This window comes from Drosophila nasuta, chromosome 3, assembly GCF_023558535.2.
Source record: "Drosophila nasuta strain 15112-1781.00 chromosome 3, ASM2355853v1, whole genome shotgun sequence".
NCBI classification, from domain to species: domain Eukaryota; kingdom Metazoa; phylum Arthropoda; class Insecta; order Diptera; family Drosophilidae; genus Drosophila; species Drosophila nasuta.
In genome coordinates this window covers 34,930,560-35,036,536 of record NC_083457.1, presented here as the reverse complement: position 1 = coordinate 35,036,536, position 105,977 = coordinate 34,930,560, and the positions used below count along the sequence as shown (strand labels likewise).

Sequence of the window (105,977 nt, the reverse complement as noted above, 5' to 3'; positions counted from 1 at the left end):
AATATTAATTATTATTAGTACAACCCACATGGAATATATTAATGCACATATTCATTAACCCGCTAATCTAGTTATTAAATTTCAATTATTATAGATTCAATTCAATAAAAAGAGTGCGAATTGCTATGCAAATTGTAAAAATAATCGCTGCTCGAAGTTATATTTCTACATATAATTTGTTCAATCTCAACAATTTCTCTGCTATCGTTGTTATACCCCAGAGACTTGTTCGCATTTCTTTCCCACATTATTCTTAAGCATTATTGCTGCTGTTGTTGTTGCTGTTGCTGTTGTCTTTCTTCAAGAACAGCAACTGGCAATATTCGTCACTGACCTTTGGCGCATATTTCTCGACTGATGTTGCTGGCGCATATATAAATATATATATCTACTTATAATATGTATATATAGAGAGAGATATCTTTGCTTGATTTATTTTTAGCACTTAATTTACAAAAAAAAAACTCATTCAAACGTTTAATTTCAGCTGTGCTTGCTGCTGTTACTGTTGCTGTGGCTGTTGCCCTCCAGACGTGATGATACCACAGTGACTCAAATAAATAAATAGATGCAAGTCTTTTGATGGTATTTCTGGCATTTGGTTTTCCCTTTTTTGTGTTGCCTTTGCTTCGTTTTGACATCTCTGGGCGGTTATATTATGCAGCCTAATTGGAATAAATATGTATTGCCAGAGGTAAAGCAACATGGCTGTAATATATGTGAGTTGAATTCGTTTTTATGTTCCTTCATTTTCGAGTCGGTTTTGACTTATTTCATAATTTACGAGCGAAAATGTTTCATTTCATGTTTTATGGCAAATAAATTATGCCCCCCAAAAAAATGGCAACGACTTCGACTGCGACTCCAATAGCGACATCGACAGGACAGCTAAGTCCTCCGATAAGAACTTTCCGAAAGATGGCAAAATAATGTCGTACAATGCGAGACAACCAACAAAAAAAAAAAAGGACAACTGCAAACGGATAGCGTTGAATTTATGTGTGTTCATTGATTGCTGCTTGGGCGCGATTCCCGAATGAATTTATGTAAATTTTCGTGGTGCTCAATGCGACTTTTATGGAGATAGAATGCAGCTGAGTCCTGCGACCGGAAGCGTGTCCCCAACGCCAAGTCAACAGAGCGCAACAAGACAAAGGCATGGCCCAGGCAAGAAATATGTAAGTTTCTTCCACTGTTTGTGTGTATGTAAAGTGGATTTAGGACCACAATCTTAACAGCGTCTTGCGTGCAGTCAATGAGCCCAGAAGTTGTAGGAAGTGGCTCTTAAAGTGGTCCAAGTGCTGGCCAAGGACTTCCAAATTGAAATTCGTGCAACCACAACAAACACACACATGTCTCCTTTTCTTTATGCCTGTATGGGAGTATGTGTGCGCGTGAGTGTGTGCATGTGTGTGCGTATATGTGGGCCAAGGTAGTGACACCCACTTACCATATGCGGGTCATTTATATGCAAAGCATGGTCCATGCTTACGATATGTTCACTCTAATAAGCTGGGCACGTGGAGTCCTCGGTTGCCAGGTTGTACTTTTCGCTGTATTAACGGTAATTTGGCTTCACTGCCTCCGTCTGTTGCACAGCAGGAACTACACGTATATGAGATGGAAGATGGAATTGCCAAAGCAGACTTGCAAATCGATACCCTCTAAAAATATGAGAACATCGTTAAGCATTTTGCGAAGGAGAAAAAAGAAAATAAATGTATCTGTATTATATTTATTTAAAACAAAAGTATGTTAAAGACTAAATTGAAAAAGAAATGTAAAGCCAACATAATAGAATCAAAAAAATTTAGGAATTTAAGAAAAAAGAGTTAACTGCAAATCAACCTCTTAAACTAAAGAAAAACAATGTAGGAAACATAATACATTAATTTCAAATTAAATTAATTTTCTTTACAAAAACATCAATCAACACACCCCATTCAAAACTAGTTGACTTTTCAGGGTATTGAATAATTCAAATGATATGCCAAAGAAACGCATTTGCAATACATGAACATAAAAGATTTGCCGACTATTGTTGCCATATATGAATCAGAATTTGTGCGAATATATATTTATATGTATACATGTATTTATGTGTGTGCTATTTGTTTGGGGGGGGGCTGTGACACTTGTGTTTGTATTTATTAAATTCCAACAATTTTATGAACTTTGATATGCACTTAAATTGAACTGCTAGAAGTTTTTGTGACAGCTCACGTAACTGTCTCAAGAAAAGCTACTTTGGCTGATTTTATTCTCAACCCTCGTCTATCCCGATGGCAAGTTGTATGTAAGTTATTGAATGGTGCTTTCCACCTGACGGCCCTTAATCTTTAACACACATCAAGCTGATCAAATACGTATAGAATATCCCAGGCACTTGTTCGATAAATAATGACCGTATTTGTTAAAGCTTCCATTTTATGGCAGCCACGCAGAAAGCACATTAATAATTTTCCTTTTTTAAAATTGCCAAGCAGATTAAATACTTTAGATGGGGTGCGGACTGCTGTTGATCTAGAAAAATTCATTTGGAAAACGCATTTGTATTTTTGCTTTAAGCTCGGATAATCTTCAGAAACCACAAATCACATTGGGAGTGTTCTATTAAAAGATCTAAATGGTAAAATGTTCTGTAAAAATGTCTAGCTAGTAAACCGATTATAAAACAACTTAAGATGGGTTTGCTTGTAATTATTATTACTAATTTGTAAGTTCTATTAATATGCATTACGCCATAAATATTATTTTGCGATAAATATTAATTTATTCTCGTCAAAAATTTCAGTTTGTTATGAACCTTTCACTAATCTAAAATAAAATAACAAGATATTTTCAATGATATTTTTCTGGTTTTGCAAAAGATTTTTACAAATATCTTATAAAATAAATTACATATTATATTTCATATATATTGTTTTCTTTTCAACACGTATATTAAATTGCTTATATTCCATCTTTTTCTTGCATGTATTGTAAATTAATATATATTCTATAAATATGCTCCAGCTCCATTATACTCCAAAGAATATTACCTTTAAGACAATATTTTCAATCTGCTTGGTGTAGCAGTTACCATTGCAAGTATTTTTGTATAATATCTTAGATTAATAAGAATTACACACTTCACAACTATTATTTTACTCCCTGCTTCTTCGTGTTATTCTCAGCTTACTCCTAAACAAAAACATTAAATCTAAAAATAACATAGCAAGATCTGTTCAATGTCGTTCTGGTTTGCTTATTGCAACAGCTTTTCGTGCCAGCAACATTTTTATTATCCTTTAGCAACAATAACTTTTGGTCTTCTTAGCAAAACCATTTAAGCCCTTGTGGTCAGCTACAGTTCAGCTAAATGTTCTTCCAGACAGTCTGCAGTTGCTGCGGTTTTTATTTGTTGGTATTCTCTGTTGTTTTCTGGCAACAAGGAAAACATTTGCACTTAGTGTCTACTTTTGTCTATAGTATAAATATTTTTTGAGAGCAGCTCGTAAAATACGCAGCGCATAAACAATAAAAGCAGCGACTGCTTATCGCACTGAACCAATGAGGCAGCCAGCTATCATAAATGATTTTATGGCATGCTTTTAAGACATGCTTCAAATGCCAGGTAGTTATGACGCCAACTGGGCTAATGACCATTTCTCTGCTACTTAATATTACGTATACGCCGCAGTCGCCTCAAGCATACGGTTTCCTATCTCCATCTCTGTCCCTGCCTCTGTCTCAGTGTGTGTGTCTAAGGAAGTGTCATGTTTGACCAGTTACCACAATGGCCTGGAGTGCACTTTAAAGCCAGTGTAATTCGAAGCTAGCCATTTGGGCCAGCTCCAGCAACGTTTTTCAGCTCCGGCTCCTGCTCCGGCACCATCGATGACAATGACAGCATATCGGCAGTGTCGTTGGTCGTTGGTCGCCTAAAGTCTGAGTCGCCATTGTCCTAGTTGCTACTCATATTTCTCATTGGCTCTGATTCCCTTTCCTTTCCTTTTCTGTTCTTTCCTTGCGCTTCCTGCACGCTGCCTCAATATGGTTTTGTGCGCCGGCCGTTTGCTACTGCGGCATTATTTACACGCTTATTTGTTCATTTTGCAAGCACTCGGGGCGCTACTCGTTGCTCATTGCTCGTTGCTCGACAAAACTCCTCGCTTAATTAAAAGTTCCAGACCGCAAGCTCGCCTTTTCTCTCGCCCAATGCTACACACAATTGTATACCCTTCAACGGATGTTAGTCACATTTATATTTATTATGCCAAACATGCAAACACACACACAAAAGTTTGCTGTCACAATTCGCTGTGTTGTTTTGCTGTTTGTCTGCCGTTTGCATATCTTTAATATTTATGCTAGTTTTTTATATGCTCTATACTGCCATAGTTTGCTGAATAATTCACAAAGTTGCAGGCCAAGTGCGGAGTGTGCACATTAATTGTAATTCCGCAGACAAAATAACGAGACAGTGGAGAACGAGGACATACATATGTAGCATAGGCCCAGATAAGCTCGTTAGCATATGAGCACTTTTTGGCAAGCACAAACACAACAATAACTCATTTAATCTCTAGTGTTCTTAGGAATTAAAATGACTATAAGGAATGTGCTCGATTGTTGAACTCAAAAATACGAATACATATTAGGTAGGCCAAAGAATATTCTTATTAAAAAAGAAGATGATAGTCTTCTAAGAATAACTATTCCAGGCATATTTATTTATGAATATTTTCGATATTTTTATATCGAATACAACTTACTGAGTCCTTGCTGAAATGAAAGGGCTGCGAGCTGAGACTGAATATATAGAGACTTAAATAATGATTTAAAAATATAGATAAAAGTATGAAAAATATATTATAATGAGAAAAAAAAACGAAAATCAAATATAGATAAATAAATAAATACTTATAATTGAAATAAAAATATATCACTCAAATTTAAATGAATAATACGATTCAAAAATATAATAAAAATTACACATTTTATTCCTAGAAATATTCTTATTAAAAAATAAATTCCAACTCCGACTTCCAAGCACTCAAAACCAATAGAAATTCTGTAGAACTTTGTTGATAGTACTCAGTTACTTCTATTATTTAATCAACTCTGCATGCACGCAATGACCAACTGCGTGATGTGGAATAAGGAACACACATCATCTTATGGCAGGCAACAGGATTGGCAGCGGCAGCTTCATAAGCACATCGATAAACATCAGTTTGAAGTGGGGGACAACGACGACGACGACGTAGAAGTGGAGGACACTGTTGGTAAACTGAGGAGGTAAGCCGAGCTACATGTGGCTCCGGCGTAAGCAACAGGATAATTATCTGGCCATATGTTGGAATGTCCGGCCAGAACCAAAACAGCAGCCAGAAGCCAGCTAGCCGACCAGCCCAATGACAGTTGAGTGCTTGCCAGCAGGGCTATGTAATTGTAATTTAGACACTCACATACTCCAAACACACACACATACAATGAGTGCAAATGTGTTGTGTGTATGGTGCCCCCATCCATGTGTTGTGTGGTGTAATTTTTTTCGCTGTCATGCGGTTAAATGTGCAAATTACGTGCCGTTTTTATTTCTGCTGCCAGCCGTCACTTGTTTTATTTCATTTGCTCACCTCATTTTCACAGCGTTTTATCTGCAGCCTGGCCACAATCACACATACACTCACAAGCGGACACAAATACAACCAAACAAATATATGTAAGTGCCCAGCGAACCAAACACTCGTATCCGATATAGCAAGCGATAATTTCTTACATCTTCTGTAAGTACTCTCATCTGAAATAGAAAACTTTATTGTTAGATATGAATTGCAACATTCAAATGAGTTGCACTACACTTTAGATAAAAACTTTAAAACAAATCATCATTCAAAGATTTTTGACTTCAAAGCTTTGAAAATATATTTAATAAAAGTCGGAATAATATTTGCAGCTATATCTTTCAAATATTTACAAGGCAGACATCATATTCTATGCGATAGTTTTACCATTTCTTGTTGGTTTGTTGGTTTATCCCTATTTCTAACATGTGTGTGTTTAACCTAATTACAGTAGACGTTGTTCTTCTCTGTTACGCGGTTTCCCCTTCTATTGAATTAATGTGTGTAGTACACACTGTGTACACAGGCTGAGTGGTAACAGAAGTAACTAACATCTAAGGTAAGCTAAACTATCTATGAGGAAAACAAATTGCAAAATTAAAAAAATTTAACTGCTATACAACTATCTATACACATTAATTTCTATATATACATTTACATAATAACATTTTAAATTTAAATAAATACAATAAAATAATTACAAAAATATTTAAATTTACAACTCATTGCATTAAATCAAATATAAAATGCTGACAAAATACTTGACAACAATGACTGTGGCTAATATAAGTAAGATGTACAATAAAAATAAGAACTTTACATTGAATTGGCTATAAATTTAGTGGTTTTTTAAAATATCATATCAAAAATAATACAAAATTCATTTAACGAACATATTGAATAAACAGATTAAGAGAGCATCTACCAATTCGACTATGTTGCACAATTATTTTAGTGTTATATTTATTATAATGTCAGCAATTGCCAGCCAGAGCATCATTTATAAAACCCCACACGCGACTGTTGTTGTTTCTGTTGACTCATTATATTCATTTAGAAATTCAATTAGCGCCATAATTGCAGCAAGTGCCTAATAATGATAATGCGTTTACCTCAAGAGCAGCCCTCAAACAGTTTCCACTCACCGCAATGAATCTCAACACGAACATGAGAAGAAATTGCACTGCAGACATACTTGTACAAGTTACAAGAACATTATCAAGATTTAACATCATTAGCATATTAAATATATTGAGTTTTCGTGGAAACTTTGTGAAAATAAATAAAAAGTATACACTTTGATAAATTCTGCACACATTTAATAGAGTTCATGGCGCTAGCCCTTGGCCATCTTCTACGTTTTCTCTCATGCAAATTTATGCATTTTATATAATTTATATGCTCGTTTTGACTAACAAGCTAAAAGTTTTTGCCATGGCACAACTTTCGCCATGGCAACACGAACAAATTGTGTAAAATGGCAAAAAACAAAATGTGAGAAAAAAAGAACAAGAAAACTGTTTTTAACATCATTTATGCAAATTTCTTGAACGATGCTCGCTTGCTTGACATGTTAGATGGCTGGTATACCTATTAGATTTCCATCACAATGTTTCAGTTAATTAATACCGTAATATTCAGCATTTGCACATCAAAGCATTACGCATACGCCCCATGCACCATATGCTGTACTAAGGCGACACGACAAATAGAAATCAAATTAATTACAAATTATGTTAAGTACAAGGTTTAATTTTAAATTGGAAAACACGTGTTCACACTATACTAAAACAGCCGCCATGGCATTTAGCACATTTTGACGGCTTTGTTTTTTTACTTTTACCAGTATTTAGCACCTCATTAAAAGTTTTTATGATGCTAAGGACAATGAGGACAAAGAATGGGCTGAACATAAAGATCTGACACGTACTCAAGCGTTTTATTAGCCGCCAAAAAAACAGAAAGGAAGGAAGGATAAGGTGAGGAAGGTATTATGCCTGAGGTAAGCTCCTTAATTGCCAATTTTTGGTATTAGATTTTCTGCTTTATTGAGCAAACCTGACGTCCGTTGTTATACTTTCCTGAAAGTGTGCATACATATAATAAAATGTCGCCAACAATGTGTTTAATCAAAAGGCATTTTAGTATCATAGAATGCACAGGCTGCTTTCAAGTACGAGTCGCTTAAGGATTTAGATTTCAACAAATTAATCTTGCTTTTTAGTCTCAACGAATACGCAATTAATCAGGAAACAATTAAATTCGCTTGCAAATGTTATTTCTTGAGATATTTACTCTTATCATAAATAAAAAAAAACTATCTTTTTTTAAACTTAGCATAAATAAACTTTCTTTCAATATCCAATCAATTCATTTCTATTTTAGAATATCCGCATCTCATTTAAACTAAATAATAGAAAAATTCTTGATTGCAGTTTTTACAATTTTTTATTTGCATTTATATATTTTATATACAATTTTACAATATGTTTTGCTAGTTGTGTCGTTTTCACTTGTCTCGTTTTATTAGCTCGTTTTGTCCATCCATAATCTGTCATTTATCATCTGTATCCCATATGTATTGTATAATAATTGTTTCATACTCGTGTTATCTTAATTTATATTTCACAAAACAAAAAAAAACTGGAGCCAAAACGTTTTGCTTGAAAAATCTTGAACTAAAATAAAAAATATCAACATAGGTGTATTGTATATTTGTCTGGAACGCAATTGAATACTTTGTTTATATAATGATTAAATAATTGTATCATTTTGTTTTTTATACAATTCGATTCGTTAGTATACTTATTATTCAAAATAGTCACATATACGTTCGAGTATATATGTATGTAAGTAATATATATATATATATATATTGTATATACACTTGTATTATGTATGTAATTAACGCTTTACAAATTTTATTAGCATTTATCAAATTTGATTTACTACAGTGGATATCGCTAATATAATAAATATATAATTGCATTGCTGAAGCATAGTACACAGACGTGATCTGGATTTCACTTTAGCAGCAGTTTCACGCGTGACATTGTTGCGAAATTGTAATTCAGACTGCGGCTGATAATAACTTATAGGAAATTATTTACACATGGATATGAAATCCTTTTAATTTACAGACTTATATCAATTGGAGTTGTTGTTGAAAATATATTAAAATGAAATGAAAACAAGTTTTGAAAGTGTTTTGGCAAATCAGCATTTGAGGCATAACAAATAATATATCAACCATTCTTTACTATGAACATATTTATGTATTGCTTTTGAACATTTCGGTTGCACATAACCGATACCAACTGTAGTAAGTACTTAGAACTAAGAAGCCTTTTTTGTTTGTTAAACTGCCACAACGATGACGTTCATAAATATATATATTGTTGTTGTTGTATATCTGTATATATATTATTAAATATGTTTACTAAAGACGATATGTTTACTAAAATTATAATAATAATGTTTAGTATAATCGTATAAGTATATGTCTACATCATTCATTATATACACACATACATATGTGGCGTGTTCAGTTTAATTAGTTTATAGTATTATATGGTTGGTGCCAATCTATCGATTGGCAGTTGACTTAACGAACTAAATTTTGTTCTAGCGGCCAGTGAAGGGCATCAATGCAATTACTTAGCAAATTGCTAAATTGTTTACACGTCTTTTAAAGCTTAAGTTGGGTTTCTCGGTTTTTTGGTTTCTCATTCCTTACATTTTTGTTTTTGGGATTTTGGTTTTTCTCAGATTCTAGGTATACAAGTTCTATGCGTTATTGTTTTTGTTAAATAGTTTACTTTAGCTAACTCATTTCGATTATACAATATAAAAAGCCAATTACTGAACAACAGCAGCTACTTAGTTAAGAGTTTTTTCTTACTACACAATAAGTATTTACAAAACGTTATCATTCTTTACTTAAATTCAATTATTTGTCAATTGATATTTGGTTAGATCAACCAGATGCTCATACAGCATATCCTCCTGAGGCGTCAGACCAATCATAATCCAGCCCGATATAGCAGCAATGCTCCTCGTCACCGATAAACTGCTCCACACGCTCTGCACACTGTTGCTTAGCTAAACATATCGAAAGAGAGATTATCGAAATGAAGAAGAAAGTAGCACTTTAATACTCACCAACTCCTGTTGGGTTAACGTTATGTTTGCATTGTTATTGAACAGATATAGTTTCTCATCTATGGAATCGGAGCATATAGTTAAGATTATTGTTGCTATATATATCATGGTGATGATCAGCCAACGGAACGATATTAATTCACTCGCATTCGAGAAGCTCCAACGACAGATATCCATGCTGAAAGTCAAGTAGAGTTATTAGTTAGAGATTACAAAGTGAATAATAATAATGCTTAATGGCTAATAGATAAGATTAAAAGAGAGAGCGCACAATTTGGAATGTTAGAGAGAGCATTAGTGCACTCTTTTAATAAAAAGGAGGGAATAAAAGAAGTACTTAATTAATTATTTATAATTAAAACACAATTCCAATAAAGTTTCATAAAATAAATCTGATCTCGAAGGAAAATAGTCAAACGATATTAGCAGTACATAACACTGCTAATGAAATATATTTGCTAATTGTTTTAGGTTTACTTTATACTACTTAAGTAAAATATAGGAAAAATAATGGATTGTATTCACAGTCTCTAATTTACATCAAATACAAGTTTGAAAGACTAATACTATTCATTGTATTGCTTCTTATTTTGCTAAAGCCAAAGAGAAAACAAAGAATAGACTATATCAGCAATGCTTATTCCCTATTACTCTAAAGAACAACCTTCAACTTCAAATAATAAATCTAAACAATATGAGCAGTTGCTATCTAATAGTACTTAATTATTTTAAATTCACTTTAAATTGCCATATTATTACATTTAATAAAGTAATGATTTTAATAATGCAGCCTAAGAATTTATAATCTCCAAAAGTAAATGCTTTTCATCAACACTCTTTAAATTCCTTTTAAAATTAATTATAACGATGTAAGGGACGGACTAACTTGTATTTGTGCCCACTCATCTTTTCCATCCAAGTGCCCAAGTGTGGGTGCTGGGTATAATTAAGTTCTGAAGTAGATGTACAATAAACATTATTTGCTTATCTTATATACACATTACTCGCAGATGCGAAAGGTCAAAAGATTCAAGTGAAGCTCCCAGAGCTGTGTACATAGATCTGACATTTAGAAAAGCAGCAGCATCATCACATAAATCACAGAACACAGGATAACGTAGCGAAATGTCACACTCAGTTTTACACTTTCGCCGCCGCAGCTGTCGTCGTTGCCTGGGAGGAACGGAGAGAATTGAGGAAACGTAATGTGATGAGGAAGGCACAACACAACAGAGACAAACCGACAAAATGCCAAGCCAAAAACAGCAAAACCAAAAAACCAAACAGCCATAAGCTGAAGCAGACAATTTCAACGTTGTTTGGTCTACCAAACGACCCAAAAAAATAAAAAAACAGCCACCCACACACATAAAAACACAACACAGTCAGTGTGTTGCTTTAAAGGTCAAGAGTGCTGCAATATAAGTGAATGTGTGTGTCTGTGTGTGTGCGAGTGTGCATTGCACAAAAAGAGCAAAGTTTAAGGGCATTAAAATATATATTTGCCAGATGATGAAATTGGCCACGCAACGAGAGCGCACTTACAAATTATTTCAATAATGACAACAGCCACGAAGCCAAACAAAAAGCGAACCTCTTGAAATTTGCAATTCAAAATTAAGTATAGCATACTTTTCAGCGTCCTCTAACGCTCTTCTTCCCTCTGCCCTCTTCAAGTGCCAATATTGACGCACACAATACGCCCACGCACACACATACACACACCCACACATACAAAGTCTAGACCACACATTTTTAGAGGGTCTCCCTACATATTTATGTGGTCTTGGCTTGGAGGAGCTATCGTAAGTCTTTCTCGCAGTGTGTTTGTGTGTTTGGACTTTTTTATTTTTCAATGAAATGTGCGGTTCGCTTCAAGGGTTTCCACCTTGGGGCCAGGCGGTGCGCTTTGAGGTCAATGTGTTGAGCACATCCACACACACTTTGCTAGCACGCACACTGCACTAAATACTTCAACTAAATTAGTTGACTTTCGCCTGCTATATTTAGCAATGTCCTACGAAGGCCGTCCGTCACCTAAATTGACTTGTAAACAACAACTAAGGACACCGAGCGGATAAGACAGACACTCGACGGTCATAAGATCAATACGATAAGGTTTATTGCCACGTGAATATATTTTCTAAGAATGTCCTAATTCAGGTGAACTTATAAGGCATTTAAGTTTGAGCAAGAGACTAGAGTTCACTCTTATGATAAATAAGCAATATTTTGCGTTGGACTATTCACATTTACAAGTTACATTCAAACTATTTCCTTGAAGTCTGTCTTAAGTCTCTTCTAAGCTCTTTTGAACTATCATTGCTCTCTCTTTAATTCTTGAAAGTAATTTTAACTGTAACTTACCGATCGAAAACCGAAACTAAACAAACGATAGCCAAGCAATAGAAAGTGTTTAGATATATATCCGCAAATCCGGCATAATCGCTAATCAACGCCAATGTTTCACTACTTGTGGTCGTCGTTGTTGTGGATGTTGTTGTCGTCGTTGATCCAGTTCCCGTTTCCGCTGACATTCCGGCATTCGCATTGCTCAGTTCTATCACCAGATTTGGCATCTCTGTTGTTGTCGCTGCTGTAATGGTCGTGGTTGTTGCCCGTGTTGTCGATGCGGATGCAGCTCCCAAAGTCTCGCCCGCAAGACTCATGCTATTGATGACCTTTGCCCAATCCGTGGGATGACTGCTCAGCACAAAGAGTAGATGGGCCAAGGCTAGACCAGCTAGCAGCCCATGGCATATGTTCGATATGAGCAACCAAATTCGTTGAATAACACAGGCTAGTTGGATGTTGCTCGAGATGCCATTACTAATATATATATAGAACAAGTATTAAATTAGTTATTGAGAAGAAATTTATAATTAAAAATATATAGACAGAATATAATAATTATTATAGTTCCTTGATCTCAACTTAAATACCTATTCACAATTTATTAAAAAGTTTACAAAAAAATTGGATTTAATATTACATATTTTCGAAATTTCTATTGCACAAGTAAGAGAAATATTATTCTTACTAAATTATTTTTAGGAATTTATTCAAATGATTTAGTATTAAAAACAATCTATATAAGTAGCTAAATGTTTGATGAAATTAAAATCTCAACAAAAAGTTTTTTCCAACCGCAATTCCCCACAGTAAAAAACCATTAGCCCCTACAATATAGTCCCGATAATAGTAATTATGTTCCTTTATTAGTATTTTTAGTGACCAATTGAAATATTGTAGGGCATGCAAACAGTAGTTTTCTGACTTATAAAGAAAACATAAATTACATTCCCGTTTAAGTTAGGGCTCTACCATATAATTAGGTAGATATATTCTTGCTTTATAGATATAACTGCATAAATATTTCTGACTTAATAGAGCCCCAAACTTACGTTTAGCATACAACGGATCTGTAACCTAACATTAGGAATAACAAATAACATACTATCTATGCAGGTCAATAAGAAAGCTATTAAGTCGCCGCTAATTGGGTTGTTTTCCAATTAATAATAAAGCCCTATTGACCTGAACCTCAATGAGGCATGAATCCAAGGAGCCTTACGCAATTTGAGTAGACAAATTATCTTATCAGGCGAATTTGGCTGAAATCCCTTGCTGTGCTACACAACACGCAAAAACCAATTCAAATCAAATATGCTTTGTCAGGGAAGGACAACACACACACACACACACCGATACACAGACAGTCAACAAGCAAACGGTAAAAGGACGACAGAAAATTTATTGAGTGAGCCTGTAGTCTGTAGCCTGTGGGGACCTAAAAATAGACCCAAATACCTAAATACCCCAAGCCGGCAAAAGCGCACGGGATTATTATGTGTTCGTCATTCAATAAGAGCAGACACCCCACCGGCAAGGACTTTGGACTTTGTTCCCATCCTGTCTTCCATATATACATATATATATTGTATATCGTCTTCCTCCTCACTTACCGATTTAGTTCGGCATCGAGCAGACAGCGCGTATCTCCATAGCTGCCACGTCCACTGACGCTATTGCCACCGCCACCGCCAACGCCCCCGCCATGGGAGCGAAAGAGGCGTCCGGCTCCACCCAACTCGGCAGCAGAGATGCCATCGATGGCACCAATGCAGCCGGAGCCAGAGCCGGAGCTGGTGCCAGCTGCTGCCCCACGCGCGGCACCAACAAAGGAACGCTTGTAGTAGCTCTGTTCGACGGGTCGATATCCCGATGACGTCTGCAGAAACATTTTATCGATGTGCGCGGGCGTATCGTCCGTGGGTGAGACGACGGGTGTGAATGGATTGTAGATCTCATCGCCGTCGGCGGGCGCAATGTCATCAGCCAGCTCTTTCAGGATGGATGATAGCCCGCCAGCTGAGTAAAGTTTGCCTGCAGATTGAACGAGAGCTAAACAGTGTGCGTAAGACAGAGAGGGATATATGAATAAAGAGAGAGCGACGGAGGGAGGAAGGTAGTAAATTAGGGAAAGTAAAACAGGGAAATGGCGAGAGGGAGAAGGAGCTACTGCGCAGATGCGAGATGGGCAAAGCTTTTTCCTCAATGGAACAGCACTTGCAACCAGGACTCGCAATGGGAATGAGAAATAGGGTTTTCGTGGACCGCTTACCGATGAGCTGACCCCGCTTATCCCGCTGCGATTTCGTCTTGCGATGCACCCGTCGCTCCTCGAGACTCTGATCAATCTCCAGCTCCCCCGACAGCGATGCGTCGTGCATATCCGAGCACTGTTTGAGGTAACGCATCAATGTCTCATTAGCCTGACGCACCTCCATCTCGCCGGCAGCAATCAGCTTCCGTTCACGCCGCCGTCGCGACTCCGACTTGCTGCGCTTGCGACGAGGACTCTTATCGAAGCTGTTCCGCGAACGCAGCGAACGCTGTGCCGGACTCGCCTGGGGATCGGACAGCGATTGCTGCTTCCTCGAGGCGCCGCCACCAACACTGTTGCCACCTCCAGCACTGCTGCCCGCGCCCATGCTGAGCGCCGAGGGTGTCGGAGAGCTCTGCTTGAGCTCGCGATCAATGTAGCCCAAGATGCCGCGATGAAAGGACGAATCCACCTCCAGCGAACGCAGCGCCGGCGACTGTGGTGAATGTGTGCGTCGCGAACGATGTCCGTGCGTTGCAGGCAACTGACGCAGCGTCTCCCTCAAGCTCATGGCATCGCCCGAGGAATTGCGACTGCCATCGCTCTGCTTTGTCGGCTGTGTGGGCGACTCCAGATGTGTGCTAATCTCCGTAGGCTGTTCGACAGCCTCCACAGCTGGCTCGTCAGCACCTAGCGATGCGCTCTCCTCGAGCGTATCCTGCGAGGGCGGTGCATGTCCATTCACCAGCACCACGGTCTGCTGTGATGTCTGACTCGGTGAGCCGACCATCTCAATGCTGTCCGCCGAACTCTGGGCACTGATGCGACCCACCGTTGTGCTCGTTGTTGTGGATGCCGTATCATTGAGGGCAGCAGCACAGCTCTCCAGCGTCTCGACAACAGCCATGCTGAGATCCTGGCCATCGTGATCGGGAGGCGTTGAGGCGGCGGCGGCTGCTTCACGCTCCAGGCGACGTTGTCGCGCCTCCGTTCGTCGCTGACGCTGATGTTGACGATGCACCTTGGGCTGAGTGGCCTCCATAGCGTCTATCTCGCTCTTTCGCGCTCTCACTCTAACTAACTCTATGTCCAAATAGCCTAGACTCTTGTGCTTGTTCCTCTTACGATTTTGCTAGTTGTTGTTGTGGTTGTTGTTGTTGTTGCTCTGCGTGTCTTCATAACAGGTGGATTAGTCCAGCAGGATGGATGTTTGAACTTTCGAGCAGTGTCCTGGCAAAGCTGCAGCTTTTCGCTTTGACCCAAATAATTATGCACCGCAGCTGCAGCTACACCCACACCCACACACACATACACACACTCGCACACAGTCGCACAGTTTCACAACAACAACACTTGAGAACAGCAAAGACCTTTGTGCATTTCAAGGCTATTGATCAATTTGATTTAGCCACAATTTTTGATGTGCTATTTGATTTTTTCTTGACTTGAATTATTTGCAGCCAAATAGCTGTGAGCAAACAAAATTGGTAAAAACACTTTTGAAGCACTAGTAATACAATTCTTTCTACTTATTTTTGTGTGTGCTAATGAAGGTCGCCCGGTTTTGAGAATTGGAAACGTGTGTTTTGCTCGCGTTCGCGGCTGCTAAGCGACTGACTTGGCCTGGCCGAGACAGCAATGCAAAATGGCCTAAACAGGCACTGAAATCAACTGACACTGTCCTCTTGGCCTGACTTGGCTCACATTCGGTGGTTGGTTGCTTCGTTGGTTGTTGCTTGTTATTGCCGTCGACATTGTTGTTGTTGCTGTTTGTGTCCTGCTTCCTGAAACGTAGTAACGAGCGCAGCGCAAAAGCTTTTTCACAATGACGTCAGTGGCCGTGCGTGGTGAGCATTACCGCCCACACGCAAGTATTGGTGTGTGTGTCTGTGCATGTGTGTACTGGCATTATTGACAAATGCTATTTTTAGGTAAGCGCCAGCGTAAGCAAAGGTGGGGAATTTTTGTTTTTAGCAGCACCTTGCCCCAAAACTTTGTCAGCTGCTTGGCCGTCTACACTGAGAGAAATAAAACAAATACAATTATACTATGCTAATAAGCACTTAAGCTTATCATATCATATTGCTTAGTTCATATAAATTATTTTAATTCATTTACTTTTGTTATTTTGTGAAGTCAGCATCTTGGCATAGAACAACCCCAACCTCAATTCGCTACTTGCTAAGCAGCTGTCGTGTTTTTTGCGACATTTCACGCACACACACACTCACACACATGCTTACCTCTCACCCACCTGCTCGCCATTTTGAATGTTCTCTCTCTTGCGTTACTCTCTTGGCAAGAGAGAGCGTTGGCTTGCAATCGATAAATGCGTGGTTATGTCTCAGCTTGGTTCAAGCTACTGCGCAGCTTTCAGCCTGTACATCATGTTGATGACGTCAATCGAAAAAGCTTTGGCTGTCCAAAACAACAACAAATGCACACGACAAAAGCCGGCTATGAGCTTTCTTCTTACTGCCCAGCATGCCATTTCGAAGGCGTCAGTCAGGCAAATTTTATTATCGTAAAGCGTGCGCGCCTGCAGAGGCGTCGTCTGGTGCTGCAGCAGACAAAGTAAAAACAACAACAACTCACTGGCGCAGCTGCTGTTTGCTGTTGCTGTCACTGTCGCTGCTGTTGCCCTTTCGCTTCAGCTAATGGCCCTTGAAATGCCAAAAGGCGTTGGGCACTTGAACTGTAGCACAGCTCTCGCTCTTCTGTCTCTCTCACTCTCTCTTTCTGTCTATTTGGCCTGCTCTTTCTCTCTGGCTCGAGCCACTTGCAAGCTAACGACATTGACCATACGTCATTACCGTGACGTCACAGGTTGACGTCAGTGTGCGCATATTTTCGCTAAAAAAGAAATGTGGAGAGGGCAAAGGACAAGCTGCGGAATGTTAAGGCTTTGTCAAATATCAAACAGCATACTAAAGCTGTTTGCTCTGGAGGATTACAGACAAAGTGAAGCTCAAGATAATATATTTCGCAATTTCCTTCTGTTTATTTGTCAGCCACTGGAGAAGTAAAGCGTGAGAATATTTATAATAGTGCTATGTTGGCATTTTTCATGAAGTGCTTAAATGACTAGCTTTAATTAACCAAGAAGTTCTCAAGAAAGTACAAAGACTAAGGAAGATGATGGCCTGTAAATGATAAGGGCATTTAATTTTTAATAATAACCAGAAGTACCAACCAACAACAATAAAATTTTCATAGTAACACTCGCATGCAAATGAAGCGCTAACACTGCAAGCGCTTCACAACACTGTTAAGCGAGCTTGGCAACCCTGTAAGAAAAGCGTTACCGCGGGCAACAGCGCCATATTGTTTTGTCAATAGACTTTGTTCATGGCACAGCCGGTCACAGTTTAAACGGAGAGCTTCAAGCAAGGTGAAAATAAAATGCCTATATTAGAGGCGCCTGCCGAGTACAACGAATCCTCACCGGAGCATTCACTGCAACCGGAGATTCCAATATTATTGGGACCGTTACCAGGACCTGCTGCACTCGCGCAGTTGCGTCCGCATCTGCCAGAGGTGCGACTGCAACAACAACAACAACAGCAGCAGCAGCAGCAAGTGGAGCGACAGAATCGTCGCATATTGGCACGCAGAAATTCCTACGATCGTGATGTGCCCATTGCGGAGGAGAATGAGCATTATCCGCCCTTCGTGCACCTGCTGCCAGTTGTGTTGCCGCCACAATTGCCCGAGCCCACGCTGGATGAATTGTTGGTAAGTGAAGCAGCAACAACAACATCAACAGTTGACTAACAGTGGACCCACTGTTAAGTCGATAGTCGATAACAGTGCTTGATCGAACTCTCGTTACTGTTGACAGTCACTGTTAAGCCGATAGTAAATAACAGCGATTTATTAAACGTCTGTTACACGCTTAATGTTAAGTTAACGTTTATTACTGAAATGCTTTTTGGGTTATTTTCTTTGCTGCAGCGCCGAGTTACACAACGCACGGACTTGGAGCATGTGGAGTCAGTGCGTCTGCGTGTCATTTCCTATTCGATCAGCCTATCGCGACTCTCGCTATTTCTGCCCAGCCTGCAGCAATTGGATCTTAGCGGCAGCGTGCTCAGCTCTCTGCGGGATCTGGGCTATGGCCTGATGCAGCTCACCCATCTGAACATCAGCAATTGTGGCCTTAACAGCTTTGACGGCACCAGTGGCCTACCTGCCATCAGAGTACTCATTGCAGATGGAAATATGATACAGCGAGTGGGACCACTTTCGGAGTTAAGTCAACTACAAGTGCTGCAGGCGCGCAACAATCGCATCAGCGAACTGGGCTTACTCTCCTTCCTGGGCTTGTGTCCGCAGCTAATGCAGGTGGAACTGGGCGGAAATCCCGTCTGTCGTTTGCCACTTTATCGTGATACCCTGAGACGCAGTGTGCCCACGCTACAGCAGCTGGATGGGCAACCAATTGATGTGATGGACAATGCAGACCAAGAGGATTCACACAGTTCGGTATCCAGCGAATCTGAGTCCGCAGTACGACCAGCGACGGCGCCACAACCTCAACACAGTGAAGCAGTAGCAGCACGTAATACGCGTCCAGCCAGCGCCTTGGTTTCGTTGGATGCAGTGCGTCCTCAACGCCCATCCATCAGCTCCACGCCTGTGGCTGGCTCTGTGTTGGGTCTAGTGCGACAACGGCGACGACGCAGTGGCCATGCCTGGGTGAGCTCTTCCAGCGGATCCTCGGGCAGCTCCTCGGCGGCCTCAACTCGTGCGCCCTCTATCAGCTCATGCTCCTCCGCCTCCTCGTCACACAGCAGCCTGGACATGCAATCTAGCAACTACACTTTCAGTGCACGTGGCACAATCGATTAAAGTGATCAACAGCTACAAGTTTATTGTGATTAATTTAATATGTATAAAACATCAAATTGTTTGTGCAACAGTTGAATAAAGTTCACGAAATCTTTTCTTGACTCTATCAACTATTGCACTATTTATATATATACTTTACTTTATAGATATGTTTATACTCTTTGAAAGCATCGTCTACCGCACTGGATCTTTGTCTACGTCGTGTGCCTTGTGTTCGTGTGTGTTATAAAAGTGATAAAACCAGTAATTAATTCTAATTCTACTCTGTGTAAGTATATTGAAATAGCGCAGCCGATGGAGATCGCACTGGTATCAACTGACTCTGACCATTTGAATTGCGAAACACGATATAATCTCTGCCATTGATCAGACGTCGCACTCCTGGAGCATTCTGCTCGCCGCCGAGGATGAGACCATGGCCATTGGCATCCAAGGCACGACGCCAACGCTGCTCGGCGCCGCCTCCACCGCCATGACTAAAGATGCTCTGATATGGCGGCGGTGGAGTCACATTCTGGCCATGGGTGGAAGTGCCCAACAGCTGCCCCTCGCCGCTGTTTAAGCGTCGCAAGCCGCGCAACCAGCGCGATGGCATTATCGACTGGCCATTGGTGGTACGTCCAACTCCGTGTCTCGCCCACTGATTTGCCTCGCGTCTGCCATTTATATAGCGGAACAGCAACTCCGTGGTGAACACCGCAAGTGCAGTGGCGAATCCTGTTAGCATTATGTAGTACGTCATCATCAAATCGCCGTTCCTCAGCTGTCGCTCTGTGCTGCCCAGATCTTGTGGACAGATCTCGGCGCTGGGCAATTCTCTGGCCGATAAGTGCTTGATAATGCCAGACTCCACAAGATTGAGTAATCTATAGATAGATAATGATTGAAGTAAAGATTGGAATAAATAGAGAATATAAACTCACTCGGGATCGAAGAGTTCGCTTAGGTTGGAGGCTATGGGATACGCAAAAGTGCGTTTCTTCTTTAGGAATGGTTCCTTGGCCATGGCAAAGGGACAATGAATCTTCTCATCGTTGAAGCTGACCGACTTCCGGTACAAGTAATCCCTATAGAGCATGATATTTATTGCTGGACGATCTCGCACAAACACATATCCATTGCGTTCTACGTAGTTTTGTAGATTATACGTGTCGTTGGAGGCATCCGTAAAGACAGCATAATTGTTGTAGATCATGCGGTTCAGCATGTTCAAAGATTCGTTGGTCTAGGAAAGAAAAAGAAAGTAAATAAGTAAGTAAAAATTAATTATGAAATGAATATTTGAATATTCAATTTTTATTTACAAAAAATAAAAAAGAAAAAACGTAATATACACGTGTAGATGAAAAATTTTTTCTTAATGAGAAAGAGTATGAATTTTCGAACCCTATATTTCAAAAGTAGTTTTGGATTTATAATGAAATATAAAGAGTACAGGAAAATTTAACTATTTTATTTAAACATGCTTAAAAAACTAGAGGAAAAAACTGATTAATACTTTTTTAGGGAAGAATGTATTTAAAAAACACGAACAACAATTTATAAATTGTCTAAATAATTTTTAAGTTAAATACTTTTTACGATAAAAAACTATAAATATTTTCATCCATCCTAATGATAGTCGTAGTAATGTAGTAATATCTAATGATAGTAGTATTTATCTGAGGAAAACTCGTATAGCAAATGAATTTTTCGATATACATAACTTATATATTTTTATAGACATCCGACAATTGACTTACCGTACGTATGGCATACTCGACACCTCCGCCTCGCAGTGAGACAAAGTGTTTGTTCTTCGAGAGGATATCGTTGACGGTGTTGTAGGGCAACGTGAACTTGGAGAGGGTGAGGAAAGCGGTCAAATTGGCCGTATAGAACGATGTGAGAATTGTGATAAATATCCACCAAGTGGCGAAAAGCAGGCGTGTCGAATCTGGAATGCAATTGCCATATAGTATAAACGTATTTCATAATTGAAAAAACAAACTGAACGATTGCATGTCCCGTGACAAGGCAAGCGAATCGAGCAACCGCCATGGCATGCAAATTGCCGATGGTTATCGCTGCATTAGGGTTAATTGCTCCTTGCAGCCAAATGTCAATGCAAGTGCTCACCTGCAATCGGAGAGAGAGTGCTGCCCTGTTTCATGAGAGCGCCGTAAACGAACCATGCACAGTGACCCAGGGAATATGGTTGCTGCACTGCATCCCCAGTGAGGCGATTGCGTATGATGATCAGCATATAAATAATGGGACCCACGGCCAGCAGTGAGACAAAGATGAGTATCCAGACCCAAAACTCAAAGGGCGCCAACAAGCCAGAGCCACTGGCCGATTCCCTGGGTCGCTGCATCACCATAATCCATTCGCCCTCATCCAATGTGGTCGTCGAGTAGAAGACAAAGGTGCGTTGCTCCGACAGCGAGGGTATAAAAGCAGCAGCGAGGTCCACATTCTGTGAGATTATAGTTTAGATAGGGATTCTCTGGTCAATTTTCTCCCTCATTACATACACTATTGTTGACCATTTCAATCAGACTGCGATCCAAGTCCGTTGTGGAGCCAATGATGTTATCCTGCGGCACGACAACGTCGTATGTAAAGTTGAATTTCTTTTGAAGAAATTCAATAATCTGAAACGAAACTCCTTGTCCAATTCTTGTGCCATTCTCCAGCACTTCGGTGTAGCTCAAGGGATAATCCTCAAGCGTTGCAATCCTCAGATGTTTGCCATTAATCCATTGCTTCATATTTCGCAGTTTTTCCTTTTTGTTGCGCAGCACTTCAAGCGTTTCCACTGGCGCCCGCTCTGCCAGACCCACATCCTCTGCCTCCACCTCCAAAGGCGTCTCAGTGACCAAGCTGCCGTCTGGATTCAACTCGATTAGACCCTCTGGCATGGTGTCGTTCAATGGTGGACAGGCCAAGCACAATGCTGCCGCCACCAGCAACTCAATGCCACTGGCCATTGCAAACTAGACAAAGTCTATGTTGGAAGAAATGGTATGAAAGTATGGAAAATGCCACTGCAAGTTAGTTCTTTATAAGTATCAATGTTAAACTGCACTTCACTTTTACTAAGATAGAAATCGATGCCAAGTAGTAGAGTTAAAAATACAATTTATAGACGTATTCGATTTTTATAACAAATATTTAAGCAACGATATCGATTGTTTGCAAAATTAATTTTCCTTAATAACATTCATTTTTCAATATTTCATATTATTTACAATGTTCTTGCTCTTTATAGCGAAGTTTATTTACCTTTAGCTTGTCAGTACAATATAATTTAATAGAAAATAACTTCAAATAATATGTATTACATATAAATATATCAGTGATATAACTCGAACACTTCAACATTTTTTTGACTAAAATTTATATCTTTAAAATTTCTTCGTCAAATAATGTGAATTTAAAAAAAAATATATATGAGTTGCGCAGTATTTAATTCTATACCCTCTACTATAAAAGAGCATTTATTTATTTATTTTTTTATGATATAAATTGTTGAAAACTTTTAATTTAATTTAATAAATTTGTGTATGCTTTCTTCATATTATTTTTATAATTTTTGGTAATATATAATATATCTATTGAAAGCAGTCATATAATATTAAGTTATATAACTCCTAGCCGTATTTTAGTTATCAGACTTGCTAAATATTTCAGTTATAAAACTTATATGGTTTCCTCTAAAAATTATTAAAAATTTTTCACTTCTGATTACAGACAACTTTCCATTTTTACCTAATTCCGTTCGTAGCTCAAATAATGGCTGAACTTTTTACGCTTTCGCATAATGTCCAAGGAACAGCCTTTATGTTTATATATCCTTTTTATATTTTCTCGATTTCACAACGAACCGTTAACCACTGAGCGCCGAGCGTTACTGAAACTTAAAAAAGTGTCCATTGTGGCTGGCACATGTGAATGTGTCACTATGGCATATGTATGCTTGACCCACTACAAACACAATTAACAATAATGACAAGTGTAAACATGAACTGAACAGACAACGAAGCCCTTCTCGCCGCACAAACCAAAGCCAGGGGTTGAGTTTAGTCACAGGCCCCGGGGAGATCGTAAGCTTTGATTAGCATTCGTTTCTATTCCTATAACTTGATTGTAGTCATTCTGGAAATATGGCCAAGCTAATGAAACGAGGCGTCTATCGACAGCTTAAGAAAACACAAATATTACTCAAGTCGCTTGTAACTGGCTTGTTCAAGGACACCACGTATCCTGTGGGTCAAGTTTACAATGCGCCACCATCTATCTAATGGCCAAAGTTATGACTTAATGTGCCGCAATTACGCTTTCATTACGAAGCCAAATTAAATGTTTATAGAAAAAAAAAAAGACAAACAAATTTAAAAGTCGAGCAATTTCAGCAGAACTTTTTTAGAAGTTTATTACCATTACATAAAGAAATGATATAGGAATGTAGAAAATTCAATAAATTTTTATTGAGGCAATTATTTAAATATTGTGCATACAACTATTGCATACTTCTAGGAATTCATATTAAAACGTGGAAGAAATAATTATTTTCTTAAGCCCTGTACAAAATAAGTCAAGGTAACTTCTAAGTTGTATTTTACTTTTATTTATATATTTAGCTAAAATACTAAATAATAAATAATAAACGATTAAAAATCGTTTAATGTAATAACATAATAAACAGCCAGAAAACTCTTTCCTCACTTTTGTCAAAAGTGTTGCATACTTTTAGGCTTGTACAAACAAATAATGCTAACAAACTATATCTTTTCAAAAAATGGCTGCCTACTTTTAGGTTTCTACAAACAAAAAGTTAATAACTGGCAATGTTTTTCAATTTCCATACAATTTATTTATAAACACTAACTTAAAGTATATACAAGACCTATTTACATTATCCTCTGATTGTTATTAACCAAAGCGATTGCTGTTGTCCAATACCTCGCTGCTAGTTCCTATAGACAGATTATTTTGACTACACTTGCAGTCCTCGCCATCGACACGCCCCTTTCCAGATAATATGCGAACGCCCTCGGCAAATTTGGGGAAACCGGACATAGTTTCCTTTAGCGTGGTCATCATGACAGGCAGATACATGAAGAAGTCTTTGAAGTGACCCACAACTGTGTGATAATCCACAGGTCGACCATTGCCTGTCGCACTTCCCCCCGTGCCCTGATAGTGGCCATCAATATCAATGTCATTGTCAGTCGGCGCAAATGGCATAGCCCAGCAATGTTGCATAACTACAAAAAATAATAATTATTAAATATCAGTTTAATGTCAAAGACAGAGAGGGGATCAGATTACTTGAGACTTACCCAACAAAATCGCAATTGCGACCACTTGAAATTGTTTGCTGTGAGCCATGGTACCAAGAAGTCTTGAGTTTGACGTATTTTCTGCAAATGCTCAGCTTTTGTCATTGCCGTCGACAATTTATAACATTTAACTGTGCCAGCGTAAGCAGAATTTCCATTTAATGTTTTAATCTCAACCATTGCTGTTGTGGTTTTTTCTCTTTTCTTTGCGCTGAGCACAGCAGAAAACTCGAAACTCTTGTTGAAAATTTGATTTGACATTTCAATGTTCTTGCTCAAGACCTTTTTGGCCAAGAGCAAACTAAGAAGAGCATATGAGATGCAGAATAGTAATAGTTGAATATTAAAAATGAAACTACAAACGGTCTAATAGTTAGTAGTTATTTTCTTAATAGTTGAGTAGCTGTACAAAATATTTAATACGAAACGCATTTAACACATTTCAAGCTCAATTTCAACTGTTGGTCTTGCAGCGCCATCTAGAGTACAGCAGCAGCACTTATCTTTTGCGGCGCCATATTACTTTTTTAAATTAATTTAGTATGTACACACTGCTAGTAAAATGATGTGTACACATTGCTTGTACAGCATATACTTACTCTAACTAACAACAGATGGCGCTGCGTATTTTAATATGTTTTTAATCACTTGCAATTTACGATTATTACATACTTGTGAGTTTATTAAATAATAAATGAATATTTATGTCGTCAGCGGAAAGCCGATTTTATAATAAGGAAAAGAAGTTAAGTTGCCTTTAATGAGTATATAGGAAAGCTTTTCATTCATAAAATATTAATTTATTATAGTTTTTAATATATTCAAGACATTGGCGTATTGTGAGCAATTGATAATTAGTATTAATTTATGTGTTCACGTAGTTTGTTTGCCAATTAGCTAACACTGAAACGTGTCTATCAGTTACAGTAATTATTACACCTTCAACACCTTTTAGCAATTCAATTTGTCAGTCAGTCAATTTGCCATTTAATTATCCATTTAATGCTTCACATCAGTTAAACAACTAATCATTTCCATTGTAAGCAGAGCAAGTTAAAAATTGTTTGTTTTACAAACGTGTAACGAACAGCTACAAAATACTCTGTAAATGATATACCCTGTAAAAATGATATGAAGTGACCGTTTAGGAATTTTTATCAAAATCATGCGTCAAGAACATGCGCTTAGAGAGCAAGTTAAACAGCTTTTTTTATGGATCCAGTTAGCAAATTCTTTGAAATGAATCCAAAATCAAATAAAGAATAAATTTTTATATTTTAATCCGACGCATAAATCAACTAAAATTCATAATATTGAGTGAACAAATTTGTTTACACAAACGCCACTAATTAAAAATAACCATTTCGATTAATTTCGAGTATTTTTATTAATTAAGTTTTACGATCGATGCCAATATCTCTTAACGAATATAATAAATTGCAACAGGCGTGGCATTGATGTGACTTATAAGTCAAGAATGCGAGAGACTCGCTCACTACGATCCGCTTGATTCTCCAGCATAGAAAAAGCAGATGCAAAGTATATGCAAAGTACTTTACCTATACTTTATTTATACTCGTATATACAAAGTGTCAATCTAGCGAACTGAGTGCGTTACGTTTTGCGATTAAAATCGTCTCAGTTGCTGTCAAGTTCAAAGTCAAGCGAAAGTCGCAAAGTTATAGCGAAGCCGCAACGCTGGCATTAACCTTAACTTTGACCGAGTTACATGAGTCGTAGAGGGGAGCGGTAGAGGGGGTAGAGACGGGTAGACTATCATTTTATTAAGTGCAATCAACGCTATAAACGAAACTCAACGATACGAAACGTAATTGATGTTTTTGTTTCATTTACCTTTTGGCACTTGCACGCGAAACCGTTGATCATCGGAAAGCCTCAAGACTCGGGGAATCTCCGGGGGGAGCTGCGGGGTAATGCGGCCCATTAGGCATAATAACACGTTTCCACAACGAATTCGCAACGTTTCGATATTAAAATTAGCATTTATTATGTGCCGTCCAACATTTGTAACATGTTTTATTGCCACCCAAGTCTGTGAATGAGCAAAGGGGAGAGGAACACACACACAGTACTTGTTATCTAGCTATCGAGAGGGTTATTCAGGAAATGGGCTTGCAAAAAAAATATTTACGTTGTTTTGCTAAAAATGTGTTAATACAATTAGCACAATCAAGCTTTTATTACCTTTCCATGCAATGGGAAAATTTTCACAAAAGAAATTTCAGTTTCCTGAAGGGGAATACATTTTATAAAAAGCTAGCACAAAATTATATTATTTCTGACAACAGCTGTTTTTGTTAAAAAGCTCGTAAATTTTAGTAAGTCGATCTAATTAAAGCCCTAAATGAACTTGCATTTTTTATTGCCACCAAAAATAAACTGAGAGAAAATATTGCTGTTTTTTAAAGGCTTTCTTTGCAAGGCTAGAGAAGTGATTAAATTAGGGGAAGCACCGAAAAAAAATCTATGCTTACATAATAAACTTCAAACATAATAACATTAAGTAATAATCTGGCTAAAATACAGTCACTTTCTAACTTTCCCATTCGATAATTGAATGATAAACAAAAAAAGTCGTAACATAGTTTAAAAATTTGGCAAGTAAGTTTTGCAAAGCTTAATTTATTGATATTGAACATCAACTTATATTTTTTACCTTTTTTAAAGAGAAATTTAAAGTTTTTTTTCAGAGAACTGTAGAAAATTTTATTTTGCACTAAAAATGTATTTGCTCTAAATTATATTCAAAACTTTACCTTTAGAAAAAGTTTATATAGCTGATGGAAAATGTTGTGAATTAAGAGAACTCACTCACACGAATGGATCGATTTATTAGAGTCATTTTACTGACAGCCTCAAAAGCTGTTTTGTCTGTAAGTAATCCCTTGCTCACTTGACTTTGGTTTCAATTGCAATTTGCTCAACTCTCAGATTAATAATGCACTTCGAATGTTTGTTCAGTAAGTAACCCCAGTGGCTAATTGATATGGGATAAATGTAACTTGGAGGGGGCGACGAGACTTCACTGTAAGACACGCGCATTCCACTTTTTTTCGAGACGTTCTGACATGTAAATTAAACAGCCACGCCCCCAACTGTTCAGAAGGCGTCTAATAAATTATGCACACTTTGTTTGAGCTACTCATTAGTCACGTCGTGAAGTGAAGTTTTTCGATACTTATCTATGTGTTTATATTTATCAAAGCGTGAATGAAAATGACAAACATGCGAATGAGATAGAGACTTGGACTTAGCAAAGATATCACAGAGAGTGTTAGATAATAAGGCATTCGATTTTTGGCGCAACTTAAACAACGAAATCGGCGCGACTATTGATCCGAGTGATCAGATATGGATGCTGCTCGCTCGGACAGAGAAACTTCTCGAAGATCTGCGGATTGAAGGAACTCTTCTTCCCGGGTAACTCCAGCATATTGTTCCACATGGCATTCGCGGCAGCGGCGTGTCCACGCTGACTAAGGTGGAAGCAATCCTCGGAGAAAAAACGCGTATCCGTCTCGCCCGTCTGAGTGCGAGGAAAGTCCTTGAATTGCGAGAAGGGCTGGGCATTGATGGTAAAGGTCTGAAAGGAGTCCAACGAAGAAAAAGAAATTAACCAATCTATAGTGATTATAGATATTACACTATATAACACAACTAATTTTAATTTCTACCTTTTTGGTGAATCATAAAGCTAATGATTCTTGTAATATATAATACATGTAATATATATATATATAATTTGTGGTGAAAATGTCGGATGCAACACTATTAAAAGTGAAAAGACACATACTAAAACTTTTTTTTAATTTGAATAAATTAAGCTAAGCATGATTTTGGAATTATTTTTCTGTTTCAATATAATTGCAAAAATGAACGAATTCGAACGAAAAACAAAAAATGAACGAATTTATATATTTTATCATTAAACAGAAAAGGTTTCTAAAATCAATCTAAGCTATCTAATCCAAAGCCATAAAAATAACCTTTACTTATTTTTCAAATAGTTTCAGTTTTAGTTTAATTTACTGTAAATAAATACGTAATTTTTCACCAGAGAATTACCGATATATCATTTCTTTAAGTGTAATCTTTTTTAGCGGAAGATTTTTTGAAAGTGTTGCTATTTTCGCACCTGTACAGTTTTAAGAACTATGATGAAAATAGACAACTTCTAAGAATATATCGTAAGGCCATAAAATGCTTAGAAAGTATGACTTGCAATTTGCTGCCTAAATTTGTGAATCATTCAAAAATTGAAGAACCGAAAATACAAAAGCCTGAAGGCACAAGTTGCTTTGGCATCTAATTCTGTAGCGCTTGCTAAATATTGTTAAATTATACTAATACTAATTTGAATAAATGTAGCTATAAAAAAACACTGAGATGAAATTTGTTAAATTTCTAGATTTCTCTCACCTCGGTATTAAATTCTGGCAGATTGATGATCTCATAGTCCTTGGCAATCCAGCGTTTCATGATGTCCTCATAGTAATCCAAATGCGCCTTCGACTTGCCCAACAAACAAGGACACTCGAAGCGCAAAGTGCTATAACAAATAGGCGGCAAACCCGAAAGATTCGTTAGAAAACGCAAATTAGGAACTGGCGCAACATTGATCATCAAACGCGGCACATGATCACGCAGATAGCGATAGGTCTGGAGCATGTTCTTCTCGTGATTTGCGATGGTAACCTCGGGCTTGGGATAGAAACAGATGTCGGTGCAAAAGTCATTGTTGCCAATGAACAAAGTGATCAGCTTCCAGTCGTGCGTCATATTCACATGCGGATCCCGCTGCAGACGCTTCACCAGCACCTTGGCCATATAAGGCATATCCCTGGACATGGCCGCGAGTTCGGCGACATTGAAACGCGAGGATCGCTCCGTAGAGAGGCCATCTTTCAGCGAATAGCCATAGAGATCGGGATTGAACTCCTTGAGTATGTTGGGCAACGTCAAATACTTGCGCCAATTGTACTGTCCGCCAATGGACCAAGATGCACCACGATTCTCGACAGTGACATGCGCCAAGTTGGAGGCAAAGATGCCATTTCCAGCTGTCAGTGAATCACCCATGGCGCCAATGATGTCAATGTCACCGGGACGCAAACGATGCACGCTCGTTGGACGCTGATCGCTGCGTCGTCCAGGTCCGTGTTCCGCATCACAGAACTGCACCAAGGAACGCGTGCGAGCGCCCAAGTTTTGTGTTTTCTAAAAAGATAAAGAGAAGAAGATTCTTACTAAGAAAGTAACTCAAAAAACATTGCTAAACTTACGCCCGCATCTTTTAAGCGTTGTACATTTTCAACCTGATCCCCAGAGCGCCCAGAGATGGCCAATCCAAGAAGCCTCAATGGACGATAAGCATTCCGCAGAGCCACATCCAAAGAGGTGCGTTGTGACGTCACAACTGCGATGGCAACAACAAGGGGCAGCAGGAACAATGACGCCTTCCTCATCTCGCTTTCAAGCTAAACACGCAAAAGAACAAGAAAACGGTTGAGATCAAGATTAACTCATCGAGAGTGTCATGCTAGACTTTTGCTTTCGTTGGAATTCGCTGGTGACGTCCTCGATACACGAACCAGTTCTCAGAAGATGTTACAGCCGATGCTATTGTTTGTTTTTATATTTATTTTTGGTTTATTCACCTTTCGATCATCGTTTTGTTTTGATTATTCGTATAAATTGATTTAGTCTTAGTCTGTTGACCGATTCAATTTGTTGTTGTTTAGCTATTTAGCATTTCAAAAATTTCATCACAATTTATGCAAATCTATGCAAAGTTCTACGTTCCGTTAATTTGCTCAATCATTCTGACAAATCTCAACAACAACAATTTATCAAATTGGAATAATTGACATTGACTTCTAGACTTTATTTTTGAAGTCATCTCTGGAGAGTTCATTACATTTGAAGTCAAAGGGAAGCGAGAGCATTGTCAATGGTTTGGACACGCTTCTACTTAAAAAGTTATTTAACTGAATGAATCGCATGCGAATTCGGAAACACAAATCTATATTCATTTATAATAGGTTGGCAGGCGGAAGTGGCTGAAGAGTGGACCGTAAAAGCGACACGAATTTGCGGTAAATATAGCATTATATAATCAATCGGCTAGACAGCGTGCCAAATCCAGTTCTATATATGCCACGCATTGTGCATAGATAGCATCTGTTTCCTTTTCGCATAATGCACAGCATGCAAACAAAAGACTTAGGAAACGAACGCGCCACACTGAACAACAAAACGAAGATGCAATCGCCTGAGTTTTGATTTAATTATGCAAATTACCTTTTTTTGTTTGTTTTCTATTATCAAAATTATTCGCAACACTTTTGCTTGGCAAGAATTTTACGACTTTCGACGTGACCTCTCTCAACTTTTTTTAAATATTTTTTTTAACGGTAAATCTTGCAACTTTCCCGACGACGAATTGCACAATTACTTAAAAGTATCGTATCGTATTTTATATATGCTACGTATATATAGTTAATTTATTGCCGCAGAAGGCAGCTGCGCGTCCGGCACCGTCAATCGCATAGAATCAACTGCTCGCTAGAATTTCTGATTATGTTGATTTTATATATGGAATAGCCCCAGAGTCAGCAGCGTACTACGCATAGAATAAAAAGGTTCGTACAAGTATACGAAACACGTAAAACAAAAAATAAAGAACAAAATACAATACGAATCAAGTGCGAATTTTGATGCTTGCGGCTGCTCAACTAAAACATATCCTGTAAACAAAAATTACTTATAGAAAATACTTCAATAAGTTTTATGTAAAATCAAAATTTATATAAGAATTTACTTAAAGAAAATACTTCTAATATTTTTTATAAAGCTATAAGAATTAAAGACTATTAAAATACATTTTAATTATAAATAAAGTTTTGATAAATATATGGATTTAAAAATATTTTACTACATTTGATTATGAAATAAAGTTCCAATAAAAACAAGAAATTAAGTTTTATTAAATGTAAAAATTAGAAAATAGTTAAGATATTTTTTTTTTTGTAATATTACTTTAATTAAATATAAGAATTAGAACATTCTTAAGTAAAATTTATTTATAAATTTAATTTAAATAAATTTAAATCTTAGTATTTCTAATGAAAATACATTAATTAATTTATCAAATAATTAATAATTATATTTTCGAAAAACAGAAAACAAAGCAATATTTTATACTTCAACTTTAAGTTCTAAAGAGTAGATGTTTCGCAAGAGTGGCCTCGATTTAGAAAATTAAGATATTATTTAATATTCATTAAATCTATAAATGCAAACTTCAAGTCTACATTTTGCACTTATGTCATCGATTAAAAAATCAAATTATAGCTAAAATACAATTAAAAATGCGAAACAAACTAAATGAATATTAATCTTAGTTCAATGCTCTTAAAATAATAATTATGAAGCCACAGATATTTACCCCTATGTCAACATACCCCTTGCATAATTGTTTATTTACATGGTATAAATATATCAAAATTTTGCTGTCGCCGATTCTCATGCACACACACACGTAAACCAGCCAAAGCGCCGAGCCGGTCAAAGTCATCGCTGTCGTCTTCGTCGTCGCCGTTGTCGTTGGCTTCGTCGTTGAAGTCAGTTGTAGTCGCTCGTCTGAGAGTTAGCGTAAATTCAGAAATTCACTTTCGTTCACCCGTTTAAAAATAGTCTCGAGGCGGCGTTGCGATGTTGTCCACTTGTCGGAGTTCACGCTTATCGCGATTGGCCCCTTTGGAGAATCAGTGGGCAGTGGGCACAAGCAAGTTTTACGGCTCAGACCAGACCAGAAATGGACACAAAGGGGGCGCGTTTGCGTCGTAAGTCTGTTGACAACGGTGAGAGGGGAAGGTGAGGGAGAAGCTGTAAATCAGCTAAAAGGAAACGAGACATGCAACTCACCGACTTTAGTGGCATCCTCAGCATTTTAAGTTGGCTAAGTCTTTTAACTGGACACACGAAGCGTATGTACGTGATACGCTATGATAAGTAGAATCAGTTAAGTTTATATTTATTTTTATTCTAGTCAAAATACTCATACAATTTACTGTCGCTAATTGGCGTTTGTTGATTTTATCGGGGGAAATGCAATAAAAAGATACTTTGCGGGATGAACCTTTGGAACATGTCGAGTGTTAATTGTTGAGAGGCAAACACTTAAAACAATCAAAACATTCCTTAGAAATGATGCCATAAATGATATGTACTAAAATTCTAGTTAATATCCATAATCAAATTCAGGAATTGCTCTTAATCGATTATATAATTTGGCAAGGCACCCACAAGTAGAGAAACACTTCCACTTCCTCTACACACACAATCCATTGGATAACCTTGTGTATAATACTACAATATAATACAATAATAATAACGGCATGAAGCAATTAAAGAGAAACAACGAACGAAATGAAGAAGCAACAACTTGTTTTAAGTTAACAACAACAGCAACAAGAAGAAGGAACCGCCTTTTAACGACGCCACATCTAAAAACAATACTACTACACAGCTTGTAAAGCGATACGAAAATAAATGCTGATGACGTATTTAAGTACACTGAAAACGATTAAAAATCATTTAGTCAAGACAATATATCAATTATATCAGCTATGAACATTAAGTGGCCAACAGCAAAATATACCAGTTTCAAGATGATATATCATCACTCACTCACTCGCTTGCCTAAGCTTCAATTGCCATTGTTACTGTTTTCCAGCATTCTTATTGTTATGATTATTATTAAAACAATAATAATTATTGTTATCTTTGAGCACATGCCTGTCATTTTCTGTATTTAACCGTCATTTTATTATGAGCAAGCGGTAATTCTTTATGTTGCAATTTAAATAAGACCTAATTAAAAGTAGTATCAGCTCATTCACAAATGAATTCAAAGTTTATGTAGCCATTAACAATTAATAGCTTACCAGCACGTTTATGAATTTATAACTTGTCACAACAATTAAAGCGTGAAGGGATTGTTTATTTCAAAAGAGTGCGCCAAATGTCGTTGCCGGTGGTTTGCCAGCAGTGAAAATTTTACCGCCACAAATTTGCATCTAACTACATAGAGGAATATTTTCTAATTTAAAAAATTTATGAATTCTATGAATGTTAGTTATTGTAGATTGTATTGGAAAGATGACGACTATCAAAAGAGGGAAAGTTCTTTATTGTCCACTTGTAAGGATTGCCTTACTTTATTTGACAAACACAATATTATATAAAATTTTAGGATTAAAAAGTACCGCAAAAAATTTATTGATGTTTTTTAGGTTTCTCCTTCGTTTTTCAATGTCACATTTTTGTAGAAAGTGACAGTGACGAAAACAGACATCTAGATAAAATAGCTTTCATTTTAAATTAGGCGCCATTTTACTCGCATTTATCGAAAAAAAAAGTGTAAAAGTATAAAAGTGTAACCATATAGCAATTATCAGTGTTCTCCCTACTTTGGTATATCCTGTTGGCAATAAAACGTATATTTTGTAAATATTGTTTACGGTCACACACCGGCAAGTAAAACAGCTTTAAGCTCTTTTTTAAGAAACTCCTGAAAAACCTGAATTAAATTCAATAAATAATACATGAGTTTATAATATTATCATCGGCTGTGAAAAACATCAATGTTTCCCATCAAAAATGAGCGTTTGAAAAAATTGTAAAAAACATCGATGCATCGATTTTGCCATCGATGTTTCTCCATCTCTAGAGTGTCGTTATCACATTTCATAAACAAACACACATACATTGGGTGTGTTTGTCAGTCGGTACAACAAAAATAGCTAAGTAAAAGATATATGAAAGACAAGTGATAAGTGAGCAACAAGGGCATTGGTTGCCGCACAGCAGCCACATCACCAAAAATCACAGCAGCAGCATCTTCAACAGACGACGCCGGCAAAAACAAGAAAGCTGCGGCAGAAAGAGACGAAGAAAAAAGGAGGAGACAATATGAGAGCTTTGAAGTATATGGGCTGGATAACCGGCTGCTCGGTGTTCACCGCCTTCATATCGATCATCTGGCAGGCATTTCTATCGCTGCAGGCGCTTAACAAGACCACCGTGCTGCTCACCGGACTGCTAGCCATCGAAAGCGAAGTGAAGAGAAGTGGTTTGGAGCCGGCGCCCAAAGTAGCCGTTGGCTATGGCGCCTGTACCGATTTGCAGATTAATGCCACAGAATTTCTGGACACCTATTACAGGCAACGCATGCCTAGCGTAAGTCCGGATTTTGCGGCCAACGAGGTGAGCAACGAACACGAATTGCTGCAATCGTTTGTTTACTACTTCAAGAATGGCGCAGCAGCCGAGTAAGTACATCCACTCTTAAGACTTATCATTGTAGATTAGATAATATGCATGTTCATCTCTTTCAGACGCGTTGTGGGTAACAGTACGCTGTTCAAGCAGTTGATTAGCTACGCCAAGCAGTTGGACAAGGAGCGCATTCATTGGTACATGGGAGGCAATGCTCCTTTAATGGCTGTGCGTTTTGTCATGGAGGGAGCCGATGTATTGCTGGGTGCACACATGTCCAAGAAGTGAGTTCCTTTCGTTGTCTGCCATGCAATGTAAAGTAATCTTGCATTATTTCTTGCAGATTACGTCCCTTGCTCCCCAAAGAGATTAGCTTGGCTGGTGATGAGATTGATGAGGATGATATACATCTGATATTAGAGTACAAGGCTGGCGATCGTTGGGGACCATACGAGGCGCCACGTGCCAATCGTTATATACTACACAACGATAAGAATAATCCGCATCTGCGTTCAGTGGAGCAACTAACCGATGCCCTTAAGCAATACCATCCACAGCTGCTCGTTGTGAGCGGTCTGCAAATGATGGACATGTTCAAGTTCAGTCCGGGCGTGCGTGAGGCTCGCCTCAATCAAGTGAAACAGCAACTTATTAACCAACCCAGGGATACGCTTCAACATTTCGAGTTTGCAAGCTATGTGGAATTGGAGCTGCTACAGAAGCTGCGTCAGTTGGTGCTTCCATATGTAGATTCGCTTGGAATGAACGAGCAGGAGCTGTCGAATCTGCGTGAAGTGCAACAGCATGGCAGCACCACACAAGCCACCGATTGGAATCCCAGACTTGCTCATACGTTGGACCAGATGCGTGAGGTGTTCATCAGTCTGGCGGAGGATTATCACAGTCAGCGTCAGGCGGATTCACAACGTCGCCTAATTTCACGCATCCATGTGCACACCTTGGCGTATCAGGCTATATTGACCATTGCCAACTCCAAGTGGAAGAATACACGTGCTGCGGCTGCCAAAGCGGCTCTGACTGCCCATCGTTATGTCTGTAAATCACAGTTTGTGAGTGTAAACACAGCGTATATCTATGAAATTGCTAATCTGTACTCTTATTTTAGGTAAATCCTGAGTCGGTGTTGCTGGTGCTGGATGACAGTTTTGCCACCTCGGCCCAGGAGCAGGCACCACGTATGCGCATGAGCGCTGCCAATCCCGTGCCCTGCTGGCAAGAGTATATTCAATTTGGACCGAGCAGGCAGCGCATCGAGGTGGAGATTTGTGTAGCGCCTGTGCTAGTGTGTCGCGTAGCCAAGAAGACGGCGGGTGCTGGCGATAATATATCCGCGTCGGGATTGGTTGCTCAACTTTAAAGTGGATGTGGTGCTAATGCAATAGCCATGACAACGAGCATTATTTTGATATACGGCAAAGACTGCTTAGTATTTTATATAGAACGTTTGAAAGACAAACAAGACAAGACTTGAATAGCAAACAACCCGCAATTGATCCCAGGACACGATACAACCCAAAATCCACTATCTATAAACATTCCCTGTTGAAATACTGTTGAGACGACATTTATACTCAGCTGTTTAGCACCTTAGTGACCTTAGAAACGCGTTACCTTCAGTACTACATGAATAACGGACGCTGGCAAACTGCTCACGTACTTAATTCATACGGAACGGAACAACGACAAGAGTTAGAGATAGGCTCCATGCCTTAGTACATATCTAGAGATGAGTCCTTATCGCAGTGACAAAATTTATTGAAAATCGGGGAATAACCCAGTTACGAAAAAATCTTTAAAAGTAAGCAGTAGAGCAAGTTACTGACTGTTTCGGTTTCGACTTTGTAGTTTATATTCGCAAATCTGATCTATTGAATCTCTAACAATTTACACACTGACTCACAATTATTTAATGTGTTCAAAATTATTCCTGACAAGCATAATTATGCTACATAGTCTAAGTTTATAAGTATTTAGTTTTTTTATCCTACGTATTGTAACGATGTCAACATTCCTACTTACAATTTGTTTTGCGCACTTGGTTTTAAGCTACACAAAAAGACAATGCATACATATATGTGTAATAAAAATTCCTGTTAATAATTAATATGTGTATTTACTAAACTAAATAGTTGACTATAGTAATTTTTTGGAGAATCGAAATTCAAATATCCGCGCAATCGACTAGCGATTTACCATTTATCGCTAAGTGTGGCCATTGCATTTTTCTTGGTCTAAGTATACTGAAAAGTAGAATTTTGGTATATTTTAAAATTTAATTTACAATCACACCGTTCGAGAAGTTTCGCTACCATTCTCAGCCGACGTCGACGTCGCCGCTTGAATTTTCATTACGCTGAAAAAACGTGTCGGTCGCGGTAGATAAATTGAAGCGTTTATGTATTGTTAATATAAATAAGCATAAAGCTTTTTACATATATAAATAAATTGCAAAAAATGTGCGTAAATATAATTCAATAAACAAGCAAACAATGAAATGTATCGAGTGCAATTGATTGCAAGAGTTTTTCTTTCATGAGCCAAGCAGCAAATTCATAATTAATGTGAAGAAAAAAACTCAAATCGAAGAGCACTTACAATCATATGTCAATTTAAATATCGTTCGATGCCGTGTTTGATGTGTGCTCTAGCTTTAATTTAACAAACTAATATTTTTTCAATTTTCTATTACAGTTGCTGAAACAAAAGAAGCCGCCCCTAAAAAAACTAGGCAACAAAGTCTAACCAAATAAATAGTTCAACTAAATCAATCAAAAACTAGAGGGAAAAATGTCTGTGATTGGCATCGATTTCGGTAACGAGGGCTGCTATGTAGCGGCAGCAAGGTCTGGCGGCATCGAAACCTTGGCTAATGACTACAGTCTGCGTGCAACGCCGTAAGTACATCACCATTAATGGAGTGTGATGATTAGTTATTGTTGTATGATGTAGTATGTACTGTTTAGCAGAAGCCACTAAATTCATTGTGCATAATCGTTTGCTCCCTTTCTTTGAGGTTATGTACAAATGTAAGTCATGCCCAACTGTTTGTACGTGTATGTGAGTATAGGGGTGTATGTGTGTGTGTATGCGTATGGGTTTTGTTTGCATGAGTATACGCGCCTAGAAATTTCCAGTACTATTGTTGTCACTGGTAACGCGCTTTATATACAATTGTAAATGAAGCAAAATGTCCACAAATTTGTTGTAGAGTGCATATATGTACATGTATGTGTACTGGTGTACATATGGTGGGTAAAATGCATTCATGCGCTGATTGCTTAGGCCTAAATTTGGCTCTGGCTGTCGCTCCATAAAAAGCATTGCAAAATCAACTTTGGGATGTTGCACTGCGTTCCATATTCTATTCCAATTATTTTTGACTAAGATTCTTGATTTATAAAAATGTTGTAGACTGCGTGGGCGAAATTTCCACTTTTGCAAATATGTTTTTTTTGGCTGTTTTTTCCTTTAATTTTGGCCAGTGTGCACACATATTCACACGCGTATCATCGCATGCGTCATGCGGTCACTCTGAGCACGAGAGTCACAGCATCAGCAAGAGAAGTGAGCGAGCGAGAGCGCAAAGGCAGCAGCTGTTGCGAGAGAGAGCAAAAGCAAGTTCGCACCAAAAGTTGTCAAAAATAAAATCGAAGCCGGCAAAACATACGATCGCATATACACAGACGCGCGCTCACATGCACATGCCCACAATGTGCTCAATACATACATAAGTCAAGGTGGTATCTGTGAGAGAGACTGACTCAGTTTGTTGTTGCTCAAGTCTTGACCATATTTGACGCGTTTTGTTTTATAATGCCTGGGAGGGTTGTTAGGCATATATTATTTTAAAATCATTAATTTTAATATCACCTCGTTTGCAGCTCCTTTGTGGCCTTCGATGGCAAGAAGCGCATCATTGGCGTGGCGGCCAAGAACCAGCAGGTGACAAACATGAAAAACACAGTTGGCGGTTTTAAGCGTCTGCTTGGCCGCAAATTCAACGATCCACATGTACAACACGAACTCAAGAGCATTCCAGCACGCGTTGAGGAGCGTAACGATGGCAGCATTGGCATCAAAGTCAACTATCTGAACGAGGATCAGCACTTCTCCCCCGAACAACTGACTGCCATGCTGTTCACCAAACTGAAGGAGACCTCGGCATCGGCCATGCAAACGCAGGTCAATGACTGTGTCATTGCCTGTCCCGTATTCTTTACCAATGCCGAGCGTCGTGCCCTCCTCGATGCCGCCCAAATCGCTGGCCTCAATGTCCTTCGCCTGATGAACGAGACGACGGCGACAGCGTTGGCCTATGGCTTCTATAAGAACGATTTGTTCGAGGATAAGCCACGCAATGTGATCTTTGTTGATTTTGGCCATTCGGCGCTGCAGGTCAGCGCTTGTGTCTTCACCAAGGGTAAACTGAAGATGATCGCCAGCAGCTGGGATCAGATTGGTGGGCGAGACTTTGATCTGGCGTTGGCCGAATACTTTAGCAAGGAGTTCCTCGAACGTTACAAGATCAATGCTAAGACCAATGCACGCGCTAATCTGCGTCTCTTGACTGAAATTGAGAAGCTCAAGAAGCAGATGTCGGCAAACAGCACCAAACTGCCATTAAACATTGAATGCTTTTTGGATGACATCGATGTCAGCTCATCCATGCAACGTTCACAAATGGAGGAGCTTGTCGCTCCCGTCTTGGAACGTGTGGAGCAAACATTCAGGAAGCTGTTGGCCGAATCGAAGTGGTCCGTCGATGACATTGACTCGGTGGAAATTGTGGGCGGCAGCACTCGCATACCATCGATCAAGCAGCTCATTGAGAAGGTTAGTCAGTAACTTATCTTCCCAAATATAACAAGATTTATGTGCTTTCTCTCCATTTTAGGTATTCAACAAGCCGGCGAGCACCACACTTAATCAGGATGAGGCTGTGTCCCGTGGCGCTGCCCTGCAATGCGCGATCATGTCGCCGGCGGTGCGTGTCCGTGAATTCGGTGTGACTGATATACAGAACTATGCGGTCAAAGTACTTTGGGATGCCGAAGGTTCAGCGTCGAATGCCGAAGTTGAAATCTTTCCCCAATTCCATGCATCACCGTTCAGCCGTTTGGTGACAATTGCGCGCAAGAGTCCGTTCAGCGCATCCATTGTTTATGGCCAGCCTGTGCCGTATCCGGATCAAACCATTGGTGTTTGGAAGATCAAGGATATCAAACCAACGGAACGTGGTGAGAGTCAGGAAGTGAAACTGAAAGTGCGCATCAATCAAAATGGTATTGTGCTGATTTCATCGGCCACACTGGTCGACCGCAAGGAACTGGAAGAGGCTGCTGCCGCCACTGGAGAGCAGGCTGCTGGCGAGGAGAAGGCCACTGGTGAGCAGCCGGCTGCCAACTCTGGGGAGCAAGCGGATGCTCAGCAGGAGGTAAGTTCAGCCAGTAAGCTGTTTGCTTTACTATTTTTTATCGATCGTCATCACCATCATCATTAGTACCATCACTTTTTTTCATCTACTGCTGTTGTTATGGTGCTGCTCTGCTGGCTTCTTGCAGTTTTCTAACCCTTCCAAGTGTTTCTCTTCTTCTAACCACTTCAATTTCGATTCATCAACTGAATATCAGCATTCATTTGCCCTATTTTATTTCTCATACACTCTCTTAGTGCTGTTCGACTATTATTTATTTGCCTAGACATGAATGAAACCATAGTAAAATTCATTAAATTAATTCATTAAATAAATAACAGTTTAAGCTCTTTTCTGTAACGCATTGAGCATTTACTTCAAAATTATAATTTTTTTATTTTACAATTCATTAAATTAATGTTACTATTATTTGTAGTAACAAACGAGACGCAATATATATTTTTTTATAGGGCAGTCTAATCCAGCTTATATTGTTTGATATCTAAAGGGGCTTTTTATTTTAATTTGCCATAAGAATTCCCCCTTACTAAACAAATAGATAATGAAGAGACTGTAAATATAGAGCGAAGATAACGGTTCCCAAGCGGATTAATAGGGCAAATATTGATATTTCATTGCATTAGGGGTTACTCATAAATGATTTTATATATATCATGCTCATTTATAGCTACTTGCAAAGTATTTTATCGCAATTAAATTTTTTACGTTCTATTTACTTTTGGAAATTGCGTTTGCTCGGGCTTTTCATAGATATTTCTTTTGGCGTTTTGCTTTTGGTTTCATTCTCGATCTAGTGTTTGTTGTAGTTGCTGTTGTTGTTGTTGCTCTTGTTATTATACTATATAATTCTGAATATTTGAATATCGTAAATATTTGATATACATACTTATGTGTGGCACAATCATACATATATAAATATCTATATACAACTATTACAACTACTATCCCAAATATTGGATATTGTGCGCTCGCGTTTGCTCTCTCTTAGGCATATTGTGAGAATGAGGATGATAATAATACATCAACAGCCTCATCACCTGGCGGACAAGGGTGGGCACAGCGGGTCAAGGGCTGGTTTGGTTCGGTACGTTTGCAAATACAAAACAAAAAAAAATACAAACAATTATTAAAGTCATTAATGCAATTTATAATTTAAATTTAAATACTGACAAATGTCTCGAAATTGGAAATGTCGTTTAAAATTGAAAATTAAATCAAGCACAAATAAATTGCGCTTTCTTTTCCCACCCTACAACCGATAATAAAACGAATGATGAAGACCGCTCATAAGCCGCCTACCCTGTGTGCTCCTACAAGAACAAAAAAGAAAATATTTATATATATAAAGTACAAACAATACTAAACAGAAACTGTAAAATTACTTACACAATTTGCCTAAAAATCGCTTAAATACATTTTCTTTAATTTGATATTATTTCCTCAAACAAAACAAAAAAAGAAAAGAAAACAAGTACAAGTAATAAACGTTTTTACAATGCGCCTGTAATCCACTGAATGCTCTCTAATAGAAATATGTATTCACAAACTTAACGACACGATCACGAATCTCTTGCTCATATATTGTAGGCTGTTGCTTGAGCTGTGTTTTTCCTCTTCGCTTTGTTGTTTGTTGTTCCGCTTCGAGCTATATTTCCTCTTTCTATTGGCTACACACAAATTGGATATATTTTTTTGTATTTTTGAGAAGCAGCAGCTTAGCTTTAGTTCTGATTGTATTTTCATGTCTACCCTCTCTCTTTTTGTTATTCGCAGGGCAATGATAAGGCTAAGAAGAAGACCATTAAGGCCGTTGAGCTGCCTATGGAAATAGTTACCCATGGTTTCTATCCAAATGAGTTGGCCAACTATTCGCAGCAGGAAGCTAAGATGATTGGCAATGATCAGAAGGAAACCGAGCGTATTGATGCCAAGAACGCATTGGAGGAGTTTGTTTACGATATGCGTAACAAGTTGCAGGTAAAGGATAGCGGAAAGAATTAACCTAAAGACCATGTCTAACATTCTCTTTTGATCTACAGGGTGGTCCTCTGGAGCGTTATGTTGTTGAGGCCGAACGTGAAGCGATTGTGGCGCAGCTGAATGATCTCGAGAACTGGCTGTATGAGGATGGCGAGGATTGCGAGCGTGAGATTTACACCAGTCGACTGTCGACACTGCAACAACAAACGGATCCCATCAAGCACCGTTCTCAGGACTTTGAGCAGTCTCCCGCTGCATTCGATGAACTGAAGAACAGCATTGCATTTGCACGCCAAGCTGTGGCAGAATTCCGCAAGGGTGTGGCCAAGTACGACCATCTGACGGAAACCGAATTCATTAACATTGCCGAAACTGCGGACAAGGCGCAAAAATGGCTGGATACCAATTTAGTCAAGTTCACGCAAGCACCACGCACTAGCGACAGTCCTGTGCAGACATCAGCGGTGCGCCAGGAGGTGCAGACCCTGAATGCCTGTGTTAATTCGGTGATTACACGCGCGAAACCGAAGCCAGCTGCCAAGACAACAACGACACCGCCCAAGGATGCGCCCAATGCAGAGCAAAATGGTGGCGAGCCAAGTGCAGCCGGTGACAAAATGGATGTGGATGGTAATGCGCAGGCGGCCACCAATGATCCATCTATGGATGTGGAGTGAGTTGTGCGCGTGCCGCGATATATTTAAATATAAATATATATATGTATGGTATTGGCTAACGATAAACAAGAAGAACCGATAGATAAACTATAAACAACAAAAAGAAACAAACAACAAAATTAACTTAACGTATACAATGAATATGAAAGAACAACAACAAATTGTATATGCACTTTTGCTTTTTTCAACGCATCAGAATCAAAGCAAACTGGCAAACTGTAAACAACAACCGATGAAACTACATGTGTAAGCGTATAATACAAAATGATTTGATTAAGCAGGCACGATTGACAGCGATTGGCAGTGGCAGAGACACGGTAAAAGAAAAACACAGGCAGACAACAAGCTGCGTAAATGCAACAATTTCTGAATAATACAACAAACAAAACAAAACCAACCATTTCTAATCGACCATTTTTTGCATATAGTTGAATAACAAAGCGACACTAAAAAGAATGGAATTAAAATAATCAAATAAAACAATGATGATTCCAAAAAAGCAACAGCAAGTCTTTTCACTTATTTTTCTGTTTAATATGCCTCTACGTGAGGTTGTTGGCGCACAGAGTGTTCAAACAATAACAAGAGTTTTCCACGAATTGGCCATAATATTAAATGATATATACATATATTCCTCGATTCTATACAGATTTGTATACAGCGTTGTATGAATGGCAGCAGCATTTTCTGGGTTTTCAATTGAGCACAATATTTAATTGATGAAGATGTTTATAATCATTTTGCAAAAGATTAGCATCCCATAGAGGATTCCAGCCCAGTTGTAAACATTTAGAAAATTATCATATAAAATATATTATCAATTTGGTATTAGGTTATGGTATGTAGTTATCTATTGGGCTAAGGAAACAATGTAGTAGAGTGCTGGTAAAGCAAATCAATATTAGATCACTAGAAAGCAATACAAAACCCTAAATCAAAGAATCAAGTTGGACGACAACCCGATTAGAAAATGAATTAATAACTAACGAATTTTCTATAAAAATAAATCAGAATTTATGTGGGAATTCTAAATAAAAATTAATTGTAAGGTATGATTTTACAATTCAAAATGCATCAAAAAAGATACAAGAGTGGACATAACATATGAATATATTATATGTTATGTCCTTTAAAATGTAATTACATAACTTAACACAGAAAGAATTAAAATATAAATCCAAGGGTCTATTACGATCGGAATACCGACTTGGATATTAGAAAGAGGTATAATTGGAACTCGTCGCTTCACACTTTTCTGAATATATTTGCAAATTTATTTGCGCTTACACTAGCAAATATTTGATGATTTTCCATATATACACTTTTCTATACTATACTATGTGTACAGAAAATTGTATACACAAAGCGACGTATAAAAGCCGGCAGAATTTCGTTGCTTTTTCAGTTGAGTTTTCTCTGCGAAACGTAGCGAAATATTTGATATTCGAGATTTTGGAAACAGAAAGTCTATCAAGATGAAGATGTTTGTAATTCTCTTACTGGGCTTGCAGGTGCTCTGGGCTACAGCATCACCCACAACAGTTAACACAGTAAGTTATAAGATAATTATAATTTAAATATATTAATTACATGGTCTAACAGTTGGAGATATCTGCTGATAAGAGCAGAGAATGTAGTGCTTATTGTGGATCAGTTGCAAGGCATCTGCAAGCAAACACAATCACAATCGAAAGCAAGGACACTCAGATAAGGGAACTCGAAGCCAAGGTTGCTGATCTAGAAGCTAAACTGGCGAGAAAGGGAACTTCAGAGGCAGCTCCGGTGGAATCAACTGATGACCTTGTGTCTAGTCTTCATCAGAAAATCGATGCTATAAGGAACAAGATCAAAGATATTGGAAACATCTACTCGGGATCAGTGAACGTTAAGAAACCAGTTAGTGAAGAAAATGTTGAAAAATAATCCATATAAGTTTTGGAACGAATTTCATTATAAATTATAATAAACGATTTTGAACATTAAAAACTGAGATATTCATTTTTCTAAAAATGGTTAATTAAGTGGTCCGAGTTTCGAATATAATAGAATTCAGATTCCCTAAAATTATTGCATAATAAATCAAACTCGTCATTTCACACTATGTGTTTAACTTTGTGATTATATTTGGAGATTTATTTGCGCTTACAATACAAAACATGTCATGGCTTATAAATGGGCTAGGAAGGGACAAAGGGAATGCCTATGTGAATACAAATACGAATGCGTGGTAAGCGTAGCGTAGTGTTTGAGTTATCATAATTGCGAGATAAATATAAGAAATTCGGCTGCAAAGCTGGTGACTAGTTTTAATGTGTCGTGTACTTATTGGGCTTAAGATTCGCTCGATGGCTCTTCGATGCGATCTAGTTTAATAATTAACGCATTTATGATGCAGGCGCCTGCCTCTTTGGTAAACCAACACAGATCGTTGAGCAGATGCAGCGAGGATTCGTTAATGGCACCAGCGCTGCTGTTGTTGCAACCACCACCAGAGGCGACTCCAACCGAGCCCGCATCATTGGCAGCTTCGTGTTCCGTTGTGTGCAGACTGCGACGCTTGGCCTCGGTCGCTGTTTTGCCCGTAGTGACGCCCGAGATGGACTGACGACGCACATAGACCTCGAACGAGGTGGAAATACGATGCACTCCCTGCTCGGACACATAATGATGCTGAGGCAGCACCGGTTCAATTACCGTGGCATTGGGTGAATAGTAGAGCTCGAGACGTGTGCCGGGCTCGTCTTTGTGCGTGGCAGCGACGGTGTCCTCGTCCATTTCCAGTGGCAGCGGCTGCCCACGATCGAGTATTGCGCGTATTTTATCCACTCGTGTCATGTAATAGAACGGCAACCAATCGCCATTAAAATCCAGATGAACTTGAGTCGATGCTGACCCAGCGGCGGATGATGTCGATGCGCTCAGCGCATTCACCGTCTGCTGGTTGAGCTTAAAGTACACCCAGCCCTCCAGTTTGTCGCCATTGCCAGTGCTGTTGCCGTTGCACTTGGCGCAGAAGCAAATCGGCTCGAGTCTCACATCGAAAAAGGCCTGCGGCAGCACGAGGGAAGCACAGAAGCGTTTTACCTGCTTCAGATACTCGCAATCATTCTGCTCCAACACGCCGGCAGCAGCAGCCGCCGAACGCAACGATTCCCTGGGATTGCTGCTCGAATTTGTATCGGATTCCACCGAGTTAAGCGACGAGAGATCCAGATTAAGTAGCGACATTTGATCGGGCATCAAATGATGCTGCATGCGCGTGTATTCGTTCTGCTGTAGCTGCTGCAATAGCAGCAAATGATTCATATAATCGATCTCATCATCTTCCAGCACATTGTCGCCCGATTCGCTGGACAATTCCCGCTCACGATCCCGTTCACGTTCTCGCTCGCTGCTGACCTCGACGACAGCATCCACATTGTTCTCGCTATGCTCTGACTCATGTGAGGCCACCATAGATGTGGACACAACATTGGAGCACAATGCCTGTTCATCGTACTCCTTGTTTGTGTCGTAAACGCCACTAGATCCATGTGCCTGGCCACCAGCTGCATTGGAACCGCTGGCTCCGCCGCCTGTCGATGTATTCAGCGAGTTTTGAAACCTTTGCGTGCTCTGGCTGCGTTGTATATTCAAATTGGTGTTGTGCTGCAACTGCAGCGACTCTCGAAGGCAGCTGTAAGGAAAGAATCAATAACTAGCTGTTGATGTTGTTAAATGGGATTTATCACTTACCAAGTGGATGAAGAGCCGCCCAGCTCGTTGCGCTGCTGCTCCAGCGTGCGATTCTTAATGGAAATATTAAGCAGCAGATTCTCAGAGACGCTCTCCATAACAGAACGTGTCCTGTGTATTGACAAAGGGTTAAGGAACAGCTCGCAGAAATATTAGTGTGAAAACTTACATGAGATTGCCGGCTGCAGAAGTGGAAGCGCCTGTTGGCAGTTCCCTGGCGCTGTCGCTTAGCTGCTCCGTGTCCTTCTCCTTCTCATGCATCTCCAGATGCGCCTTCTCGCATTGCTGCGGCATATTGTCCAACTCAAGAGCCTCGGGTGCCTCGAGTATGGGTGTGCCATTTGCATTGCCATTGCGCGCGGCATCGCTGCCCGTGAGCAAAGAGATCTTCTCGCATTTGCCGTAGATATCAAAGATGGGGTAGACGTGTCCCGGCAAACCGCTAGCCAAATCTTCCAGATTTGTGGAGCCCACCATGATGACTGTAATACAATTAATATTAGAATTTCATAAGTATTTCCTTCACAATTAATAGTAATTAAAATACAATTTCTATTATGGTTAAACTCACCCAACATTCCGGCGTGTGTAAGCGTCATGGTAATCACAGTGCCCAGCTGGATCTGATCAAGTACTTCGCCATATTTTGAGGCCATAACTTGGCCATTGATGTTGATGTAGTCATGGGTGGCCAGCCAACAGCTGCGCTTGCAGTTCAACAGCGAAATGGGAATGGACATGGCTTGCGGACATGTGGAAAGCACTCCCAAGCTGAGTGTGCCTTTCCATTTGTTGTTGATGGCATCCACCTTGATGCTGATGCTCTCACCCTTGCACAGTGGCTTATTCAGGCAAACGATCGCTTGATTGAAGGACTTGCTGCGACAGGCACTGCGTCGATCATCACCAAGACGCACATGCTTATTGGACACATCGACAAACTCATAATTCTGCGCCTCGGAATCAATAGATTCCAGCATTGAGCTATCCTGTTTGTTCAGTGGATCCATGCCAAAGTCCATCGAATCCTGCAGTCGCAGACTACAAGGACGCAACGGCGATGCGGGGCCTTGAGTGGAGATCACCTGCACAGCCATTGTGGAGCCAAGTAGCTCGGCCACAACATACACATCGTTGGGTATGTTATGGAACTGTATGTTCACATTCTCCGAGTTAAGCAAGATGTTCAACGAATTCTCCACACGCTCCAGCGTAATGCGATCATCGACACGCAGCCACTCAAGCGAGGCCAGCGATCGTTGCAGGCAGCTGGAATTGTAGCGCACCTCATTGCCACTTACATACCAAACGTTGGCCGGAATACGCTTCAAGCTAGTGGGCAACTTCTTGCGCACGCTCTCGTCGGCCAGGTTGAGATCGGTGATGCCAATGCTGAGACAGCCTGTGAGAGATTTTCGAGCAAGTACTTAAGAAAATGTTACGAATTTGTAAAGAATACAATTATCACGAGTACGACCTATTCAGCTGGTCATAAAACTACTTCAACTTAAACAATAAATATATATTACCAACTGGTTCCTAGTTCTAATTATTTAATGTACGAATACTCTTCTAAATTATAATAAAATCGTTTTGAAACTTTTAGGAAATTGATTTAGAAATGATTCTAAAGTTAAATGTTTACACGTACGATTTAAAAGATCATAAGAACTAATATACCCAAGTTTAGTGAAATTTCTCTTATTTTTTTCTGATTTAACTAATTAAACGGACAGGCGACCTTCCTAATATTATCAACCATTAATGCTGATTAAAAAAAGATACTACCACATGCGTTTTTTTGGTAGACTGTGTGTTAAAGCCAAATTCAAATATTTGTAACGCTCACCGGCAAACATGGGATTGATGGAGGTCAGCTTGAGCTCGAAAGGCGATCCAACGCTCAGCGGATGCTCCGAGAAAACCAGACAATGCGACAACGCTGCCGTTGAGCCAGTAAAACGCGACGCTTCAGTCCAATCCTTGGTCAAACTGACGCTACCCGAGACACAAGTCCAGCGATGCTTCGTCTCCAGCGCCGGATGTTGTATTACCGATGTGGCCTGGCAGCTCTGTGAGTTCTCGCTGGTGGCATATGGAGCACGTATATCCAGCTGCGTTTGCGTTAGACTAACCTGGGCGCACTGCCCGTAGAGATCAATGATGGCCCAAATGTTGGGCGCATGGCACTCGCCAGCTGGACCCTGATCCATGCCATCTACAAAGAAGTGTATGTAGTCTCCGTTTCGCATGACGCCGACACGCGTGCCCGTTCCCAGGGTGTCCAGATCGATGAGTACATTGGTGCGTATGGTTTTGCGATTGTGAAAGATCATGGGGCCACACAATATGATCGTATCGTTCGCCTCGAGATCAGTGGCATTGGGCGCCAGTTGAATGTCCTCGGGTCGCGTGCCCGTCACACCAATTTCAATGTTGCCCGACCAATGACGCACCATTGTCTCCAGCTCCACCTCGAACAGTTCACGATTTCGCAGTGGTCTATTACTAAACACAATGGCATCATTGAACTCCGCTAGAGAATTGGGACGCGATGCAGTCAATCCGCTGTTAGAAATGCCCGCATTGGCACCATGTATATTATGGAAACGCAGCGGCACCTCACTGTACAGCGTTGTATTCGAAATGGTTGAGTTGCCAGTGTCCGGACTTCCGCACTCGGAGGTGTCTATGATGCTGGCCTGCGCCGCCTGACCGTAGAGATCAATGACGCCATAGACACGCTCCGGCACATTAGTGGCAGCTGGTCCCTGATCCACGCCATTCACCCAAAAGTGTAGAGTGCCGTCATCTTTGCGCACAACTCCCACACGATCGCCCACCTGCAGGCGATCCAGATTCTGGCCATATTGCTCGATCACAGTGACACCATTCTGCATGACGCCGTTGCCCGTCATCATCCAGGTGCCAGAACTAAAGGGAAATTGGGATTTTATTATCCTAGTACATATATAAATAAAGTACTCTACTTACCGCACATTTGTCATGGTAAATGGAAAGTCTAGGTCGTCGGCTGTGTGCGTAGTGACACCCATTTCCACCGAACCTGCCCATTTGGTGACCACGCGCTCCAATCTCACCTGGAACAGCTCATTGGGTCGCAGCGGACGTCGCGTTAGCACCACGCCATTATTAAAGTCGTCTGCGGCGCTGTAATAAAAGTGAGGAAAATTTAATTTAAAGTTCAAATAGAATGAAAGTAATTGTAAGCAAGGCAACTAAATTGAACCCTATTAAAGGAATAACTTGCAAGCTAATCCTAATACAATAAAATCGTATGATTACGGTATGGAAAAAGGTGTGGGCAACATAAAACTGAATATTATAGACTCATCGAAGAAGTCTTTATATGAACGGACAGACTGACGGATAGGTATAGAGTTAGAGCAACTTATTGTAAATAGCCTAGAATAGTTTAAATTAATCTAGATATCTTAAACTGTCTTAAAGGCTGTTTTCCATGTAGGTTTACTTACTTGGGCCGCAACGCAGTGCGTCCACTCTGCGTAACCGTCGCGTGGCTGCCGCAGATATGATGAAACGTGAGTCTGTCGTCGTTGCGCGCAATGGCCCGTGTGCTGGAAATGGTTTCGCTGAGTCCGCCCGCTGCACCAGCCACATTCAACTCGCTTTCCGGGCTCAACAGGCTCAGCGTAGGCGTGCCCGTCTGCGCATGACTGCAAACCAAAGCCATGCCGGCGACAATGTTGTTGCGACGTGTCACCAGATTCTGCTGTTCGCGCTCATCGCGATCCACAATGGTCACCTTGATGGTCATGCCATAGAGATCAATAACGCCCCACAACGTGGCCGCCACACGTGTTGCCGCCACGCCCTGATCCTGTCCATTGATGTAATAGTGCAGATTGCCATTCGATTTGCGCATCATGCCAACGCGATCTCCTTCTCGCAACTCATCCAAATTGAACTCGCCATATTGTCGTCGAGTGCCTTTGCCATTGGTAAGTATGCCACAGCCAGACATCATGATGGTGCCGCTGCGCATATTCGTCATGGTAGCCGGAAAGTGCAGCACTGTGGGATTGTGCGTGGTGACTCCCACCTCAATGGAGCCGGACCATTTGTCCACCAGCTTATCGATGCGTATCTCGAACAGTTCATTGTCGCGCAGTGGACGATGTGTCATGACGACGCCATTGTTAAATTCGTCCAGTGGACGTCGACGCTCCGCCGAACGAAAGTTGGGCACCAATTTCACCAAGCTTCCACAGCGAGTGTGGAAACGTAAGCGATCATTGATGTCATAGTATTCGCCAGCAGCACCTGCATTGGCTGAACTAGAGAGCACACTGCCAGAGTTGAGATTCAGCCGAGCCAGTGCATCCAGATTGCTACTATCGGCAACGCTGACATCAACGCTCATAGGCACGTCGAGATTCTGCACCACCTGCTGCAGTGGTTGCTGCAGCGGTGAGTCCAAGAGCTGCAATAACAGATGATTAAGCAAAACAAGATGGAAAGAGATTATAGTCAACTTACCTCGCTGCTGCTGTTTAGCATTGAACTGGCATCCGAAGTGGGACACAGCGAAACCTGTACACAGCGTCCATAGAGATCGACGAGAGCCCAGAGGGGCTTGGGCATGTTCTTAGCTGCCACGCCCTGTGACTCGCCATTCACATAGAAGACGAGATCATGGTTTGAAGTGCGCATGACACCCACTCGATCATTCTCGTTGAGTGTCTCCAGATCGGTGCCATAGAACTCGAGCAGACGACGGCCATCCTTGCGCACATCAATGCCGGACATGACCCAGGTGCCATTCCGCATCGCTGTCGCACAGGCAACCAGCTCCAGATCATCCGGCGACTCCGAGGTGACGCCAATCTCAATGCTGCCACCCCACGAGTGACTCTGCAAAGGGAATTAATCATTGAATCTGTCAATAAGTTCTTGTAACCGCAATGCACTCACCTTCTTTTCAATCACCACCTCGAAAAGCACATCGTCCACCAGAGGCTCCGCGCTGAAGACCAAAGCATGGCTAAAGTTTCGCATCAAACGCTGCGCCGAGCGATTTCCATCCCACAAAGTAATCGAGCGACCGCAACGATTGTGAAAACGTTGTATGGCTCCTTGTGCCATCTTAGATGATTCACACTATTCACTTAATTTATGTGTTGAATTTTATTTATTTGTTGTGGTTTGGTTTAACTCAATTGCATTTCGCATTCTGCAATTGCAGTTTTTTCTTGTCTTTTATGCATAATGTCTTTTCATTGTCTATGTGCTTGTGTTGTCTATTTATAACATTTGCAATCACTTGCATATACAAGCGACATTATTAATGTTGGCAACAATTAACTTATTTGTTGATTGTTTATTCACTTATATTGGTAATGTTCTTTTCATATTCTTCAAGTGTTTTTCATTTGTTATATTGGTTTTTTTGTTAACATCACTTTAACAGCCCTCTGCAATGTTGACAGAGTTCGTTAAACTGTTGTTTAGCAGGCGGACAACTTCAGCATTTGAATCAGCTGTTAACTGTTAGCATGTCACATCACTAGTAAACCGCTAAATCATCTTAACATTTGCTTCGATAACAATAATAATAATCGAAGCAATATTGTTGTGTTTACTTGTTGATGTACACATTAAATAATCATTTAAGTTACGTTTATGTTATATTCGACTGGCTTTCAAGCGTCTCCTTTTATTTTCGAGAGCTCCCATAAAACTAGCATTGTTTACCTAAATTTATTTATCCGTTTAACTAGTTCATTTTGCTATCGAACTTCTGGTCACACTGTTTGGAAGTATACAACCCGTCGTATAGTCAAAACACATGTTTGTGTTTTAGCTGGAAGTACACAATTCGAATTTTAATTGATGTGGCGAGTTTTAAAGTTCTCGCTGACACAAGAAGAACAGATGAACTCTACGTCGTCATGAAACGCAGCGAAGACAATAGTCCCAAACGCAAAGCAATGAACACAAACACGAATTCATCCCCCGGACAGCGCAAGCTGCAAACGTCAATGGAACGCTTGCAGGTGCAGCAAGCAAATGTAAACAGACGCGCCGCCGGCTCCAATTGGCAAGCGGCGATGGGCAACGAAAACCACAACCAAGCAGCATCAACTTCAGCCTCGACGTCAACAGCTGGTACCCACGAAACGGATGCCACATTAACCAAATCGGCCCGAAATCGTCTCAAGCGCAAAGCACAACGCAATCGTTACCTCGCCATGGACTGTGAGATGGTTGGCGTTGGTCACAACGGCCAGGATGCGATGCTGGCCCGCGTCTCCATCGTAAACAAGGTGGGTGAAGTGTTGCTGGACAAGCATGTGAAGCCACGCCAACCCGTCGTCGATTATCGCACCAGCGTTTCGGGCATTCGACCAGAAGACATCGAGAATGGCGAGGACTTCAAAGAGGTGCAGGCCGAGGTGGTGAAGCTGCTGCAGGGCAAAGTGCTCGTGGGTCATGCGCTGCGTAACGATCTCGCTGCTCTGGGAATTAAGCATCCTAAGGCGCACATCCGCGACACATCCGTCTATAAACCGCTCTGCAAAGTGGTCTCCAATGGTCACACACCTAGTCTGAAGCGTCTTTCGATGGCCGTTCTGGGCAAGGAAATTCAGACGGGTGAGCACAACTCGGTGGAGGATGCACGGGCCGCCATGAGCATCTATAATCTTATTGCCGCCGACTGGGAAAAGTATCTGGAGAAGCGGCAGAAGCACCACTGACAGATCCCCAAGAAACACACACGAATCGCACTTTAGTATTGTAAGGTTTACCCATTGAGTTTTATAAGAGAAAAAGAGACAGTTGCATAAATGTATAAAATGTTGAAACTACGTATCTACTGTTTCTTTTGTCTTTAGCGCCTCATTGATGACACTGCCGTGTATCGCATTGTGTCGCTCCATCAAATCATGCCACGGATCCTCCAGCATCGAGCTGTGGAAATACTGCGAAAAGGTGTCCGTACTCGTGCTTCTTCCATTATTAAATTGCCTCTGTTGATGATGCTGCTGATGAAATCCGCGTCTTCCACCGCGTTGCCCGAAATTTCTGCCTTGTTGCTGGTAAGGTGTTTTATTACGATAAAAATGCGGGGAGCTCTGTCGATCCTCGTAGAAACCACATTGTTGTTGTTGTTGCTGCGGCGTTCTGCTTTGATAGAAATGCGGAGTTCCTTGTTGCCTGTTTTGTTGTTCTCTTTCGTGCGGTTGTTGCAGGCCGCCAGTGTGCTGTGTCCTGTAGTCCGATGTCTGCGAAGGATATTGACCCACATGCTGAGAGTAGGGCGAAAAGTAGTTTGTGTTTTTTCGTGGTGCACTCATTGTTATTATTACGATTATCAAGAATTGTATAGTGTAAACAAAAAAGTACAACAGATTCTTTGCAGTGTGGCTGCAAATGGAAAAGCAAAATATACCGTTTTCGTTAATTACAGATAACTTAAAAAATGTATTCTAAATGTGCATTTGAAAATTATATTTATGAGAACAATTAAAATACATTTATAATACTTAAATTATTATCTTAATCAAGCAAATATAGCAAATTTAGTAAATGAGAGCATGTCCTTTTTCTCAATGGAGAATATCAGGGCTGCAGAGTATTCGATCAGCTGTTGCACGGTTCTAATTACTGGAGTGCATGCAGGAAACTTATCGATCAGCAAAAGAAAACCGCCTATTAATGAGGTTTTAGAAAAGCATATTGTAGCTTTTAGTATTCCTTCAGAAACAAATTGCCATCTCGATTACACAAATTACGAAAACAAGTTTGTAAAAACACAACATATATTTCTCGTGACAAAACGTGCAATACAATACATACATATATTTTGTTTTAACGGTATTTTAATGCTACCGACAGCTCGGTCACACCACCAATCAGTCTCGTTCGAAAACTCGACAAACGGAGAGGTTGTCAAGTCGCTGTTTAGTCGCGCCGTCGAATGCAAAGTGCATTTTTAAACAATTGCAGTGGAATTTCGCGTTCGAATCTTAAGAGTAATTAAGATGCAGAGTTGAATATAAAAAATAATTAAATAAATATTGAAACGCATTTGGCAAAGCCAATACGATTGAGCATTATAAAGCTCGACTTAAAAGCCACACGGTACAAAATTGACGCTTTCAGGAGCGTTCGCGTTCTATTGAAATCTGCGCTTTGTCTGTGTGCTCCAGTGAATGTGCATGTGAGTGTGTGTGTGCGATTGTGTTTGTGATTGTGTTAGTGTGACTGTGAATGCGTGTGTCTCGTCTGTGTGTGCGAGTGTATATGTGTTTGTTCAGTTGCACATAAGAAGTAGCAGCAGCCGCAGCCGCAGCAACAACAACAAGCATATTACTCACTTTGCGTCATTTGTGCTTCGAACAAAATTCTTTTAGGGCGTGTAAATGTATGCGTTTGTGTCTCGTACACAACTACATTTATGTAAATAATATTGCAGTTAAGAAGTGCTTGCATTGGCAAAACCAAAAAGGAAAATAAAACAAGAACACAGCAACTTTTTCGCCAAAGTTCAATAAAAAAAAAAATATTCACAACACTTGGCCAAACACACTAAAAAAATTACAAAAATATATATATATATTTCAAATATATATACATAAAGAAGAAATAAACATATTTTCGGCAAATTTATACAGACAATAAAATCGAAATTAAAAGCGAAGCACAAGGCAAGGCAAAGCAGCCAGAACAACAGCAACAGCAACAACATCGCTTTGGATATCTTCAACGAAATCAAAGAGCAACTGTCAAGTTGCCCCGAACGCACTCGTGCCCTTTGCCGCACTGTATGGGGCGCGGTATCAACGTCCCTTAGCACAGCGCTAACTGCGGCGGCGAGCATCGAAGCCGGCGACGACCGCGACGACGGTGGCGGTGGCGGAGGCAGAGCTAGAAGCGGTGGCGGTGGTGCTGCTGCTGCAGGCGGCGGCTGGTGCACCGCAATAACATCAACGAGCTCTTCAAATCACGGAGCAACTGCATCGGCAACAACAACAACCAGCAGCCGCTTTGCCACCATCATGGGAGCCGTCAAATCACGCACCATGATCAACGATCTGGATCGCGATCGCGATCGTGATGAGCAGCAGCAGCAGCATCCACAGCTGAGAAATGGTCACCATGGCTCCTCAATTGGTGGCACACTGCAGAAGCAGGATCTTCGCTACGACATCGGCTCCAGCTCGCAGTATCATCATGTGCGGCAACCAAGTGTGCGCAGTCGCAGCCAACAACCGATGCCCACCACCGATGAGCTGGATCGACGTTTCGCCAAAGTCTTGGTAAGTTCAACTACCCAAAGAAGGATAATTAGTATATACAACCATATATATAAAGTATATCTGTAGTTGGCCCCTATCTCTGCGATCCACCCTCAATGCATTGTCAGTGCCCATCTCTCTCTAACTCTTGCATGCGCGGCTGATTGATGAGCTCATCTCATCTCTCGAAAGTGTGCGTGTAATTGTTTGTGTGTGTGTCGTGTGAGAGAATGTGTGTGTGTGTGTGTGTGAGTCGATAACCCCAGCTGAACTCCTTGACATCTTTTACGCTGCATTTTGCAGTGATATCTTCATGAGAGTTCAGCATCAGCTGACTCTTCATTAGATCTACAGTTGGCTATTTTTAGAGATTTTGTATTTCAACCCTAAGCATAATATAAGTTCTGAAATTACTACTTGCGTTTTTGTCTTAGTAAAAATAAGAAATAATGTACATATTGAAGTAAAAAACAGCCAAGCCTTTTTAATTAATGAACCCGTTAAGTGATTAAATTAAATAGTGTACAACTCTTTGTATATTTATGATTTCTAAATTACTGCACAAGTTTTACAGTAGTATCAATGAGATTCTTCAAATTGAAGAGTATTTCTTTGACGCACAAATGTTTATTTTTGTTAGGAGATTTTGACCGAAAACTTGGCCAAATTTGCATTTAGATGAATGAAATAATAGAACCTGTTAAGTGTTTATATTATACACAATTTTTTTGTTGATATGCAAATGCTTTTTGGCAATAGCAAAGAGTTTTTCATTTAGCTTGCCAAAAATTGTTTGTTTAGAGTTCAGGAAGTGAACTGAAAAACTTTTAAGAGTGGAAAGACTTTGGTTTTCTAATTGATAATTAGGAATTAAATTCTAATTTAGTTTCAAGCTGTATCACATTTTATAAAAAAGAAAAATTATAAATGCAATAAACTATTAGTAAATTAATATAAATTATTTATATACAATAGATATCTTCTTGTATATAAAAAACAAATTTTAAAAATATAGCAAATTTATCAAAAATTCATTTGAATTGAATCAAATTCATGTGTTATCAAAAATAATTAAATTTTCAGTGAAGTTTTTAGTGTGGGTAGTCTTGTGATTATCATAATGCTTAACATGTTAAACTATATTAAAGAGAGTTTATTAGATTCATTACAATATATATTTAAGTGTATAATTAGTAAATATTTTTTGTGTAGGATATTGACACAATTAAAACAATTTAATTTAGATTAGAGGTTAGTTAAATAAATGGAAACCATTTATTAAACAATGTTTATTTGCATGAAATCAAAGTCGTAGTTAAGCGTAAACAATTGATTTGTCTGTGCAGTTCTTAGTGTTGAAAGTATTGTGATTTTCATATGGCTTGGCATGCCCCAAAGTTCCACTGGGTATTGTCTCATTTGTGTGTGCTCTGCGTCGATGTTGCTATCTCGCTTTCGCTGAACCACGCTCTGGCGGCGTTCTGTTCTGTTTGTCATCCATGGTGAAGTGCTGCTCCAGAGCACCCCAGGCAACAAAGTCGAACTTAATTAAACAATGGGCGCGCGCTTGATTATTGCCAAAAAAAAAGAGACAATAAAATGAGACACATAAAAATACAACAAATAAGAGTGACACAATCCCAATCCCATTTCCAGTCCCAAAACCATTTCAAATCCAAATCTCAATCCGAAGCTGAAGCATGCAAATGCCAAATAAAAGCAAATTGATCGATTGTCGTCGTTCTCTTTCCCACAATGCTGACTCATTCCATTCAGCTGCCGTTGCTGTTGGGGCCTAGCTTATCGGTATTTCTCACCCGATTTGGTTATAAATACACTTATACACACTTATACAATATACAGAATACACGAAATCTTTATATTTATATGCGCTTAACTCAAGTTCTCACTTATCAACATCGTTCGCCGTTTCCCCGTCTTAAATATTGTGCTGTAATATGAAACGCAACTCAACGAGTTCTTTCTTTACACTTTACGCTTGTTTTAGACCCGTTCCCTATCGTCCGAATGGAGCATTATTATTTTGTCAAGTTGCATGCAACATTATTTCAATTTGTATATAGGTGAATTACCATATGTGTGGCATCGAATGTCTCGCTGGATTCGCAGATAAGACACATTTTTTTCAGATTCGTTGAAAGAGTTACGAATATTGATAATAATACATATTTCAAGATATAAGTGTTGAATTTATTTTTATGAGTTTCATTGAAAGAGTGAAACTTTTTGATATTCATTTATAGATAAAAGAGAATATAGTCGGAAGAAAATCGACAGGTTTCAACCTGATTGTAGTTGTAGAAAACATAATTTATATTGCAATTTATTTCTTTTTGTATAATTATAGTGTGGAGAATATAAATTAAATTGTAATATATTGTTGTATTTTTCTTTCTTTCTCAAATGTATATCAGCTCAGGCCTTCAATCTGAAATAATGATATTATATTTGTTTCTAGGAAACTATAATCTATTATATTCTACTCTTCTGATCCCAAGGTATGATATTCTAAAACTGATATATTTTTCCTCTGAACCGCTCTTTATCTCGGTAGCTGTTAAAATATTGTTATAGATCTCTTGTTTTTATCGCTTATGGGATGTTTTCGGGTTTCAAGGGTATTCAGACTTCAATTTGCCATAGATAACACTTGTTGATTATTCTTGTTTATTTTGTTTGCCTCTTTTTTTTGGCACTGAAAACTGTTTGACTACTTTTTTTTTGTTTACTCTTGTTGTTTTTCTGCTCTTTTGTTGTACTACTCAAAATGTGTATTGTCATTTCGGTAGCGTTTTGGCCTCGTCGCGACTGAGCTGGCCACATCAAGCCGGGCCAGCGGGCCAGGCCAAAAGGCTTAGGCTAATTTATGTTTACTTTTTATTTAGGAGCTGTTTAGTTGACTTGACGTCTGATTCTCTGCCCTTGCCCCTGTTGTGTCCGTGCCTTCAATTGAGAGCAATTGTTGTGCCTCATTCATGGCTATAAATAGACGTAAGTAATTTTTTCTCTTTTGCCGCTAATAATTTGCGTTTTATGCCTAATCGGAGGCAGTTGGTGCAGATGTTTCCGGTTAGCTGCAAAAGCAGCAACAACAACAAGAGCATCAGCATCATCGTCGTCACAATGCTCTGCGTGGGTTGATTGAACTTAACATTTCGCTTGCAGATGCAGACTGCAAATTGACTGAGCATCAAGCTGAGCAAACAAAATCTTTGCCTCTTTCTGTCAACGCAGTCTCTTCGATTTACAATATTATATTTCCCCTTTTTGGCATGCAGAATGCGTTCATAATGAAAATTGTTTGCCTTTCATAGAACTGAAATGAAGTCATCAAAACCCATTACAAATTTCATTGTGAATTATAGTCAATTTTATGAATGAATCATTCTTTACTTTGCGCGTTTAATTTGTATTATTGGTTCATATATATGTATTTCCCTCTTTATAAAACATTTGCTGTACTATAAATCTTAATAGTTCGTAAGTGTTTTCCTTAGAAATTATTTGACCTGATGTATCATAGTTTGTTTAACTTGAGTACCTTAGTCTTATTCAACTTTATTCGCAATTGATTTTGTAAAGTTATTAGAACAACAAAAGGAAATACAATTAATTGTTCAGTTGATAAGGCATATAGTTTAAGTTTGAAATGAGTTGCAATCTTTATAAAATTAAATGTTGTGCTGTGTATACATTTGTGGTTAATTTCTATTTCATAAGGTATATTTAATACTTAGAAATGCTAAACAATATAGGACCCGATGAAACTGCAATATTTTTATAGCTTTCACAATGGGGAAAACAATCTGTGGTTGACTTAATTATAATTAATAGTGGTTTAATATTTTGATTGCCTTTGAATGTACATAAACTTAAATAGGCTTAAGTTAATGGCCATGACTGTCTGTCAGTCTCTCTGGCTCTCTGACTGACTGACTCTCTGCTTGTGGTTTATGCATATGTGGTGTCTGTTGTGGGTGTCGTTAGACTAACCACATAAAATCCTCATTAATTTACAAGCTTTCACACAACTACAACAACCACAACTGGAGTGCAACAACAAATGACTTTCACTCGTTTAATCATCATGATCATTGGGAGGGTTTCAGTCATCTTTGTCTAGAATGTGTTTATCGTAATAGGGCTCTGTGTGTCGTCGCTCTTAATGGCATTTTCAGTGGCTGACAGAAACCGCAGGTCTGACAACAACCCAAAAAAGCAGGCAGAAAGAAGAAGATGCAGCAAAACCACAACAGTTGTTGTTTTGTTTTTTTTTTTTGTTGAATTAATACCCATTGTTTGTAGTCAGTCATTCAGCACTTTGATGACTTTGTCAGCATTTGTCCATTTACTCCGCTCGGCTTGAGCTTTATCTAATAAAACTGCGCAAAATAAAAAAAACGCAAAACTAAAACAACGATTATAACACACAACCGGAGTGTGTGTTTGTATTTATCTATTTTACATATAGAGCGTACATTTGTTTATCGTTGTGCTTCAACTTCCTTGGCGGGCCCTTTGGGGCCATTCGCATCTGCGGTTTGCAAAATGTGGAGAATAAGCAAAGAAAATAACAGAACAGAAACTCCAATGCATCTGTTCTTTTGCGCATGATGAGATAGACTCAATGTGAACTGAAGTACGACCGACCCATAAACGGGTCATGTAGCACCCATCAATTATCAAACATTTTGTTCTGCAACTGCAGTTTAAAAATTCGCGTAATAGCTCGTTAAATTGCGGTGATTTTATTCTAAAGAATCTGTATAAACTAGGTAAAAGAAATTAGAAAAAAATGAGTTGTAATTTAAAGAATTTTTTAGCGGACTATTAGAAAATTTGTATTTTGAAAAGTAAATCTAGGTATGAGAAATAAGAAAGCTGAGTTATAAATTAAAAAATGTAGTTATTAATTAAAAATTATTGGAGTATTAATAGTAAATTAATATTTTTTAAAATAAATCGTATACTTCTAGCAAGAAAATAGGAATTTATCAAGAGCATTTTATATTTTAAATAAGTTATCGATTATTAGTATCGTAAATTTAGTAAATATTATTTCACATTAATAAATCTCAATATTTAGCAGCTAAGTATGAATGAATAGGTTATCTATTACTAATATTGAATAATACTATTTATCCTTAATTTATTGCCATTCATTTACTTAACATGAAAAATACGTTTACGGTACAAAAGTAGAAATTGCTCAGAACAATAAGTGATTTATCGATTATGTACAATATAACTATTATTTCCTTAACTTTAACTTATGAGCTTCGCATCCCAGTTTTTTCTTGATCTCCCCACAGCACGCATCAAGTGTTGAAATTGCATGTTGCATTTGCGATTTATTTACTTATCAAGCTGCTCATTTTGATTTACTTTCAGTTGGCAAAATGCTAATTAAATGCTTTTTTCGCATCGCACAATTTTTTTTCACAGTCAATTATTATGAATTTACACGAGTCTTCCGAGTCTTTTAACTGTGTGTTAATTAAGCCAAACAATTACTTCATTGTCATGCAATTTTCTTACAAAGTTTTTTTCTGATGTTGTTTTTGTTTGTTTTGCTGTCGTTTTGCGAAACGTGTTTAATGTAACATTTTACAATAAATATATTTCGCAGCAATAAAGTAATGCAAATGAAAATGGAAAATTATTGCAACGCTTTTTTTCCTTTTTCCTTTGTTATGTTTTTTTTTATTATTGATTCATTATTGCCTTACGCCTTTTATGAAGTGAGTTAATGGAAGTGCTGTGGGCTGCCCTTGCAGCGGCGATCGGCGATCGTCGTCCAATGTCATGACGCCCAGTTACCTTTCGCATACACTACTAGTCTACTCTGTCCCTCCTCCCCTTCTTCTACTCCCTTCCTCACCTCACCCCACAGACCCCCTTTTGCCGGTCTGTTATGCTCGAGCCCCTTGACGCTGAGTGATTTGCCTCGACGCGCTTTTTAAACAGCAAACAATAATAAAAAAAAATACGATTGTATATATGGAATAATAATGACAAAAGACTCGCTCTCTTATTTATTCTCTCCCTCTCTCTCTCGTTCTCTCTGTGTGTTTTATATATGTATTTATGCCAGAGCAGGCAAAATACAAAAATTGTGTCTATATAAATTAGTCAACAACACATAATAATAATCCATGTGCGCCTGACCGTCGCACCGGATACGCATTTTAAAAATTTTGTTCAATGACTGTCTTTGCAAATGTATGTGTGCGTATCTGAGTGTGTGCCTGTGTATATGTGTGTGTGCATAATGCCTATAGAGCCTATGGAACCCCTTTGCAGCGTTATAGATGACTAAGCCAAGTCGTCTTAAATGTTGTTGTTACAATCAATTTAGATGCCGGCGACAATTGTTTGTGCTTATCCACGTGAATAGACTCATCCAATTTGTTACTCAAACGCCTCAGCTATTAAACCGCAATTTAACAGCAAATTTAAAAAATAACGACATAATAATTATAGAAAAAAATTATTTTAAATGTGACTTACAAATTTCTAAATATATGTAGTTATTTCAAATATTTACATTCATAATTTTATTCCAATTTCAACAATTACTTTTACTATCTTCTATCTTCTTCATTATCTTCTACATTATTCAATCGTTATCCTTTATTATATACGATAATATTAATAATAATAATATTTATAACTATTCCTTAAATGCGACCCATAAAAATATATTTTGTTCTTTAATTCCGAATAAATTTAAATTAATAATTCTATTCAAATTCTTAAAATGGATTTTACATTGAACTATATTTTAGTTTAGCCATGTGTTTTTCTTTATTGTAAATGACATTTCATAATGAAAGAGTATTTATTGAAAGCGACGCTACAAATGTTTTTGTAATTTAATTCCGAATAAATTAAAATGAATAATTTTGTTAAAATTTGTAAAAAAGATTTGATGACCAATTTCACTATCTTTTTAATTTATTCATAAGTTTTTCTCTACTGAAATCAATGGGATATTTTTAAGCACTTCAGCTGTTTATATACTCACTTTATAAACTCATTATATACGAGACCGCATGCCGTGATTCATTTAATGATTTTTCCTACGCGAAATGTATCTGTAAACAGTTTTATTTTTTACTAGCTGGAACACAAGATATAAATAAGCTCAATCATTGCTAAAAAATGCAAACATATTGCAGATCCAAGTGTTGGCTGAAATATTAGCAAAGGAATTCTTTGAAAAGGGAAACGGAAACGTTCAGACAGACAACATGGAACCGTTATGTATACACGAAAAATTAATGTTTGAGCTTTGAGAAAACAAATGCGACTTGTCAAGAATTAATGTTCAACATGCGTTTTGACAAGCGACTCGATTTAATCTTGATTTGTTATGTCCTCCACTCAAGTTTCAAAAGCTTTTGATTAACATTAGGTTGAGTATTAAAAAAAAGAAGGTATCTTACAGTCGTGTAGAAATATTTTGAAAAGAATTCGAAGCTCGCGTTTTATTTGATTTTGTTGGTTTGTGGTTTTAATTTGTCTAAAATGTTATTTATTTATTTGGCATTCTTATCAACGTCCTCTTCAAAATTAACGTCTTCCTCCCCTTGCTCCTCTATTGTGACTGGTCATCCACACCCTTTCCTGCGTAGTGTGTGTGTGTGTGTGAGTGTGTGTGTTTGTTGTATCTCGTGTTGAGTTGTGTGTTGTGGATGTGTTGGCACTCTAATTAGAAGTCGCCTGCAGCTGCACCCAAATTGAAGTCACGTAACGCATATATTTGCTGATTTCATTCCTCCATAGAATGTGTTGTATGTAAAATACTTTTACACTTCGCTGGGGGAGTTGTCCCTTGTTGGTCTGATTGATCTTCTTGGTTGACTGAATCGAAATCGTTAAATCGCCCGCAGCAGATGCTTTAGCAAAAAAAAAATAAACGGAATGTGTTTGTTATTGTTTATTTTGTTGCTTTTGTAGCACAGGTGCAGCATTCAGGTGTCGTTTTATTTTATGTCCCATTGCCGTGAAATATTTAGGGTTTGCCTATATATTTACTGAGGTTACAGACCTCATTCAGTTCAAGTATTTTTTAATCATAAGTGTAGAAAAATTCAACAGGTTTTTAAGTGCACATTATTAACTAATGTGTTCTGCGTTTCCATTTCACTTGAAATTCGCATTGAAAAGTCTTTACTTTATTGACTGTATTTATTGTTTTATTCTTGACATATATTGAATGTCTGACGTATTTATAGCAACCTGCAAAGAATTCTAAGAAAAACATCTTAAACTCAGTTTTTGCAATAGATTAAATGCTTGTGATAAGAGAAGAAAACCAAATAAACATTAAAGATAATAATAAATACATTTTATGATTCATTTAGCTTAAGAACAATGTCGAATAGTTCACAATGACATTAATGGCTTTATCTAATGCTATCAATCAGTGCAAAAGAACATTAAAGTTGCAGTTGACTCTACACTTAAATCTCTTTGTTAATATTTCATTATCAAGCTGTGAAATCTAAAAGAGATTGTCAAAGCAATTCTAAGCTACAATATTTTTGACAGATGCTCAAGTTTTCCCACTGCAATCACATTGTGTGTATACATTTTGGATTTACGTTGTTTTAGATTTATGACCATATAGCCTAATGACTTTTAAATGTTATACCCATTACCAAGTGACATTTATTTACCCGGTTTTTTTTTCTCTCGCTCTCTTCTCTTTTTAATTGCAGGCTTCAATGGATCTGCCGCCGGATAAAGCCAAGCTCTTGCGTAATTACGATGACGAGAAGAAGTGGGACATGATATGCGATCAAGTAAGTAGACTTCATAAATTTCACAATTTAACTGCGTCAACTCACCAAAAAAAAAAAAACTAGTCTCCCTCTCTTCCCTCTCCCGACATTTTTTGTTGGCTGCGTGTTTATCATTATCGTTGGAGTCCGAAACTTCCTGTTTATGGCGAAAACGCAAATTTCGCAGATTAAAAGTACTTCCTCCTTCCCGCTTTCCTCTTGCCCCTTAGCTAGTTTTCTAGTTTAATAGTTGTTGCTGTGGGCCAACGCCTAAAACTGTTTAGACGCTGCGTTCGCTCGACACCTTGAACTCTGACCTTAAAGATACCCGACAAAGTCGCACAGCTCTAATTAACTATGCCAAATGACATGTGCCTTAATTGTAACTTGCATGTGCGCTAGATAAAAGCAACTCGAAGTTCATTCGATGTAAGTTTACACGTGCACACATAACTCGAAATTAATGGATTGATTTGATAAAGTAGAAAAAGATGTAGGAAACAAATAAAAGCTATAAACGTTTAATGTTTTTTTCTTGAATGTCAACTAATATTTTATGTGGCTATTTGAAAATAATATAATAATGGAATCTATCCAACTACATACTTAATATCGGTATAAAAGCAGATATTAAGAGACTTAAGATCAGCACAAATTGGGTATTAGATATAAGATTTGAAAGATTTATCACTGAAGAACATATTGAACTGTATATCATAGAATTTCTTTGGACTCCTATAAACTTTTTCGTACTATTTCAATATCTTCCGAAAGAGTATTCAAATATTCCAAATTTCCATTTTAATAAAAGCATTTGTGTATTAGAAGGCAAATGAAGAAATTTACATGAACTTTTGAAGACATGCGACGATCTCTTTGGCAACTGCAAAAATTCCAGACTTCATTTGTCAACTGTTCTCATTCTAATTCAAGTCGAGACACATTATAAGATGATCATTTATAATGATCTCTCGCACAGCTGACACCTGAGACAGTTGTTGCTGGCCCCTGCACTTGGAAATGGGATTGCTGTTCGTTCGTATCTGTGTGCAATTTATCTTGAATTTGAACTCGCATGAACTTCGTGTTAGAAGAGACTCTACATCTCTTCCCCCCTCGCTCTCTCTGTCTCTCTCGTCATATGTGTTGATATATTTGCTTGGTATATATCATTATTCAGTGCGTGCTCGACGTTTGGGTATTTTATTTTATTTGTTATTGTCATTGTCGTTGTCGCGTTTGATGCAAAATGAATCCAATTTCAAAACAATTTTCGGTGCTTGTTGAATCCAAATGGCGTTGGAACAATGCCCCACAATGGGGCATTAAAAGTATAACATATTCAGTATTAATGATTGCCCTGAACATTGAGAGCGGATGCGAAGAGAGGCGCAGGCGATTATATGGAATATATAGACAGTCAGACAGACAGACAGACAGACAGACATGTGTTTGGTTCATGTCTACAAATTTACATTGCGTGTTCTCTTTTTGGTGGAGAGGGGCTGCAACTGGAGTTATGACAAAACTATTAACGTGTGCGACAGAGCGTGGTTCGATTTGACTAAAGCTATCACAGAGGCTGAGGCTGAGCTTCATTCTGATACTGAGGTTGGGGTCTAGCCAGCGCATTAAACTGGGTCACTGAATTTTCAAGAGCTGCGCCTAGAAAAAATTCGCGTGCATTTGGCGTTGGAGTAGCACAACCAACACACGATTTATGCAGCTATGCAGTCGCGTTTGAGGATGCACTGCCCACAAATATCCTCTACATGCGAAGTGAATTAATCAGCACAATCTTAAAATATTTGGATGTGCATTCAAAGTTAATAAGTCAAAGTAATATATAATATATATAGTAATATATAATAATAGAAATAGCAATAATATTCCCATTAAAAGTTGATAATTCAAATAGGAATAACATTAGATATAACTAGAATTGCAAATAGTAACAGGTGGAAATATAGTAATACAAAATTTTAAAGTTGATATTTAATATATAATCTTATATTTATTCTGAATAAGATGAGATATACCTAAAAATACAGAATTTAATAAAAATAAAAGGAATTTAAAATCCCATAGAAATACAAAACTTTAACAATTACACACATGCCATCTTATTCAGAATGAGTATAAGATTATATATTATATAAGAGAAATCTATAACTTAAAAGCAACACTTTTCCCAATTAAAACTGATAGTTTAAGATATAGGAGCTATAAATATAATTTAAAAGCTTAAATATACTTACGTATGAATTGTGACAAAAAATGGATATAACTATAAATTGAGAGCTTAAAGATATTTGTAATGAAGGTAACAGCAATTCATGAATTATATCTTACATAAAATATATATTTTATAATAACTCACTCGGCGTTAATTGCTTAATTTAAAAATAGATACAAGGTAATGCCTTTCGAAATTAATTATTCTTTGTTTTTGTAGTTATTTTCATTTTCTTATTCATAGTGTTCGACATTGCCCGTTGAAATCTGGTTGCAGGGTATTAAGACATTCTCTGTTGGCGGTTCCTTAACCGCCTGCATGCCAACAGACCTGTTTTCCATAAATTCAGGCACTTCTTGAATGGAAACGCAGCCCACAAACAATGGACAAGAGGACTTCTCTCGCTTTGTCGCGCTAGCTCGCTCTCTTTCTTTTTCCATCTCTCTCCCTCGTGTTCTGGTGGCTTTTAGCTCTGGATGTTGTGCTGTTGATGCCAATCCCAGCGACGACGACAACAACATTGGCAAATCCAAAAGCACTCGACTGCACTTCAGCACCACTCACACGGCCTGTTGACGTTGCTGGTGCAGTTGTAGTTGTTGCTGTGGTGCTGCGGTGGTGCGGTGGTGCTGCCTCCTCACAGTGACAAAATGCAAATTATTATGACTGCGATAAATTGCAGTTTTTAATCGCTGGAGCCGCTTGGACGCCCCATGCTCCATGCTTTAAATATATGTATATCTCTCTCTTTGTTTGCTCTCTCTCTCTCTCTCTCTCTCTCTCTCTCTCTCTCTCTCTCTTTCTGCTTGCTGTTTTTCTATTTTGTGTGTTCGACTAGGAAAAGAATGAAACTGGTTTTCCTTCGAGTTGCTGTGAGTTGCACAGGCAGGCAACCAAAAACCCACACATAGTTTCAGTTGTAGTCATGCGTTGCTGTTGCCTTTTGTTGTTGCTGCTGTTGTTGTTGGCATAGTAAAAAGCCAAAAACAAGTATACCACGCTTCATGCTTAAAAATGTTTAAAAGTTAGGCAAGCTATCGATGCTTATATGATCGTCGCAAGACAGAGGAACAGCAGGGACGCGGAGGAGGAGGAGGGGACACCCAGAGCTATAAACCGTAAACATTGTACACAAATATGCAGTTGGCGAGGCACAAACACCAAAAAACTACCAAAGCAGCCAAAACAAAAGTAAAAGCCGCTAAGTTAGTGTTAATGCATGAGGAGGTATTTCCATTTGGCCCGCGCTCAACACTTGCTTATTTTTTTCCTCACTTCTTTGTTTTTTTTTCTTATTTTTTTTTTTTCGACTTTAAAATATACTATAATGCGCATTGCGCCAGCTACCGTGTTCAATTAATAGCAGACATTATGTTAGTTTGAGCTGAAATAACTCATAACAACCATGCGCTCACTTCCTCGGTAATAGAAAAATATACTTACTATTATTATGCCTGGCAACCGAAGAAGTTGACTGCATTTTTCTAACGACATGCAAGCATTATGCATAACATATATTGATTTGTTATTGTAAAAGTTGCAGTCGCTTTGTGGCAAATCTTCTTTGAGAGTTGCAATCTTTTTTATGAAAATATGTTTCCTTATTTATTTATCTAAAATCATCTTACTCAATATTCAAACTTTATTGCTTAGAAACTAAATAAAAATATGAAATTTCAATGGAAATAAAACAACGAAAACGAAATCTAATAAAAATTAAAATATAACTGATACTTTTTAATAGAATAATAAAATAAGTGGACTTATAAATAAAATATGTTTTTGCCTTATAATTGTTAAATGTAAATGATGTAGCAATATTCGTGTTATCCAGAAACCCTTTATGATCTCAGAGACTATAGTAGATAAAGCTTTAATCTTTTTTTGAAACATTAGCTATATCAATATACTAATTATACATTATGGTTTATTAATTTGGTATATTTGAATGTCAATACTGCACTGTTTCGTTTTTATTGAAAACGGGTTTTACCATTTATACTATTTATATATTGCTTTGTGCTTTTTTTCGTTGAATGAAAAAGAAGAAACCTTCAGATTGATGTTTAGGCAACTCAAATGTCAATAGTATAAGAGTATCTGTTAGTCAGCTATACATTATTGATTTTTTCAATTATTTACTTCCAGGAAATGGTGCAGGCAAAGGATCCGCCCTCCCATTACTTGAGCAAACTGCGCACCTATTTGGACCCAAAGGCATCGCGTAGTCATCGGGTAAGTTGTGCCGTAGTATTGTTGCTAAATGTGAACTGTGAACTCTGTGACTCTGTCCTATGTAGTTTAGTTGTCCTATGTCTATAGTAGTTGTCTCTTAGTTTAATGTGTGGTGCGTTTGTTGCAGCGAAGCTACGCGATTCCCTTAACCGTTAACCGACTAAAGAAAACCTCAATCTCAAACTCTCAATCTGAATCTGAAACTGAATCTTTAATCATATAAAATCTATATGTGTTTGTTCCAATATTAATGTGTAAATTTCAATTTCTCTACTCACAACACTGACAACAACACCACATACACATACACAAATACCCGAATCCTTCCCACTCTCCTTCCTTCCATACTCTTCCACTATCTTTTCCCTCATCAATCAATCAATCGAAAACCACAATCATCCATTATGTGTTTATTCCCTGCACTCATTTGTTTCCCATTCCCAACACTTTCTTCTCTCTCTCTTCTCTCTCTTCTCTCTTACACTTACAGCTGTATCTGTTCTACTTTCTTTGTCAGAAACGCAAAATGGTCGGCGAATCGACATCCACACAGGTGCTGCGTGATCTCGAGATCTCGCTGCGCACCAATCACATCGAGTGGGTGAAAGAGTTCCTCGACGATGCCAATCAGGGACTCGATGCGCTCGTTGATTATCTCAGCTTTCGGCTGCAGATGATGCGACACGAGCAACGCTTGCAGGACGCCCTCAGCGAGTCCGACGAGCGTCTGATGCATCCCAATGGGATGCTCGATGCCAGCGAGGTGGGTCTGGGCAACAGTTCGATGAGTCCGGGCGGTGTGGGGGCCGGCAATGTGAGTCTAACTAATGGCGATGTGTCGCGCCATATGTCATCGGCGAGTCATGGCAATCACTCGCAATTCTCGTACAGTTTTGTGCGTCCCACGATTGCCGAGGTGCTCGACAGTCCCAGCCTCAAGCGTCGCTCCCGGCACATTGCCAAGCTGAACATGGGCGCTGCCACCGATGACATTCATGTGTCGATCATGTGCCTGCGTGCCATCATGAACAACAAGTATGGCTTCAATATGGTCATCCAGCACCGTGAGGCCATCAATTGCATTGCTCTCAGTCTCATACACAAATCACTGCGCACCAAGGCTTTGGTCCTAGAGCTGCTGGCGGCGATTTGTTTAGTCAAGGGTGGGCATGAGATCATCTTGGGCTCGTTTGACAACTTTAAGGACGTGTGCCAGGAGAAGAGACGCTTCCAAACGCTCATGGAGTACTTTATGAACTTTGAGGCCTTCAACATTGACTTTATGGTCGCCTGCATGCAGTTCATGAACATTGTGGTCCACTCGGTGGAGGACATGAACTATCGCGTCCACTTGCAGTACGAGTTTACGGCTTTGGGACTGGATACTTATCTGGAGAAGATACGCATGACCGAGTCGGAGGAGCTGAAGGTGCAAATCTCTGCGTATTTGGACAACGTGTTCGATGTGGCCGCCTTGATGGAGGACTCTGAGACGAAGACATCGGCATTGGAGCGTGTGCAGGAGCTGGAGGATCAGCTGGAGCGTGAGATTGATCGGAATTCCGAGTTTCTGTACAAATACGCCGAGCTGGAGACGGAGAATCTAACGCTGAAGGCGGAGCAGGAGCAGCTGGCTGTGATGCGACTGCAGCTGGAGGAGCAGTTGAATGCCCTGCAGCGCATGCTGCAGCAGAACGAGCAGGAACTCAAGAAGCGCGACACGCTGTTGCACAACAAAAATCTGGAATTGCAAACGCTGTCGCGTTCTCTGCCACGTTCCGCGTCCAGCGGCGACGGTTCACTGGTCAATGGTAGCCTGTTAACTGGCACAACCACACATGGCGGAGCTTCATCGCCACTGCCACCGCCGCCGCCACCAGCTCTGCCTGCAGCAGTGGCAGCTGCACCACCACCGCCTCCACCACCGGCGCCACCTGCACCGCCACCGCCTCCCATGATGCCGGGCTTGAGTCCGTTGGGCAGTCCCAATGGCAGCGTCATCTCGACAGTTCCCTCGCCACCGCATGCTCCGCCCATGCTCAGCTCCTTCCAGCCACCGCCGCCGCCAGTCGCTGGCTTCATGCCTGCTCCAGATGGTGCCATGACCATCAAGCGTAAGGTGCCAACGAAGTACAAGCTGCCCACGCTCAACTGGATAGCGTTGAAGCCCAACCAGGTGAGCTTTACTTAATGTTAAATGCTTAAATGACATTCCCTTATTAATTTCCTTTACTTTTCAGGTACGTGGCACAATCTTCAATGAGCTGGACGATGAGAAGATCTACAAGCAAATCGATTTCAATGAGTTCGAGGAGCGCTTCAAGATTGGCATCGGTGGCGCGCTGTCTAATGGCAGCAATGGCAGCGAGGTGGATGGTACGCTCTCCTGCTATCCCAGCAAACGCTTCAAGAAGCCCGATAATGTGTCGCTGCTGGAGCACACGAGATTGAGAAACATAGGTAAGTTAAACTCTCCTAGAATTAATTCATATAATAAACTTATATGTTCTCCTCCTTTCATAGCAATCTCTCGTCGTAAACTGGGCATGCCCATTGACGATGTGATTGCCGCAATACACAGTTTGGATTTGAAGAAGTTGTCGCTGGAGAATGTGGAGCTGCTGCAGAAGATGGTGCCCACGGATGCGGAAGTCAAGGTCTACAAGGAGTACATCATCGAGCGCAAGGATCAGAACCTGCTCACCGAGGAGGACAAGTTCATGTTGCAATTATCGCGCGTCGAACGCACCTCATCCAAGCTGGCCATTATGAATTATATGGGCAACTTCGTCGACAGCGTTCACCTCATTAGTCCGGTAAGTGTAATGAAGAGTATTCAATTAATTGGATTAATAACTAATCTCTTTTTATCTCCTTAGCAAGTGCAATCGATTGCCAGCGCATCGAATTCGCTGAAGCAGTCCAGAAAGTTCAAGGCTGTGCTGGAAATAGTGCTGGCCTTTGGCAACTATTTGAATAGCAACAAACGCGGTCCAGCCTACGGCTTCAAGCTGCAATCGCTGGACACACTGATTGACACCAAGTCATCGGACAAGCGTTCCACGTTGCTCAACTACATTGTGGCCACCATTAGGGCCAAATTCCCAGAGCTATTGAACTTCGAATGCGAGCTCTATGGCACTGATAAAGCGGCATCTGTAGCGCTAGAGAATGTTGTGGCCGATGTGCAGGAGCTGGATAAGGGCATGGAGTTGGTGCGCAAGGAGGCCGAGTTGCGAGCGAAGGGCACACAGACGCATATACTGAGGGATTTCCTCAACAACAGCGAGGATAAGCTGAAGAAGATCAAGAGTGATTTGCGATTGGCGCAGGATGCGTTCAAAGAGTGCGTCGAATACTTTGGCGATTCATCTCGCAACGCAGATGCAGCTGCCTTCTTTGCACTGATTGTTCGCTTCACACGCGCCTTCAAGGTGAGAGACGAAGTTTTTCAATAAATAAACTTGTCTGAACTGTATTTATTGTGTGTAGCAACTGGATTTGGAGAATGAGCAGCGTCGTCGCCTCGAGCAGGCGAAAAAGGAGAGCGATCAGGTCATAATGCGCAACAAGGTCAATCAAAAGAAGCAACAGGTGAGTGGACGGCTGGGTGGAAGCTTAACGGCCGGCAGCAAGGCCGCCAACTCCTTCAAGTTTGTGTCATTCATATGAGATTCGATACTGTTCTCTGATCTGATTTTGATCTGCTTTTGATCCTGGAAATGTAACATGTTATGCTTTTAATTTATCCAGCAACAAATATATTGCCGGCTTAGCTTTGCCAGGCAGCATAGCACTGTGGATATGTCTCCCTAACTGCCAATTAAGCCTACCTACCATCCACCTACATATGTAAACCATAACTGCAAGGCTCGCAACTTCTTAGCACGCACTCTGGTTATTTGGCTAACATCCTCTAGTAATACTCTCTCTCTTGGGGGCGGGCAGACTGGTTGCTGGTGCACGATGAATTTGGGCTAAGCTACCCAAATAAAAGAAAACTATCACAAAATAGAACACCTCAACCTATACTACCAACAACATTATCACGACCAAAATACCACCACAACCACCAACCACAACCACCACCAAAATACCACCAATCCACTAGCACGTAAACACCTTTGGGGCGGCATGTGATGGAACTTGTTTGTGTTTAAAATATATATTCTAGTGTAAGTCGCTTGGCTTGAGTGTTTGTACATGTGATGCGTGTTTTTTCGTTGTTGCTAACTTGTCCCTAATGAATTGGCGCCTTCCTTCCCCTGTCTCCTAATCCCCGTTCCACTTCAGTGTTTCTTAATCCAAGTCCAACAAAATTTGTAGAAATGCATGTATTCTTCACATTGGATTGCAAATAGATTAACGAATTAAAGACTTCAAATTAAGGCATGAGAACTTAAAAAAAAACGTTTCTATTATTTTTTTGGTTTTAAAAAAAAAAAATAGTGTTCGTAAAGTTTGTGTATTTTTGTGTCTAATGTTTTAGTATTTTCATTTATATGATATTCAGATGCAGCTTATAGACTTATAGATAGTTTTTAATGCTGTCTATATTATTAAAAATAGATCAACGCACATAAATGATTCATTTTCAATCATTTTGGAATAGCTGGCTACCAAAATTTATTTTATATTTCCAAATTATATATTTATATTTATACATTTATTTTACACATCATTTATGTCAACTAATCCAAGCCTAACACAAATCCTACACTAAATTCTGTATTCCTGACTAAGAACTAATCCTTGAAACGTGCATCTACTTTAAAAATGATAATCCTTAATAAATTTCTGCAAAATCTTTTAATAGTTTCTGGTGCTGGCTAATGTTTAATGCGGAAACTTTTCTCTTTTGTTTTCACACTGTACGTTGTTGTCGAACAGTTGCCTACAACTTGCGCACTTTCCTTGCAGGATGCCGTCATCAACGAGCTGAAGAGCAAAGCGCATTCGGTGCGCGAAACGAAACTGTTGCAGCAGGATGAGGTCTATAATGGGGCATTGGAGGACATTCTTCTGGGGCTCAAAAGTGAGCCCTATCGCCGGGCAGATGCTGTGAGGCGCTCTCAACGCCGACGCATTGATAATCATCGCTTGTCACGCACTCTGGAAGAGATGGACTGCTAGACTAGACAGGCCTAGATTATTGGTCAGCTAATTTGAGGGCAAAGGCAAAAATCAAAATTCAAAACTGAAGCAAAAAAAAACTACAAAAAACATGAAAAAGAAAAGAAAAATTATATTAATAACGAAAAAAGTGTAAACGTATTAGAATGAGATACTGCATTATGTGATTGGGCGATTTAATTGTTTGGACAAACACACACATATATGTATATATACATACATATATACAGTAGCAGAGACACACACACATACACATTCCCAAACCCGATATTTGTGCTTTTTACTCGAATACATAAACTATATATTTTTGATTTATAGTTTTTTCGTCTTGCATGCTATTCCAAAAGTTTGTATCTCAAATTTCCCGGTACTACGACTACCTTTCTCTGTGAATCTCAATACTGAGATGATATTCAATCGATCGCCAAAATTTGTGAAATGCGTTTTTATACTTATGTATTTGATTGCATAGCGAATAGGTTTAAAAACGTTTACACGGCGTATTTATCACATTTTAATTGTTAAATTAATGGTCTGTAAATACATATATAAATACATATATATTACTATATATATATTTTTAACGATTGTAAGTTTTAAACCAAATTGGAATTATTATTTGCATCCGAGATGGCACTATTTTGTTTTTAAGTTGTATTTTTTATCAATTTTTACATCTTTTAGTTAAGCTAATGAATTGTATGATGAAAGCATAATACATTAAATTGTACATTTCCTATTTTAATAATCGATTATTATTATTATTATGTTATTAATTTTGTTGTAATATATATTATCACACTCTCACACACTTTGCACACTGCTTAACTAAAGTAAACACAAATGCAATCGCCAAATATTGCAAGCAACATGAACAATTTTTGTACACGCAATACATTTTTAGAACGTTTTTTAAAATATACACAAACAATTGAAAATCCAATTTTATAGCATTTTATGTAGATTTTTTATACAAAACAAAACTATGCATACATATTTATGTATGTATGAATATGTAATATTTATGCAATTTATGAGCCAATTTATTCTCACAAGCCACGAAATCTTTGACGAAGACTGATATGGAGCAGTTAAAAATATACAACAAATACACGCAAATATATACAAAAAAAATTAATTATTGAAACGCTTTTTCGAATATACAGACCAGATGTCTAGTGTCTTTCATTTTCTAAACTCTCAAAACTTAACGAATTTAGTTGAACTATAAGCACTAACTACAAGTATAATGATAATTCACATACTTACGTATATATAATTTAATTTAATACATATGTATGTACATAAATATACATATGTATGTACGCAGTGCCATTGGCATGATTGACATGGTCCTTATGCATATCTTTTCGTTAAAAGTTTTTTAGTTTGCCAAAAAAAAAAAAGAATATGAAAAAAAAACGAAAATGATAGCGACGCGTTTAATAAATTAGCAAGCTGCATTGTTAGTTTTTAATATTGTGTTATTTAATTTGATAAGCAACAGCATGGTATACGACAAAAAAAAAGAACGATAAACAGATGCTGCATTTTATATACAATTATATATATACACCACACATACATATACACATATAAAAAACCTTTAACTATTTTAAATAAATTATTATTAACCAAATAAACTAGCCAAAAGAAAATGCAGTGTTTTTTTTAACGCCGTAACATTTAAACATTAAGCAGGAGAGTTGTCAAATGCTACTGCGGGACGTGCAATCCTAAGTGCTGCCAATTTTTTTTATTGTGCGCTCTTGCACTGTACTGTTATTTTAATTGGCGCGCATTTCAATTGTAACAGAATTAAATTTATGATGTGTTAAAGAGTCGAATTAGTGAATTGCATTTGTAGCTTTACTGATGTTTATTGTAATTTGCTATTAAATATATGTGAAAAAGTTGAAACCACTAACCATATAATATTATGTGGTTAGTGGTGAATGATGTTGGAGTTTTACAACCACATAAATTGAAGTTCTGTATTCGAAAAACAATTTAATATCAGGAAATATATCAAAATTTACTAAACAAGTTGTTACTTGCAAAACTTTAGGTAATCTTGTTTGTTTTTAAATTCTCAGAGCGCTGTTTTGTTTGTTTTGTTTACTTCAGAAGCAACAGCTGAATCTGCAGAGCTGCTAACTTGCTTGATATTTACAGTCCGGTAACAGTGCGTGCTACTACTGTTATGCGTAAGTATCGGCTGTTAATCTCACAATGACCATCTCTAGTTTGCTTCAGTCCAGTCGTGAGAGTCGCACAGCTGTTTGAAAGAATTTCGCTCCTATTGGAATTTGTGTTTAAAAATGAATTAAAGGCTAACGCAAACGAAAAGTTCGTATTAAATTGTTTATTAAATAGTGCGCGCCTGCAGTGAGAATGTTTAAAAGTACGTTTAAAGTGGTTTATCGACCAATTAGAAACAATTTTCTGCTACTACCGGAACAATATTATGGTGTTGTCTCCACCTATGTAAGTGTCCAAAAGTCAACTTCTAAGGGGTCAATGGGCGCGAAGATTAGATAAGCCCCTATATGCATATTTGAATGGTGTTATTATTACTAAATCATAGGATACGGGCTGTCTTAGCCTTCAGTACAATGGACGTGTGCACTATGCATCGTGGGCACCGCAGGCGGGCGGCGGTGGCATCAAAGACACTGAAATTGGGATCAATGCCAGGGCGGCCAAGGAGCTCGGTGAGTTACTTAACTAGCGGATGTGCTAATGTGTTGCCAAAATGCCATAATATCGGTTCTATACGCTAAATGCACTTTGCTCTCTCTGTCTCTCTTTTGCTTTTGCCATAGGTCTGCATGAAAATGACTTGGTCAAGTGCGCCCTCATCGCTGACGTCCTAAATCTGCGCAGCGTTCACGTCACTCCCGTCTCGGCCAAAGATTGGGAGATCATTGTGAGTGTTTAGTTCTATGCGTACGTGTGTGCGTGTGTGTGTGCTTGTTTGTGTTGAGGTATGTGCTGCTGCTGCGGCCAGATAAAAATAATTTTTTATATCGGATTAGCTTTTGGCGCGGGCGTGCATTAAGTGTTTATTTATGTGCGGTCGTTAGTTTTTGCCGGCATTGCCATTGACCCCAACGGGGGGTTTTCTCTATCGGCGATGAGTATTTTACAAGTAACGGACATGTTAAACCGTAAAAAGCTATCGATATGCGGCAATCGCTGTAAGCAAATGGCGGTTGAAAGCGATGTTATCGCGTGTGATTAATTCAAATGTTGAATTGTATATCAAAAATAGCTATTTTTTTTGTCTAGTGTTTTTATAGTATGTGATATACCTCAAAAAGTGAATTCTAAAAAATGAAATTAAGATTGTCGTTTGTGTAGTTTATACATTTTATGCGCATCTTTATTGTTAGAAAAAGAATAAAAAAAAACATTTAGTTGAAGAATTTAAAACCGACTATACATATAGTTTAGTTGGATGCCACGAGCACATAATTTGCCAATTATGTGTCACTTCGGGCATTGTTGAATCAAAATATAATAGACAGGGCTAGAATGATGAAGAATTTTTAGTGATAGCATTTGTTTATTATTTATTTAGTTTCTCTTGTGCTTATAGTTATGATATTGGGGAAAAAGAACAACCACAGCTGCTTAGGCTTTTGTTTCAGTTTTTTTTTTTTTTTAGATTTTTACACTTATATTGAAATTAATGTTGAACATATTATGGAATATTATAGAAGAAACGATATAATTATTTAACCTACACCTATTGTACATATTTAATTTTATTTGGAAGATTTATAGAAATAGCTATAAAAAAAAAACAACAACAAAGTAATTCATGATGGTTAAAGCACAGATAGTGAAAGATATTTTTAAGATTTCTTTTGTACATTCCTTTTATTTAACTTTTTTAATGATTCATTCATTTAACAATCTATCAAATATTATGATTTAGGAACTAAGCACTGAGAAGATCTCTGGCAGCGTTCTGGAGCAGACACGCATTGTGAACTCATCGCAGATTTTGCTTGTTTGGATTAACAAGTCGATGCAAGTGGCGCTGACAGTGGGTAAATATTCTGAAATAATTTTGATGCACCACAACTAATTCTGTACGCATTAAAGATCGCTTGAAGCCACACATGGGTTATGGGCGCATTGATCATAATACTGAGCTGGTGGTGGCTCCCAATCTGTACAAAGCACTGACCAATGGCAATGCAACTTCCACTGTCAATGGCAACGATGAAGAGAGCAGCAAACTTTCGCGTAGTAAAACCAGCGCTCAAGTGCGTGATGATTTAGTCACAACTCCAGGGCTTGCACACTCAGCAACAATGAGCAACGTGAAGAGCAATCTGCAGCGCAACAAGCGACAGGATCATATGCAACGCTTGAAGAAGGATTTGCGACGTGAGAGCTCAGGCGTGTTTGAGTTTCGGGTTATACGCGGATTGTGGCACGAAAAGGCGCAGGAATCGGATGTTTACATTCGACAGTCGCATTTGCCTGAGTTCATGGATCTGGAACAGTTCTACAGTATGAAGACATCTTCCGATAAGGAGTACTATGTGCGAGTGCATCTCGTAAGCGATGAGGATGAGGAGAACGATGAATTGCCAGCCACAATTCATCCCTCGATTGAGCTGAATGCGAATTTAATGAAGCTGCTAAACATCAAGGAGCTGGAGCGTGTTGTGCTGCGTCCCAAGGTGACTGTGGTCAATTTCGTGGAGAAGATCGAGCTGTTTGCGCACAAGAAGACGCACTACAAGATCATGGAGAATGCATTTAAGCGTTTTGTGATTGAGCGCACACAAAAGGCGCCCATGTTGTTCAACCAGGAGGAAGTGGTGCGCCTCGAAGACGATTTGCTCGTCACCGTGGGCATTTTACCCGAACATTTTCGCTATTGTGTTGTGGATGCACAATTCCTGAAAGAGTCGAAAATCTACGCTGCCGATCTGGTGCGTCCCGTTAATGAGATCATCAAGGAAAAGCCAGCTGCAATAACGCCACTGAGTGTCAAGGATCTCATACGACTGCCCGAGTATGATAAGATTGTCGATCAAGTAGTCAGCGAGTTGCGCATGAATCTGTGTCTCAACGCACAGAATTCTGTGCTGCGTCAGGGCAATGTTTTGCTTACAGGTGCCGCTGGCACTGGCAAAACGGTGCTGGTGGAGCGCATTTTGGAGCAGTTGTCACGACAGCCGGACTATTGCTACTTTGACATATTCTACTGCTCGCGCAGCAAGGGTCGCAAAACGGAATCCATACAGAAGGATTTACGCAACATTTTCACCAGCTGCCTGCAACATGCACCCGCCATCGTTGTTCTCGAGAATCTGGATGTGCTCGCGCATTCTGCAGGCGAACAGTCGAGCCAGGATGGTGAATACTTCAATCGCATGGCGGATACAGTGCATCAATTGATCATGCAGTATACGAGTAGCAACGCCATTGCTGTCATTGCCACCGTCAATGAGCTGCAGACGCTGAATAAGCGCCTGAGTGCGCCGCGTGGTCGACATCTGTTCCAAACGGTTGCCCGACTGCCCAGCTTGGAGCGTGCCGATCGTGAGACCATCCTGCGTGAACTGTGTAGTCACATTGCGTCCAGGGATTTGGATGTGGTCAAGTTCTCGAATCTAACCGAGGGCTATCGCAAGTGCGATCTCGTGCAGTTTGTGGAGCGTGCTATCTTCTATGCATATCGCATCAGTAAGTAAATGAATCGAGAAATAATTTGTGTACTTGACACTTTGCTATTTAAATACTTTAGTTATAGAGTTGCAGGGAGATATAAGTTAGTCCCAACTAAATATTTATGTTTGAAGCAGTCATTTCCAATCTCATAACGTGTGTTTATAAAGGACTATAATCGTCTGATTGTCTGTTCACCTGAAAAGTCAACTTTAAACAGTATAAGCTCTAAAGCTATCAAATGTTATGACAATACTTATAGCAACTGTCATTTATTATAGAACTCGGTCCTTTCAGAATAACTAATTTTCATTTCTACGACTTTTAGTGGACATAATAATAACTATATTTTAAGGGATTTTTAAAAGTTTCATTACGATCGAAGTAATTTTTTATTATATTTTAAAAAACTTTCTTTGAACAAGTGAACATGAAATAATATTATATTACAAGATAGGAGGACAGCCCAATTTGAACTTATCTACTTAAACAGATTAATGTAATTAGAGAAAGACGATGTCGGAAACAGAATATAATCGGGCTTTCATAGGAAAAAAGGATGCAATTAAGAAGGGTTTATACCTAGAACAATTTCAGTTACCAGTTGTTTTTCTTTTATCTATAATTGTGTCGCGAGTAATCCACAGTCGAGCTCACAAAACCTTCGCTTTCCTTCACTTTTTAGGCAAAGCGCAGCCGATGCTGACCAATGAGCAGCTGATTGACTCGCTGGAGCACACGAATTCCTATTGCCTGCAGGGCATACAAAGCAATCAAAAGACTGGCGCCGAGTCCGCTGCGAATGAGATGAGCGTCGAGGAGCTGCCTGGCCTCGAAAGTGTGGTCACTGTGCTCGAGGAGGTGCTCATGTGGCCCTCAATGGTGAGTGGGCTTCACTTTTGATTGAGCTCGTAATTAATCCGCTTTTTTTCTCAGTATCCAACAATATTCAACTCATCGCCGCTGCGCAATCAGGCAGGAGTGCTTCTTTATGGTCCGCCTGGCACTGGCAAAACCTTCTTGGTATCTCAGCTGGCCAGCAGTTGGAGTCTGCGCATCATCTCGGTGAAGGGACCTGAGTTGTTAGCTAAATACATTGGCCAGAGCGAGGAGAACGTGCGCAATCTGTTTAATCGAGCGCGCAGTGCCAAACCCTGTGTGCTCTTCTTCGATGAGTTTGACAGCTTGGCACCAAAGCGTGGCCACGACTCCACAGGTGTGACAGATCGTGTGGTCAATCAGCTGCTCACCGAGCTCGATGGCGTCGAGGGGCTACAGGGCGTCACCGTTATAGCGGCCACATCGCGACCTGAGCTACTTGATCCAGCGCTGTTGCGTTCGGGTCGCATAGATCGTTTGGTTGAGTGTCCGTTGCCGGATGCGGTGGCTCGTGTGAGCATCTTTGAGGCACTCAGCTCCACGTTGAATCTGGATGAATGCGTGGACTTTGATTATTTTGCGGGACGCACACAAAACTATACAGGCGCCGATATACAAAGCATTCTGACCTCGGCGAACATGGCAGCGGTTAAGGAGGCGCTGGCACAATTCGGACATGAGGTGAGTGTGAAAACTGTGAGGAGGGAGAAAGGTATATGCATAAACCTGTTGTTCGATGATGACCGGAAATGTGGAAAGTTCTTGTTAAAGCCAACCAGTTAGCTCTTCCGTTCCCAAGGGCTGGGACAAGTGCATGTTAGCTATTTACTATTTTTGGGGTTTTCTGCGGCACGTGACTGGCATCTGGATCAGGATTAGGTTTCGCCTGATGCGGGTGCTGCACTGCAGACAACCAAAAGAAACAAAATTTCAACCTGCAGCACACTGTTGGCTGTAAGGTTTTTAGATATATAAGTCACGTAACGGATATTTCCTTATTGATATGCGATTATCGCGCATGCGCACGTAGACCAACAACAACTATGGACACATTTTGTTGTTGTTTCTTGTGCATAAATTAAAGCCGCCGGCGCACATAAACATAGCTCAAGGGCCGCGATAATAATAAAGAATGCAAGCGAAACCATGCAGAGGGTCTCTTTAAAGTAAATCCTCAACAATCCACAACACATGCTTAGAATAAAAGGAAAAAACGAAAACGCAAAGGAAAAGGAAAACAGGTAAAAAAGAGAGAGAATCGCAGGAGCTGCTGCAAAGGATCGCAAACATTGTGTGTGTGTGTGATTTATGCGCAACTTGTATAAATATTATGGAACAAATACCAAGTACTCCCCCATCGAGTATCTTATGTTACTATCTATAAACCTGAATATGTATTGGTATCTGTGTGTGTGTGTGTGTGCGTTTCCACGATGTCGTCGGTAATGTTGCGTCGTCAGCCGATCATCGTCGTCGTCGTCGTCGTTGGTCGTGTCGTTAAAAAGTTTCGGTTTTGAATCGATCGTTACTTTCAGTTGTGCGCGCACATTCAAGCAAATCGGTTGGTTCATACAAAACTCCACACTAAGCTGGACATTTACGGTACGGTTCGCAACGCCAACTGCAACGGAAGTTGGCAACACTTGTCTCCCCCCGCAAAAGGGGGACGCGGGGGCCGCAAGTCTTGAAGTCTTGCCAACGAAGCGGAAATGCGCTCAGAGTTCAGAAAGGGCGCTTGCCAAAGGAACAAAAAATACAAAATCAAAGAGACCACAATAAAAACACTGTCAAAAAAACAAAAGACATTTTGGTCTTTTTTTTGGCGGTGCCAATAAGACAAAGAACGTGATTTTTTTGGGCAAAACAAAAATAAAGATTTGTGTATGTGGACATGGCTTGTGATCGCTTAAGAAAATAAATAAACTCAAGTCAAGTGAAATGCAAATCAAAATTTCAGATAAAAACCAAATGAATGAGTGCATAAAAATGTCTGCAGCACTGTAAAATACAACAGAAAAAATTCATTCAAGGCGTAAATGCCAAATGAAAAACTCGAATAAATTATACACAAAAAGTTATAGTGAAATAAACTAATAAGCAGCAAATATAAATTAACATAAATGTCGCATATATCTCTTGTCACGCCGCGTGCTCAGACTGCAGAATGTAATCGTGTATATCGTATATATATCATTTCGATTCCAATTCATGAATACGCTGCTGACAAATAAATTTAAATGATTTCACAAATTTCCTAATAGAGTTATTCGCATTTCCAAAAATGTCGCAAGTATTTTACATTCGCGAGCAGGTGATAAATTTTGCAAATGTTCGAGCCAAACAAATCAAATAAAAACAACAACAACAGCAAACAAAAAAAAAAAAAATAAAGTAAAGTTCATCGTTTCTAATAATTAATAATACTGCGACTGAGGCGCGAGACTTAAACGTTTCTAGCCATTTGTGAGTGTTTCATTTTGGGCCATCATTTCAATGACTTGGCAATACAAGAAAAGCAGCGCCAACAACGCCAACAACAACAATGCAAATAATAATAATAATACATACTTCAAAACACACGCGTTTTGTCTGCCGACAACAACAATCAAGATGGCAACAAAAAAAGTAGAAAAAAAAACTTAAAAAAAATAACGAAGGAATTGAATAAATTAAATATCGCGACGTGTGTGCATATATCAAACAAAAATCAGCACCGGCAAAAAAGCAATAGCAACAACAACAACATCAACTACCAAAACCAAATGCTGCTACAACAACACTAAGCGCAACAATATTTACAACAACAACAGGGAATAGCAGTTGCCATAAAAAATATAAAATATTTTTCATTAGTGCACAGTGGTTCAGAAGGCTAAAGTTCTACAATAAAATTTTCAGCTTAACACTTCTAAAATGTTCTTAAACTTTACGAGAAAATATTACGTTTCGATTAACTTTGAACTTTATTGCAGATTTCTATTCAATATTAATGTATTTAAGTGTTACGAGAAAATATTAGGTTCCGATCAATTAAGATTTTGGTTGCAGTTCTATACTCGATAGAAATATAAATATTACAAGAAAATATTAAATTTCAAAATATTACGTTGTATTTATAAAAAAAGCAACAAGTTGACACACTAATTAAGCAATTGTTATTGAAAATCTTATCAGTAATTGGTACCGATCTTTATATTTAATTACCAGCGATTTATATTTATGTATTAATTAGAATCATTATCAGTATTTAAGTATTAAAATCATGATTATTGCAAATTTTAAAATGGGATTTCTCAGGAATTAAAAGCTATTAATATTAACAATAAAAATGAAATTTTTTCAGAAAAGCAATTAGAATGAATGATTATTGATTCTTCAAAAACAATTTCCTATTGCATATTTTGAAATCTTGTGTCCAAATTAAAAAATGTAATTTCATGTATACAAGTATTTTAATAGAGTTTCTTGTATTATAATCACAAAAGTAAAGTAAAGTATAGTAAAAAAGTAAAGTTTTATTAGGTAATCAATAATAGTGAAACAATTCTCAACATCTTCGTAACAATTTAAATAGTAGATACTATATATCTTTACCACTGTGCTTCATAAAAGTTGGCTATGTTGATCTTAACAATTCACCCGATGATTATTATTAATATTGCATCAAAAATTTCTAACTGTACGAAGTTGTTGCTGTAGCTGTTGTTTTTGTAGTTTCTGCTGCTTTATTGTAGTTGTATCAATGGAAATGACGACATTTAACGCATTTGGCATGTGGCCCGATGTCTCGCATATATAGACAAACAAATATAGACACTGGACTTGGGTTATACGAATACATCGCGTTGACAACAACGACAACAACCAAGTGTGTAGCTCATTACAAAGGCAGTGCACATAATGGTTACCTCTTCTTTTTGTCCCCTCTTTTTTGCACGCGGTATCAATTGGGCAGTTGGGTATAATAGGCTTGGGGATAACGTTAGGCAACGGAAGTATCTGTTTATTTTGTGCATCATAGGCAAGGGTTCGGAACTTAAAACAAAACGTATCTTAGGAACTGTCAAAGTCAAAGTTACTCAATTTTGCTAAGCAGAAAATTGTTTGGTAAAAATGCAATTCACGTTGTGCTCAGATTTTTGCACACCTTTTCTTTTAACATTCGCAAATACGTTTAGTTGAGAATAATGAGGTGAACTCGCACATAATTATTAAAGAGAATTGTTATCTGTTGGGAATTAAGATTATATTCTAAACATTGTTTTCTTAAGTCTAAGAGTAACAGTTCATTTTAAATTGTGCTTAGAATATTCTTTTGAAACTTGCAATATTAAATATCTATATTTTATGTGCCTGTCTTCGTAAAGAGCTCATACTTGTGTTCCTTTATATAACACAAAAAACTACGGGGTATCTCGCAATCGAACAAACTCGTCTGAAGTGCTACCATTTGTCTTTTCTTTAGATTTATTTTTGTGTCGAATATTGAAAAGAAGAAGACGCAAAAAAGTCGCTAGAGCTACGGCAATTGCTTAACTGATAGTCCATAAATTATAACACACAAATAGTAATAATAGTAGCAAAAGATAAAATGTGAAAACGAATGCAAAAAAGAACAAAAAACAAAAGAGGCAACACACAACTTTTGGCAAGAGCAAAGCAAACAGCAATCACATTTGTAATAACAACACGACGCGTTCTACACTTGACAATGCAAAATCTGCTGATCATCTTTAGTGCCATCGTCATCGTCATCATCAGCAACATCCACAACAGCAGCGGCAGCATCAGCCGAGGCAGCGACAGCAACTCTTTGGACTGCCAGTTGGAGAAGCACAGTTGCCTCATCGATGTGCTGAGGCAACAGACGCAGGCGGGTCAACGTCATCTGCCCGACGATCTCGACATAACACTCTACTGCCCGCCATCCACAGCCATCTGGTACTATGAGGATCGCGCAATGCGACGCGGCAGTTATTGGCTGCTGGAGCGAGCACAGGCCGAGCGATCGGGACGCTATGCCTGTCAATATGAGCAGGTCAAGTGGGCTAATCTGACGTTGCGGATTGGCAACAGCAATCGACAAAGCGACACCGATTTGGCCAGCTTTAAGGCCATCGACTTGAGTGTCAGTAAGCAATCGCCAGATGCATTGGGAGTCCAGTTGAAATGCAGCATTGTCGATGGCATCGAGTCGCTCGGTGGCAGCATTAGCTGGTATCACAATGGAAATCGTATGCAATTCGAGAAGCAATCGCTGCACGTGTTGCAGCTGCAACCCAACGATGCTGGCGACTGGCATTGCAGCATCAATGGCACCGACAGCAACACTATACGCTTGGAGGCGCCGCAATTGACGCCTGGTTATCCGCAGAATATTAGTTTGCCGCAGGGTGAACATTCGCGCTTCGATTGCCGCTTGGAACCGGCTGAGTTGAAGTCAAAGATCACTTGGCTGCGACCGCATCATCCGGGCAACATTGAGGCGCTGTTGCAACGACTGCAGCTGGGAGACATCCGCGAAGTGGATATCATGCTCGGTAATGCCAAAGATTTGCTGGAGCTGGGCAGCGTGGAGCCTGCCGATGGTGGCTGGTACATTTGTTTGGCCAGCAATTCCTTCGGACGTTCTTTAGGAGCTGGCTACTTAGATATACTGCCACCGGCAGCAACAACAACCACAGAGCGTAGCACAACTGTGGCCACAACCAAGTCCACAACGACGACGACGACAACAACAACTGCAGCGACTATTACCGATGATGATCGCGATGATATTGAAAGCGGTAGCGTTCAATTTGCGCCCATCTTCAAAAAGGAATTGAACTATCTGCAGCACGGGGTGTCGGGCAAAACGATCATTTTGGCATGTCCCAGTAAGGCGAATCCCGCGGCCAATATAACGTGGACATTCAACAAAGATCAGACCGGCTATCGACCGTTGGATCGACAATTCGGCACCTTCAAGTATCGACGTTGGAGTCTCATTATCGAGGACTCCATTCAAACGGACACGGCGCTGTACATGTGCAAAGTGTGCAACACGCTCGGCTGCATTCACTTCGAGTACAATGTGCGTGTGACGGACATAATACGCGCCTCGCCCATCATCCGAGTGCCCGATAACAAGACGGCGCTGATCAACACGCAGGTGAAACTCAAGTGTGATGTTGTCTCGAATCTGGCAGCGAAAACTAGCTGGTATCGTGTGCGGTCAAAGAATCGCACAAATGGCAACAATAATCAAACGTTGTCGCTGCCCTTGCCCGAGCAAGAGCTCACAGTGATCGACATGGCAGCCAACTCGACGGAGGAGCATCCGATGCTGGTGCTCAGCAATGTGACGCACGCGGATGAGGGTTGGTACACCTGCATGAGCTCCAATAATCTGGGTACCAGCAATGCCAGTCTCTATCTGCATGTCGTCGATCATCTGCCTTTTCTGCACGTTAGCGAATTGCTGCGATCGCATCCCGTGGGCTTCACTGTGGCTGTGGTGATGATTGTCTCCACTTTGCTGCTTGGCAGCGCCTTCATCATGTACATACTGCGGCGCTTGCGTCGTGAGAAGCTGCTCAAGCATCGCATCGAAACGGTGCATCAGTGGACCAAGAAGGTCATCATCTACAAGCCCGCCAGTCTCGAGGGCAGCTCGTGTGGCGGTGATCTGCAAATACCGGTCATCAAGATTGAAAAGCAGCGCACGACTTTTTCGAACACCACAACGGGGAGTTCTTCGGATCCCGCACAGGCCTTCAATGAGTACGAGTTCCCGCTGGACTCGAACTGGGAGATACCCAGACAGCAGTTGGCATTGGGCTCTATATTAGGCGAGGGCGCCTTTGGACGTGTCGTCATGGCCGAGGCGGATGGTTTGCCTCGTAGTCCGCCATCTGCAGCGAATGGCATGGGAACAATTGTCGCCGTGAAGATGGTGAAGGAGGAGCACACGGATGCGGATATGGCCAGTTTGGTGCGCGAAATGGAGGTGATGAAAATGATTGGCAAGCACATCAACATCATCAATTTGCTCGGCTGCTGCAGTCAGAATGGACCGCTGTGGGTCATCGTCGAGTATGCGCCGCACGGCAATCTCAAGGATTTTCTCAAGCAAAATCGCCCGGGCACATTGCAGAGACGCAGCGACAGCGATGGCTATCTGGACGACAGAGCTATGGTGCGACAGCCGCAGCTGGGCGAGAAGGAGCTCATCATGTTTGCCTTCCAGATAGCACGCGGCATGGAGTATTTAGCTTCGCGACGGGTAAGAATTCGAATTTTGTAGTCTTTCTTGAGTCGGTATCAGGGTGGGAAGAAAATACTTAAGGAGAAGAGAGATTAATTTATAAATAAAAAGATTAAAGTAGTTGCAGTGGAAGTGCAGTAAAACGCGAATCGAAAAATATATGAAAGAAAGCGAAAATATGTTCAAACAATTATAACGTTCATATCAGAATTGAAAAAAACTTTAATAACTTGAATTTATTCTCTTTCAAAACTTTTCTTAAGCTTATAATAATTTCAAATGTTGTAAAATTCTTAAATTTGCTTATGATATTTGTTAACTGCTAACCCAGCAAGCACCCAAACTTAATTGTCCGATCATGCCAAAAAACTTGTATATCCCAGTGACTTTTCCAATTATAGTCTGTAGATTTTGAGTATATATAAGAGCACAGCGAATATTTGAATCATTTTGCCATTATATTTTATTGTTATTTCTGAACGATTTAGAAAATGTTTTACTTAAAGCGTTCAATGTATAAATATGAAATTGAAAAAACTTGCTTAAAAATATACTAAAGATCTAAGTTGTAAAATATATAAGCAGATGTAGAAGGAATTTGAATTTCGTAACTACCAGCATCGATTCATTAAGATTCTGCCGAATTCGAATTTCGGAGAGTTGTGAGTTTCAAAGTTACTATCGTCAGACGAACTGAAAAAGTTTAGAGAGTTATAGTCATTTAGAAGGGTAAAACTCCTCGAGAAACGACTGTGATCCGAAACAAGAAAATTTGAAGACTAGTTGATTTATTATTTGAATCATTTTACAGTGCATTCATCGAGATTTGGCAGCGCGTAATGTGCTAGTTAGTGACAACTATGTGATGAAAATAGCTGACTTTGGATTGGCCAGAGATATACAGGATACGGATTACTATCGCAAAAACACCAATGGACGTTTGCCCATCAAATGGATGGCACCTGAATCACTGCAGGAAAAGTTCTACGACTCGCAGACCGATGTCTGGAGCTACGGTGTGCTCTTATGGGAGATAATGACCTATGGCGAACAGCCTTATCCGAATATAATGTCAGCAGAGGAACTGTACAGTTATCTAATCACTGGACAGCGCATGGAGAAGCCAGCAATGTGCACACTCAACATCTATTTGGTGATGCGACAGTGCTGGAACTTTGAGTCATCAGTGAGGCCAACATTCGCCGAGCTGGTCGAGAGTTTCGATGGCATACTGCAGCAGTATAGCAGTAATCCGAACGATGCCTATTTGGATCTATCGATGCCAATGTTGGAGACGCCGCCGTCCTCAGACGATGAGGGCGAAGGCTCCGAAACAGAAACATTCCGAGAGACTTCACCCCTTAGATATCAATATACCTATAAGTTTAATTAATTAGCATAAGTGTATATCTATGTCTATGGCTTTAACAAGACACTTTCATCGAGCATCGAATCAAAACCCCAAAATACTCATTAATAAACATGTCATTCGAATACATTCATAATAGCAGGCAAGCAATTTAATCAAATGTCTTTTACATTCCACTCGACAGAAATTGCCAAAGAAAATTTTAGTGAAGCAAAAACATCTCATCGAATCCTTCCAAACGACCCGCCCATCGTTGAGCACTGCCGATGTGGCCAAGTATAAGAAAACGTAAGTTTTAATACTTATTAACCATCTTTAGATGTATATTTAATGTAATTTACTTTTATATTTTAAAGGTACGCACGCTTTACGAACAAGGAGAAGGGCTCCAGGGATTTTGTGGCCAAGCGAGCCACATTGGCATAGCTCTAGAGACTAATTTAAGTTAATGTAGAGAACAGATTGGCTAGTTAAATCTGATCAACTAAAAATTCTATTTTCTATAGAAGATGTTTATGTTTTTGGCATTGTAAAATATTTTATTTTTTTGGTTTATACAAGCAAAATAAAATATACATTTTTTAAGAGGTTTTTGTTTTATTTATAACTAAATAAAATTACCTTAAATCAAAACATTTGAAATAGGCGGATGCTTTGGTATTCTATAGTATATTTTGAATGTAGTAGTATATCGATATACGAAGTATAGTTTTTGGCATATTTGATTTTAGATTTTATCCCACTTAGATCGAGCGCACTCGATTGTAGCTTTTTTAACTGAAAATTAATATTGAAAAATGAATTACAAATAATCTCAGCACATTAAAGTATTTTCTCGGCTGTGCCAATCGTAGACTTCCAATCCCTGGTTATTTCAGATAATATTTGAGAGAGATACGTCTGCGGCATATGTACATATGTATAATGCATGCCAATCTTTGAATATGTAGAATACTCTGAAAAATCATGAGATCAGCCAGACGTTGTATGCAATCAGAGTTCATTTAAATCAAAATGCTTGATGCATCAGTTGTGCTTCTTGGAACTTTAAGCTTAACATGCTGCGTCAACGGTTGGGCATTTGTCTCACGCTGGAGGCCAGATGAATCTAGTGAAGATGTGGAGATATCACCTTGGGCGTTGAGACAGCGTTTTCTGCTGGACCTTATGCTGCAGGTACACAAGCCGCTATTGCAACAGGAACTGATTGAAATGGGTCATGAGCTCAATGAAAATCCAGAGGATTATGAAACAGTGAGTGAACTAAAATGTCATTCGATGGAGTCTCATAGGTGTTTATATTTCCCAGGGCACTTGGCCATTGCTGTTGGAGTTTATGGATGCAGTTCATCAGCATCGCATATTGCGTCCGTATGGCATCTACAGTCAGGTGCAGCAGGAGCTGCCCCATCAACTGCTGGGCGTTTATCGTTTTCTGGTGCTCGCTAAGAATTGGAAAATCTTTCAACGCAACGCTTGCTTCGCCCGCATTCACTTTCATCCCGTGCTCTTTGTGAACGCACTCCAGATGGCAGTGGACGATAGGGAAGATTGTGGGGATCTCAGGTTGCCTGCCATGCATGAGGTGCTGCCACAGCTGTACTTCGATAAAGAGATCATCCTTGAAGCACAACTCGTCTATTGGCAGCAGTTGGCGCCAGTGCCAACAATCAGTCGCAAACGCAGCTGGCAAGAGACAATCGCTGGAATTCTCTATCCCAAATCCTTGAGGCCATGGAATCCACATCAAGTAGAATGGATGCCCACCTCTCTAATGGTCATCCAAGCGAAGAAATCTCGCACGACACTGATTAGCTTGGATGTGGAGCTGAATGGTTATTGGAATAGACTTATCAGTCGACTCATTATTGCAGATCAGGGTTCAGCTATAGTAGACGGCGATCGTTTAATGGCATTGCACGATGAGCGTGATGAACGCAGGCTGAGTGGGAATCCAACCAGACCCCAAGATTATCTGCTGCTAATGCACAACATCAGACAGTTCGCCGCTCTTTTGCAGCTCGAGCAGTTGGCCCAAAATGGCACAAGTTCCCTGCAATTCATTGAGTCCACGCTGCTGACGACCGGAGGAGTGCCATACAAAGCAAGCACAGGCCTCAATGCCGATGCCGTGTTGCAGCTGATAAACGAATCGATCGAAGAGCTCCGCAATCAAATTGATAAAGAGCTAAAAGATGAGCATGAAATGCAAACAATGTGCACAGTGGGTCGCGTGATCGCCTCACGTTACTGGCAGCTCTTCAGACAACTGAGTCAGGCCATCAATGGTGATCGCTTGCAGCCCAATCTGCTGGGCATGGCTACCTCCAATTTGAGGGATCCCTTTTATCGTGTACTGCTGCTGCAACTGGCACAACTAATTACTGGCTACGAGCAACGATTTTCCAACAAACAGCCATTGCAGCAACATCACAAGCAGCAAAAGCAACAGTTGCACTTGAGACACATTCTCGTGGGACACTTGGAAACCTTTGATCAGTTGGTGGATAGCGATCTAATCAATTTAATGGACCAGCAGCTGCTGCAAACACAACGCAATAATCTGCGTTTGCTGCGGCGTCGCCTTGTGGCACGTCACATGCGTTTGAATCACAAGTCCTTCAACATCAGCTATCACATCTTTGCACCGACTCCAAAAAAAGTTTTGATCAAAAGTTATCTGCTGCCCACAGGAAACAAGAATTCGCCTAGGTTGCTGCTCGACAGTTTTGTCAGCTTCTTGACAACTGGTGACAATCAATTCGAACGTCACTTTGCCACTGCTCCAACGTTGCACACACTCAGTGATATGTATGAGGCAAAGCAGCCATTGGATGACGACGTTTCTAGAGACTGTTCATTTCCTCATCATTTGCTGCTTCCTCGAGGCACTGTTGAAGGTTTAAAACTTCAGTTGCTTATAGAGATTCATTCTTGGTTTACGGACGAAAAGAGCTCAGGTTGTACTTGGGCTGCTAGCGAAGAGATGGATTGCATAGCTCATTTGCTGACAAGCTCTCAATTTGATGTGGTTGTCTATCACAAAGCTATTGAGTTATTCTAAACTGATCTTTAGTATACACTCTATATGTCTTGTTTTAAATCTGGTAAAATAAAAAACAAGAATATCTTTCTACGTATCAGCTTTCAGTTCCAAGAGTACTTTGAGTTTAAAAGAAAAGGTAAATTTAAGGTAAAAATAAGTATATGGGTAATTCCATGGCGAAATTTCTCCCGTGCGAGACTTTTTACAGTGAAAATAACATAAACTGAAACAATTTTAAAAATAACTGAATTTTATTCTTAAAGCTCTAGATAAGCACTATATATAGAGCTAAGATTGATTTTAGGAACTTGATCTGTTTTCCGATAAAATATATAATTTCGTTCATTTTTTGGTTTTGCGTACGAATTGGTTAATTTTTGCAATTATCACAACAGAAAACAAAACAGAACGAAAATTCCAAAACTATTCTTAGCTAATTAAAGAACTTATCTAGAGCTATAAAAATAAACTTTTCTTATTTTCAAAATTGTTTCAGTTTATGTTATTTTCAATGTAAAGAGTCTCGAACGGGACAACTTCCGTTTTGGAATTACCCATATTCTAATTTAATTAGTTATTTTATACCACTGAAAAAATCATTTTAAGTCTACGTTTTCAAATAATATTAATCAATAAATAAACAATTAAGAAAAAAAGGTGGGCGATATTTCAAAAAAGGTTATTAAAGAATTATAAAAATCCTTTCTCATTACTAAAAGATCACAGCGATATTTACGGTCTGATAATACCCCTTCTTGTATAATAACTCGTAGAATGGGTCATCGACGTTCAAAGGATGAACAAATCTTATCACAAAGTGTGCTTTGCACTTTGCTACTTAAAAAGTTCAGAGAGCTCGGTTTTCAGTTCTGTATTTTCGGTCCACAGTGAACATTCTAAATTTTTCTCAATTTTTTTTTTTTTGTGTATATACAAAAAATTATGCCGTTTAGTTTAAGATCTGTCCGTAGATTAGCTGTGGCCCAGAATGTTCAGGTTCTTAAGTGCGCTGTGCGCGCCATGGCCAGCGATGTGACGCTGCTCGAGGTGATGGAGTGCAAGATTAGCGAAGAGCAGGAGCGCATCAAGAAGTTTCGCAAGGAGCACGGCGAATTCAAGATGGGTGAAGTGACCATCAATATGATGTACGGCGGCATGCGAGGCATTAATGCGTTGATCACTGAGACATCTGTGCTGGATCCCGAGGAGGGAATTCGCTTCCGTGGTCTATCCATTCCAGAGTGTCAGGAGCAATTGCCCGCTGCCGAGAACGGCTGTGAACCGCTGCCCGAGGGTCTCTTCTGGCTGATGATGACTGGCGATGTGCCCACCAAGGGACAGGTGCAGCAATTGTCTTGCGAATGGGCCGATCGTGGCAAGCTGCCCGATCATGTTACCAAAATGTTAAAGAACATGCCCAGGACTCTGCATCCTATGTCGCAATTTGCTGCTGCAATCACAGCTCTGAATCATGACAGTAAATTTGCGAAGGCGTATTCCAAGGGAGTCCACAAGACCAAGTACTGGCTGTATTGCTACGAGGATTGCATGGATCTGATTGCCAAGCTGCCGCTGGTTGCGGCTGCCATCTATCGCAATCTGTATCGCGAGGGCAAGGGACCCGATAAGGTGGACTCCAAGCTGGATTGGTCGGCGAATCTGACGAAAATGCTGACCTACGACGATCCTCAATTTACGGAACTGATGCGTCTCTATCTGACCATTCACAGCGATCACGAGGGTGGCAATGTCTCTGCGCACACCACACATTTGGTGGGATCAGCATTGAGTGATCCTTATTTATCGTTTGCGGCTGGCATGCTTGGACTTGCGGGTCCATTGCATGGTTTGGCCAATCAGGAGGTGTTGATTTGGGTGCAGAAACTGCAAAAGGAGACTGGCAAGGAGCCCTCGGAAAAACAACTGCAGGATTACATTTGGAAGACGCTAAAGTCGGGACAAGTGGTGCCCGGTTATGGACATGCGGTGCTCCGGAAAACCGATCCTCGCTACACCTGCCAGCGGGAGTTTGCCCAGAAGCATCTGCCCGACGATCCGTTGTTCAAGCTCGTCTCGCAGCTGTACAAGGTGGTGCCACCCATTCTCACCGAGCTTGGCAAGGTGAAGAATCCCTGGCCCAATGTTGATGCCCATTCGGGTGTCCTGCTGCAGTATTACGGCATGAAGGAGATGAACTATTACACGGTTCTGTTCGGCGTCTCTCGGGCACTTGGTGTCCTGGCGTCGCTCATCTGGGATCGTGCTCTTGGTTTGCCAATTGAGCGACCCAAATCCTTTTCAACGGATGCCCTTATCAAGAAAGCCACCGCCGGAAAGAAGGGAAAAGATAGTAAAAAAAAGTGAATGTGAAAAATTCCAATTCCTGTATATAAGTTCGACTGAATTTTCGGCTCATTAATTATATTTATAATGCAACTAATGTAAATTTATAGAATATAAAAAAGAATTTTATTTCATAAGAGTTGCTTTTTTAGTTGATACGATTATTTTCATAGAAAATACCTTAGCATTGAAGGCTACAATATTGAAATTTTGTTTGACATTACTTATTGTTAATGTAAAACAAGTCGAGTGTGCTCGATTGTGAGATACGCGCTACCCATTTTCATAAAGGCAAAATATTGCGGTATTATTTTCAAAATATACCGAAAATACTAAAAAAAACTGAAAATATACCAAATGGTATGTTTGGTATATCGATATAGTACACCATTCAAAATATACCATAGACGGCACAATGCACCAGATTATCGGCCAAAGCAACTAAGAGCCCTAGTAATTAGGAGTTTCTGCCCATACAAAAGTATTTCTTTAATAACTTCCATAATTTTTATCTGATCGCAACCAAATTTTCAGGAATCATAACTACTATAGTAATTATTGTATATACCAAAATTCTCTAGTTTTAAAATTACGCTTGTTATTCGATTTTTTTAATTTGCGGGGGCGGAAGTGGGCGTGGCAAAATTTGAAACAAACTGCGTGCAAACAAATGCTGTCGAATAAAAATTATAGCTCTATCTCTTATAGTCTCTGAGATGCAGTGTTTTATACGGACGGACGGACAGACACACAGACGGACATGGCTAGGAGCCTCGGCCGGCACAAAGTTATTATACCCTTCTACCCTATGGGTAGCGGGTATAAAAAATCTTGAATGTTATTAAAGAAGTTGATCAAGTTGAGCGCCTTCAACGACTTTCATTAAGATATTTTTTTTATCGAGCTTATCAAAAGTAGGTAGTAGTAAATGATAACTTAGCCATTAAATAATTCTCAAATGCACAAGCTCATTCACCCCACAACGTAATTCATATAAACATCTTATCACGTATACGCACAGTGTGCTGACCTTATTGCTGATTCGGGCTACTTGAGCTAAAAATAATCTGCAGTATCAGTTAAGCATAAAATAAAGCAAAGCTTTGCTGCGATTGAAATCCTATGTTCAGTCTATTTTTCACCGGGTTTGATTGCAGTACTTTAAATTAATATGAAAAGCTTTATAAAGTGTGCTTCCTCATTATTAATTTTATGTATTGCATCTTCCTCAGCTCAATATGAGGTAAAAATTGTTTACAAATGTGTACAAATGAAAGTAAATAAATATTTTATCCTCAACAGAATTGTGAAATAAATAACGAGCTGGATAAGCAATGTGGAGCGTATACTTACAGCGTAGTCAAACCTTTCTTCAGATATGTGCAACAAATAACAGATGATATCGATAAAAGTGAATTGAAAGATAAAGAAATAAAAGAACAGAAAGAGAAGTTGCTTCAACTAGATATCAATGCAGTAACTATTAGGGAATTGCGATCACAGATTGCAGATCTGCGTCAAAATAACAATTATCTTCAAAGAACAATTGACGGCTTAACTTCAATTTCAAAGTGTGAAACATGTGAAAATAGATTTAATGCATTAGGCAAAGCACTTGCTGAATGTAATAACGAATTGTCAAGGAGAAATATTGATTTACAGGCATGTCAATCAAACATTAGTGAAAAAGAGATTCTGATTGACTTACTTGCGCCCAATAGTTGTGTTCGCTTCGGTCAAGCTGCGGGCATTCATCGCATTGAAGTGCCCGGGATTAACTCTCTCCTCTCATTCGATGCTCTGTGCGATAGTAAAGCAGCTGGACCCGGTTGGATGGTTATACAACGTCGTTTCGATGGCAAAGAGAACTTCTATCGAGATTGGGCATCGTATCGCGATGGTTTCGGCTTATTAGATGGTGACTTTTTCCTCGGCTTAGAAAAGATTTATAGACTAACAAGTTCGCAGCAATTCGAACTTTATATGTATATGGAAGGCTTTGATGGTTCCATTAAATACGCGCGATACGATCACTTTGCTATATCTGGTGAGGACGATGGCTACGCGCTGACCAGCTTGGGCGCATTCTCGGGGAATGTGCCAATCGATGAGCTGCGTTATCATGAGCACCAAAAGTTCTCGACATTCGATCGAGAGAATGATATTTGGCCCAAAGGAAACTGTGCTGTCGACTACAAAGCTGGCTGGTGGTATAAAGCCTGTGCCAAATGGTAAGCTCAGATCTGTGCATTATAATGAATTATGTGATATATTAACAATATTGTTGTTTAGTCATTTCACTGGCAGAATTCTTGATAAAAGCGTAAGGAATGGCACAAGCGCCTACTGGCATGATTTTATGGCACTTAGGCGAGTTCAGATGCTTATTCGTCCCAAAGACAAATAAAAGCTAGATCCTGATGGCAAGAAAATGACTTAATCTTATAAAATATATGTACTCTAATTCCTAACTTATATATCAATAATAATAAGAAAATGTAATGCATTTCCAGTACACAGACTTGTAATCGCACGTTGCGTATACGCAACATCTAAATACATACATTTTAGGCCGTTACCATAATAATAAAACGTAAGCAAACTGTAATCACTCACTGTTCTCAGATTATTGCCTTAGCACTTAACATAATAGTAATATTAAAACTAAAAATGATCTGTTAGTTCTTGCTATTCGATCATCGTGGTATCTATAACAAAATTCTGACATTATATGGGACGTATACATAATCATTTTTTTAATTCATAATAAAATGAATTAACTTTTTAGATTAATAAAAATAAAACAAAAAAGAGTTTCTAGTTCGCTAATCGAATATCTTGCCAACTTAATTAATATATTTATTTACTGTAAGCACTCTCCATTCTCTGATTATTCCTTAAGTACTGTCGAACGCGACATTTTCCGCCAGAGAATTTCCTAAAACAAACAATTCCTGATTTTATATGGGGCGTATACGCAACAAAATTCATATATTTTATTCGTTTCACAGAGCTAACTTTAAATTTAAGTGATAACTTTCTTGCTCTAAGCATTAACAGCTTGAACTTGAGTAGCTGGCTCCAAGTTGTCCATGACGTCGCGGAACTGCTGCACAGAGAACTGTCCATGCTGTTCGTTGTGCGCCTGCGTGAGTTGGTGCCAAATGGACTCAAAGTCCTCGGTATTCACAATATCCTTGAAGATCAGCTGCAGCTGATCACGCGGTCGCAAAAATTGGAAATCGCTTGGCGCCAAGCCGTATAAAGTGGAGATGTCTGGTGACAGCAGATCTTTTACATGGGTGCCATCATCGTCGAGTTGTTTTGGACGTCGCGGACGCATTGGTGCCGCCTTGACGGGCTCCTTGCTGAGATCGGAACAAAGCAGGCGATATGTTGTGTCCTTGTTGTAGACATTCGGCGGCATGGTGAAGATATTGCCCATGGTGGGCAATGGATGCTGAATATTGAGCAGACGACAGAAGTCATCGTAGTTCACGCGCTCCGTGGCGCAGCCCTCGTCGATGAGCATGTGAAACAGCGAAAGAATTACACGCATCTTGTGTATGTCAATGTACAGATGCATCTTGTGCATCACCTCAAAGATCTTCTGCGCCGGCAGTTCCCGTGTTTGCGTCTTATCGCTGTGCTCAAGCACTGAGATCAGATCGAACATGTGGAAATCGGCACGTTTCTGCAGCTTGTGGCGCCACATATTGAGGTGGCCCAGCGCATCCACCAGATGCTTGTCGCTCTTGCACGGCGCTATGTCCTCGACCAGCATCTTACAGTCACAGTCCGGCACATGCGTAGGCGTTCCATAAGTCATGTACTGTGGTACAGGAGCAGGGTATCTGGAGGCAAGTAGTAACAAGTATGTAACCCACGCAACTTTACTTGAATTTTAATTAAAACTTCTTTCCTAAAAGCCGTAATGTTGACTTTGTCTTTGGATTCCAGACAACACATTATTAGTCCCACTTTTGTTTACCCTATATACATAAGTTCTACATAAGTTTTCCTGAGAGCAGATATACAACATTTTTTTACCCTCTTTCTGTGTAATTTTACTTAAATTTTATATCAAGCAATTCTATAAATTCTTATTCCCATCTCTGACAACTCTTAACTCCTTCAATCGTTAAGATCCTGACAGATCGTCTAGCTGACACACAGAGTATCCGAATTTCCTAGGAACTCTCTTTTTATTTTTCATAACTTTAGCTCCTACATTTTCTGATACCTACAAGTACATCCTAGTCTCTACAGACAAATCAAAACTTCTCTCTTCCATAACAAGTATTATCTCTAAATTGTAATTAGTCTAACTACTTCAATCCCTGAGATCTGCATTAGAGTTAATAGGGATATAAAGAAGGAAACGTGAAGGATGAAAGGTCTTAAGGATATTTGCTCGGCTGATCAAAAGCTTATGTGTTTAGCATTGCTAACTTAATTTACCTCTCCATCTCCATAGATAATGGTTATATACACTAGGACAAGTAAAAACCTTGAATTTTGCTCACTTTTTAAACTTTTTACCCAGACGCGAGTAAGTGCGATCGATAAAATCCATTTGCTCTTTGCTAATGATGATCACATGTCCCGAGCATTGTTGCATGCACCGCTTCGCCGATTGTCCCGAGGTATCCCCACGAGTGGATTCGCCAAACGTGTCCTGCCGATCAAATGGCTGCTTATATCTGATAAGGATTAAGGTTAGTTGAAAGTACTCGAAGTACTCCAAGCCTCAACTCACTTGCGATTGATTTGCTCAGCGGGAAAGTAATGATTGTGGCTGACAATATATTTGTCATGGAATTGACCATATTCCTGATTCACTTGCTCGGGTTTCTTGGGTGGCAACACGAGATCATAGAGTCGCTCCTTAGCAGTAGTTTCGCGACCAAAAGTGCGACTCCAGTTGGTCACGCTATCGGGTTTGGAGCCCGTCGGTTTTGCCTCAGCCAATTTAGCCTGTCTCAGATACATGTCCTCCGAGAATTTCTCCTTGAAGACTGTGAAGCGCGACTTGGACTTTTCAATGGCCAGCAACTCCGGCACCGAGACAGTCGGCAAACAGGGCGTCTCGGGAAACAATTGTCCACCATTTTTTAACTTCAAGCGTTTACATTCGGCGCGTATCAATTGCTCGGCCACCTCCTCGGGATGCATGACAATCAAACAGTTCCCAGTGGTGTTCTCAGTATCCACGGCGGAACTAACACCCGCCGCTCGCATATCCGCATTGCGATCCTTAAAGCGACCCACATTGGCCATACTTCTTATCTTTCGCAATAAATACAACTTTGTGTTTGTGTGTTGAGGATTTCACTAGAATTAAGTCGATTGCTTAAAATTTGATAACTAATACTAAGCTATTTTAGACATTCATAGATTGTTTAAATAAATTAATTGTTTTATTGGCAAAAACAGCAAATATTAAACTACAACTTAGCCATGGCCTGGCTCCAGCCAAGCTGCTTGAGTATGCGAACATATATGGTACATTAAGGAGACTATAACTAGGGTTAGGGGCTCAGTGCAGCACAGAATTTTTCTGCAGAATAAAGTCCCATGTGTCCTTCCACCGTAGACTCGTTACTTCCTTGGCGGTCATCTTTTTGGAGCCATAGCTCAAGGGCAAGAACTTGACAAAGACGAAGCAGACGGCCAGCAGCCAAAGGATCAACGAAAGGCGATAGATGCGCACCACATGCTGCAGTCCAGCGCCACGTCCGCTGCAGTAGCGTCGCAGCAAATAATCCAGATGCTCGACAACATAGCACAGCAGAAGTATTTTGAACACAAACGCGGGCAGATAGTTGTGCAGGAAGAGCGTGCGGTCCACAAAGAAGTAGGGCAAATAGTGCACCAGATAGCCAACATAGAAGGTGTCGCCGGCAATGAGGAAACGTTGCCACTCGCTGCCCGTTAAATCGAAGCACAGACGACGTCGTCTTATCGCATAGAAGACAAGCAGCGCCGAATAAATGAGCAGTCCAATGCTGGCCGTATACCATATGAGCACATTGCCCAGCAAATAGATCTGGGCATTGGATTTGGCATCGAGCCAATAGGCAATGCCCTTGTCGAGCAGTGGCCATTCGTACGGCTGCGAGCTGTACATGTGACTCTGCACCTGCTTGGCATGCCAGAACATTTTCGTCTGCAGCTCCAGCAACTTGGCCCAGAAGGTTAGCTTTGTGCGTTTCGTAGGAATCATTTCCGCCGAGAGCAACTGTCGCTCACGCTCGCGTTGATCCTGAGCTGTGAATGTAGAATGTATTAGAAGGAATTCCTGAAAATATCTGTATAATTCGTGACTTACTCTTGGTGTAACGATGTTCCTCTACATTCCAAATCGCATCCTGATGATTCTGCTCACGATCCGCAACCACTTCGTGCTGATTGAAACCCCAGTTGGGCAACTGGCGTCCGCTGAAGCGCAACGCTGCGCCTGTCGAGACGTGAATCAGTCGTATCTCGGACTTGATGGCATGCCAGCGATTGCCTTCCGTCTGTCGGTTTAGAATCTCCACACGCCACAGTAACTCGCCTTCCATCTTGATCTCGTAGTCAATGTAACAACTAACTTCCTGGCATTGCGGTGTCATCGGTGCAGCGACATCGTGAGAGTTGAGACCGCGACTCGTGATGCCGTGCACCAGTTGAATGATATCGCCATGTCGTATCGCCACCGGTTTTTCGCCCACAACCAGATCATCGCGATCGGGCTTTTTAACAATCCACCAGTTGTTCACATCCTTAAAGGAGTAACAAGTGACCTGCTGTTGATGCGACGAGCCACGCTGATCCTTATACCGTACCGGATAAACCGCTGCATGCGAGTGCAGCCAACAGGTGCGTCCGTGCGTGTGTCGAAGCGTGATCTGTGATCCATGGACGACTGCCAGTGGTTGTCCCTGTGTGATCGAGGCGAGACCGCCATCGAGTGAGGCCTGGAACGCACTCGTCATGATGCTGTCGTGCGGTCCCGCCTTGTGCAGCGTCCGCAGGTGAATGTAAAAGATGCCCAGGTAGACGGCCAGCGGAATGCCCACGAAGAGCAGCAGTCTGCCCAAGAAATGCATCCACAGCTGTCGGGCTGCAAGGCAAAGAGGGTTGGTTAGTACATTTTTACGACTTCTCTTTATTTGTTACTCTCTTTTTCTTGATATTCTCTTAGTTTCAATATGTTACGCTCTAATGAAGATTCTCCCTGCTTCATAGGTTATTTTTTCTAAAAATCTCTGTTTTTGCTTGTAATGGAATAGATTCTCCATTTCAAATTCTCCTTATAATCTTTTTGACAATATCTAACAATAAATTACAATGAAGATTAAATAATTATAATGTAGTTATTAGTATAGCAATATAATGAATTCATTATAAACATTATTAGGTTTTAGATTATAAGTTTTTGCTGTGCTAATAAAATATTTTGTGATATAAATTACAACGGCCCATTATTTTCTTGCCTAACTAAATATATTTCTTTCTTTATTTCTGTCGATTATGCCTCTCTATTTTTATGCATTTATTTTTGAATAGGCATTTTATCCAGTCTGCTGATTTTGTGCCCTTTCGTCGTATTGAAGTCGTCTATTATCTCCCTTTGTCTATTTTATATTTACCCCTGAATCGTTTTTACTTATTTTCTGGAACTTTTCTTCTCCCATATATACAATCAGCTCTGATGATTATATCTGTTCCCTAATATTTAGAAACTTGATCTCCCTCTTGATCTTCCCTTTCTTTTTTAAATCCAAAAGCTCGTTCTCTTACTTACTTGACAAGGTCGCATCGTAGAGCAGATTCCAGAGATGACGACAGAGCAGATAGCCTGCTAGTGCCAGCGCAAGGAAGCCAACGTACTTGACGCAGCCGGCGCAGGCAAGACTGAAGGCAGCCGCTGCTCCCGTGCTTATCCAAGTAAGGCTGCCAAGGGAGCAGCGCTGAAAGCGGAGCAGGCAAGTAATGCCCACGGTGCTGGCCAGCAGCAGCATAGATTCCATCAGAATGAAACGTGACTGTGTCAGCAGTGAATTGTCCAGAATGATGAGGAGACCGCCCAGTGCAGCCGTCCAGCGGCGCATTTTGGCCTCCAGCAGCAGTTTGTAGACAACGGGGGCCAAGAGACTGCCGCAAAGAGCGGGCAAGAAACGCAGCCAGAAGATAGGTACATTAGAGGCATAAGCAGCTCCAATCCGAGGAAACGTATAATTGCCATCGTAGCCGGCAAAACTCACCAAACCCGCGATCAGTTGTTTGCCCAGTGGCGGATGTTGATCGAAGAAGAAGATGTTCCGCATATAATGAGCTATATACTTGCCATAATGCAGCTCATCAAAGCTGAGGAGAGAAGAAAGAGTGTAGAGATTATGAACGAAAGATTTAATCTACTGGAAATGAGGTGATAAGTTCAATGAAACCGGGAAGAAATTTAGGTGGGAGAAACTGAAGAAATGGGTGTTAGACAGTGGAGAGATTTTTGCTAGTAAAGAATTGGTAGAGATGAAAGATTAGGGATTGACGAAATGACAAACAATTAAATAAATTTCATTACTGATTAAAAAGATTTTGAAGCATATGAACATTGATGAGAGTCGCATTAAAAATTTGAATAATTTTCAGATGTAGTTCAGTGGGGATCTTATATAAAAAAGAGTGTAGAGAATATAAAAAATATATTCACTTTGAAGAGTGGGAATATTAATGAAAGTTGAATTTGTGATTTGAATAATTTTCAGATTTGTTGACCATAGGGGAAAAATAAATATTGTAGAGTGTATAGAATAGAAATAGTATACTAATGTATACTACTAATTTCCAATTGATGAGTGGGCTTAAAACTATGAAAATAGGAAATAATCAGCATGATTTAAGAGTAGGTAAGAAAAACTCCGACCTAGTAAAGCAAAGTCGCATCATAGCATTGAAGATATTTTATTACGAAGACATTAGTATGCTGTAAAATGCTGACCAAAAAGGAGAATGAGGTCAGTAAGGGAACAAGACACAAGTCTAACGATAATGCTAGAGTGGAGAGAATGCAGCAGGGTAAGGTAATTGTAGAGTCGTGAGATTAGTAGCAGCGACTGAAGCAAAGGTTAATCGAAGCTATGGAGAGATTAGTTGTGAATGGCAAAGAAGAAGCAAGGAACTAAAATGAGGTCAGTAAGAGAGTAGCATGAGATTGAATAGAAGATTAGAAACGAAACAATGGGCGGAAAAACATGAAGAAAAGATGTTGCACATAAACAACAAACGGGAGGGGAGACATTGCAAATTATGCATGTACATACATATGTGTATCTATGTGTGCATGTGTGCACGTATTCACTTACACAACATTTGGCGGCGTTGCCAGCTTATAGAAGCGCGTGAAGAACGCCAGCAGAAAGAGACCCCATGTAAAGAGATCAATATGCAAGCTAACGGTAAATTGGTCTGTTGAGGCTGCTGCTGCTGATGTTGTGTTGATCATGGCACTGTCTGCGTTGGCAGCGCGCTTCTTCGCATTGTGCACGTCGTCGTTGTCACGCGAACCAGAAGAACTCGAACGCGAAAGCGACTTTTTAGACGCAACCGAGGTGGGAGCTGCTGATGATGCTGTTGGTGTTGGTGTCGGTGTCGCTGCCAGCGTCGACGCAGAAGTAGACTTGGAGACATCGCTGAGAAAAGATTGCCGGCTGCTCGAACGTCGACTGTGCTCAACGCTGCCGCGCAACGGCAGCGCTAGAGGCGTATTCAGATGGCAGTTAATGTCGCGGCAGCAGTCGAACATGTTCGATGTTGTGGGTAGCATGCCGTTACAGCACAGTGGTGAAGTTGAATTGCAAGTGACTGACGTCGTCGCTGAGGTTGCTGAACGGCTGCGAAAGTGAAGTCTTTCGTTTTGCTCGTTGCTGGCATTTTGATTTTCGATAAGGTTTTCCGCAACATTTGATTGTTGTTGTTGTTGTTGTTGCTGCTGCTGTTGCTTAGACTTGGAGCGCGTCGTTTTGCGTCGCTGCACTGTTGTGCCGCCGCTGCCGTTGCTGGACATGATGTAAACAGCAATTGTTGCAGCGTGAGAATTTTTATTGTGCCTTATTATTATTGTTTTTGTTGCTGCACCGCACTTTCACTTTTCATTAAATATGTGTATATTTGCATAACTACTTCATTCATTTAACACTTGCCTACTCTCCACTCTACACGTTTGTTATTGCCGAGTAGTATTTATATTATATATATATGCCACGTCTGCCAAGAAACCTGCTGCCTTTTGCTGTGGCAGAAGCTTTTGCACTTTGCTTTAGCTACTTTCGTCAAATAACTACAACGACAGCAAGAACAACAACACACATTAACATTTACGAGCGCCCAGCAGCTGAAGAAAGTTCAACACACACACACAAGAGCGCGCGTAAAGAGCACCAAAAATAAATGTCATGTATGTGTATGCAAGTATGTAGCACATATGAATGTGTGTGAGAGTGTGCTAACAGGCACGCGCATATTTTACGTTTTCTTTCTTTGACTTTGCTTTCGCTCGTACTCTCCGACTCCGACGCCGATTTCGAATTCCGATTCGCGACTAGTTCGCTCAAGATCTCGACGCGCACTGTCGACCCAACTCACAACACAATGGACGGCCAAGGCAAGGCGTCTGCGCAGCCGCCGTCGCTGATTCTGCTGTTGACTGCGCTGCTATATCTGGAATGCAGCAGGTTTGACCGCGTCTGCGTCGTTGTCTTTGATTCTTAACCCATTTCTGGTTCAAGCACACATACTCTCTTTTCCTCTCTCTCGCGTTATTTCTCTTTTATTTACTCTCTTGTGCTCTTGTGGTAAATGTTGTTATTCCTGTTGTTGTGATGCCACCTGTTGACACATTTTGGAGTAGTGTTTCTTCAAGGTAGCACGTGACAAATCTGCAACAAGTTCAAACATAAATATTGGCTGCAGTCAACATACTAGCCATAAGTGCGTATTTATGTTAACTTGT

At 39.7% G+C, this 105,977-nt stretch overlaps 18 protein-coding genes across 23 annotated transcripts; 10 read left to right on the top strand and 8 right to left on the bottom strand.

Moving 5' to 3' along the window:
* Window positions 1-8,048: 8,048 nt before the first annotated feature.
* Window positions 8,049-16,023, bottom strand: LOC132790395 (uncharacterized). Of its 2 annotated transcripts, none has more exons than XM_060798894.1 (5): window positions 14,398-16,023; window positions 13,739-14,177; window positions 12,141-12,602; window positions 9,774-9,951; window positions 8,049-9,713 (listed from the first exon to the last, which is right to left on the bottom strand). In XM_060798894.1, exons 1-5 carry the CDS (start codon window positions 15,419-15,421, stop codon window positions 9,558-9,560), a joined length of 2,259 nt encoding a protein of 752 aa, XP_060654877.1. In that variant the 5' UTR covers window positions 15,422-16,023; the 3' UTR covers window positions 8,049-9,557. The 2 variants fall into 2 exon arrangements, with proteins under 2 accessions (XP_060654877.1, XP_060654878.1); XM_060798895.1 differs by having other exon boundaries at window positions 13,739-14,159; window positions 14,398-16,022.
* Window positions 16,024-17,725: 1,702 nt separating this feature from the next.
* Window positions 17,726-19,237, top strand: LOC132790398 (dynein axonemal assembly factor 1 homolog). The gene is made up of 2 exons (XM_060798898.1): window positions 17,726-18,114; window positions 18,334-19,237. Exons 1-2 carry the CDS (start codon window positions 17,782-17,784, stop codon window positions 19,228-19,230), a joined length of 1,230 nt encoding a protein of 409 aa, XP_060654881.1. The 5' UTR covers window positions 17,726-17,781; the 3' UTR covers window positions 19,231-19,237.
* Window positions 19,238-19,249: 12 nt separating this feature from the next.
* On the bottom strand, window positions 19,250-23,077 carry LOC132790396 (ionotropic receptor 93a). The gene is made up of 6 exons (XM_060798896.1): window positions 22,984-23,077; window positions 21,747-22,219; window positions 21,349-21,688; window positions 20,973-21,166; window positions 20,154-20,455; window positions 19,250-20,096 (listed from the first exon to the last, which is right to left on the bottom strand). The coding sequence occupies exons 2-6, from the start codon at window positions 22,200-22,202 to the stop codon at window positions 19,490-19,492; spliced, it is 1,899 nt and encodes a 632-aa protein (XP_060654879.1). The 5' UTR covers window positions 22,203-22,219; window positions 22,984-23,077; the 3' UTR covers window positions 19,250-19,489.
* Window positions 23,078-24,076: 999 nt separating this feature from the next.
* On the bottom strand, window positions 24,077-24,634 carry LOC132792970 (uncharacterized). Its single transcript, XM_060802512.1, has 2 exons — window positions 24,558-24,634; window positions 24,077-24,482 (listed from the first exon to the last, which is right to left on the bottom strand). The coding sequence occupies exons 1-2, from the start codon at window positions 24,604-24,606 to the stop codon at window positions 24,148-24,150; spliced, it is 384 nt and encodes a 127-aa protein (XP_060658495.1). The 5' UTR covers window positions 24,607-24,634; the 3' UTR covers window positions 24,077-24,147.
* A 2,795-nt stretch (window positions 24,635-27,429) lies between these two features.
* On the bottom strand, window positions 27,430-31,130 carry LOC132792311 (phospholipase B1, membrane-associated). The gene is made up of 4 exons (XM_060801613.1): window positions 30,879-31,130; window positions 29,861-30,055; window positions 28,998-29,795; window positions 27,430-28,161 (listed from the first exon to the last, which is right to left on the bottom strand). The coding sequence occupies exons 2-4, from the start codon at window positions 30,041-30,043 to the stop codon at window positions 27,886-27,888; spliced, it is 1,257 nt and encodes a 418-aa protein (XP_060657596.1). The 5' UTR covers window positions 30,044-30,055; window positions 30,879-31,130; the 3' UTR covers window positions 27,430-27,885.
* Window positions 31,131-34,132: 3,002 nt separating this feature from the next.
* LOC132790503 (ADP-dependent glucokinase) lies at window positions 34,133-36,980 on the top strand. The gene is made up of 4 exons (XM_060799048.1): window positions 34,133-34,912; window positions 34,979-35,143; window positions 35,203-35,929; window positions 35,986-36,980. Exons 1-4 carry the CDS (start codon window positions 34,554-34,556, stop codon window positions 36,235-36,237), a joined length of 1,503 nt encoding a protein of 500 aa, XP_060655031.1. The 5' UTR covers window positions 34,133-34,553; the 3' UTR covers window positions 36,238-36,980.
* Window positions 36,981-37,187: 207 nt separating this feature from the next.
* On the top strand, window positions 37,188-44,957 carry LOC132790502 (heat shock 70 kDa protein 4). 2 transcript variants are annotated; one of them, XM_060799046.1, is made up of 8 exons: window positions 37,188-37,336; window positions 37,572-37,774; window positions 38,762-39,713; window positions 39,775-40,314; window positions 41,303-41,398; window positions 42,088-42,291; window positions 42,354-44,521; window positions 44,574-44,957. In XM_060799046.1, the coding sequence occupies exons 2-7, from the start codon at window positions 37,668-37,670 to the stop codon at window positions 42,969-42,971; spliced, it is 2,517 nt and encodes an 838-aa protein (XP_060655029.1). In that variant the 5' UTR covers window positions 37,188-37,336; window positions 37,572-37,667; the 3' UTR covers window positions 42,972-44,521; window positions 44,574-44,957. The 2 variants fall into 2 exon arrangements, with proteins under 2 accessions (XP_060655029.1, XP_060655030.1); XM_060799047.1 differs by lacking the exon at window positions 41,303-41,398.
* Window positions 44,958-45,071: 114 nt separating this feature from the next.
* LOC132790500 (neuralized-like protein 4) lies at window positions 45,072-52,187 on the bottom strand. The gene is made up of 9 exons (XM_060799043.1): window positions 51,663-52,187; window positions 51,228-51,602; window positions 50,204-51,171; window positions 49,701-49,877; window positions 48,556-49,640; window positions 47,278-48,108; window positions 46,876-47,188; window positions 46,707-46,817; window positions 45,072-46,647 (listed from the first exon to the last, which is right to left on the bottom strand). Exons 1-9 carry the CDS (start codon window positions 51,831-51,833, stop codon window positions 45,303-45,305), a joined length of 5,376 nt encoding a protein of 1,791 aa, XP_060655026.1. The 5' UTR covers window positions 51,834-52,187; the 3' UTR covers window positions 45,072-45,302.
* Window positions 52,188-52,377: 190 nt separating this feature from the next.
* On the top strand, window positions 52,378-53,557 carry LOC132790505 (RNA exonuclease 4). The gene has a single exon (XM_060799049.1). The coding sequence runs from the start codon at window positions 52,640-52,642 to the stop codon at window positions 53,444-53,446; it is 807 nt and encodes a 268-aa protein (XP_060655032.1). The 5' UTR covers window positions 52,378-52,639; the 3' UTR covers window positions 53,447-53,557.
* On the bottom strand, window positions 53,555-54,139 carry LOC132790506 (putative cyclin-dependent serine/threonine-protein kinase DDB_G0272797/DDB_G0274007). Its single transcript, XM_060799050.1, has one exon. It carries the CDS (start codon window positions 54,044-54,046, stop codon window positions 53,555-53,557), a length of 492 nt encoding a protein of 163 aa, XP_060655033.1. The 5' UTR covers window positions 54,047-54,139.
* Window positions 54,140-55,334: 1,195 nt separating this feature from the next.
* Window positions 55,335-76,027, top strand: LOC132790501 (formin-like protein). Of its 3 annotated transcripts, XR_009632806.1 has the most exons (10): window positions 55,601-56,011; window positions 64,738-64,821; window positions 69,185-69,271; window positions 69,789-71,447; window positions 71,512-71,731; window positions 71,795-72,087; window positions 72,151-72,705; window positions 72,764-72,865; window positions 73,025-73,446; window positions 74,162-74,284. XR_009632806.1 is itself a non-coding variant. In XM_060799045.1 (9 exons), exons 1-9 carry the CDS (start codon window positions 55,751-55,753, stop codon window positions 74,402-74,404), a joined length of 3,531 nt encoding a protein of 1,176 aa, XP_060655028.1. In that variant the 5' UTR covers window positions 55,335-55,750; the 3' UTR covers window positions 74,405-76,027. The 3 variants fall into 3 exon arrangements, 2 of the variants coding, with proteins under 2 accessions (XP_060655028.1, XP_060655027.1); XM_060799045.1 differs by lacking the exon at window positions 73,025-73,446 and having other exon boundaries at window positions 55,335-56,011; window positions 69,762-71,447; window positions 74,162-76,027; XM_060799044.1 differs by lacking the exon at window positions 73,025-73,446 and having other exon boundaries at window positions 74,192-76,027.
* Window positions 76,028-76,665: 638 nt separating this feature from the next.
* Window positions 76,666-90,151, top strand: LOC132789577 (peroxisomal ATPase PEX1). Of its 2 annotated transcripts, XM_060797675.1 has the most exons (9): window positions 76,666-76,891; window positions 76,992-77,118; window positions 77,230-77,333; window positions 78,348-78,462; window positions 78,518-80,116; window positions 80,784-80,980; window positions 81,035-81,658; window positions 89,777-89,880; window positions 89,949-90,151. In XM_060797675.1, exons 1-9 carry the CDS (start codon window positions 76,799-76,801, stop codon window positions 90,016-90,018), a joined length of 3,033 nt encoding a protein of 1,010 aa, XP_060653658.1. In that variant the 5' UTR covers window positions 76,666-76,798; the 3' UTR covers window positions 90,019-90,151. The 2 variants fall into 2 exon arrangements, with proteins under 2 accessions (XP_060653658.1, XP_060653659.1); XM_060797676.1 differs by lacking the exons at window positions 89,777-89,880; window positions 89,949-90,151 and adding an exon at window positions 85,443-85,532.
* Window positions 85,581-89,778, top strand: LOC132789576 (fibroblast growth factor receptor homolog 2). The gene is made up of 2 exons (XM_060797674.1): window positions 85,581-88,241; window positions 89,035-89,778. Exons 1-2 carry the CDS (start codon window positions 85,581-85,583, stop codon window positions 89,614-89,616), a joined length of 3,243 nt encoding a protein of 1,080 aa, XP_060653657.1. The 3' UTR covers window positions 89,617-89,778.
* A 397-nt stretch (window positions 90,152-90,548) lies between the features above and the next one.
* Window positions 90,549-92,656, top strand: LOC132788192 (fat-body protein 1). Its single transcript, XM_060795524.1, has 2 exons — window positions 90,549-90,846; window positions 90,902-92,656. Exons 1-2 carry the CDS (start codon window positions 90,607-90,609, stop codon window positions 92,654-92,656), a joined length of 1,995 nt encoding a protein of 664 aa, XP_060651507.1. The 5' UTR covers window positions 90,549-90,606.
* Window positions 92,657-93,505: 849 nt separating this feature from the next.
* LOC132790750 (probable citrate synthase, mitochondrial) lies at window positions 93,506-95,118 on the top strand. Its single transcript, XM_060799433.1, has one exon. The coding sequence runs from the start codon at window positions 93,581-93,583 to the stop codon at window positions 95,000-95,002; it is 1,422 nt and encodes a 473-aa protein (XP_060655416.1). The 5' UTR covers window positions 93,506-93,580; the 3' UTR covers window positions 95,003-95,118.
* A 1,010-nt stretch (window positions 95,119-96,128) lies between these two features.
* LOC132790835 (microfibril-associated glycoprotein 4-like) lies at window positions 96,129-97,729 on the top strand. The gene is made up of 3 exons (XM_060799547.1): window positions 96,129-96,224; window positions 96,284-97,212; window positions 97,274-97,729. The coding sequence occupies exons 1-3, from the start codon at window positions 96,153-96,155 to the stop codon at window positions 97,386-97,388; spliced, it is 1,116 nt and encodes a 371-aa protein (XP_060655530.1). The 5' UTR covers window positions 96,129-96,152; the 3' UTR covers window positions 97,389-97,729.
* Window positions 97,730-97,933: 204 nt separating this feature from the next.
* LOC132789204 (EF-hand domain-containing family member B) lies at window positions 97,934-100,354 on the bottom strand. The gene is made up of 3 exons (XM_060797057.1): window positions 99,741-100,354; window positions 99,508-99,684; window positions 97,934-98,835 (listed from the first exon to the last, which is right to left on the bottom strand). The coding sequence occupies exons 1-3, from the start codon at window positions 100,259-100,261 to the stop codon at window positions 98,028-98,030; spliced, it is 1,506 nt and encodes a 501-aa protein (XP_060653040.1). The 5' UTR covers window positions 100,262-100,354; the 3' UTR covers window positions 97,934-98,027.
* Window positions 100,355-100,401: 47 nt separating this feature from the next.
* Window positions 100,402-105,651, bottom strand: LOC132789197 (protein O-mannosyltransferase 1). Its single transcript, XM_060797045.1, has 4 exons — window positions 104,332-105,651; window positions 102,774-103,336; window positions 101,313-102,089; window positions 100,402-101,251 (listed from the first exon to the last, which is right to left on the bottom strand). The coding sequence occupies exons 1-4, from the start codon at window positions 105,030-105,032 to the stop codon at window positions 100,521-100,523; spliced, it is 2,772 nt and encodes a 923-aa protein (XP_060653028.1). The 5' UTR covers window positions 105,033-105,651; the 3' UTR covers window positions 100,402-100,520.
* Between the last annotated feature and the right edge of the window lie 326 nt (window positions 105,652-105,977).

What these genes read in the sequence shown, in the direction of transcription:
- LOC132790395 (XM_060798894.1), bottom strand. Translation starts at nt 15,421, where the DNA reads ATGGAGGCCACTCAGCCCAAGGTGCATCGTCAACATCAGCGTCAGCGA. An exon ending in TAAGCGGGGTCAGCTCATCG is followed by an intron (nt 14,178 to 14,397) that starts GTAAGCGGTCCA and finishes CACACTGTTTAG; the next exon opens with CTCTCGTTCAATCTGCAGGC. An exon ending in CTCGATGCCGAACTAAATCG is followed by an intron (nt 12,603 to 13,738) that starts GTAAGTGAGGAG and finishes TATATATATTAG; the next exon opens with TAATGGCATCTCGAGCAACA.
- LOC132790398 (XM_060798898.1), top strand. Translation starts at nt 17,782, where the DNA reads ATGCCTATATTAGAGGCGCCTGCCGAGTACAACGAATCCTCACCGGAG. An exon ending in CCACGCTGGATGAATTGTTG is followed by an intron (nt 18,115 to 18,333) that starts GTAAGTGAAGCA and finishes TCTTTGCTGCAG; the next exon opens with CGCCGAGTTACACAACGCAC.
- LOC132790396 (XM_060798896.1), bottom strand. Translation starts at nt 22,202, where the DNA reads ATGGCCAGTGGCATTGAGTTGCTGGTGGCGGCAGCATTGTGCTTGGCC. An exon ending in TTGAAATGGTCAACAATAGT is followed by an intron (nt 21,689 to 21,746) that starts GTATGTAATGAG and finishes ATAATCTCACAG; the next exon opens with AATGTGGACCTCGCTGCTGC. An exon ending in TCGAGTATGCCATACGTACG is followed by an intron (nt 20,456 to 20,972) that starts GTAAGTCAATTG and finishes TTTCTTTCCTAG; the next exon opens with ACCAACGAATCTTTGAACAT.
- LOC132792970 (XM_060802512.1), bottom strand. Translation starts at nt 24,606, where the DNA reads ATGGCTCACAGCAAACAATTTCAAGTGGTCGCAATTGCGATTTTGTTG. An exon ending in CGCAATTGCGATTTTGTTGG is followed by an intron (nt 24,483 to 24,557) that starts GTAAGTCTCAAG and finishes TATTTTTTGTAG; the next exon opens with TTATGCAACATTGCTGGGCT.
- LOC132792311 (XM_060801613.1), bottom strand. Translation starts at nt 30,043, where the DNA reads ATGAGGAAGGCGTCATTGTTCCTGCTGCCCCTTGTTGTTGCCATCGCA. An exon ending in AACGCTTAAAAGATGCGGGC is followed by an intron (nt 29,796 to 29,860) that starts GTAAGTTTAGCA and finishes TTATCTTTTTAG; the next exon opens with AAAACACAAAACTTGGGCGC. An exon ending in TGCCAGAATTTAATACCGAG is followed by an intron (nt 28,162 to 28,997) that starts GTGAGAGAAATC and finishes GACTCCTTTCAG; the next exon opens with ACCTTTACCATCAATGCCCA.
- LOC132790503 (XM_060799048.1), top strand. Translation starts at nt 34,554, where the DNA reads ATGAGAGCTTTGAAGTATATGGGCTGGATAACCGGCTGCTCGGTGTTC. An exon ending in GGTGCACACATGTCCAAGAA is followed by an intron (nt 35,144 to 35,202) that starts GTGAGTTCCTTT and finishes TATTTCTTGCAG; the next exon opens with ATTACGTCCCTTGCTCCCCA. An exon ending in ATGTCTGTAAATCACAGTTT is followed by an intron (nt 35,930 to 35,985) that starts GTGAGTGTAAAC and finishes CTCTTATTTTAG; the next exon opens with GTAAATCCTGAGTCGGTGTT.
- LOC132790502 (XM_060799046.1), top strand. Translation starts at nt 37,668, where the DNA reads ATGTCTGTGATTGGCATCGATTTCGGTAACGAGGGCTGCTATGTAGCG. An exon ending in TCAAGCAGCTCATTGAGAAG is followed by an intron (nt 39,714 to 39,774) that starts GTTAGTCAGTAA and finishes TCTCCATTTTAG; the next exon opens with GTATTCAACAAGCCGGCGAG. An exon ending in AAGCGGATGCTCAGCAGGAG is followed by an intron (nt 40,315 to 41,302) that starts GTAAGTTCAGCC and finishes GCTCTCTCTTAG; the next exon opens with GCATATTGTGAGAATGAGGA.
- LOC132790500 (XM_060799043.1), bottom strand. Translation starts at nt 51,833, where the DNA reads ATGGCACAAGGAGCCATACAACGTTTTCACAATCGTTGCGGTCGCTCG. An exon ending in TTTACCATGACAAATGTGCG is followed by an intron (nt 49,641 to 49,700) that starts GTAAGTAGAGTA and finishes ATTTCCCTTTAG; the next exon opens with TTCTGGCACCTGGATGATGA. An exon ending in TCTGCAGCCGGCAATCTCAT is followed by an intron (nt 46,818 to 46,875) that starts GTAAGTTTTCAC and finishes GTCAATACACAG; the next exon opens with GACACGTTCTGTTATGGAGA.
- LOC132790505 (XM_060799049.1), top strand. Translation starts at nt 52,640, where the DNA reads ATGAAACGCAGCGAAGACAATAGTCCCAAACGCAAAGCAATGAACACA.
- LOC132790506 (XM_060799050.1), bottom strand. Translation starts at nt 54,046, where the DNA reads ATGAGTGCACCACGAAAAAACACAAACTACTTTTCGCCCTACTCTCAG.
- LOC132790501 (XM_060799045.1), top strand. Translation starts at nt 55,751, where the DNA reads ATGGGAGCCGTCAAATCACGCACCATGATCAACGATCTGGATCGCGAT. An exon ending in GACGTTTCGCCAAAGTCTTG is followed by an intron (nt 56,012 to 64,737) that starts GTAAGTTCAACT and finishes TTTTAATTGCAG; the next exon opens with GCTTCAATGGATCTGCCGCC. An exon ending in CACGAGATTGAGAAACATAG is followed by an intron (nt 71,732 to 71,794) that starts GTAAGTTAAACT and finishes CTCCTTTCATAG; the next exon opens with CAATCTCTCGTCGTAAACTG.
- LOC132789577 (XM_060797675.1), top strand. Translation starts at nt 76,799, where the DNA reads ATGTTTAAAAGTACGTTTAAAGTGGTTTATCGACCAATTAGAAACAAT. An exon ending in TGCTCATGTGGCCCTCAATG is followed by an intron (nt 80,981 to 81,034) that starts GTGAGTGGGCTT and finishes TTTTTTTCTCAG; the next exon opens with TATCCAACAATATTCAACTC. An exon ending in TGGCACAATTCGGACATGAG is followed by an intron (nt 81,659 to 89,776) that starts GTGAGTGTGAAA and finishes TCCACTCGACAG; the next exon opens with AAATTGCCAAAGAAAATTTT.
- LOC132789576 (XM_060797674.1), top strand. Translation starts at nt 85,581, where the DNA reads ATGCAAAAAAGAACAAAAAACAAAAGAGGCAACACACAACTTTTGGCA. An exon ending in AGTATTTAGCTTCGCGACGG is followed by an intron (nt 88,242 to 89,034) that starts GTAAGAATTCGA and finishes ATCATTTTACAG; the next exon opens with TGCATTCATCGAGATTTGGC.
- LOC132788192 (XM_060795524.1), top strand. Translation starts at nt 90,607, where the DNA reads ATGCTTGATGCATCAGTTGTGCTTCTTGGAACTTTAAGCTTAACATGC. An exon ending in ATCCAGAGGATTATGAAACA is followed by an intron (nt 90,847 to 90,901) that starts GTGAGTGAACTA and finishes TATATTTCCCAG; the next exon opens with GGCACTTGGCCATTGCTGTT.
- LOC132790750 (XM_060799433.1), top strand. Translation starts at nt 93,581, where the DNA reads ATGCCGTTTAGTTTAAGATCTGTCCGTAGATTAGCTGTGGCCCAGAAT.
- LOC132790835 (XM_060799547.1), top strand. Translation starts at nt 96,153, where the DNA reads ATGAAAAGCTTTATAAAGTGTGCTTCCTCATTATTAATTTTATGTATT. An exon ending in CTTCCTCAGCTCAATATGAG is followed by an intron (nt 96,225 to 96,283) that starts GTAAAAATTGTT and finishes TATCCTCAACAG; the next exon opens with AATTGTGAAATAAATAACGA. An exon ending in TATAAAGCCTGTGCCAAATG is followed by an intron (nt 97,213 to 97,273) that starts GTAAGCTCAGAT and finishes ATTGTTGTTTAG; the next exon opens with TCATTTCACTGGCAGAATTC.
- LOC132789204 (XM_060797057.1), bottom strand. Translation starts at nt 100,261, where the DNA reads ATGGCCAATGTGGGTCGCTTTAAGGATCGCAATGCGGATATGCGAGCG. An exon ending in GCTGAGCAAATCAATCGCAA is followed by an intron (nt 99,685 to 99,740) that starts GTGAGTTGAGGC and finishes AATCCTTATCAG; the next exon opens with ATATAAGCAGCCATTTGATC. An exon ending in CTGGGTAAAAAGTTTAAAAA is followed by an intron (nt 98,836 to 99,507) that starts GTGAGCAAAATT and finishes ACTTGCCTCCAG; the next exon opens with ATACCCTGCTCCTGTACCAC.
- LOC132789197 (XM_060797045.1), bottom strand. Translation starts at nt 105,032, where the DNA reads ATGTCCAGCAACGGCAGCGGCGGCACAACAGTGCAGCGACGCAAAACG. An exon ending in GCAACGCCGCCAAATGTTGT is followed by an intron (nt 103,337 to 104,331) that starts GTAAGTGAATAC and finishes TTCTCTCCTCAG; the next exon opens with CTTTGATGAGCTGCATTATG. An exon ending in CTACGATGCGACCTTGTCAA is followed by an intron (nt 102,090 to 102,773) that starts GTAAGTAAGAGA and finishes TTTGCCTTGCAG; the next exon opens with CCCGACAGCTGTGGATGCAT.